The following is a 131,571-nucleotide window of genomic DNA, read 5'->3' on the forward strand; positions in this document are numbered from 1 at the left end:
TCCACTTCCAGGGGATGTAAGGAAGACTACATTCTAGTAGGGCAGAGAAATCTAGTTCAGGTTCTTCTTTTAGGAGCAGCACCATCCAAGGTGGGTACAGAAATCTGATTCAAGTTCTATTCCTTGTAGAGGGTGAATCCAGAGTTTATCCCAGGTGGGCACAGAAATCCAGTCAGACTTCTTCCTCCTTATTTCTCTATTGTGTTAACAGACCAAAGGAGCTAGTGTTATTTGTCACGCCCCAGATATTTGCTGAGCATCATACTAGGCTCTCAGAAGACAAGTCCCCTGCCTCCACGAGCTTACCACCTAAGGACCTGATTCAGCAAGATGCAGATGCCGAACTCATTCAACTTCCAATGGCCTCCATGGGAATGGAGGATGGTTGGTTAGTACTCCGAGGAGGCACACATCACAACTTGTGTGTGAGCCCTAACACAGACACTAATAATACCACTCACATACGGTACAAGATTCTGTGGGGGGCTGTGCTAACTGGAAGCAATGGTCATGTCTAGAGGAGGTTGTTGCTGAAAGGTGTGGGAGAAGCAAGGTCTTTTACAGTCTGAAAACTGGATTGAGGAAAGGCATTAAGGATAGGGGTGGTTGAAAATTTTCCATCAAAACTATTTTTAGATGGAAAATCCTTTTTTGACTGAACAATTTTTTTTCACAAAGTGTCTCCTAACAATCATCGTTTTGTTAAACTGAATATGTGAGTTTTGGCCAAAAAACTTCAATTTTTTAATTTTCAATTTTTTCAATTTCAATTTTTTAATAGAACGTCAAAGTTTTCTGAGCAACACCTTCCTTTCCCTGCTCCCCCATTTTCTGACTGGCTTTGTTAGTGAGCCCTCTCCCTGCTGGACACATACCAAAGTAGACACAATGGCAGCTCACAAGCTCCTCCATCAGTGACAGGGAAAACTCAGGCATGATTTCATCTTGCACAGCAGGAATGACTTCCTCTTTATCATTTGAGAAGCTAGGACCAACCTGGAAATAAAATCTAGTGCTAATTCTTAGCATCAGTCCTATTATTAATTATTATTATTACAATAGCTCCTACAGGCCTCTACCTGGGTGGGCTCCAATGTGCTTGGTGCTGTACACCCAAAATAAATGACAGTCCATGCCTCAAAGCCTCCTGCCACTGGAAGGTTAGAATGAAACTCATCATGCAAGCCTCTGCTATTAATCCACAAAGTGAGATTTAGCAGTTTATGCAGTGTCACAAGTCCAGCCAGCTGTCATAGGACTAAAATACAATCTTTATCTCATCCCTCTTCCCCAACTTTCAAAATTGGCTTTAAGTAAAATGCACGTTAGCAGGCACTTGTGCCCCATGCCCCTCCAAACTTACTAGATGTGGATTCTGCAATACATAGCCTGGCTGGTCTCCCACTCTGCTAGCAGAACCAGAGTAGGGTGGCAACTCTGATTCCCATCCCACCCTGCCAGCATGCCCCCTCACCCCAGATCATAACCTCTGTTCTTCCTACCTCCCTTCTTTATCCTGCAAGACCATAAAAGCACGAGCCAGTGTGCCAGGTCTACGCTGGTGAGTGAAAATCTTGCTAATTCTATTACACCAAAGCAGGGTTATGTTTGACTGTAGAAATAGCCCAGGGCCAAGGATTGTAAACAGAGCTGAAACCATGCACCATGCTGTTGTAGGGGGAGGCTGGGAGGGGGCGGGGGGAGAATCTTCCTTCTGGAAGAGAGAGAACACTACACACACAGACAGCATCACCACCAAGCCAACTTAGTCCACAGGGATAATTTCTAACTAATATTTATAAGATGTGGTTTGCAAGGGAGGGGGCCGATGAATCACTTAGTTGCCCTTTGTAACAAGCCTTGTGCAATTGCTTCTTTGGCTGCTCTTTTTCCTGCCAACTGCCTGCCTTGCAGTGTCTGTTTGCTGCTTACTTGTCACTCAAAAGGCACCTGTAGATTGGACAGAACAGTAAAGTTACTACGTTGGAGAAATAAATAAGTGGCAGCTGCAGTCCTATACTAAATGCACGGATCGATTCAAACACTGGGGTGCTAGGACCATGACTCTGCCAGAGAAACATGGAGATTTTCTTGAATGGCTGCTATGGGAGCTTGGCTCTAGACTTGGCATTTGCCCAAAGTGGAGGGCATGACTCTGACATTCTAGTCAGGAATGATCAACCTATAACTTTCTAGCTAGTGGGCGCAAGTACCGCTGCATCCTACTGGGTGGAATCAGCGTTGTCCAAAAGTGTGTGTTTAGCCTTAATACTGCTACAGCTCAAGGAAATTCTTCTTCAGCTCAGGTGGCAGGGGGCTTGTGCTTTTGTATTAAACTGTTCCATGCTCATGGTGTGCAGAATATTGGTAACCGCAAAGTCCTAGCTTTCATTTAAAAAAAAAAAACCTGGAAAAAGTGACAATGTAAACCACAGCAGCCTTGCCTTCCTGAGTCTGCAGACACTTGTAATAATAACAGAGATGTGAACTGCCTCATTCATCTCAATGGGGTGTTAACTCTGAAACATAACAATGACTTATTAACATCAATGATTTCACTGACAATTATTTTAGCAGAAATATACAGCTAATACCCTTAGCCCACAAACTCAACCTGCCTCCCATAGCACTTTAAGTGTCAAAAGCCGCAGCTCCCAAAATCTCCAGATTTACCCCCTGACAATTTCTATGATATAATTATACCTGATAAAGATTAAAATCTGTGGCACACTGAAAACTGAATATGTGAGGAAAATGTAAAACCAGCTAAATTTAATATCAACATCAATAACAGAGGCCATTGGATTGATTGTATTATTCAGTTTTCATATTTAATTATTGATTTTTTAATGTAAATGAAGTTGCCACAGAATCCAAGAATTTTTCTGTAGAACTTAGGTCCAGCTTGTCTCAAAGTATACAGATTCTTGACCACAAGTGTGGTTGAGAGATAGTGTTACCATTCAAAATCCTGATTTTTTTTTCCAGTTACTTATAACTTTCTCCCAAAATTCCCTTTCTGGCAGAGATATTTTTCACATTTGAGCTGAGCCCAAAATCAAATTATCATGGAAAATTTAATTTAAAACAAATCTGTTAAACTACCTTGGAATTATTTGAATGTGAACAAAATATATGGGTGTTCAGCTGCTAAGGCATTTTTAATAATAATTTAATAACAGCCCATCCTTAAAACTTCAGACTTGGAATGTACACGGCCCTGAATGAGAAACATGAGCTTTGCCTCATATGGTTTCAAAATGACCAAGTTATGGATGGTTTAGAAAGTGCTGTCATCATGTAGAGTATGTTTGTCTTAAACATGCAGCAAGATGCAATGTGGATGAGTTGTGATGTATGAAGGGGTGAATGGTGGAAAAAACACACGTAAGTGTGATTCATAATAATGCCATATTTTATGCTTGTTATAGTCCCTTTCAAAGGTAGATAAATATTTCAAAAGTAAATAAATATTATTATCCCCATTTTACAGATGGAGGAAGAGGAGAGAAATTAAGTTGCCCAAGGTCATAGAATGAGTCATAGAGGCAGTCAGGAATATATCCCAAATTCAAATGTAATAGAGTTATTTGAAATGATATTGGAAAAGGGCAGAAGTGCTTTCTCAGCTCCATTCAGCACAATTATATACCCTTTAAATAGCAGATACTCCAAGATGAGCCCTGCCATTAACCCTACAACAATAACCCTCTTTTGTCACCAGTGCAGCCGTATATACAGTTTTAAAGCTAATGGCATAACCATATTAGAGATATATGCACTTCCTTGAATGAATGGCTGTTTTCACAGACTCTAGAAGACAGTAGCCAGATGCTTGAACAAGAAAGGCCATGCTGCTCTGTTCAACCTATGCTGTTACAAGCTATGCAACCTCTTTGGAGTGTCTAAATATTTAGGAATCTGGTACTCTGTAGGATTGTTATTTCTTTGTGCTTGATGTTGTCTTATCAATTGCTATTGTATTCTCTGGTCACTTTTTAGCCTTTTCTCTTGACAGGGAGGATGATAATGTCATCTAAAGATTTTGGCCTTAGTTGGGACTACTATTGAATGAAAAGGCCAGTTCCTCCTTAGCTTTGTGCTGTACGTAACCCTGAGATGATTAGACACAGATGTGTCTTGTCTTTAAAAAAAAAAAATTAAAGGGATTTTTCACATTAAAACATCAAACAAAACCCAAGGAAATTCTACGGAAAAGCCATGTAACTACAACCCTGACCCTGTGACTGGTATAGCTCCAAAATTAGGAAAACTCAGAATTATGTTCCTACAGCGGCTATAGTTCTGAGATCTTGCACATATTCATAACAATAGGATCTTTCATTACATGATCACTCAACACCAGGTAAGCAGATTGCCAAATTCATCATTTTTCGCTGAACAATATAATATAATGCAAAGACACAGCACTTTTCTCACCAGTGCTTCACTTTCATGACCATCAGTGAATAGGAGTTGCATAAATTAGGGTGGCAGGACAGACTCATGCAGTGTATTTGGTTGACAATATATGGTTTATTAAAATAAATGTTCACCCCTTCCACATTGAGACTGAACACACCGGAGAAAATATAAAAATTTCAAGACTAAGTGTACTTATCCTCTCTGCTGTATAAGGTAAATAAATTCTCTCCTCCTTCTCTCTCTCTCAAGCTATGGAAGATCATTCCACCACCCAAATCCCTTCTGCTGAGCACCAGCTTCCTCCTGCCATCACCTGAGTAGGTAGAAAAGTTCATGTCCTCTCTGCTATTGGGCCTCACTTACCTGCTGCATCTCACTGCCTTCTTCACACTGTCTTTCTCCCTCCCTGACCTCAGCTCATACTATGATTTACCTCAACTCCTAGACTGAGTGCACCAGCACCTGTGGGCTGAAGGTCATGCCAGGAGGCTGGGGAAGGCTGGACCTGTTGGGAACATAGGTTGGGGGTGATAGAAGGGTTCTTAGTAGGAATATAGCAGGACAGGTTTCTCACAAGTGTCCCGCTACCATGCACACGTGACAGATGCTAGTTCTGTCACTTAATGCAGTTCTGGAAGGTACCCAAATACTATAGTGATGTGGGCTGTATAAGAACCTGAATAGAATAGAACCTGCTACAAGTCCAGTCACCCAGAAACCATCCCTGCTTCCCAGTGCCTTAACAAACACTTTGGAAACTAGCCAGGCTCCCAGGTATTAAATGTTGCACTATCCAAATGGGTAATACTGATCAGTAAGAAACAATACAGATACACTGTAGATCTGGATCTAAACAGACCCTTTTTCTGTAACTTTAGATGCACAAACTGGATATTTCTGTATATACACTCTCCCAGACCCTTAAAATTCCATCTGCCCTGCAGGGTTTTTCTAGACCACTATAGTGATTTTCATTGAATAGCAGCAGGTTCCTGAAAGAACACTCTAGGATCAGTGTATTATCTCCAGAACCATGTGCTATCATACCCCTGTAAATACAAGGGCACAGTTATTGTGGTGAGGGGAAAGCGGAGGTTTATGGTTCACAGGAAACCTTCACAATGAATTTCCAGACTGAATACAATAAAATGTATTGGTCAAATCCAGACCCATTCATATTTCAAGGGGTTGCAGTTTGACTCTTCCGATCCCCTACAGTTCCGTTTCTGGGATGGATCCAAAGCCACAATGAGACCATTTTCTGCTTCCTGTTGGTAGTCAGCCGAAAAAACTGAAATAAATTGCACGAGATTTTAGCTATATCAAGCCCAAGCCCTAGCCATGGGCTAGCTTCAGATCTGAGCCTGACTTTTGGGCTGAGCAACCCCTCTTGTGCTGGGTAGCTCATGCCACCCTTTCTTTGATCCTCCACAACTTTGCCCAAATCTGGAGGACAATGGGTATTCTAAAGGCTATGACAGGAAGTTTGAGGATTCTACTAGGGGGGAGTTTCCCCCTTTCCCAAGGAGAAATCCCAACTATCAATGAAGTCAATGGAAAGCACATACCATGTTTGCCTGGATGATTGATGAACATGGGGCTTCCACTCTCTTTGACCTAAAATAGGTTAGAAGCTGGACAGTTTTTTTCCACAGCAAGAAAGAGTTTATAAAAAGCCCCAATTCCTAATTCTTTCAGAGCTACAGATTTGGCTTGTGCAAACATTCAAGATTTCTTTGGTTGTTGCTTCTTGCTTCTTGTTGCTACCACACTCCATCAATGCGACCTGCTTTCTCCCCCAGCCTCAGCCATTCCTCTTGATTCACTGGATGGTCATGAAACTTACTAAGTTACATTTAACACTTAAATGTTAAAAACATTGAGTACTCATTGTATGAACTGTCTGGTCAGCAAATCTCAATACCATTCCTTGAGAAGAGAAGGGAAGGGGAGGGAGGCCTACAGAAAGGCTGCACACTTTAAAGAGGGCAGGACTGTATTAAAGCTTTGCTGGAACCCAAACTCTGATCCACTGCTTCAGTGGAGCTCCACACAGACTCAGAAGCCAGCTTGCAAGATTGAAGGATTAAGACCATAGATTGCAAGACCCTTGGAGCAGGAGCCTATATCAAACATGCATTGTAAAGTGCCATCCACCCAATTGCACTAACTAGATACATTAATAGTAATAGCTAATGTGACATCTGCAGTCTGATTTCTGTTGTGACATTTAACTTCATGATAGACAAGCAGACAAGATTTTAATTTTATTGAAGGATTATGGTTTCTAAGCACTACACTAAGCTGGAATTTAATTATAGTAAACATTTGCATTGTTGAGAATGCTGAGGCTGAATAATAATAAATAATGACTTGTGAGTTATGTAGGCCATCCCCCATGAGTGTGCTAAAATCTTTCTCCCACCCCCACTATCATGTATTCAGTGCCACACATGTTAGAGGAATGTTTTTTGAAAATTTTTAAAAATATTATTGGGACCTTTTCTTGTATCTTATCCCTGGCACCCGGTGCCTTAGTTGCCAAGAGTCAAACTGTACAGGGCTCAGAAGAAGAAAAAAATGATAGCGAATAAATGTAAAACACCTGCAAAAATTACCTAGAATTGCGTAATGGCAACAGGCGTATATTGAGTTGCTGAGTATAAGCAGCCAGCCAGTCATAAATAGCATGGGGTGGGTTACAGCACTCTCCCAATGGGCAGTTAAACTCTTTGCTAACATGAGAAAGTTCCCTGGTTTATTTAAAGGTGTGATTTAAAGCCATTTAGGATTTGTTTACACAGCAGCTGGGAGGAGTAACTCCCAGTGCATGTACCTCCCAGCTACTGTGTAGACAAACCTCGCTTTAAACTGGTGCAAAAACCCACATAGACACTCTTTTTTGTTTGTTTGTTTAAACCAGGATTATTTTAGTTTATTTTAAACCAATCAGGAATAAATTAAAGCTAAACTGCAATAAGGCACTCTTCCATTGAAATAAGGAGGTTCATGCAGGGATTTGCACTGATTTAACTAAATTGGTTTCTATACTGATTTAAGGTTGTGACACTCCACAGAGGTACGGAGGGCGCCTCACCACTACCTGGCCTTAGCATGAGGCAGACTTGTTTGTGCCTGCCGTGGGTCAGCTTCCTGAATCCATCAGCCTCCAGCAACACAAGCACTGCCTTCTAGGTCTGAAGGCCTCATGCTCTCTGTGTAGGTGGCAATAGGTACACACAAACCCCCAAGTCCTTGGAACATTCCCTGCAGTGTCAAGCCTGTGATCCACTGAATACGCACAGAGTTACCAGTCAGCTGTTCCCAAAGGAACAGTACACAGTGCTTATAAGTTTCAGCTTAGGACCAGCCCTTTGCTAACATCACAGCACTTAGATATAATTATAGTGAAAACAAGAATAAGTTTACTATCAAAGATTCCAGTAATAGTAAGAATATTGGAAACAGATGGCTACAAAAAAGACAAAATCATAAGATGCTTTCTAGAGACTAAACTTAACTAATAGGTTAACCTCCTGTCTAAAGAAGTTTCATCTCACCCAAAGTTCTCTTCAGCATTTTGATCCTAAGCTGTCTGAGACCTCGCTTTCATGAATGCAAATACACTATCTGTTTACTTCCTAGGTGCAAGGGTATTTTCTTCGCCTTCTAGAAATACCTCCAAAGGTCATTGTCTTTACTCATAGACAGGATAACCCCCTATGGCTTATTTTTTCCTGTGTGCCCCTTTCCTGTTGATTTCACATCACTTTGTTAACATTTGACTTGGTATGTGAACAGGCATCCATTGTGTTAACGTACAGTGCTTAATTTACATCCCAGAGAGAGAGAGAGAGACTCCTCCTACCTCCAGTCTAAGACATGTCACCTTTTGGTAACCAGCTTTTAACTTCATATGTTTAAGAGCATAACTTTCTGCTACAGATACACAGCTCCTTACATAATACCTGTACATATATTTCATAATATATGAATATACATATATGACCAGAATATACATCCCAGAATCAGGAAATTCCTGTAACCCCTCTGCACCCCTTTGTCAGTTAGCATTAAGAGGTTCTTGGGTCAGAAGTTTGAATCATTGCAACTATCTTGTGTAGAAATATCTATGTGATCTTTGGCAAGTCACTTGAACCCTTTCTTCTTCAGTTACCCCAGGTACAAAATGAACCTAGGTACACTGGGCCAGATTTGCAAAGGTAAAGAGGCAAATGGATGCCTTGTAACATTTTCAAATGCACCTGTGCAGGTTAGGCATCTACATACCTTTGCAAATCTGGTTCAATGACTTCATCATGGAATATGACTACAACCTTAAAAAAGAAAGGCTACCATGTATGTCCATAATATATAAATCATGAGATCACCCAGTCCTTCTCTAAGCCAATGTAGCACTAATCACTTCAATATTTTTTCTATTCTAACTTTAAACATCCCAAATGGTGGGGCTTCCAAACCACTTCCCCTGGGGACACTATTCCTCAGCCTAATACACCTCACTATCAGGACATTTTCCCTCCTATTTAGCCTCAATTTCCCTTTTCTTGGTTTCCTCTCATTTCTCCTAGTTACAGCCTAGTGTACCATGTAACAACCACCCGTAGGTGTCATCGCTGGTGGGATTGAACCAGGACCCCCAAGGGAATGTCTACACTATGAAATTAGGTCGAATTTATAGAAGTCAATTTTTTAGAAAGCGATTTTATACAGTTGATTGTGTGTGTCCTCACTAGGCCCATTAAGTCGGCAGAGTGCATCCACGTCCACAGTACCAAGGCTAGCATCGACTTCAGAGCATTGCACTGTGGGTAGCTTTCCCACAGTTCCCGCAGTCTCCATCACCTATTGGAATTCTGGGTTAAGCTCTCAATGCCTGATGGGGCAAAAACACTGTCGCAGGTGGTTTTGAGTACGTCGTCAGTCGCCCCTCCCTCCGTGAAAGCAACGGCAGACAATCGTTTTGTGCCTTTTTTCCATGTGGCGCCATACTGCTTTCAGCAGATGGTGCAGTAGGACTGCTAACCGTCATCATCAAACGACTGCTTCCGCTGCCACTCTGCTCTCCTGATGGTATGAATCCATCTCGCAGGTCCTCTATATGACCGTTGTCATCCACTGCTTCTGCTGGCACTCTGCTCTCCTGCTCTCCTGGTGGTCTCGCAGGGCTGCTTCCGCTGCAAATCTGCTCGTCTGCTCTTGTCTTGCCATACCACGGCAAGCATGTAGCCCACTCAGCTGTTGTGTCCTGGCAGCAGACGGTGCAGTAGGTCTGCAAAACTGGTCATCCAGCCACCGCTTCCTCTGCAACTCTGCTGTCTTGCAGATGCCATACCACGGCAAGCATGGAGCCCGCTCAGATCACCACGGCAGTTATGAGCATTGTAAACACCTTGCACATTATCATGCACTAAATGCAGAACCAGAACCTGCAAAAGCAGGCGAGGAGGCAATGGCAGCACGGTGATGAGAGTGATGAGGACATGGACACAGACTTCTCTCAAAGCATGGGCCCCGGCAATTTGGCCATCCTGGTGGCAATGGGGCAGGCCCATGCCATGGAATGCCGATTCTGGGCCCAGGAAACAAGCACAGACTGGTGGGACCACATAGTGTTGCAGGTCTGGGATGATTCCCAGTGGCTGTGAAACTTTCGCATGCATAAGGGCACTTTCATGGAACTTTATGACTTACTTTCCCTTGCCCTGAAGCGCAAGAATACCAAGATGAGAGCAGCTGCAGCAAGGGACTTACTTTCCAGGCCAGAAAATAACCATTGGGGATGTTGAAATGCCTATAGTTACCCTTCGGGACCCAGTCTACCCCTTAATGCAATGGCTTACGAAGCCATACACAGGCACCCTGGACAGTAGTCAGGCACTGTTTAACTATAGGGTGAGTAAGTGCAGAATGGTGGTAGAATGTGCATTTGGATGTTTAAAAGCGCGCTGGAGCAGTTTACTGACTTGCTTAGACCTCAGCGAAACCAATATTCCCATTGTTATTACTGCTTGCTGTGTGCTCCACAGTATCTGTGAGAGTAAGGGAGAGACGTTTATGGCGGGGTGGGAAGTTGAGGCAAATCACCTGGCCACTGATTATGCACAGCCAGACACCAGGGCGGTTAGAAGAGCACAGCAGGGTGTGCTGCGCATCAGAGAAGCTTTCAAAATCAGTTTCATGGCTGACTAGGCTACTGTTTGACAGTTCTGTTTGTTTCTCCTTGATGAAAACCCGCCCCCTTGGTTCACTCTACTTCCCTGTAAGCCAATCGCCTTCCCCTCCCCACTTTGATCACCACTTGCAGAGGCAATAAAGTAATTGTTGTTTCAAATTCATGCATTCTTTATTAATTCATCACACAAATAGGGGGATAACTGCCAAGGTAGCCCGGGAGGGTGGGGGATGAGGAAAGGACCGGGTGGAGTGGGGGAGGAGGGGAGGAGGAAAGGACAAGGCCACACTGCACTTCAAAACTTATTGAATGCCAGCCTTCTGTTGCTTGGGCAGTGGAGGTGGAGTGGTTGGGTGCCTGGAGGGCCCCCCCCCCCCCGGCGTTCTTGGTCGTCTGGGTGAGGAGGCTATGGAACTTGGGGAGGAGGGCGGTTGATTACACAGGGGCTGCAGTGGCCCTTTCCTGCACTTCAACCATACGCTGGAGCGTATCAGTTTGATCCTCCAGTAGCCTCAGCATTGCATCCTGCCTCCTGTCATCATGCTGCCGCCACCTTTCCTCTTGATCCCGCCACCACTCCTGTTGCTCCCACCACTTGTCCTCTCGCACATCCCTCCTGTCCTCGCGCTCATTTTGTGCTTTCTTGGACTCTGCCATTGTCTGCCTCCACACATTCTGCTGGGCTCTTTCAGTTTGGGTGGACTGCGTGAGCTCAGAGAACATTTCGTCGTGAGTGCATTTTTTTTGCCTTCTTTCTGCACTAGCCTCTGAGACGGAGATGCTAGTCACAGCATTGAAACATTTGCAGCTGCAGGAGGAAAAAGATGGAGATTAAAATTGAAAAAGACACATTGCCCATTTAAAACGAGGGGCTGATGTTTTTGGGTTAACGTGCAGCACAAACCCAACTAACCCCCCCACACACCCAATTCTCTGGGATGATCACTTCACCCCTCCCCCCACCGCGTGGCTAAAAGCGGGCATGATTTCTTTTCAGCCACAGGCAAACAGCCCAGCAGGAACGGCCACCTGAATAAAAGTCCCCTATTTCAACCAGGTAACCATGAATGATCTCACTCTCCTGAGGATAACACAAGGAGATAAAGAACGGATGTTGTTTGAATGCCAGCAAACACCGGGACCACACGCTGCCATGCTTTCTTATGCAATGATTCCAGACTACATGCTACTGGCCTGCCGTGGTAAAGTGTCCTATCATGGAGGACGCAGTAAGGCTGCCCTCCCCACAAACTTTTGCAAAAGGCTTTGGGAGTACCTCCAGGACAGCTTCATTGAGATGTTCCTGGAGGATTTCTGCTCCATCCCCAGACACGTTAACAGACTTTTCCAGTAGCTGTACTGGCCGCGAATGCATCCCAAATCTGCAGGGCAAATTAATCATTAAACACGCTTGCTTTTAAACCGTGTATTATATTTACAAAGGTACACTCACTGGAGGTGCCTTCTCCGGCCTTCAAAATCCGGGAGCCCAGGTTGGGAGTGTGCAGTCTCCAGGGTGATAAACAGTTCCTGGCTGTCGGGCAGAACGGTTTCTCCACTTGCCTGATGTGCGCTATTTTCAACCTCCCTCTCCTCATCATCTTCCTCGTCCCCCAAATCCTTATCCCTGTTGCTTGAGACTCCCTTGCAGGAGTCCACGTACAGGTGTGGGGTTGGTGTAGGGGCACCCCCTAGAATTGCATGCAGCTCATCATAGAAGCGGTATGTCTGGGGCTTTGACCCTGAGCGGGCATTTGCCTCTTGGGTTTTTTGGTAGGCTTGCCTGAGCTCCTTAAGTTTCACACAGCACTGCTGCGGGTCTCTGTGATAGCCTCTGTCCTTCATGCCCTTGGAGATTTTTTCAAATATTTTGGCATTTCATCTTTTGGAACGGAGTTCTGATAGCACGGATTCGTCTCCCCATATAGCGATCAGATCCAGTACCTCCTGTTCGGTTCATGCTGGAGCTCCTTTGCGATTCTGGGACTCCATGGTCACCTCTGCTGATGAGATCTGCATGGTCACCTATGCTGATCAGCTTGCCATGCTGGCCAAACAGGAAATGAAATTCAAAAGTTCACAGGGCTTTTCCTGTCTACCTGGCCAGTGCATCTGAGTTGATAGTGCTGTCCAGAGTGGTCACAATGGAGCACTGTGGGATAGCTCCCGGAGGCCAATACGGTCGAATTGCGTCCACACTAATCCAAATTTGACCAGGCAATGTCGATTTCAGCGCTAATCCCCTCATTGGGGAGGAGTACAGAAATCGATTTTAAGAGCCCATTAAGTAGACAAAAATGGCTTTGTTGTGTGGACGGGTGCAGGGTTAAATCAATCTAACGCTGCTAAATTTGACCTAAACTCGTAGTGTAGACCAGGGCTAAGGCTAAAAGTATGAGACTCTTCCACTTCATTTAATGGACAAGTTTTAGAGTAGCAGCCGTGTTAGTCTGTATCCGCAAAAAGAAAAGGAGTACTTGTGGCACCTTAGAGACTAACAAATTTATTTGAGCATAAGCTTTCATGAGCTACAGCTCATTTCATCAGATGCATACAGTAGAAAATACAGTGGGGAGATGTTATATAGACAGAGAACATGAAACAATGGGTGTTACCATACACACTGTAAGGAGAGTGATCAGGTAAGGTGAGCTAATACCAGCAGGAGAGAAAAAAAACCTTTTGTAGTGATAATCAAGGTGGGCCATTTCCAGCAGTTGACAAGAATGTGTGAGGAACAGTGTGTGTGTGGGGGGGAATAAACATGGGGAAATAGTTTTACTTTGTGTAATGACCCATCCACTCCCAATCTCTATTCAAGCCTAAGTTAATTGTGTCCAGTTTGCAAATTAATTTGAATTCAGCAGTCTCTCACTGGAGTCTGTTTTTGAAGTTTTTTTTGTTGAAGAATTGCCAATTTTAGGTCTGTAATCGAGTGACCAAAGAGATTGAAGTGTTCTCCGACTGGTTTTTGAATGTTATAATTCTTGACGTCTGATTTGTGTCCATTTATTCTTTTACGTAGAGACTGTCCAGTTTGGCCAATGTACATGGCAGAGGGGTATTGCTGGCACATGATGGCATATATCACATTGGTAGATGTGCACGTGAACGAGCCCCTGATGGCGTGGCTAATGTGATTAGGTCCTATGATGGTGTCACTTGAATAAATATGTGGACAGATTTGGCATCGGGCTTTGTTGCAAGGATAGGTTCCTGGGTTAGTGGTTCTGTTGTGTGGTGTGTGGTTGCTGGTGATTATTTGCTTCAGGTTGGGGGGCTGTCTGTAAGCAAGGACTGGCCTGTCTCCCAAGATCTGTGAGAGTGATGGGTCGTCCTTCAGGATAGGTTGTAGATCCTTTATGATGTGTTGGAGAGTTTTAGTCGGGGGTTGAAGCTGATGGCTAGTGGCTAGCCATCACCTTCAGCATATCCCTAATTTGGGACTTGGGAATATTCAGCTGTGCCTAGGGGGCTTAGGAGCCTAAGTCATGTTGATTGTAACGAGACTTCAGATTTTTAAAGTTATTTAAACCCCAATAGGGATTAGGTGTCTAAATACCTTTTAAAATCTGGCTCTATGTCACTCTTGAAAGTGGAACTTTGACTCCTAAATCACTTAGGCACTTCTGAAAATGTTACCTTACTCCTTCTCTTCTCCCGGATGTGATGTCTTTGGCATGTGCAGCCATAGTGCAGACCTATATCTAATTTGATACCCTCTATCAGCCCTTGGCCGGTTTCTGCAGCACCACTTCTCAGGTTTCTTACTTCTCTTAATTGTACATATTTTGGATTCTTTCCCCCGGATGAATTTTTCCAAGCTGAATCTCATTTTGTTATTTAACCCTTCGGTCTCTATGTACTGTTCGTCTGTGTCGGCTGGTGTTTGCAGCTCTTCCCAGTTCAGCATCGTCTGTGAATTTCATTATCATGCTATATTCCCCCCTTCCAGATCACAAACCCAGACCTAACTCTGTACCTGCTGTACCACACAAGAAAGTTCCCCTAAACTACATAAATAGACATAGATAGATAGATTATGTTTGAAAGCCTTTCTATTTACTTTCCTTTTTCCAAAAAAGTCCTACTGGGAGCTACAGTGATGTCATAGCAACTGAGTATGACTATGAGGGAATCTGCTCTGAGGATATTCCAGTAACCACATATTATATATATTTAAAAAGTAAAAGCCTTACTTGGCTTGGGGCTACATTCCGCTATTAGGCTGGTTTACCATAAATCAGAATTAGATCAATGTAATAGCTCAGAAGTAGACTTCAGTGATGTTACTCCCTGATTTATACTGGTGTAACAGAGATCAGAATCTGGCTCTTAGTAAATAAAGGAGGCTTAATCCTAATTTTGTTAGATAGATTATATCTACCTTTTCCTTTCTAGGGTGTTCATCACTGTCATATTTTGGCTGAAATCCATGCATTGCCTAGATTCTCTTTTCCATATTGTCAGACATAGTCACTCTGCTATAAATTCTGAGAAAGCACAACGTTATAGCATCTGATACGTGTGTATTTGGGCGCATGTGTGTGTATGTTAGTGTTTGTGGGTGTGTGAGTGTGCCTGTGTCCCTTATGGCAAGTTTTATAGAAATTAATAAAGAAAAAAATCAATGGGATTCTACAGAAATTATTTAAAAAATAAATAGAGAAAGACAATAGAGAACAACATCCGTTCTATAGGTTGCTTCTAAAACCACCCTATAATAACTCTACGGCAGGAATATAATTGTCTATTAAATTCCATAGAAACCTATAGAAAAGTTATGTTCCATTACATTCTATAGGGCATTTCCATCTGGGGCATGTGTGTAGGTATATGTGCATATCTGCCCACGTGTGTATGTGCATATCTGTTTGTGACTATGCATGTGAGGGGGAAAAGAAAAGATCCACAAACATTCGTACATGTATTGTTATTCCCCACCTACCACAGCTCACACCTACAGCATGTCACCTGTGCATGAAATGCCATGGATATAACCCGAGTAGCTGTCTTAACACACAAATCCTCTCTTGGCTGGGGCCCTGTGCTCTCTGCTTTAACTACTCCAGTGTGAATGCAGAAAAAGAGTGGCAGAAAAATGTAAGCCCTCACCCACTTCCCGTTCCCAAGCCCCCACAGACACACCTCACCCCACCCCCTCAACAATCTATAATGTTCCCTTTCCTGCTAGTCTCAGTACAGTGGGAAAGTCGTTGGGTAATTGGGTCCAGATTGGAGATGTTTAAATATTCATGAGGCTGGCAGGGGACTGGGAGGGGGTGGCTGCCTGGATTGTAGTGGGGGGTGGGGTGGGGAGGTGACTAGTCATTGAGAGCTAGTGAACAATTCTGGGAAAGATACAGAGAGAGAGAGAGAGAGAGAGAGAGAGAGAGAGGGAGGAAGGGAGGGAGGGGGAGAGGGAGAGACAGCCAGCGTGTGCATGTGTGATGAGCAATAGCTGTGGACCTTACAGTTGCAGCTAACTGCCCTGGTGTGTGTGTGTGTGTGTGTGAGAGAGAGAGAAAGAGAGAGAGAGGGAGGGAGGGAGTGGAGAGGGTGGGGGGGAGAGATAAGAGAGAGAGGAGGAAAAAGGAGAGAGGAGAAGGAAAGAAGAAGAAGGAAGGAAGGGGACAATACAATCATGCTGTGCTGTATGAGAAGAACAAAACAGGTAGAGCTGAAAATTTTATACTTCTTTCTGTGGAGAAATTCGCAGGCTGTTGGATGTGTGTGTATGTGTATGGGGGGGGGAGGAATTTTTAACTGCTTCTAAGCAGATGTCTTCTGTGCAATTCTTTAGCATCTTGCAATTGAAGGCTCTTTTCACACCCTTCCTGGTGACTGTCTTTCTAGTGCTGATGATATGGGGAGAGGGTGGCCTATCTTCATGTTTGGGGAGAAACAAGGATCCCCCTCCCTTTTTTTTTTTAACTGTGGGCAGATGCATTGCATAGGGTTTTCTGTCTCTGATCCTGAGGGTGTGGATGTGGAAGGGGGAGGAGGGAAATGTGATGAGAGGTGGCTCTACCTCAAAGATGGGGGAAGCAATTCTTCATCTTTTGCCACAAAAATAAATAAATAAAAAGATACCCAGTGAACCGTGATCCAGGATCAGGATGCCAGCTCTCTGTTGCTCTTTGCTCTGAGAGATGAAAGCTGCTTTAATGTGTCTGTGCATGTGTTTTTGAGATGGCAAGGGGGATAGGTGCATTTAGTTAAAATAGTGTGAACAAAAATAAACTGGTAATTTCTTTCTTTCCTTTTTTTTTGGTTTTAATAATATCAAGTACAATTAATTAATAGCAAAAGTAATTGGCCATGAAGTCGGGGGGGAAACCCAGCCCTCTTTGCAATCCCTTTAATAGTACGACCAGTTAGACAACTGTGCACCAGCTGGTAAAGAGACAGAGGACCACGCCTCTATTAGCTCTGAGCTCCGATGGGATGAGAGAGACGAACGGTATGAACCTGTTGGAAACCAGTTCATTCTCTCTACTGGTACCACATGACTTTCCTTGATGGAAGTGGCAAGAGGGGCGAGGAGACAGCGAATTTTCAACAATAAAACATGACAAGCCAAAAATAATAATGAAATAAAAAAGCTGGCTAGCTCATTCTCCCCCCCACACCCCTTCCATCTCAAACTGTTCACTTGAAAGCCAAAATCTGCTCTCAGTTACCTCAGTTTAACTCCTTTGACTTCAGTTGGAATCACTCCAGATTTGCACCAAAGTAGTCAGGGCAGGATTTGGCCCTTGGTTCATTTCAAAGGTATTATGACAACTTTCTCTATAGGGATAATAACAAAGAGGTGGGATTCCTGCTTGTCTTGTAAATCTTGTCTCAGTCTTATAACTACAGAGCTGCTCCTGGCACCTCCATTATATATACCTTACAGTGTCTATTACTGCAATACTCTACAGTAATTACCCAACCCACTACTGGAAGCTGTAGAGATTTGGACAATTACTGTAGAATACTGTATTTAGTTACAATCAAGATTAAGGTGAATTTCTGTGCCTCAATGTGTGTGCTCCCAAGCCAAGGAGTCATATTGTAGAATAATTGGAAGGGGCAGGCGAATGGGATAGAAAAAGACCCAGCGTTATATATTTTTCCCTATGCAGATTTCAGATGCTCTGCAATTAATGATACAGTCACTAAAACCTGGAGAAGGGTGGGAGGAGGGACACGTTGCAACCAGCCAGCAGAGCACGTTTAGTCGGCCAATGTGGGATGAAAAGAGAGGAGGAGGAAGGCAGACGGAGAGGCAGAATGACAGAGCAGTGGGTGGAGAGGCACAGCAAATTTTAAAATAAAATAGCAGTCTCTGGGGGTTTTTTTGGAGGCAATAAGCTGGGAAGAGCCACAGGGGGTATTTTCACCATATTTTAATAGGCTGGGTTTTAGCACACATGGTTAATACCCAGTTTTACTCATTCTTTAAATCTTTTTATTATTATTATTATTATTATTATTACAACATAACTATAAGCGTATGATACACAGATTACTAGGTCATGCATATACACCCCCCCAAATTCAGTCACCTACCCAGACACACCCCTTCATCCCCCCATACATTCACACACACACATCCAACCCTTCCAGCCTCAATACAACCACACACCTCCACACACAGCCAGACACACCCATTCATACTCCTACACCCATACATGCATTCATACATATTCACACACAAAAAATTGCTATAGTGACTACTGTGTAAAACTTTGGAAAGCAGAGCTGATGATAATCATCCAAAAGAAGCTTTAATTTGGATGGGGAAAAAAGACCTGGGTTTTCAGCCTGCTTTCTTCTCTCCCTGCCCCAACCTATCGCAAATGGAAAGAAATCAGATCAGGTTCTTCATAAGGAAACAGGAGCTTCCTTCCAAAATAAAGACAGCTTTCCTCTTTCAGGGCATTTTTCTGGGGAAGCTCCCGTCAGCCTGCCTTTCTGATTGAAAAAGAGCCAAGTGCTGAAATTACAAATACAGATTCAGAGAAATCTCTTTAAATTCACATATATATATAATTACAGGGGTGGGTGTGTATATGCACACACCTCTAGAGAAAGTGTGCGCACATATACATATATATTTGTGGGTGGAGATGACAATGGAAAAGAACTAAGTAGCTGACTGACTGCACCTGCAAATGAGAGACCTACATGTCTAAATTCTATCATCTGTACCAACTGATTGCACCTGCAAATTTATACCCATAAAATCTGGAGCTAAACAGATGCAAAATGAGAGACTGGGTTGAAGAACCTTTGAAATTTGCTCTAAAGTTTATTTAATACTAACTATTTGGAAATATACTGTGCTATCTACTGTATCTCTTCATAGCCTAGCATGGATGGATAGATAGATAAATAGGAGAGCATTCCATATACCTACACCAGAATGGGTGGACATTATCGGGGCAAGTGCTCAGTACTAGATTGCATGAATGATTAAATGATAACTCACAAGCCGGTTTCCCACTTGTGGGTGAAATGATTTTCATTCATCGCCAGCCATGTTTTATGGCTTTCCCTCCAGTACTATCCTCTGTTCATCACACTTGTGCCTGTGAGAGACTGCAAAGGTTTGAACCCTGCCACACCCATGAAATGAAAGGCAGGAGGAGGAGGAGGAGGCAGACACAGTCTGCATTTCTTTCCTCTTCCACATGAGCAGCATGAATAAACAGGGCTGTATCTATAAAGATGCAGTTTAATGCAATTGGAGAGGAAGCAAGCGTTAGGGGACTGTTCCAGCAATTACAGCCAACCAGGTTGGTGTCTGCTCACACTGGGAGCCACAGAGGTGAAGAGGGAGAGGGAAAAAGAGAGAGAGAGAGAGAGGGAGGAATGAACATCAACCTGAGATTTTATTGCTTCAGGATATTAAAATGTCTCAGACCTCATTTAGAATAACTTAATTATGCCGCATGATGCAGATGCTGCAAAACTTGCAAGGCGTGTTCGTACCTTTAAATGCTAGCACAGAAAGAGAGAAGTATTTTTCCTTCTTAAAAAAGCTTCTGAGCCAGGCTGTCAGTTGATGTCAATTGTTGTAGAGCCACTGACTTCAAAGGAGAGATGTTGATTTATACCAGCTGAGGATCTGGCTCTTGTTTCTTTTGGTAACTGATTTTTGCATGTGAGGTTCATTGCTTAAAGTTCTTATGGCTCCTATTTTCCTTCCTTGGATAGTGTCTGTGGGGATTTCTTCTAAAAATTAGTCTCCACAGAAATACCCGTCCCACTCTTCCCCACCTCATCCTCTGCTGCCTTACTGTGAGAGAAATTGATTTCTCCTAAATCACGTCACGTAACCACTCTGGATGGCACATGTGAGCTACCTTGGGGGATTAATTGCAGGCAGTGCTTCCAGAGGGGAAAATACAACCATAATGCTTTGTGAGAGGGACACCAGTCTACCTGCCAATCTAAGTTTCCTGACACCACTCACAGGTGCATAGAGGCCATAACAGAGCAAAGAGCATTCAGTCATCCCCCATATTCACAGAGGTCTATAGGAGCCATGTCACCTCCTTGTCTGAGGTTGGGAGGGTGTGTTCAGCCTGAAGACTCCTGGTCCCTCAAACTGAGAGGGTGTATACAACAGAGGGCTCTTTCAGCCTCATGCTGAAAGGGTTGGAATCATTTGTGAGCTCCTTCAGCCTCAGAACCCGATGGTGGTGCCTGTCCCACACTGTGGCAGGCTGTATAACCAGAGGCCTCCCACATCTCCTATGATGAGAAGATGTGAATAACCTGAGGGCAACATCTGCATCACCCTGACAGGGTGTAGTGTGTGTAGGTTACACCCGCATGGCTGCCTCTGTCTTACACTGAGTGCACGTGTGCAACCGGAGTCCTTTCTAAGTGAGGGTCTGTGGAACAGGCAGTGTAAAATATGGCGGTTTTGGCTGAGCTGTGCTCAGAAGAGGACCCCAGGTTAAATGTGGTTTTATACCATCTTATTAGAGTAACCTCAGGACTCCTCTAATTGCACAGCTGTCCATGGATCCATGGGGCCATTCGAGGACCTGGAAATAGTCAAACTATGGAGGCATATCAACCATTCTATCTTTCCCCCAGCCCTGCCGCAACATCACCCCGAGATACCCCATGCAGAGGGGTTTCCCAGCCGGCCACAGCTGCAACCTGTAGGCTCCGACTGTCCCATATTGCAAGGGTGTGTATAACCTGTAGGCGCTGCCTGCCCTATATTGTGAGATTGTTTGTAACCTGAGGGCTCTGCCAGCTCCATGCTGCCTGATTCTTTCATTACCTAAGGGCTGAGTGTGTTTCAAGGTAAGAGGCCATGCAGACACAGTTACCAACTTTTACGCGGTAAATAAGCACCCCGACTTTCACAATAAGCCAAAAATCAAGCTAATCCCATTTCAAAACAAGGCCAAAACAAGCCAATCCCTAAGAACCCCAACACTGTATATGACTAGATTCCCCCAGCGTGCTGTCTGGGATTGGGGTGGGCCTGCTGTGCACCCCTGACTCTCTCTCCCCTTCCCCCTGCTTGCCCCTCTTTGCCCCTGCTTGCCGGGACCCGATCAAAAAAAAAAAGAAGCAACAAGCTATAAGCCAAACAAGCAACAAGCTGCAAGCCAAAAACTAGCCAACAAGAAACTCACAGGCCAATTAAGCCAAAAACAAGCCCAATTTCTGCGTTTTTTTCGCGGGTTTGGCATGTCTGCATTCAGTGCCTGAGGACTCTGCCTTCCCCATGCTGAAATGGTGTATAAACTGATGATTACTCTGGTCCCAAACATAGAGAGTGTATGTAACCTGAGGCCTCAGCCTGCTCCGTGCTGGCTGGGTCTGCATAACTTGACTAGCAGTCACTTAGTTCATGGCTTTCCTCCACACTGTATCCCTCTTTAACTCTACCACTGTCCCCTCCTCTCAGTGACTCCCTGCACTTTACATACCTCTGGCTTCCCTTGCATCCCTCTGGGCTTTATCTCTACCTTACCTGGATTTCAGAATGGGTGATGGATCTGGTCATAGGTCCAGGTTGCTGCGGCTGCCACCTCTGCATTAGAGCTTGTTTACTCCATGCTCAGGGATACCTGGGAGTGCGTTGCCTGGTTCTTCCCTTTTCTGTGAGGTTAAGTATCCTCCCCAGGGGATATTTGTCAGACCGTGCACACTTGGGCACCTCTGAGCAGTGAAGTCCCAGTGTGCATATTCTAATGCAGCAGCTGTAGCCCACGACTCAGCATAGAGGATTCCTGACCTGCTGAGTCTGGCAACTAAATCCATTGTTCTGAAGCCACAGTAGGGAAGGCCTGTGTAGGGTGCTGTGTCAGAATGGAGTGGGGTTTTATTGGAGTACAGTGAAGAAGGATTTGGAAACTGAGGCATATTGTGGGATTAAATTTAATTGAACCCAACATCCAACCCCCTTCACCAGCTATCGTCTGAACTCTGATCCTGAAACCCATCCATATTCATTTCATGTTTTACCCCAGGAGTCCTCCTGAACATCGTGGGAGATTATGTGCACTCTCAGGACTCCTGTGGGCTCATGCTGATAACCACAGAGCTCAGTGGTTAATGTACAGAAATAGGCATCAAGAGAACTGGGTTCAGTTCTCAGCTCTGCTGTTTGACTTGAGCCAGGGGCAGGCTGTTTGCCTGTCAGTATCTCTCTGAGAGACAGGGATAATGCTTTCCTACCTCAGAGAAGGCTTCGGAGACTAAATTAGTTAACATTTGTGAAGTGTTTTGAGACCCTGAAATGGAAGGAGCTGTTAACAGGTGAAGGGTTCTGTTCTCCATTCTAGATCGTTTGTGGAGCCCTAAAATATTTATCACCTGCGTGGGTTGCCTGACACAACCCATCTATTGCCCTCTTAATTCAAGGTTTATCAGACTTGTTCTTAGTGTGGGCCACACCTTAAGAGAGCATTGGCATCATGCAGATTTTCCTTCCATTTGCTGTCACACCAACCACCTCCCTTCCCATCTGTGATCATGCAACCGCCATGTAGCAACCTACAGCAATTGCTTGCATGGAAAAACAACATTAAGAAAGTAGTGATGTATTTTTAGCTTCTCGTAGTGCACCAAGGAATTTGTCCTTTTTAAATGAAGTTAAATCACAGTCTCCTTCTGTTCTTCATTTCATCTCCTCTTTCCATCTGCGCTGCTCCCTGCTCTCCCCCTGCTCTCTTGCACATACTTCCCAGATGCTTAGTCCTCCTCCCCAGCTTGTGCACATACTTCCCTGTCATGTGGTCCTCTCTCTTGCCCATGCCTAGTATTCCTCTATTCTGCTTTCCTTCTCCAGTATTCCCTGGGACATTCCTCTCCTAAGGACAGCTGTGGTCACTGATGGCAACTTCTATTTCCTCTCGTCCTCCACTTTACAGCAGCAGCCTGGAGAAAGGCAGCTCAGATAGCTCCTCTGCCTTGTTTCCAGTTGCTTTTACAGGCCTCAAGGTGCATCTTTGCGAGGGTGCCTATAGAAGCAATTGGAAACAGTTACCTCTCAAGGGGGACAGAGTGCTACGCTATGTGAGTTACACCTCCACGTCTGTATATTTCTGCTGCCAGGCAGGGTGATAGCCTCTCCAACCCCTCAATGGTCTCAGCAGTTTCCCATGATGATAGAGGGGTAGTAACTGCAGTTTCTCCCCAGTATATCCCTGATGCTGGTATGGACAATATCTGCAGGCTCCCACTAGCATTATCCCTGTGCTGGGGGCGGAGAGGGGAGGGGAGGACAAATATTCTGAAGTAGTCCCCTATGGCAGGCCAGGGGGTGTGATGCAGAGCAATAACAAGCGCCCTCCCCTCATTTTCCTGCCAAATCTGCTGGGGCCACCTCCACTACTCATCTCACCGTGGTGGTTGCAGAGAGCTCTCTTACTCTCTTGTTGGCCTGAGAGGGGTTCTCTTGAGACTATCCTCCCCGTCTAGGGTTCATTGGGCTAGATTCCTAGAAAGGGAAGCGAGGAGATACTTATCTCCTTTCAAATTATAACCAATAAATGTCAGCCCCATTCATTACTCATCTACTTCTGAATTTCCTTGAATTAATTCCAGTGATAATCGCTGTACATCTCTATTTATAGAAAGCCGACAAGTCTCACAATATTGAACCGTCCTCCCTATAGGAGCTGCCTTTCTCTAGAGGCACAACTCTGGTAATTAATAGTATTAATAGGTACTGAGTCAACCCTGCCCCTGCTCTGAATACCCCTTGAATTTGGGGGGTTATTGGATCTAGACCCAAACTCTGCAGCTGGTTTTATTCTTACCCCTCCATAATAGGTTTAAACCAAAACTCTAGGATCAAGATCCCCTGTACTTTGTGGTTTGGGCCTATCGTTAGTAATCAGTTGTCTCCAGAATTATTTAGAATTTCTTTTATTCAACTACTTAACAAGGTCCTTATCAATAAGCATCTATACCTCACTCTGTCTGATTAAATCTAATCCATTTATTGCATGCTCCAGGCATGTTACAAATTCTCAATGCTATAAATACGGGGGCGAGGGAGGGGAGGGGCTCATTGTCCATTGCCCTGCACCACCTGCAGTCATTTACATCAGTGCAATTGGGCATGAAACATTACCATTCTGATCTGACAGCAGAGAATTAGGCCCAAGATCTCTGTTCTTCTCACTTGCTCTTCCATTCCCCCAACTCCCTCTTAAGGAGTAAATTCTTTTTGAATGATGCATTTTTGTCATTTTCCTTTTATTATTTTATTGCTGGAAAGTGGGGCCTAAAGAAATGAGCTTTGCATTTTGCTCCGGTGGCCATCTGATTAGTGGTTATTTTGATCTCTCGCGGAAGTGAGTTCCACAGTTGTGGTCAGCTGCCGAGAAAGCTCTGTTTTTCTGCTCTCGTTAGTTTCACTGGTGAGACTGACTATTCCTTTGTCCCTGATAAACATGGCTCTTATGGGAGATCACATTCACAGACTGAGAGGTGCTGACATAGGTAGCTCAGACCAGTCCAGGGCAGGGCTTTGAATATGGAAGGAGCTGTTAACAGGTGAAGGGTTCTGTTCTCCATTCTAGATTGTCAGTACCGTAACACTGAACATGCCTTTGTATTCAATAAGGAGACAATGCAGAGTGGAGCACTGGAATGAAGTGCTCTTGGCAACTTGTTTTGTTCAGTAGATGGCCCTCTGCATTCTGAACCAACTGGAGCTTTTTCGGGGTCAGCATTTTCCTTCCTATTTCATTGCACTGCAGTGCTCAAGCCATAGGTTACAAATGCATGGATCACAGTAGCCAAGTTGGAATCTGATGGGATGGGGCAATCTCTAGGTCAGCCAAAGGTGGAAGAGGCTGTTTTGTACAGTCATAGCTATCTGTGTAGGCACTGGCAGTGGGGAGTCCAGAAGAACCCCAAGGCTGCATACCAGCTTGAGACTCTAAGAACAGATGTCCACAGCAGAGGATGATGTTTGGTGGAAGCAAGTCCTTTCAAGGCACCATAACAAACCTATAACAAGTTCTAAATGAAGAAGCAACCGGCCCAACCAGAACCATAGGGTCTGATAAAAAAGCATCCCTTTATAGCCATGGGGCAGCCAGATTAACAACTGGAAGAAAATGATCCCCAATTAACTGAAAGAACATAAAAGAAAGAGTGGCTAGGAAAAACTGCCCTCCGGAACAAAAGAAGAGGTGAAAAGTTAAAGATAATCCTGAGGGAATAAGCAGAACATGCATTGTGCCCAAAAGGCTGCCATCAAAGGTTGAATCTGGATAAATAAGACAGGAAATTCCATTTTATGTGTTAGAACTAGATACATGGCAAAAAGGATCTCCCTATTTCTGTGCCATTGGACCACAGTATGCAGATGAGAAAAGGAAGATAATTATATGTTAGCAACAGTTGAGCCCAAAAAGATTCAAGGAGTTTTGGATCAGAGAACCCCCCTCAAAAAGTGTAGACATAGTCTCTAGATCTTCCTGAACCACATGGCTCTCTAAAACTGGGCTGGGTATCACAAAGAGAATGCACTTTCTTATACTATTTCTTGTGCTTTAGACCGGAGGCCTAGCTGGAAACCTTGTGAAAGGAGCCTGTAACATGGTAACTCAGGGCTTCCTGTCTGGTCAGAACCCAGAAGTGCAGAGGTGGTGCAAAAACAAGTCAAACTAACTTTTTGGAAGTTCTGCCTAAAAAAATTCAGGCTTCAATTTATTAGTAGTAGTATTTATTATTATTTTATTTACTTTATTAATTACTCCATACATGTGCCTGTTGCTTTACAGGGATTGAGCTCTTTGAAGGGACTTAAGGGAGTCTAAATTGAATGTGAATTGGGCTCCTAACTCCCTTAGGCTCCTTTGAAAATCCTAGCAGAGTACCTGCCAATAAGATCTTATGATCCAGTGAGGAAGCCCTTGAAATCTATAAGAGTTGGGCCATTAACTTCAATGGGGGCAGAATCAGGCCTCAGGGCTTTTCTACACATGAAGCTATTCCTGAATATCTCCATGTGTGGACACTTTTATTCCAGAACAAGAATGCCTTGTTCCTGTTTATCTTAACCCACAATAGTTCTGTCACGGAGTGCCTCATGTGGATCATCCTCCATTGGCTGAATTTCATCCTTGATGATTTGTTGTCTCAATTCATTACATTTTTGGTTCCAGAAGCTTTGAAGCTTCAGTTCTCTGTAGTTAACCTCTCTCTAGTGACCAAAAGCCTGTCTTCCAGATAGGGGTGTTTGTTGGGGCAGATACGTGGAACTGCATACTGAGATTTCCTTTTGATCATCCTGGTGGTGGATTATTATAAGGGATTTACCAGCCTGGGAGCTTCCTCGACCTGGCTGATACTTGCTCAGGTTGTTATTTGTAACAGTCATTCAGAAATTCCCATTGGAGTTTTGTGCCCCTCTTGGAAGTGACCTGAGATTCTTAATCCCTTTGGCTCATTAATTGCTTTTGCCCATTATAACACCTCACATTGTGCCTCAGCAGTTTCTGGGAACCTTAAACTAAACATACTAAGACACAGTATAAAAGTAAAGAGGCAGCTGCTTCACTGGATACACGCTCATGTGGCTGGGAGTGTCCTCTCTCATGCTCTGGTTCCTGTGTAAAACCTAGACAGATGTTTCTTCCTCAGTAATTCCAAAATCCTGGCCTAGATGGCGATCTTTACTGAACATCCTAGGTGGGGCTAGCAGTGCTGTCTATAGTTAAGGTTGATTAACACTTTCGATTATAAGATCTTGTTTACAAATGCTTATAATTTTGCCAAAGTTTATGTGTTGGGGCAGAAAATTTCCATGCTGGGTGTCTGCCTCAGGCTGAAATTTTTTTTTTTTTTGTTGAAAATTTCAGTAAAAAATGTTCAGCTGTTTCTGAGAACAAGATTAGAGGACAATGTCTTCTTTTGCCCATGTTAAAAAGTTATTAGACCATTTCTTTGAGAAGTTCTAGCTCCTTTGTGCTTTGTAATGGGGATTTGACATTTTTTCCTGGTGGGTCACACTGAATCTGAAGAATTTTCTTCTACTCTCCCTATGACAGTATGCCCTCATTTGATCAAGTCACAAGGCTCTGAAACGTGCAGTTTGCACATGCTTAGTAGAGGGTTGTTAGAGGCTGGCCGCTAAAATCTACAAATATATCCTCTACAATGCACATTTTTCCAAGTCCAGGCCTGCAGGGCTTTCCCAGCAATTGCTCCCCCTGCTGGCTGCCAGGGGCTGCTTTGGCACTGTAATTGAGATCAAGGGCAAGATCACTGTCTCTCCTGTGCTTTCAGTGCTCCCTCTGCTGGTGGCCTAGCAGCATGGAAGAGAAGGAGGATACAGCCTGACTGGAATGCAGAGGAGGAAGCCAGGGCAAGCAAGGGAAGCTTTGAGGGGAAAGAGACATGGGCAAGCTAGGGATGCAGCCTGGTGAGAAAGGAATAGAGAAGACTAAGAGCAGGTGGATCAGGGACAGCAGGTGACAGGCTGGGGTGGGGGAAGGGTAGAGATAAAATCATGCAGAAAAGAGGACAGGCAGGAGGGCCAGAAGCAAAACTGTGTGTCTGCACACTCCCTTCCTCAATCTGCATTTGAACCCAGAATTCTTGAGTCCCAGTTTTCTTCTTCTGCCTTCAAATAGTTGTGAAACCCACTGAGAAATTGTGTGTCTCATTCCTCCATGATGGTAGTTCCACACAGAGGATAAGAGCCTATTACTGCTACCAGATCAGGTCACCCTGCTGATGACCCATTGAGATTCAATAGGGTTCCACGTAATGGAATTTCTGTTTAGTCTGGGTTTTTAATATTTAATTAATTACTTAATTGTTTATTTATTTACTGTGGGGAAATTACACACAAAATACTGTGTTAAGGATGGACTGCCCTCAGGAATGAGTCAGAGTTGTGTAGCAGAGGAGGCTGTTGTCTGTAGGACCCCTGCCTCATTTGTTGAAGAAATTAGAAGGTTTTGTAATGAATAAGGAAGGAGACTGCAGGAAGGAAAAGAATGGTCTCATGATTAATGCAGTTGAACACTGCCCTGGAGAACTGGATTCTATGCCTGCCTCTACCATATAGTCAATATGTGACTCTAGGGCAAGTATTTAACCAAATTTTCACAGGTGGCCACTAACTGTGTGTTCCTTATTTTCTGGGTGCCCAACTTGAGGCAGGGATAGCATCCAATTCTCCAGGGTGGCATGTGCACAAGGGGTCCAAATTAAGGTTACACGGAATACCTTAATTCTGGTATTTCCTAACTTTTGAGTGCTTGACTTTGCAACTTTAATGTTCTTTTTAGCATAGCTTTTTGTGCATAATTTCCTAAGTTTTCAATGAAGCAAACAGAAAAATTCCATCATGTGTCATCATATTGACACACACACGCCTCATCAACATGGCTGGAACCTTTAGGTTCGCCACACAAACGACTGCCACTTGAGATAATGGAGAAACTGAGAGCAGTAGTAGGACCAGCACTAGAGGGGGATGAGACAATTTCAAAGTGGGTTTCACAGATATTTGCTGACAGTAGAGGAATAGTGAGACTCGGGGATTTGGGGTTCAATTTCAGACTCTGGAGGGAAACTCATTTTAGTACGCACAGGCGCTTCTTCCTATTCTCCCCAAGTTTGACCCCTTCTGCCCTGTCCCTTTCCCAGTTCTATATCTACTCCACCACTAGTTCCTTCTCACAGTTCCATTCTCCTCTCCTACCATGGGCAGCGGGTGAACCTCCCCCCTTTGGGGAGGCTAGCTCCCCAGCCCCCTTCTGCCTGAGGCCCCACCCCTACCCTGCCCCTTTCCCCCTCGCCCTCTGCAGCCCTGAGCCCTTCCGCCCCCACGGCCGGAGGAGGCCTGACCGAACTGTCCCGGTCTGCTGGCCAGCCAGATAACCGACCTGAGCCATGGGCTGGCCTGAACCATCCGTAGCCACTGGCCAGCTTGAGCTCAAAGCTGGCCAGGCTGCTGGCCCTAGCTGAGCCCCTGCTGACTTCAGGGAAGAGGGGGAGTGACGGCGGGGCCTCAGGGCAGAGCATAGGCAGGACTACGGCCTGGATTAGGGGAGGCTTAGCTTCCCCTGGACTATTATACCCGCTGCCCATGTTAGTCATTGCTAGTCTCCACTACTCAGGCTTCTGATCATTGTTTCTGTCTGACTCCCTGTCTCAGCCTGTCCCATTCCCAGTCTCCCCCACACTCCTACTCCCAGTCTCCTGGACAGCATATCCAGTTCTCCCCCTGCTCCTGGCTACTCATCCCAAGTACCCTTGCCCAAGTCCTAGTTCCCTCCTCCACTCCTTCTGTCTCTTTCTCTCTCTCCCACCCTCTGGTCTCCAGTCACCATCCACACCCATGTTTCCCATCCCATCTCTCTACCTGGGTTTCTCATTCTGTCTCACTGTCCTTGCCTTCCCCCAACTACTTATCCCAGTTTCTTTGCCCAGCCAGTCACAGTTCTCCCCTGATTCTCCAACTTCATGTCAGATCTGTCTCCCCTTCCCACACCTTCTTCTCCCTGCCCCACTGGCTCCCAGTCCCAGTCTCCTCCTTGCCCTGTCATTCCCTGTCTCCCCACTCAGATCCTCCTTCCTCCTGACCCACTGGCTAACTGTCTCCCTGTGCCATTTCCATCCCCAGCTCCCCGACCTAGTCTCCTTGCCCACCCAGTCCCAGTCTCGCCTCTTGACAACCTCCAGCCCTAATCTTTGCCTCCCAGATTCCTTGTAGCAATCTACTGGCCCTGCAATGCCCTAGGTCTGGCTCTTTTCCCCTATGCATTTGAATCAGATGGCTTTCTGCTCCATGCTGCCTGGGTGTCAGCAACGGGGGGTGTCATTGAGACAAGAGAATAGACAGGCCTCCTGCTCTCAATTCTAGTGTCCAGTCCTACTCTGGCCTGGAGCACCTGGGAGCAATCATTACAGGGGAAGTCGTCCTGAGCCCCCCCATTCTGGTAGCTCTGGCTTGGAGCATGCCCTGTCACTTGGTGGGGATGGTGCATGAGCAATTTGGTCACATGTAGGAGCTGTTTGGGGGTGGAGCTGTATGCTCACCTGCTCTGTGGGGATGGCACATGTGCAGACTGGGCAGTACTAGGAGCTGGGAGATTCTCAAGCATGCTCGGTGATGGCAGAATCTTCAAAGATTTTAGCTAGGGTTAAGGAAGTCTCAGCTGAGTATGTGTGAATTGCTATTTTTCAAAGGCTCGTAAGTTGGCCCAATTTGGGCAGTTTGTCACAGGGAAGGCAAAAGGCACGTTCTTGACACCAAGGCCACCTGCCTGCCAAATTGCAAGTATCTCCTCCAAAGCATGGAGGCATTAGTGTTTTCCAAAGAAAGGGTCACCAGAATTGGTCACCAGAATTTTGTTCACGCTATAAAATAATGTTTTCCCCCTAGCCTTGTTCTTGAAAATGTCTGAACTGTTTTGGCTGAAATTGTCCAGAATCATTCAGACTGAGGCAGATCCCTGACATGGAAATTGCTGGCAAAGCTTCCACTGACTTTAACTGAAATTGGCCAAGTCTCATAAAGCTCCTGTGGGGTAGGTCACTAGTATTATGCTCCTTTCAGATGAGGAAACAGAGGCACAGAAAGTTGTGGAATTACTTGCCTAAGGACACTCTCCCTGTCTTTATATCTGGCCCCCATCACATTCATGTCTGAGTGGCTCGCAAGAATTAAAATAGAAATGACAATAACAGCCTTTTTCTGTCCTCCAAGCCCATAGAAGAAATAGTATGATTAGTGTAAAGGCTGTTTTTGTTTGTTTTAATTTGTTTGCCTGTTTTCTATTTGTGTGTGCTGATGCGTGGGTGGCATTTGTGTGTGAGAGAGCATTCTTCTGAAGAGCTTACAGAGGGAGGGCTATGGTGGAGAAACGAGAGAGTGGAGAGGTCCCTGGCCATTCTTGCTGTAAGGGGAGTGCATTCCACAGTCTGGGTCCTGTATAAGCTTTGTGTCCTCCGCTCAGGAGCCTGCCATTTTTGGCTGACAGTTTTATGATTGCCTGGGAACACAGCTAAGGGAGAGGCAATCTCTCAGTGACATGGGTCCATTCCATGGGAGGCTCTGAGGTCAGAGACCTCCAATAGGACTCAAGGGAAAGCCATGGCCAAGAGGAGAGCACCAGGGTGGTGTTTTCACAGTGACTCATGTTGCTGAGGAGACTGAATGTTGTGTTTTGTACCAACTAGAGTTTTTTCCAGAATGTGTTGCTTCCTTCTTAGCTAAAATAAGTTGCAGTAATCAATTGTGGAGGTCATGTATGCCAATATTGTGGCTCATAAGATGGGGCACAGTTTTCTGGCCAGTCACAGGTTTCTTTACCACCACAACTATTTGGCCATCCAGTAACACTGAGGAGCACAAAAGGCTTCAAACCAACTTAACTGCTGAAGCCAGATACCCTCAGTAGTGGGGGATGAGAAGACATGTTCTTTGAAGCACTTCCCACTGCCTACCAGAAGAGCAGGCTGCTTACCATGTATATGCTGATTTCAGGCAGGTATTCAGAAAGCCGTGAGATGGTTTGACATAAAGGTGGCGTAGAGCTGGGTGTCATCCACAGAAGAAAGTGTACTACCCCATAATGGACCATGATGGAATCTCATAGGGGAAGTTTCTTCCTTGGTTTACACACTTAGTGGTTGTCTTGTGCCATGAATGAGGGTTTATATCCCTTACAAGTATATCCTAGCTCCTATTTTGCAGAGCTCCCATTACAGTGGGTTGAAATTGTGCGTCAAGTTTGCACTCCCCTGGCTAGTAATAGGTTCCAGGCTCCGCACCCCATCCCCCCATGTCTTGGCTTGGCTTGGAGACTCCTCCTACTGCCTTTGAGGAGGCAGGAATCACACCAAAATGATGCTCAGTGCAAACACTCCTTTTATCAATAACAGTCACCTTGACTGGCAACAGACTGGGTCAGAATCCAAACCGCCCCAGCTGCAGTCTCTGTACGGTGCGAATACGGTGTGCCAAGTCCAGTCTCTGCTGTGTTTGGCATCTGCTGCCGTGGTTCTGGTGGTGGCCTGGACTTCTCTTCAAAAATGTCAGTGTTGGTCAATGATGAGATTAGTCACATGGCTGAAGTCACACAATTGAAGTCACATGCTAGTGCTTCTGACTCACTGATTGAGCTTACCGCTGTGTTTCCCAAAACGTTCATCAGAAGCCATTTGGACTCGTTTTCTTAGAGTGGCTGTAGTAGGGAAAATTTTAGATACTGTTATAACTAGGGGGTCAGACACACTTCATAGCGTGTGTAGGCTGATACTTATTGCAGCCCTCCACATTCTCCCTATAGTCTGTGGTTGGTATCGGCTGTGCCCCCCATTCCCTCCTCCTCCCATACCCAGGCCCCTCCTTCTCTCCCCCATACCAGTGGCTCTGTGTGCAACCCATTCCCACTTCCCGCCATGCCCGCCATTCCTTTCCTTTTCAGGGGCTCTGTGTTCCACCATTCCAGGGTCCCCCACTGTCCCCTCTCCAGGGGTTCTATGTGCCTTGTCTCCCATTTCCCCAGTTCCCAAATTCCTGCTCCTTGACAGGGGCTCTGTGTGGCTTCTCTTCTCCCATTCCCTTCCTCCCACTCTTCGACCCATGATAGGGGCTCTGTATATACCCCTATTTCCTCCTTAACCCACCCCACACAAGGTTTCCCAATCTTCCCGCATTGCAGGGGCTGTATATGAACCTACCTTAGCCTTACCCCCACTTCTCCTTCCCCTCCCATGCCAGGGGCTCTGTCTGACACCCATTCACCCTCTTTTCCCCCATGCTAGAAGATCTGTATGCCCATTTCCCCCTCATCCAATACCAGGGTCCCCCAACTTTCCCCACCCACACCAGGGATTCTGTGTGTCCCATTCTCCTGTCCCCTATTCTCCCCCATGTTCCAGGGGCTGTGTGAAGACCCCCTTTTCACCATCGCCTCACTATTATTCTTCTTTCTCTCTGGATGATAAATCATTCAGGGTGTCCACATGTTAAACTATTAGGAGGATGAGCAGAGTTGAGATGGGGTGTTTGTGACATTGCATTCTATATGACTTTATGAAAATATGCTAATGAGTGTGAATATAATGTAACTGGAATATGCTTCATGCAAAAGGTGTCTTGTAAGGTATCATTACAAAGCTTATAATCTAGTGAGTGTGGTCATCCTATTTCTATAAGTGTATCATTCTTGTATCTGAAACTAGAAATATGAAATATAACTCTGAGGTCCTATTGTAATTATGTGAAGTGTGGGCCATTAATGGTGGCTTGGAATCTTGATCGCTCCCAATAACCAGGACAATGGCTGTAGATGGCTCTGTTTACTTGCAAGCCTTCCTGTGAGTCAGGCTGGGAAGAATGAAGGCTTGGGGTCTCCCAGGACATGTGACCACGTCACCTGATACTAGAATCCATCTTAAACCGTGGTGCTTTTCCATTTAGAAGGAGGGGTGGGGACCCAAAGAGACAAAAGGTTACTGCCTTGTGCCAAAGGGGGTGGAACAAGAACAAAGGGGGCTGGAGTCATGAGAAATCCCCTACCTACCACCTGAGTTGGAACAAGGACTGTACCCGGGGAAAGGATTGGGCCCAGACTAGGAAGGAGTCTAGTTTGTAAAAGGAGGTTATTGGAACATCTCTGAGGGTGAGATTTATCTGTAATCAGTTTCTTAAAGTATTAGGCTTGGGCTTGCATGTTTTTGTTTTATTTTGCTTGGCAACTTATTTTGTTCTGTCTGTTATTACTTGGAACCACTTAAACCCTACTTTTTATATTTAATAAAATCACTTTTTGCTTATTAATTGACCCAGAGTAAGTAATTAAGTCCTGGGGAGCAACAGCTGTGCATATCTCTCTATCAGTGTTATAGAGGGCAAACAATTTATGAGTTTACCCTGTATAAGCTTTATACAGAGTAAAATGGATTTATTTGGGGCTTGGACACCATTGGGAACTGGATATCTGGGTGCTGGACACAGGAGCATTTCTTAAGTTGTTTTCAGTTAAGCCTGCAGCTTTTGGGGGATGTGATTCAGACCTGGATCTGTGTTTGCTGCAGGCTAGCATGTCTGGCTCAAAAAGACAGGGTATTGAAGTCCCAAGCTCCCAGGGAAACGGGTTCAGAGGAGTCTCAGCACATCAGGTGGCAGTTCACAATGGGGTTTCTGTGACCCAACGCATCACAGTGTTGCTATGCTGGAAGGCATTAGTGGGTCCAGTCAAACACTTGTTTGATCTATAGACCACTGCAGAGGTGTTTGAAGATGTGGCTGTGCTAATCAGATGGCCGGAACTCCATCTGCTCCCTATTCCCTCCCCCCACCCCCCGGTTTTCCAATTTTTCCCAAATCGGTAATCTGTTCCTTGATGCGTAGAACATTCCCTGGAAGTTTGAAATGTATTGGATGCAGCATTCAAAAATTATTATGTTAGATACCGCAATACTTACAAACAGTAAAATGCTGTAAAGTTGGGTATAAAGTCTCACAAGCTCTTTCAATCAATAAGTGTGATCCACCCTGGAAAACCTATATTTGAGATTATAACAGAGTATCCCATTACTATTGTTTTATAGTGGAAGTGGACTGCTCAGGGAATCTTAAGCATGCTGTTCTAGTATCAGATCACAAAATGAAGAGGTCTTGTACCAGCAGCAGTCTGAGAAGCAGAGAGAAAAGTATTTTTCCAGAAGATTAAATATTATCAAGGGCTGAAGTTGGACAGGCTGGGTCAGGCCCAGGGACCGCAGCATGGATTCTGAGCAGATGGCCACCTCCCAACTCCAACTCAACAGTTTTGCCCACAGACCTCTGTGCTGCCCCAAACTTAATAAACTTAACTGGTAGGGTAACATGTTTATTAGAGCCAAAGGCTGGGGTGTAGGTGGCCCAAAGAGAGGATCTACTGCCAATTTTGGAGGGAAAGGTTCTTCTGCTGTGCTGTTTAAATATAGAAACCGGGAGCCTGCCATTTTAGGATGTGGGGGCCCAGTTACAAAGTGAGTCTGAAGTAGGTTGTTTGGGGCAAACCCTGCTCCTGTGTACACCACAGGAGGATTTACTGTGCCTCAGTGTAGAGGGCGATTTGTGGGGAGCCCAGAGATAGGCTGGAAGAAGAGTGGCATTAGGCAATCCACAATTACATGGATCCACTAGCTGTTTTCCCCCATTAATGGGGAGGACACTGACCATAGAGGCTACAGTAGCCCTGAGGCACTAGTAGCATGGCAGTGCAGCTATGTGTCCACTCCAAACCCTGGAGGGCCTTCTCGGTACACTCTCAGTCTTTCCTTGATGCCAACTACTATGTGCTGTGTCTCCTACTAGGGTTTACCTTGCTGCTCTTTCTGTGCTATGGTTCGAAGCTGTCTCTACTGACAGGGAGACTCACTCTTTGATGCTTTCCCTCCCAGGTCTAGTCCCCTAGTCTCCAAAGTCTTGCACATAAGTCCCTGCACCTCGGCCTGCATTCAGAGTACAAGCATGGCCACTGAACCACCAGACTGTAGACCGTCTTCTAGGTACTTGGCTCCAAGCGCTTCCTGATTTCAGGCACAGCCAAGAGCATTTTCCATCCTGGAATGCACTGAGTACCAAACAGAGGTGACATACAAACACACTGCTCTTTGAGAATTAGTTTCTGGGACCTTTGAGCAGGACAGAAATGGCTAGGAGAAACTGATCACAACTGAATGATTAAGAGAGGCAAGATTTTTAAGGCATTTTGTTTTAAAACAGGAGATAAATTTGGAAATAATAGAAGTAAAATTAGTATTAGATTTAGTTATATGAAGTACAGGCAGGTGCTATTCAGCGTTCCACCTGCCCTCCCTCAAACCTCTGTCAATGCCCCTCGCTCCTGACCTGCAGCATGGGCGTATTATTCCAATTTTACAAATGGGAAATTGAAGCACAGAGAGATTAAGGTCAAAAGTATCCACGAATTTTGAGTGTCCAATTTGAGATGCCTAGGACCTGAATACTTATTATTTTGTAGCACTTCAGAGAACAACTCCCGTAGACTTCAGTTGCAGCTGTGGGCGCTCAGCACTTCTGCAAATCAGACTCCACGGTCTTAAGTCAGGCACCCAGAAAATGAGGAACACACAATTAGTGACCACCTAAGAAAAGTTTGGTTTAGATGACTTGCCCAGCATGACTTAGGAACTCTGCCACAGAGGCAGGGATAGAATTCATTTCTCCAGGGCAACATTCGACTGCCTTAATCATAAAAGCACCATTTCTCTTCCTGCAATCCCTTGCCTCATTCAATACCTTCCAATATAGTCCAGCATGGAGTGTGCTGGTGCACACCTTTCCCACCATTTCCAAGGGCTCTAATACAGCTGGCAGCTGTTTTATTTCCACCTAAGAGGCCTCCCCTGCAACATCTCTGAGCTTCTGGTCTTTTACGAGGACCTCATCAGGACCTGGAAGCTTGTGTCAGTGACCAGGTCTGTAGTGACCACCTAGGGGGAGGATCTCCTATCAGAACCCCAGCCACACAACCCCCTTCACCATGGACTTGTGGTGGAGTCCCCCTTGGTGCGCTGGCGGTTGGTCCTGGCTGGTACCACCAGAATCGGAGACTTCCTGGACTACAATCAGAGGAACTAGGTGAACCTGGCAGTGCTTGGCCAGTGAATGGGATCGTCCAACTCGCCCATCTGCAATTGTGTGCTCCATGACATGAGGGCAGCCTTGCTTCCTGCTTTGTTTTCTTTCTTTGACCAGCTCCTGCGGGAGAGTGCTCCCTGCCCACCTCTCACCCCTATCCCTCTGGAACTCGCCATCGGCCCCTTCCCTACAAGCCTTGCTAGCTGCCCCTAACACACCACCTCCAAACCACTCCCAGAGAACATCTATATGCGCTTGTGCTTCACACCATCCACTTTCTTGTCCTCGTGTCCTGCCCTGACATCAAGTGGTGGGATCTCACCTAAGGAGGGAGAGGAATTGCAGTGGGCCAGTTTATACTCCACACTGGTCCCACAACCGTGGTTATTAGTTGGCAGCTCCTCCATGGAGCCATGAGCATTGGCGTGTGCTGGCCAAACTCCCCCAACACCTGTCCCTTCTGCAGCAAGAGGGAGACTCCGGTGCACATCTATGTAGGGTATGTCAGGTTGCAGCCCCTCTTCTGGCTTCTCCAGAACTTCCTACTGAAGTTTTGGCTGCACTTCTCCCTGCACCTCCTCATATTTGCACACACCATCCATGGCCCCACAAAATCTCAAGACCTCCTCATCAGCCTCCTTCTGGCACTGGCTATCATACTAAGATGGGGAAGGTAGGTGGGAGGTTCTCTGTGACTGTGCAGCCTATCTCTGGTCCCTTATCTGATTACGCCTCTGGGAAGAGTTCCTCTGGGTAGTGTCCACTGGCTCCTGCAATGCCTTTGAGGAACAGTGGGTACTGTCAGAGGCTCTCTGCTTAGTGTCACCCTCTGGATCCCTCATTATTAACCTTTGTCCTCACTTCTGCTCCCAGTTGTTGTTCCCAGTAATCAGTTGTAGCCTGGCTTAATGGCTCCTCCCCCTTCATTGAAGGGGTGGGCCTTTAGTTCTGGACGCAGGCCTAGACCTGCCTCTTCTAGTACTACAAATAGTATACACCTTCCAGCATCATGGAGTGTGCTGGCACATGCCTTCCGGTGCCACCTCTGAGAGCTCTGATGTGACCGGCAGCTCTTCTATTTGCACCCCTCAACCCTGGCCCTTCAGAACTCATCATTGTACCCCAGCCCCACGAGCCTCCCCACCCACCCTCAACACGCCACCTGAGCCAGCTGCATGACATTCAGCCATCTGCTCCAAACCACACCCCAACAACGTCTGCACAAGTTCATGCTTCACATCATCCACTTCCTTGTCCTTGTGTCCCAATCTGATACCAAGCGGTGGGTCCTGTTGCCACCTCTGGAGGGTGGGGAGCTCCAATGGGCCAGTCTGTACTCCACTCTGGTTCCACGACCCACCAGGGCTATTAGCTGGTGGCTCCGCATGGAGCCATGAGCGTGGCCATATATCTGGCATGGTTCGCAGAGTCCGTTGCCACCTGTCCTTTCTGCCGTGAGACGAATGCGTAGAGTGCACCAGGCTGCAGCCCCTCGTCCAGCTCCTCTAGAACCACTTACTGAGGTTCTGGCTGCACTTCTCCCCACACCAGACCAGACACCAGCCTCCTACAAACCTGATTCATTCCCAGAGCACATCTGTTCTGAGCATTTAATGAGGCAGGGGTCTTGTAGACAAAATAGCATGTCGTCATGTAATTAAAGACTGTATCATAATTAGAGCTGGTTGAAAAAACTTCGACGAAAGAGTTTTCTGTCAGAAAATGCAGTTCCATCCTATTCTGACATTTTCTGAATTCCAACATTTTAATTTTTCATTTCAAAACAACTTTTCATTTTGATTTTTTGTAAGTATTATGTACTATAATACAGACAAAAACAAAATGGAATGTTTTGAGGTTGTGAAAACAAAACATTTTGGTTGATCCAAACTATATATATATACCCACACACACACACACACATATATATATATATATATATATATATATATATATATAAAATATTGGAATTTTCTTTCATGGAGAATTTTGAAATGTTCAGGGTTAGTTCCTAATCGAGTCAAAACCAAACTTCAAAATCCTGCACGAGATGGAATTTCCATTCTCTGCACAGCTCTGAGCATAATCCATATGCACGAGGGGCCCAAATTAAAGTTACACAGGCAACCTTAACTCTGGCATTTCCTAACTTCTGAGTGCTTCACTTTGCAGCTGTAATAAAGTTCATTTAACCTAGTTTTTGTGTGTGTGTAATTTTCTAGGTATTAAAAAAATACCAGAAAAAAATCCCAAATTCCATCATGTGGCATCATATTTTCCCACGTGGGTCATTAACAGGGTTGGAACCTTTAAGGCTGTCTACGTGAACACGTAGTTTGTGGCAAATTGGGATGAAAATCTACCCCCTCACTAGCCTGCCAAGCACTAACTCTCCATGTGGATGCCCTAACAGTTCTGCCGTGTGCTTTGATCCACCTCCCTTTGAAGTGAGAGTAGATTAAAGCACGCTAAGAAACTGTTAGTCCATGTGACCAGAGTCCATGTGGACAGTTATTGAGTGGCAGGCTAGATTCACACTCTAGCTTGCCACGAATTAATTCATATAGACAAGCTCTAAAAGCCAACTCCAATCTGCCACTTGAGCTAATAGCATAACTGATAGCAGTAGTATGTTGTCATCCTCTATGGAGACCAGCAACAATACACCTACTTTGCCAGTGAGTTTCATGGACATTTGCCGACAGCAGAGCAACAGAGAGACTCAGGAATCTGGATTCTATTCCAGGCTCTGGTGGGGAGTGTGTTCTGTTGGGCAGATTCTTCTTCCTGTATCCACAAGCTTGACCCCTTCTTTTCCATCCCCTCCAATCTGCCCCAGTCCTGTCTCTTCCCCACCCCTGGCTCTTTATTCCAGTCCAGTTCTTCTCACTTAGCCAGTCTCCACTCCTTAGGCATCTCTTTCCATTCCCAGTCTTTCCCAGCATGTCCTGGTCTCCCCCACACTCACAGTCCCAGTTTACTTGCCAAGCCAATTCCAGTTCCCCTCCCTGATGGCTCCTCACACAATCTCTTTCTCACCCGCTGGCCTCCAGTCAACCCCCTCCGCCCCCCTGCCACACATAGACACCCCGCTCCCTAAACCCACTGGTTCCAAATCCCAGTCTCCCTCTCTGAGCTTCTTATCCAATTTCAACACGTCCCCCATGCCAGGAACTTTGTTCCAGTTTCTTTGTCCAGCCAGTCCAAGTTCTCTCCCTGCATCCTGTGTTCTCATCAGATCTGTTTCCCCTCTTCCATCACCACCTTCTCTTTGCCTCACTGTTCCCAGTCTCCTTGCCCAGACAGTTCCAGTTTCCCCCTACCCCAGTTCCTGTTTCCCCCTCCCTCCTGCCTCTACCTGTCTCCAGTCCCAGGCTCACTGACACGCTCCTTGTCCGAATCTGCTCCCTCTCTTCCACCTCCAGGCTCTAGTCCCCTCTGCAATTGAATCAAGAAGCTTTCTCCTCCATGCTGGAGAGGCACCACAGGAGAAGCGGGTGCCCTGTTCTCCGTTCCAATGCCCGACACCAGCCCAGCGCACAACCAGTGGTGGATTAGTCACTGGACCAATGGGGTCTGTGCCCAGGGACCTGGCCAATTGGGGGGCTGGGTGGGGGGAGCAGGGCAGGCCCCCACACCTTGACCCTGTTCCCCAGCAGGAGTGCTGGGCAGGTGGAGTGGGGCAAGCACCTGTGCCCCAACCTCTTTTCCTGGCAGGGGTGTGGGGAGTGGGGTGGCGACTGCAGGCAGAAGGGGCGGGAGCCCCCCCACCCCCACTTGTCCTGGCCTAGGGCCCCACAAAACCATAATCCGCCTTTGCCTGCAACAGCCCAGATCTGCAGTTGTAGGGGAAGTTCTTGTATCCCTGGGCTGGGTCCAGCATGCCCAGTGCAGAAGGAATCTGGGGAATTTAGCTACAAAGTTCTAACAGTTCTCTAATGAGCATGTGCACGAACGTGTGTGAACTGTGGTTTTTCAGCAGTTTATAATCTGACCACATTTGGACAGATTTTCACAGGAGCTGCAAAAGGCACATCCTTGCCACCAAGGCCACTTCCTCCCACCAAATCTCAAATCCCTTCTCCAAAGCGTGGCGGCACGAGAGCTTCTCAAAAGGTCACCAGATTTTTTTTTAAGGTGGGCAACATCTTTTCCCTTAACCTCATTCTCAGAAACAGCCCAACACTTTTGGCTGAAAATTTTCCAGATGCATTCAGCCTTGAGCCGGACACCTGGGATGGAAAACTTCAGCCTGAACACTTGAAGTTGGGTAAAGTTATAAGCAACTGATTTATGTCTGTAAAGTACTTTGAGAATCTCAGTTGGAAGAGGGCAAAGCAGTGCAGAGGGTTGTTACATTTTCCTTGTGCCTTCAAATCGACAATGGCTTCTGTAACCAACACAAAAAATAAATGAATGCTCATATTAATTCTACAGGGATCAAACTGTTACTTAACTTAAAATATCAACAGGTTTTTTCTCCAAGTTTGCTTTAACTCTTCATAGATACCAGTTATGGTTAGTCAATGTCCAAAACCATTGAGGAAGGTACTTGTTTGAAAGAATGCTAAAAGAGTTTGTGAACACATTCCTTGCTCGCACTGGAACTGATCAAGTGGTACTTGGTGAATTTAGCCCTTTTTCCTGTTTGCTTTCATTATTCATAAGTATTCAGCAAATTGTTTATGCAGACAGATGTCAGGCTATGGATTGCTTGCAAATTGTTCACTGTTAGTAATATTCACTGTTACTGGTGCTTGGTTCGTGACACTCACATGACATTATTTCTGATTATTGAGTGGATAAGAGAATGGTGGATAAAGAATCGCTAACAGGAAGTAACAAATGGTGCACTTTCCTGTGTGAATTTCCAGACAAATAATCATTTGTGTTAAAATGTATGATACTTATGGGATTGATAAGCATATTCATGAACAAACTGGTGGTTATCGAAACATTGGCATACAACTAATAATATGTCCAGGCAATCATTTGACTAGCTCTACTAATTACTTATTCAATTCAGGTTATTTGTCTGGGAACATATTAGGTATTGTTATTCTCTTGGGTTAACAAAATTGGGTTGGTAAGAACCAGCCTTGTCCTGATGCTACCTCTGAGAGCAGAAGTTAGAGCAGGAATTTTTCATTTCTGTTTGGAAACCATCTAGCACATTGTGAGTGCTACCATAATAATGATAACGATAATAGTAATAATACATAAATAAGCCAGGCTGACCTCTGGAGTATGTGAGTGCCTTTTCTTCTGCAAGCTTGTATCCTGCTCATGCAGTTTGTTTTTGTATCTCACACCATCCCATTGGCTTTTCCAGTTGCCATTGCTTGTTTCAATGCTTCATCTCCAGATGTCACCAGGGTAATGTTACCAGGATGTAGTAGTAATAACACCAGTAATAACTCCAACACAGTAAATCATCACAAGCTTGGCCTATCTCACAGTAATCTCCTTCCATCTGGACCTGAAAGCTCAGAGCCATGTGAAAATTAAAGGTAAGAGGACCCTGGTGCAAACAGTTAGTCAGACATATTGGTACCTCAGAAAAATGGTTGACTTCCTTCCACCAGATCTTATTTCATCTAGCCTTGTTGAGCCATCCCCGCGTTTAATGTCCTCAGAAAGCTCCTTAATGTTCTGAATAGCTTTCAGGAGGCTGGACAGCAGACGAGACACAGGGCAGTCAAACTCAGGACTGTCCTGTGACAGTGAGGAGGGATGGTCATCCACCTTATGAATTCTCTGAAATCTTTTCTCTTCAGGTGCTAAGCTAACTTCTTCACCATCTATGGTCACGGTTGCAGCTTCCCTTGCTGCCCTTGAGAGTCAGTTCCACACATTGTTTTTATTTTTAGATACATGGCTAATTATTATTATTATTGTAAATATGGTGTGTTTTGCTATTCATAGAAACTGGGAAGACATTTAGTCATTTCTCAGTAGAACAAATGTGACTTCAGGAACCGAAAAAAGAGCTCTGAGGAGAGGTTACGGTAGCAGGGCATGATCAGTTTGAAGGAGAGAAGACTGATGTGAGAGATGAGGGCTATAGATATATGAAGGGATGTTACCAAGAGGGCAGAGACCAATTGTTCTCACTAGGTACCTAGGACAGAACAAGACAGAACAAGAAGGAATAGACAGGCTTAAGCTGCAGCTGGGTATATTTAGTTCAGCAATGAAATAAGCTGCCACCGGGAGCTGTGGAATCATCATTTCTGGAGAGCCCCAAGACTGAGATGGGATACCCCTCTATCAGGGAGGGTTTAAGAGCAATGAAATCAGTCCTGGATGACCCCAAAAAAGAGTCCATTCCAACCCAAACGTATCTACGATAGTTGTTCACTGACTGTACAGTCTGTGGTGTGAGTCAGTTCTTCACTAGTAGTTGCTCCCAGGTTAATTACTGCAGCTTCTAAATAGTGATGTTCTTGTTCACCCCTCTTGGCACTTTCTCTTCGTGGCTGTGTACTGGATCTCAGGTAGAGAAAGACCCTATTTCCAAACCCCACACCTGTGGCTTAGTCAAGATAAAAACTTGCCCCCACTTCCAAAGTATACTAGAAAGAAATGGAAAAAGTTTCATGCATCGTACCTCCCACACCATTCACTTGTTCCATCTGGAGAACCCCCCTGCCTTGTTTCTTCTGCTAACTCAGCATGAGATGCTGGACAAAGCACCCTAAAGGGACTGTTTTGATGGTGCCTATATACTTCAGTGGTGGGTGGGTTATAAATGCATCAGATGGATCTCTGTCTATCTAATCTATTCGGGAAGAACACATGACAGTAGAACTCACTTTTTGAAGCTACTATAATGCTTGCTGATTGGAGGCTGGACAAAAGCCGGTAGAATTGAGTTGAGGCCTGAGCTGTTCAGAGCCAACTCAAGCCCTGTTTTAATAACAGTTTGGAGGTGGAAGCCCCGTGAGCAAAGAACTGAAAACAGTAGAGAGCAAAGAGGGACTGGGTAGGGAGCTTAGGAGGAACTTCTGGAAGAGTGTAGCAGTGGTAAGAGGTGGGCTGATGTGCACAAGGCCACTGTGAGCCTGAAATGAATATACTTCAGGTCCTTTCACTAGCTGCTTTACTTAATGCCTCCCTTTAGATCTGACTTTGCAGAGCCACCAAAGTGTCCTGTCCCAGCATACACTGCAGATCCAGTTAGCATTTTTGGCAGAGCTGTGTGCTCTGTGCAGGAACAGAATGGGAGCAAGGATGGTTTAAAGCCACATTTGCATTTCCCATATTCCAGGGCCAGCCCTAAGGCTGTTCAAACTCACATTCAACTGACTAGGGCCACAAAGGGTTGTTCCAGCAGCCAAGAATTGACAGAGCTCTGCTGTACTCGGGCCAACCCCTGCTTTCCTCTGGCCATCCCCTCTACATAAAGGGCTATGAGAGGGGCATGACATAACACTGTCACACTGATTCTCTGCCCTCAGGGATTACCCCTGTAGCGGGTAGCCAGGTTCACCAGTTTCCTGGTCCCTTTAAAGCACTGGAGCAGCATAAACTAAGGAGCAACAGAAAATCAAGCCCTGGTTCTCTTGGGTAACCTATGATGGATTCTTTAGTGGGGGGATGTTGCTCTATTTTGGCCCTTACAAAGTCCTTATTGGAGACATAGATCTTACAAACATGCCTCCTCTCAGTGATTTCATACCCTGATGCACTGATAGTCAGGAAAGGGGCTGGAGAGGGCCATCTTGAGTATTGTACTCTACCTTGCCCTGCTACAGCACCTTCCATTTAAGGATCTCAGAGCCCTCCACAAGCATTAAGGAGTCTAGCTTTAGAGTCCCACTATGAGGTAGGATGGGACAGCAGAGGCAGAGAAGAGCAAAGTGACTCTGTCAAGGTCATTCAGGATGTCCATGGCAGAGCCATGAATTAGAGCCTAGGTCTTGTGACTCCAAGTTCTTTACCATAACCATGAAACCATTCTCCGTCCTGATTGGTGAATGCTGGGAGGGAGAAACTGGCTGTGTGATCTTAGGGTTTTCAGGTTAAACTGCTGCAGAACGCAGGAGGAGTTAGCAGAATCAGTTTTGTTCTCATCATCCTGGCTCGGTCTCATCTTGGTTCTTTCAGGAAAGTTCTTGAGAACACGTAACCCTGAATTTACGACTGTGTTCCTCTAGTGTTAATGCAGACACCTGGGGCTAGATCTCGTCATTCCTTTGCCATTAAGTGGAATCTTTAATAACCAGTGTTTGTTTTGTTTCTTTTCTTAATTTTAACCAAAAGCCAGCCTCTGTCATGCGGTGTATGTCTATTCAATTCTATTCTGATAGCTTCTCATACTGCACCAACATCCACAGTATTTGAGTGCCTTTTTCTCTACAGGTTTGTATCCTGCTCAGATGGCTGTTCATATTTTCATCCCATTGGCTTCCCTAGTTGCTGTCATTTGCCTCATTGCCAGACATCACAAAAAGGAATGCCACAAGGATGCGGTTGGTGGGGATGGGAAGGTGCTGAAAGCAAGCCCCTGTGCTATGTGTCCGCTACTAGCAGAGCCAAGGCCGTGTAGGTGAGGTGCTCATTTAGCTTGTGCTTTGTGTCTCCCTGTTAGTAAAGGAATGAGAATTGCTGTGCCCTCTCCAAATTGTTTGGGAGCAACTGGCCACTAGGGACCTACAGGCTCTCCAGTGGAAAAAGAGGGCATTGAAATAAATGGAGCTGCACCCACTTACACCAGCCAATGCTGAATTTAGCCCTGACTCTCCAGCAGCACATGTATGCAGCTGCTTCTCAAACGAAAGTCTCCATTTTATTTGCACCGCTTTTGGGGCAAAAGGTATGTGGGCTCCACTCAAAAACCTTTTCAACTACAGTTCTCCTGTCGGGTGAGCCTTACCCAACAGATTGCAGTCGTGTGTGTCTGTGCATCTTGGGAGCGGGGAGCTTCTCTCTTTGCCACATGATCATGAAATCAGCTAGCAAAGAGAGTAGTCTCCCATTCTTAGCTCTCTTAAAGGGCTACGCTTTCCAATGAGAGAGTTATTGCAGTAGCTCTGCCACTGCTAGCGACCAGGAGCCATGATCACTTACAAATCTAATATCCTGGATACCTCGAGTAGATTTTACTCCCATCGTTCCCCCACACTCTGGTGACCAAGCAGAGAGGATATTTGGGGTCTACAGGCCTCCTTCACTTCCTGGACAGAGTTGAGGAATGGGAAGGTAGCGGGGGCGGGGGGAATATTTTCCCTCCACGTGCAATTAAAAACATCAGAAGTGTAGGCCGAGAGTGATTTCGTAAAAATGGTGGCATATGGGACTCCAGCATCCCAGATGTGCTGCTGCTGGGGAGAAGTCAGATACACCAGAGAGGGTGGTGTCCTGCCCTCCCTGCTCACAGGGACGTCATTCAAGTGCTGTGTTGAGTGAACGCCCTTTCTGCCACCGTGTCTGGAGACCTGCAGGGGAAGCCTTCCACAAGTAGAGCAGGTGCTGGGATCTTCTGGGCCAAGCGATATGCATAAGAGTGTGTGTGAGTGTAGAGCCCGTCTCTGTGTCAGTCCAGGGCCAGCTGGGCACCAGGAGTGAGAGCATGAACCAGGGATGCCAGCTGCCCTATCAGTCCTCAGGAATCTGAACCTAAGCTCTTGAGGCCACTTTGGCACCAGCATCCCGAGCCTGTACCAACAAGGCCAGTCCCTAGTCCACAGGAGCCGGAACCGGTGCCAACTGGGCCAACCAGGCCCCCAGGAGCTAGAAGCTGTGCCAGCTAGGCCAGCCCTGACCAACAGGGAGGCAGGGAGGCAGAGTCTGTACTCAAAGGGTAAGTCTACACTGCAACTGGGAGCGAGCCTCCCAACTCTGGTAGACAGTCTCGTATTAGCTTCACTCAAGCTAGCAAGCTAAAAATAGCTGTGTAGACGTTGCGACTCTGGAGGAGACTTGGGCTAGACACCCAAGCTCAGACCCAAGGTGTCAAGCCTGAGCCACAACATCCACACAGCTACTTTTAGCATGCTAGCTCGAGCCCCGGTAGTGCAAGTCTGTTTACCCAGGCTGGGAGGCTTGCTCCCACCTGCAATACCCAGAGGCTCCCAAAAGAGCCAGGCATGCCCCGTAGGGAACTGGAGTCCATATCAAGGGTGCCAGCCAGGTGCCTCAGGGAGCAGGAATCCGTAAGTGCAAGGCCAACAGGATCTGCTGTAGGATTTGAAAAGCACATGCACATCAACTTTTCAGAGAGAAAATGAGGGTGATCTCTTAGTGAATGAAAGGGGTTCAGATCTGGGGGGGGGGCTATCATAAGCTAAGCAGGCTTGGACCTTGCCTGTATTTGGATGGGAGATGTGCAGGTTGTACCTAGGGGCTGCAGTGTGTGGGGATGGTGCTCTTCTCTATGAGTCAGTACAGACACCCGTGTCCCAGAGAGGTGCTGGGGCATTGTGCTCTTTCAAAAGAGAAGGGAAATTACGGCACCAGCCACGGGGTATAACTAAAGATTCCACATAAGAAAAGAGATGGTAACCTGGGTGTCCTGGCCAAATCTCAGTTTGAGGAACTACAGGGTGCCTCCTTCAGTTCCCCGAGTAATTTTAATTAGATGCAGTGGTATTCTTCACTTCCTGTCTGAAACTGTGGTGTAAGGTTGTTATCCATTGTTAAGTAGCTACTGTGGTTAACCACAGAAGTGGCTGCATTTCAGGCATGGGTGAGGCAGTTTTTGTATCTGTAATGTTTGTAAAGCACTTTGGGATGAAAGGTATTGCAGAAATGTCACCAATTCATTATTATAATTCCCTGTTCCTGAGAGCAGAGAGGAGGGCAGTTATGGATACCACAGTGTTTCTTCCTGCACAATTGCTGTGTCTGAACGAGGTGGTCTTGTTCAGCAGCGCAGTAATGCACAGGAGACACTTGTGTAACCATGAAATTGCTCTCAGCCAGGCTTCAGCTGACACACGAGAAGCATGGTCTGTGTGATGCCCTAGTTGTGTAATAATAATATACTCATGATAATATTCTGCATTTGCAAAGCACTTTTCACCTATAGAGCTCAAGATACTTTACAAAGATAAGTATCACTATATCCGTTTTACAAATGGAGAAACTGAGACACACAGAGAGGAAGAGTCTTGACCGAGGCCCCACCGGGCGTCAGTGGCAGAGCTGGGGATAGTACTCAGGACTCTCACTGCTGCTCTGTCTGCGGGACCACCTTCCTAGTGGTGACTGTCACTGCGGGGGTGCCATGTGTCAGTATGGCCCATCTTGCTTCAGCCCAGACCCACAGCGGTGCTGACAGTCTTCAGCGAGAGGAGGAAGAAAGGATAAGGATTGAATGGGGAATTTCAATAGATACCTCCCAAGCAAACAAACCTCAACCATTGCCCTTTGCTCCTTTCTGGTATGTTCTCCAAAGATCCCCTGGCTCGCTTTTAGCACTGAAAGGGGATAATAAACCTGCTGCTCTGGCCAGTAGTCCTTCCTCTCCCTTTACGGAGCAAGGTCTAACATCTGAGGCCATGGCTACACTAGCGATGTAGCTGTACTGATGTAACTGCACCACTGTACGATCTCTCATATAACTGCTCTGTGCCAGGGGGAGAGAGCTCTCCTATTGACAGAATAAAACCACTGCCGCAAGCAGCAATAGCTATGTCGCTCAGAGAAGCTCTCCCACCGACACAGCATTGTCCACACCTGCGCTTCTGTTGGTGTAAAGTATGTTGCGCTGAGGTGTGTTTTTTCCACACCCCTGAGAGACAGAAGTTATACCAACAAAAGTGGTAATGTAGACATGGCCTGAGACCGTGTGAGAGCTCCTACTGAGCATGCAATGGCTGCAACATATTCCTACACTCTCCCAGCACTCCTTTTATCTAGCTCATTGCAGTCCCTTCGGGATAACCTGGAATAGAAAAGGTTTTATAGATGCTCTAAGTTCGCGTCACTGGGCGGCAGGCTGCCTTCTTTTCCTCTCCCCTGTCTTCCAGGAAGAGAGCCCCATGACTGGCTAGTGCAGTTTGCGACCCATATCTATTGTCTGAAGTGGGGAAGGGAAGGGAGCAGCAATGCCCAAAGCTGCCACACATTAACACATCAGTAGCCAAATCAATATCCTTCCTGACAAGGCTAATCCCCCGGAGGGGCACTGCCGCCAGCCACGCTTGCAGGAATAACCCTGCCGTTGCTGGGGAAATGCTCACATGGGGGTCCCTGCAACCAGTGCATTGCAGATGGCGTTCAGGGCTCAGTGCAGCGAGACTGGGCCTGCCATGGAAAGAGCAGCAAGTGGTGCCTGAGTTGTGGCAGCAATAGTCTTCTGTTCACACAGGTCTGCTTCTGCTGGACCCGTCCAGCTATTCCCTCTCCTCTTTTTCATGGCATCGCTCTCTCTCTCATACATGTCAGAAAAGCATCAGTTACTCTTTTGTCTGTCTGTCTCTCACTCGAGGTCTCTCCATGTGCGTTTCTCAACCTGCCTCTTCCTCTTCTTTCTTTGTCTGTTTCCCATTCTGGCTCTTGATTTTGGCCAGTTTCTCTCTCTCCATCCCTCTCTCTCCTTTTCTCCTCTAATTGTTGTCTCTCATTCCTTTGTTCCTGCCCTTCTCTCTTTCCTTCTTCTTTCATCTCACTTCTTATCTTCTTCCCCTGCAGCTCCCCCTTTTCATTTCTCTGTCCCCCTCTTCCCTGTCCAGCTGCCCGGGGTCCCTTTTCTGTCCCTTGCTGTTTTCAGCCTCGGTGACTCTAATCCTCTTTCAGTCTCAGCTTTGCTCCTGGCGGCTTCTCCAGACAGAAGGCAGAAAGGGTGTGGCACCTGTCTGTGTCTGTGCTGGGAGGGGAGACTCTCCCCCAGGCAGCGGTGGTGGCTGGCGCTGCGGCAGGAGCAGAGAACCAGCTGCATTGGCGGAGCCTGCTCTCTAGCTGTTTCCCAAACCACTGGGAATTAATCTGCGCCTCGCTTTCCCTAATTGCTTGGGATGTTTGTTTGATTTTAACGAACCTGTAAACGCTTTGTGGGAAGATAATTGCCCCTATTTCCAATTATATAAATTAAAAAATAATAATAATAGAGCAAATACAGCCCCATGCTCATACAGCCAAGTGCGGGAGATGCTGGGAGCTGCTCAGCTCCCTCTCTTATCACTAGGCTGAACTGTTTCACCGCAGTGGCATCTCACTGTCTGCAGTGGGCATCCGAGTAAGTTCAGGGTTAACAGGCAGTTTAAAAAGAGGATTGAGGAACCAGATGGTTGGCTGCAGGCCTTTCCTCTCCAGAGCCGTGAATGCAGTGGTACATTCAGAGAGAGGGGAATGGGCAAAAGCAAGTGGGACAGAAATTGCTTCCTTCTTTAAAAAGAGTTCCGGAGAGGTCACAACACCTTGGCCTCCATGGAAGCTCAGTGACTGGCTGCACCATATCTGAAGGAAGCATTAGTCATAGATTAGCGCCTGGCCTCTGGCCCCTGGCCTTGGCTGGAGCTGGAAGCAGGGAAGCCCAGATCTCATGGGGACAGTAGTTCTGAACTGCTGGAAATGAGAATCACCCAATTGCAATGTTTGTGTGGAGCCTCCTTAGTGAGACCCAAAACTAGATAAAGTCATCGAATTTTGAGTTTCCTTACAAAAGTGAAATGCAGGCTAGAATCGCCAGAGTCTGCAGGGATTTATGGTTCGGGGGTTATTAATAATAATCATTTATATTGTGACAGCAACAAAGGGCCTGAATGCACGAAGAACTATACAAACACATAGGAGAACACAGTCTCTGCTCTGAAGCACTGGGAACTCTATAGGCCCAAGTCACAGCGTTTGGATCTGGCTCTGAATTTCCCCAAAGTTTAGTGGTCTCAAGATCCAGGATTTGGTCAGAGCCTTATCTTCAGGTGAAGTCATCTGAAATTCCATTGATCACTCAGCTTGTGAGGGGAAGGGCACAAAGTACATTTAGGATTCCCGGCATCCAGTGAGCTGGCCTTCCTCAGTGCAGGACCGTCTGACGCAATTTAAGACAGGCAGCCACGCTAAGCAAGATGCTGGCTGAGGGCACTGCCTCTCTGGTATTTAATCCCTTCCTTGTTCGGCCACCAAATTATTTTCAGTTGCATATTGCAAATGCACAAAGGGACAAGATAGGCGAGGTAATATCTTTTATTGGACCAACTTCTGTTGGTGAGAGAGAGAGATGCTTTCAAACGTACACAGGGCTCTTCTTCAGGTCTGCCCAAAGGGTCATGCACACTTTCTCCTTGGGCATTTTATGACATTGCGCCAGGAGACCGTTCTCTGATACAACCCATTCTCTTCTGTCCGATGTGAGGGTGCAAGTGTCCCATAGTGAGCACATGCGATTTCTTGGGCATTCTAACAGCCACTGTCCTGTGTTTTATCCAATAGGGAGCATGCACAGTCTCTGGTATTGGCAGTACTTTTAATAAGGTCAGGAAAGCCGGTTGGAAAATGGAAACAACAACAACACAGGAAACTTTGATGAAAATGAAAACAAACAAAAAAATGTTTCATTGAAATTTTCAGTGGAACATTTCAATCTTTTCATCGAAAATCAAATTTTTTTTTGGCCAAATAAAAAAAAAAATCCAGCCCAAAACTGCTGTAAATTGAAATATTTCCAGCCAAAAACTGAAAAGAGTTCAGGTTTTTGGTTTTCCAGCAAAAAAATGAAAATTTTCAAAGAAAGGAGTCACTTTCAATGAACATTTTTGTTTAACTGGCAACCCAATTTTCTGTCAAAAACAGTGTCAAAGGAAAATTTTCATCTAGCCTTGACAATCAGTTAGCCCTGACAATCAGGCATATTTAGGTGCCTTTCTTCACTTACCCAGCGAGACTCTAGGGTTCTTGACATGGGAGGATATAACATTTGACCACCATATTAACAGAAAGACTCACAAACTGAAAGGAGTTCACAGGAGAGAAACAAAATAGATGAGGGGGTTGGAGGGACTGATTTGGGAGTGATTAAGAAGCTAAATATGTCTAGCTGGAGTCAGTAATGGACAGAGGAGAGAACATGATAATCTACAGATGTTAAAGGAGTGTGAACACTTCTATCTGTCTATCAGGGTTGCCCACCTTCCCGGATTGGCCGGGAGTCTCCTGGAATCGGCCTCAATCTCCTGGTGACTATTAAAGGCAATCCGGGAGATTTTAATAGGTCAAAGTCCGGTTAGCAGCGCAGCGGGGCTAAGTCAGGCTCCCTACCTGCCCTGGCTCCGTGCGGCTCCTGGAAGCAGCTGTCATGTTCGGAACCACGGCCAATGGGAGCTGTGGGGGAGGTGCCTTCAGGCAGGGCAGCACACAGAGCCACCCAGCTGCCCCAGTGCCGGTAGCTTCTGGGAGTCACCCAACGGTAAGCGCCACCTGGCCAGAACCTGCACCCCGCACTCCCTCCCACACCCAACCCCTCTGACCCAGCCCTGAGCCCCTTCCTGCACCCAAACTCCCTCTCAGAGCCCATACCCTGCACCCTTTCCCGCACCCCAACCCCCTGCCTCAGCCCTGAGCCCTCTCGCACCCAACTCCCTCCCAGAGCCCGCAACCCATACCCTTTCCTGCACCCCACCCTCTACCTCAGGCTCAGCCCGGAGCGCCCTCCCACACTCCGAACCCCTCGGCCCCACCTAGCTTGACCAGACAGCAAGTGTGAAAAATCGGAACGGGGGTGGGGGGTAATAGGTGCCTATATAAGAAAAAGCCCCAAATATCAGGACTGTCCCTCTAAAATTGGTACATCTGGTCACCCTAGCCCCACCCCCCAGCCCAGAGCCCAAACCCCCTCCCGCACCCCAACCACCTGCCCCAGCCCGGTGAAAGTGGATGAGGGTGGGGGAGAGCGAGCGATGAAGGGAGGGGGGATGGAGTGGGGGCGGGGCCTTGAAGAAGGGGCGGGATATGGGGCGTGGCCTCGGGGGAGGGGCGGGAAAGGGGGTGGGGCAAGATTGTTTGGGTTTGTGTGATTAGACAGCTGGCAAGCCTACTATCTATCTATCTATCTATCTATCTATCTATCTATCTATCTATCTATCTATCTATCTATCACTAACACACTCCATTCTGGGCACCAGAAAAGAGAGGAAGAACGTTCTGACCATGAGATCCATTCGGCTGTAGAATAGTCTCCCAGGGGAAGGGATGGAAGCCTCATTGGTTGGGGCATTTGAGGCTAGATGGGACACCATCATGTTAAAAATACAATAGAGAACTATCTGTCACTGGCCCGGGGGGAGGTGAGCTAGATGAACTAACAGACCTTTTCCCTCTCTAAATTATGTTTTGACCATAATAGCAATACTCACTCTGGAAAAAGGAATCATTCTCGTTTCCACACACTGCAGACGGGTTGAGCAGGGAGGGGCAATCCTCTATCTTGGTGTCTTCACACCATTTAACTGGGTTAAGCAAAGCTGTTCTTGGTGCTAAATTGCTTCCTCACTTCAGAAGGCGTGAAAGTCTTTTCTATCTCTCATGCATTCACGCTTCGCTCCTTCTGCAGAGACAGCTGGTGCAGTCTTTTCTCATGTGCTTCTCTCCTCAGCTGCTGGGTCTCAGACAAATTATCTTGCTTTTCCCATAACACAGCTCCTTCCTTTCTGCCCTTACACTCAGGCGCCAGCTCATCTACCTTTTGGGGCACCACTAATGCCTCCCCCCTATTGGCCTGCAACTCACTGAGTCCCTTTGTCCTTCAAGTCAGAGGTCAGGAGGAATGTGTTTGGCTCCCAAGAGGAAAGGAAGATGGAGAGTTGGGAAGGAAACCAGAGTGAATAGGTATGTGAGAGTTATGGACTTTCCCAGTGGCTGAACAAGAATGGGAAGGAAATGAAGAAGCAATGGCTGACTTGACTGCAAACAACAAAGACAAAGGAAAATCACTCACTTTGAGGGAGAGTCCCTAATGGCACCAAGGCCTACCTTACTGTGTGCTGTAGTCAGGAGTAGGACACATGGAAAACTCCTGGGGAGCTGCCATCAGGAGCCCTCCAAATACCACAAGCAAACAGCTGTCCCTGGACTAGCTTTATGAGTGGCATCCATCCAGATCAATGAGGGAAGTCCCCAGAATATCCCAGTGCAGAGGAGAGACAAGGATAGAATGAGGAAGATTCCCCATTCACATTAGGGCTCTTTACATTTGGCAAGGGAAAGAGGGTATGGAGGAGGGGAGGCTAAAGTGAGAGACACCCTCTCCCAACTTGCAAAAGGGATGCTGACACCATCGGCCTCTGCCACCCTTGCTATGGGTACAGCCTCTGGTCCATTTAATGTTTGTTGTTTTCTCTTCTGGTAATACTTGAAAACTTAATAAACCCAGAACTTCTGGGTAATACACCCTGAATCCAGGGACCAGGGAGCTAGGAACCCTAGCTGTAATGCATACAGTCCAAAGACAAAAAGGAAAGGAAAGGGAGAGTAATGTTTCCAGGTGTGTGATGGAGTTGTCTCTGGGAGTGACAGGTAGGAAAACAGTCCCTTGCAAGCCAGTGTGGGGTAGAGGGGACTCTGGTAGGAGAGGTAGAGAGGTGGCCCCTCCCGGTGTGCCTCAGGTGTGCCCGGTGTGGGGCAGAGGCAGTTCTGGAGTGTCACAAAATGGAGCAGAGGCAAATCAGCCAATGCTCTTAAAAAATGGAGCGATGTGCTCCCTGTCACATACCTCCTTCAGTGGCAGGCTGTGGGGCATTTAAATGGGGCTGGAAGGTCTCGTGGCACCTTCTCCATCCCTAGCAATAATCTTCCCCCTCTACAAGCTTTTGGCCAAGTCAGCTCTGTGAGCAAGAGGGGAAACCTTACTGGGGTCAAGGGCCAATGTATTTTGCATGCCTGGAATTCTTCAGGCTGCTGGCTATTTCCAGCTGATCGACACTCCTCCTATGTTGGGATAATTTATCTTCTTGCCTCCTGCTCCCTAGCTACCTCTGAGAGGGAAACTCTGACAGGAGCTGCCTGCCTGAAAAGGGAAGCCTACCATTTGAGCTTGGGGTGTGTCAGACAGAGGCAGACAGAGATGTGGAACAAGATCATATCTCTGTTCAGAAGACAGACTCTGTGCTGTGTAGATAGAGACAAAGCAGCTTAGCTGTGTGCTTCACGAAGAGCTTTCAAAATCCTGCACACTGTATTCATGCCAAAGTCCCATTGTCTTCAATGGCTATCAATGGACCAGTCAGTATTTCTGACTTTTCCATCACGGTAATGTCTAGGGTTCGGGTTAGGGTTAGAGAACACCTGCTGATGATGTCAATGCATAACTTACACATTTGGTTAGTTTCCACATTGTTTAAATATGTCTACTACTATACAGAATTCACTTTATACGTAAGCATGTGTACAGTACCTAGCACTGTGGGACCTTGATTCCTGATTGGAGCATCTAGGCACTGTCACGGTACAAATAATAATTATTATAATTACTATTAATAATAACAGTAAATAAGAAGCCATGAAAATAGCACTCGAATATCATGAATGTGGACAGACAGAAAGAGAGAGAGATCTCCCTTTTCCCCTGGATTCCTCAGAACCATGTACATGTCCTGGAAGGACTGACTCACCTCTTCATTCTTCCAAGGAAGATAAATTGTGTTCCAGGCCATTCACTGTATATGGGTTATTTCTGACCCAACCTTCATAAGTAAGGTATTGGTTGCAGTGTGTGTAAAACTCAATGATGAAGTTCCAATGCTTCTTTTCCTGACAGCAGAGGTTTTCCTTGGCCAAAATGCCTCCCTGCCCCAGTGGTATATGGAGTGTGACACATGCACCAGTTAGCAGCTGTGTTCCACCCCAGAAGTGGCTGCATTCCAACAGTGCTGCACATACATGGTTTGTGAAGTACTTTGGCATGCTCCAGGAGGAAAGTGATATGGAAATGTAACTTGTTATTCCTCAGTGGCTTCCGGGGTAGATGCTATAGAAATGCAACACTTATTAGTGAGTGGCTCTAGCGATACTACAAATCACAAGAGCCGTGTTTGAACCACTGTGCTCCTGAGCTGGAAGTGGTCTAATTATTATTATTATTATTGGATTCCCCTCCCCACACACTGACCTGAAATCCCTCCCATGCTTTACCTCCTCCCACTCTCTGCCAAAGACCTCCTTTCATTTCACATATGAAATGATACCAAAAGCACATCTGTGTAACACAATTTGCAGCAGTGGACTTTTCATATCTGTGAGCAAATCAAGGCAATGAGGAAATGATGTCATCACAGGAGGGCTAAGAGTGTGATGTCATCTTGAGAGGAGTTCGCTTTAAGTGCTGTCAAGGCAGGCCAGGCTCTGAACTAGAGTTCTCTTTCTAGCCACAGGCCAGATACAGCATGGTCAGCGGCGAAGCAAGCCCTGCAAAATAAACCTCAATCACTGACCTGGAGGGACTCTCCTCTGAGGGGGCGAGAGGAGAGGTCAGTCTCCATGACCTTGGCTAGGACTGCTGATAAGGGAGACAATTAATGTAATTGCATTAGTGGGGGTCACATATTGTAAATAACTGGTTAATGGAGCTGGGCAAATATTGCATAAACAGATGGCATACGCTACCTTCTGTGCGTGTGATGATGATGATCTGGGGGTGCCTAGGGTGGGAAAGGCCAAGTGGAATGGTGGGAAAGGGATTCAGTACTCCATGCAGGGCCCATGTAATATGGTGGTCAGAGGACAGAAGTGGGGAGAACATTAATTAACCCTTTCCTCTTTGTGTGTCCCTTTTGTCTGAGGACTGATGATTCCATCACCTTTTCTGATGAGTGTGGGAGCAGCTGGATGCTGGTGGCTAGATCCTTAACTGTGTTGTGGTTATGTTTGATGCAGCTGGCCTTAAGCCACCCCAGTATCCATTCCCCTGATACTGGGCTGTCAGGGAGTTGACATGGTTCCTAGTCTTGACCCAGCCTGGAGCAGTCACACACAGAGACCTCTCCATCGGCTGGAACACTGTGTGGTGCCTTTGTGCTTTCCTGTCCCTAGTGTGCCTGTGTGGGGATGAGATGGCTCTACGCCAGCTGAGGTTTTTCCCAGACTGTTTGAGGAAGCTTTAAAACCCCTTTGCGCCCAATGGGAGGCTTACATGGGGCTGAAAGGTATGACACTAGGTATCTAATAACACACGGACACAGGCAGCTTTGCAAATGCAGGCACTAGTTTGATGCTCACAGCAGCTGACATAACATGTTAACAGGCTCATAGACTCCATGGTCCTGTTCACACCACGTCACCTGGCAGGCTGGCCTTACCGCTCGCTGAAAGCTTGCAGCGCTGTAGCACCTTGCACCTGAGGCACTTAATGCGCTCTGGAAACATTAGTAAATGTGGATTCACCCTCTCCCAATACAATGGGCATAACTGTACCCATTCAATAGATTTTTGGGGCATAGTCAAACCCCATGGTCACTCTCATATTGATTGGACATGGTCGGCCCTTATGGTCACTCTGAGTGATATAGGTATGGTCACACCCTGTGCAAACTCTCACATGTTCACGGGAGCATCTTCTGTCCCCTGGCTCACTCTCACGTATGGATGTGGGCGTGGTCACTCCCCATGCTCACTTACTTCGATCTGAGTATGGTCACCCCCATGCTCATTCTCTAACCCTGGTATGGTGTGGTCACGCCCTAGGCAAACTCTCACATGTTCACGGGCGCGTCTTCCATCCCTTGGCTCACTCTCACATATGGATGTGGGCGTGGTCAATCCCCATGCTCACTTGCACTCACTGATGTGGGTGTGGTCACCCTCATACATTGATGTAAGCACAGTCCATCCCCTCATTGACTCTCACATAGATGTGGGCGTGGCAAGTCACCCAGCTCACTCACATGCGGTGGGCGTGGGTTACTCCCCAGACTCACTTGTTGCTGTGGGTGTGGTCAGACCGTGTGTGAGTGGTTACGCCAAATGCTCACTCTCACACATTGGTATGAACATGCTTACTCCTGCTCAAAAACTGATGTAGGTGTGGTGAGTCCCCACACTATTCTTACACATGGGTGGGGGTTGGGGTCAGTCCCCTCACTCACTCTGACGTATATGTGGGTGTGGTCAGTCTGTGTGCTCTCTCATTGACTTAGCTGTGGATGTGGTCGCTCCCCATGCTCACTCACACACACTGATGTGGGTACGGTTGCTCCCAACCTTCACCGTCATATTGATGTGGCATGGCCACTTCCCAGGCACACTCTCACTGAGGTGGGTGCGATCAGTCCGCATTCGCACTCACCTTGGTGTCAGCATGGTTACTCCCCATGTTCACTCTCACACACTGGCATGGGTCTAGTCACCCAGTGCTTACCATCACACGTTGATGTGGGTGTGGTCATTTCCCACATTCATGTTCACTACTCAGTGTGGGCATGGTCAGTCCTAGCCTCATTCTCACATTAATGTGGACATGGTTAGAGCCCTGTGGGGATACAAAATTTGTATCTGCATCCGATCTGTGATCTGCAAAAATGGTCTGTGAATGTCCACAACTGCATCTGTTCATATTGGTGTGGGTGTGGTCCGTCCCCATGCTCACTAGCACACAGTGTGGGTGTGGACCTTCCCCATGCTCACGTGCACATGTTGGTGCAGGTGCAGTTACTTCCCACACTCACTCTGGCCTGGTTTACACCTAAAACTTAGAGAGACAAGGTGGGTGAGGTATCTTTTTATTGGACCAACTGCTGTTGGTGAGAGAGAAAAGCTGTGTGTGACTTGAAAGCTTGTTTCTCTCACCAATAGAAGTTGGTCCAATGAAAAATAATATCTAAGTCATGTCAGTTCCAGGTGATCTAAAACTTAAGTCAACCTAGCTGCATCGCTCAGGGCTGTGAAAAATTTATGTCCGGTGCAATGTAGTTAGGTTGACCTAACCCACTCCTGTAGATGCAGGTAGGTTGATGGACGAATGTGCAGCGGTAGGGATTTGTGGTGTGGACATATGCTCTGACACAGTGATGTTGTATGGGCAGTCCCCGCATTTATTCGCTCACAATTGATGTGGGTGTGGTCACTTCTCATGCTCACTCTCACATTGATGTGGATAACATTGATGTATGTGCTCAAGCAGTGCTCACTGTCACATATTCATGTGGGCGTGGCCGCACCCCATACTCACTCTCACACATTCATGTAGGTGCAATTTGTCTGCATGCTCATTCTCATGCACTGATGTACCTTTGTGTTGACCTAGCTCCATCTACACTGGGGTTTAAGTCGGCACAGGTGGCCCTCATGGATATGGAATTTTCACACCTCTGAGCTCTGTAGCTATGTCGACCTAAGCTTTAAGTGTAGCCCAGGTCCTGGTGTTTGAAGACGTGTGTTGACAGTGTAGAGGCCATTGCATTACCAGTTTCCCTCTGCTCTTTAATAGCTCTTTTGATAACTACTGGATTGGAATATTGATGGAAAAGTATCCCCTTGTCAATATGCAGTTGAGCTGTTACATACTCAAGTGCTGGTAAATTATCAATAGAAGTACAGTACATATCATAGAGTGAAAGGAGCCATTAAAGGGTAAAATCTACCCTGTTCATGAGACCAGCATGAGGCCTGTATGGCATTGTACTGCTTCTTAAGGCTTCAACATGGGAATTACGACGTAAGTGGTATATGTGGCCCTCTGCTCAGGGGGAATTAATAGAGATACCAATTATCTTGTAACACTGGATGAATTATCACTATCTACTTATTTTCCTTTCAATGAACCTGGCTTTGAAAGCACAAGAAGATGAGAATGGGGGCAAGAGAGGGTGGTTGTAGATGGGGTATTTGCGAGGCATATATTGTGTGAGCGGGCGTATTTGTCAGTCTGTGTGTCATCTGTGGTGGAGCATCCCGCAGTATAACCCTTCAGTGGGATTCCCCCAGGGCAAAAGACACCAGTGACACTGAACTCAACAGTGCTAGCACCAAGGCCTTACACAACGCTACCCTGAAAGCAGTGTGGGTTGTTTTTTTAGGGTGGAGGGGTGGTGGATTTGAAGAGTCAGTAAAAATAAATAGAGCATGAACATTTCTAAACCGATAGCAAATATCTGGTGAATATCACAAATTAACAGGGGGGAAAACATCACATGAAATTAAAGAGAGGCAAACAAGTTAGCTCAGGTCCTCCGCGGCAGCCAAAGAGCACTCGGCACCGCTGATTGGCTGAAAAAGTGGCTTTGAATCACCTTTGCATAACTCCAGGGGACACTCTTGTGGCCAGGTATTGTCAGGGTGTTGGGATATCCCCACCCCGCTTTTTCCCTGGCCATGCCCCTGTGCTTAGGTCGGGGCGGGGGGGTGGTTCTGGAGCCACGGCAGGTGTTGTATATAGCGCTAGTCACCGCATTTTTATCAACAAGGTTTTTCAATGGAAAAAAATGACTTTTTGAACAATACACAGCGATTTACATGTTCTGATTTTCCAGTGAAATGATTCAAAATAAGAAAAAAATCAGTTTGAATCTAACTGAGTCTAAACAAAAAAAGGTTTTTCTTCTCCATCTAAAAAAACCCCAAATAAATTAGGAAACCCTCACTAAAAGGTGCTTCACATCAAATCAAAATCCTTTTTATTGGTTTCAAATCAGTTCCAAACGAACGTTTGTTTCAAATCATTCCATCAAACAATGGGGACATCTTGGGGGAAAATGTCAAGGGAAATGCAAGTTTATTTCACTGGCTATTTTCCACAGAAAATAATTCAACATTTTTGCACAGCCTTAGCTGGATACCACTGAAAAAGCCTCCTGTGTAGGGGAGAACCTCGTGAGCCTGAATCCACCACGTTAAAACAACTTTGTTCTGGGGTCTGGTGTGAAGGTGCTAAATTGAAGGACAGGATCTGGCCCGCTGTACAAAGGGAATATGCAGAATAACACACACACACACACGCAAATAAACAACAGTATGGTAGTTTTGCCACACTGCGGCCACATGAGGATAAGAGCATGTGCTCTACTCTTGACAGGCCTTGCCCAGCCTAGTGAAGGGTGGGTGAGATGCCATCAATGAAACGAGCTTTCACTACCTGTGGGAAATTCTTTATCTGACTCCTTTCCCCCCTCCCCACCCTTTCTCCTTAAAGGTTGAAAAAAATGATGATGTTGACCAAAAGATTGAGCAAGATGGCATCAAACCAGAAGATAAAGCTCATAAGGCAGCCACCAAAATCCAGGCCAGCTTCCGCGGACACATAACAAGGAAAAAGCTCAAGGGGGAGAAGAAGGGAGATATCCAAGCAGCCGATGCTGAGGCTGCTGAGAAGAAGGAAGAGGCTGCGTCTGATGGTGTGGCAGAGAACAAAGAGAGCGACGCTCCTGCTGCCACAGAAGCTGCTCCGTCTGACAGCGCCCCGCCTGCAGAGGGCTGCAAAGATGGCAGCGCTCCCTCGGAGGAGAAGCAGGGGGAAGGCACTGCTGACGCTGGCTCAGAGCAGCCAGCCCCGCAGGCAGCCACTCCTGCCTCCTCCTCAGAGGAGAAGCCCACTCCCACTGCCACTGAAACGGAAAGTGCCACTAAAGCTTCCACTGATAACTCGCCGTCCTTGAAGGCTGACGAAGCCCAAGACAAAGAGGAGCCTAAACAAGCCGATGTGCCTGCTGCTGTCACCACCACTGCTGCAGAGGATGCTACTGCCAAGGCAACAGCGCAAACGGAGACGGCGGAGAGCAGCCAAACCGAAGAGAAGACAGGTAAGTGGATGTCAGGGAGCAGGGCTCTCTCTAAATGGCCGGGGAGGAGACGGACTCCAGTGTAGGGAATCTTTTTAGTGTAACAAGAGTCTGAATCCAGATCTATGGTGAAAGCAGCCTGTGAAGGGATTTTTTTTTAACCTCATTTACCTTGGGCCTGCCCAGAGACAACCCCCTGAATTCATGTCCTCAACTTTGAGTCTTTTAGGGCCTGGTTCTCCACTGTTTTGCCCTTTGTGTCAACATTTACACCTGTGCAAAGTGGGTGTAAAATGCCATCACTGGTGTGAGCAACCAGACAATATTGATTTGGTAAAATTTTACACCCACTCTGCACTCACTTGGCACAGGTGTAACATCCCTTTCATTTGGATGTTATCATCCCCTTTAATAGTGAGGACATACATGCACCAACTCCACTGTAATGACCAGAAGTAAGTAATTTATTACAGCAGATATTGATTTGATTATTTTCACCTATTTTGTTCGCCAGTTGTCAGTGAACTGTTTACAATATTCTTGCATCTAATCCAGAGGTGGGCAAACTACGGCCTGCGGGCCAGACCATACTGCCCAGCCCTTGAGCTCCCGGCTGGGGAAGCTAGTACCTGCCCCCTCTCCTGCTGTCCCCCCTCCTCGCACATGCTGGGCGGTGGGGCTGCGAGCTCCTGCCAGGCAGAGTGCCTGCAAAAGCCGCCAGCTTGCCCCAGTGCTCTAGTGCGCGGCTGTGTGGCTGGCTCTGGCCGGTCGGCACGGCTGCCAGTCCTAGTGCTCTGAGCAGCATGGTAAGGGGGTGGAGAGCAGGGCGGTTGGATAAGGGGCAGGGGGTTCCGGGGGGCAGTCAGAGGACAGGGAGCAGTGGGCAGTTGGATAGGAGTGGGAGTCCTGGGGGGCCTGTCAGGGGGTGGGGGTGTGGATAGGGGTCGGGGCAGTCAGGGGACAGGGAGCAGTGGGGGGTTGGATAGGGGGTGGGGTCCCGGGGGGGCGGTTAGGGGTGGGGGTCCCAGGAGGGGGTGGTCAGGGGACAAGGAGCAGGCTGGGGGGGTTGGATGGGTCAGAGGTTCTGAGGGGGGCAGTCAGGCAGCGGGAAGTGGTAGCAGGCAGGGCCCAGGCTGTTTGGGGAGGCACAGCCTTCCCTACCCAGCCCTCCATACAGTTTCAGAACCCCGATGTGGCCCTCGGGCCAAAAAGTTTGCCCACCCCTGATCTAATCGGTATTCTAAATTATTTGCAAATTTCTTCAGTAAATGTTTCTTGGCCTGCAGATCAATGGAACTGTGATCATTACAACTGAATATACAATTTACAGTTCACGGTCTAACATAAGTAAATAGCTTAGCTTGCCAACACAGTGAGTTGTAAATTTCACCATTGAATATACACTTTTTAAAATTAGTTTTCAGTGAATATTTGAATATTCATGCACAACATTTGCTTCTTATTCATATTCATTCGATATTCTTGCTAGCGAAACTCAAGCTCTCGAGTATTTTCAGAAACCAAAGGCAGAAGGTTTGTGACCATGGACAAATCAAAATTCCCATTGGAATGCTAATGAATATTGGTAACAAAATCTCCTTTCCCACTATTTGATCAGCTTTGCCAGTCACAAACTCACACAACTGGTGTGTCCGAGGATCACAGAAGTTAGAGAGTGGGAAAAAAGATACAATATGTCTTTTTATCCATTTCCCTGATGTGGGATTGTTCCCTGCAATATGTGTTTAGGCGTGGCAGAATTTGATTTTTATTTTTTTATAATTTTGACGGCCAATATCCATGTTTATTTGTAAGCCTTTTTCAATTTTTATTAATTTAAATGTTCACAGTTGTGGGAAATTATGTGTGGGTGGGTGGGTCAGATAATTATTTAATGATGGTAGATACGGAGATTCAAAACGTTAAGGCTTTATAACCATTAAAACACTAATTGTCAACATCACATGCCAAAATATACAAAGCAAAGAGCCTTAAATCAAACTTTGAGTTCTCAAGTGGCATTTTGCTTATTCTGCCTATCTGTCATATTTTATGATTATTGATGGAAATATTTTTTCATCTGTTTGTTTGCATAAGGTGAAATCGACGTTTTCTAATCCTTCCAAGTCTAAATACGTTCCACAGTACTTTGCCTAGTCTAGTTGCGAAGGGCTTTCACTACAATAGGGCTACCTCAAGGGAGCTTCCAGCGTTTCCTAGCTCTCATGGCTAGGAAATGTTCCCTGATACATAGCCTACATTTTTCTTTTCCTAATTCCATCCTATCACTCCCCGGTGTCCCTCTAAACAATGCTTCCCCTTCCTTGGCGTTTACTCCCTTCCTAGACTCAGAGACAGTGACCATGTCCCTGCAGTCATCGTTTAGTTATGCATTATCCTGCCAACTCCCAGCAGTGCTGTGGAGGCTTGGTCATCCATGAAAGAACGAGGACTACTAAAACATCTGTCACTCCAGCACTCTGCCAGTCCAGGAACCGATCTCTCCAGCTTTTCACAAAATCTCCTCTTTCAGCTCTATCAGGCTGTTTCTCCCTGAAGTCATTCTCTTGGCTTTCAAAGTTCATCTTTTATCATGTCTGTGGTCGAAGACTAGCACAGACCTATGCAGTGTGAGGCTGCCAAAAATAAATAAATCAAACTGGCTACTGGCCAGCATCATTGGTTGGCTCATTGCCGTGGCACGCTTGGCTGCTACTCCTATGAAGCGTAAGTGCAGGTCATTCTACATCTGTGTGGTGTTATTCATTTGGGTAGAATTTTGCTACACTTGTCACGTCATCTATGGGTATGTTCCTGGCGTACCACTAGCAGTGGATGAGGACATTTGACCTACATCCTTGGGAGATCGTTTGCCTCTGCATCTGAGTGAAAGAAAGAAAAGGAGGGACAGAATGAATGAATGAATGAGTTAATCAATTAACCAAATTGCATTACCTGTAGTGCTTAAAATTAAACATTTCTGCAGTGGACTGGAAGTGGGGCAGCTCCTCCAGAACAGTATTTACTCCACTAACACACTCATCATCCCCCAACTGTTCAACCCTAGATACTCTATTAATCTTGTCTTTTAGGTAACTGCTTTGGAAACTGACTTTAACCAAGCAATCCTGTGTCCGGTATTAATTTACTTGGTGCCTCAGGGCTGAATTTTTATTATAAAGCACCTTCTAAATAATTCTGATTAGGGCTGCTGGACCATGAAGCAAAGATGTGGGGCTCTACCCAGGATAAAGCATGAATGAGACACAGGTCCAAATTCAGAGGCTGACCTAAGTTAGAATCCTAGTTGCTCTTCTAGACCCCCTCACACCCACTTCCCTGTGAGTAGATTTACGTTGATGTCACTTACAAGCTGAGGAGCTGGGAGAAGATGTAAGTTAAGATAGGCCTACTTAAATTTACACTTCCTCACACTCTCCTGTTTGTTGCTTTTCTTGCCACATTCCTGGCTTCTGGCCCATTAAAAACTCTGTCCTACTCAGTGGGACAAAGTCAGGAGGGAAGTGTAAGGAGTATGTACGTTACATATTGGTAAGGAGGTGCATGTCTAAGGCCTAGTCTATACTACAAAGTTAGGTCAACATAAGCCGCCTTGCATTCACCTATATGTGCATGTGTCTGCACTCAGATTTGTCTCCTGGTGATGTAAGTGCCTGTTACAATGACGCAGTAAAACCGCTTCCTCAAACCGCATGGAACCATTGTCAATCTAGTGAGGTCAATGCAGTGCAAGTGTAGACACCTGTGTCGACCCTAACAGTCCTCCATAATCCCAATTCCTTGAGACAGTGATCGCTTTGGTCACAATTTTAAACTCCGCTGTCCAAGGGTCATAGAGACCAGAAGCCACCCACTACCCTCACCCATTAAAGCCCCCTGCATATTTTTGAAGTGCCTTTTCCTGATTGCCCACCTCGTAAGTACAGCAACCGGCTCACCTTTGTTGAGTGCAACAGGTGCCCAACGAACCATGCCGGCTCCATGAACACTGAGAGGTACTGGATGCGCTATTGCCTGGACTACACCGGGAGTACTGGGTCTCCTGGGCCTGTTGGGAGAAGAGGCTGTAAAGCACAACTATGGACCACCCATAGAAATGTGGACATCTATGAGCAGAATGCAGGGGGATACAGGGAAAGGGATACAACAGGGATCAGCAGAAGGAATTTTGCCAGGGATACCACAAGGCCAGGGAATGCAATAGATCTGGTGCTGCACTGCAGACCTGTTGCTTCTACAATGAACTGCATGCCGTACTTGGCAGAGCCTCCATGGGCACCCAGCAGAACACTGTGGAACCTCGGAGAAGCCCAAGACAGTGACCGTTGCTGTGAAGAGTGAGGAGGAGGAGGAGGGAGATGTGGCTGGGAACTCCAGCCATGCTGGGAACCCGGAGCCGTTTGAAATTCTCCCACACTGTAGCCAGTCCCGCCAAGCAAGTGCGGGTGAGCCTGATGAAGCGGACGGGAACTCAGGTAAGTGTGTGCATGCATTTTTCCTTAAAATGTTGACATTTAAAGAGGGCGCCCGGCCCATCCCCAAGTTACTAAGACACAGGTATCTACTTTTCATTGTTTTACTCATATGAAAAGAGGTAGCGGTACAATAAACAGAGGTAGAGTTGACATCTGCTTTTCGTACCCCTATTGGACTAGGTGGCAGGGTGAGTGTGTTCATGCGGAGCTCTTTGTTTAGGTATATAGGCATGTCTCTTAGATCCTCCTGAGAGGTCTCCATGAAACTTGCATGGAGGTACTTTGTATTCCTCTCCTGAAGGTTTCTAGGGATGGCGGCCTTATTTCTTCCTCCGTGGTAGGACACGTTCCCACGCCACTCCGCAGTGAGTTCAGCTGCAGTACACAGGCTAGCAGCATACAGACCCAGGTGGCTTAGGGATGCCAGCAGCAACTGTGCTCTCTGTGCCTTTGTGACCATCAGGAGTAAGATACTAGCTGTGGAAAATGGTGCCAATATCCAGTGCCATTGTCTTATACTCATGCCCGTGAATAGGGACTGAAATGTCATAGCTTCATGCAACAGAAAATCCTTCCCCACGTCCATCGCCCCTGGTGGGCCACACTCACTCTGGCTGGGGCTGGAGAGCCGTGCTGTGCAGAGGAGCTCCAAAGCTGAAGTGTCAATAAGTATTTCTCATTAAAAGTGTTTGTGGGAATCAGGGAAGGGTGTTTTGAAATTTATCTTTCCCTTTCCCATGAGGTTGTAATTCCAATGGTACATCTGTCTGTTTTTATCAGCAGCTTCTGGCATGGCGGCCCCGAGGGAGGCCCCCACCACACCCGCCGAATGCCTGGCCCCGATGAGCAGGAAAAAGAAGAGGACTAAGGAGAACATGTTCAGCAAGTTCCTGCAAGCTGTGCTGCATCAGCCCATGAGCCTGGAAGGTCAATATGATTGACAGTCTGGAGGAAGACAGAGAGGAAAGGAAAAAGGTCCAGGAGTCTCAAGAGGTGTAAGAGCAGGAAATACACCAGGACATAATGAGTCTTTTCAGGCAGCAAACCCAAATGCTGCAGACCTGACTGACCTACAGCTCCCAAAATCCTGGACTCTCCACTTTTGCAGTCCTTGGAGAACTCCACTGTCGCTGCTCTCTAACTGCCCAACATACCATGGGGCATCATGGGCCACATCATTATCCCTCCACTCCAGAATACAGCAAGGAAACCCACAGCTTCACACACACTGACCTGTGAGCACCACAACTGGTGTATGCGTAGCTGCAATGGACTAGGTTTATTTACTCACTGGACATAAACATTTATTTCCTTTATATTTCTAATGTTTCACCCCATTAAGTTATGTTGAAAATTTGTATAACATTGCCTTCGGTTTCTTTGCCCACGGATTTTCTGCACTGTTTTTTTTCCACTCAATAAAGTTCAATTTTGGGACAACCAAATTATCTTTATTAACTCACAACACACATTGCAGAATTCATGGTGGCACTCAAAGCAAACAGCACTTGTAAATGCACCCCAAGCACCACAGAATTCATGGCTTAAGGAAAACACCCTGTCACATTTATTAATATACAGTAAGCACTACACAATTCTTAGCAGCACACAAAGCTCCAGGCCCAGAGAACACTCTGGCAGAGAATACTACTGTGGCTAATAGTTAAAGTGCTCTTTCAAAGCCTCCCACAACCACATAGCTCCAAGTTGGGCTCTTGTAATAGCCCTTGGGTCTGGCTGTTCAAAGTCAGCAGGCAGTCAGTCACTCCACCTCCACACTGGTGGCAGTTTTTCCCCCTATGACTCACAGACCTTTTTTTGGTGCTGTGGAGGTGGCCAGTGTACAGCTTCTTGAGCTGTGGAGCAAGGGGGTAGGCTGGCTCCCCAAGAATCACTACTGGCATTTCAGTATCACCAAAGGTAATCTGCCAGTTGGAAAAGAATGTCCCTAATTGCAGCTTTCGGAACAGTCCTGTGTTCTTAAAGATGCAAGCATCATGCACCTTCCCTGCCTGGGCAACACTGACGTTGGTCAAGTGTCCCCAGTGATCCACCAGTGCTCACATAACCACAGAAGTAGCACTTTCTGTCGATGTACTTTGTGGCAAGGTGCTCTGGTGCCAAAATAGAGAGATACATCGATTGCCCCATCGCAGTTGGAGAACTCTATTGCTGCAAATCCATCCACTATTTTCTGCACACTGCAGAGAGTCACAGTCCTTCATAGCAGGAGACGATTAATGGGCCCCATGCGTTTGCATGACAGTGGCACCCACTGTGGATTTTTCAATGCCAAAATTATTTCCCACTGACCAGTAACAATCTGGCGTTGCAAGCTTCCAGAGTGCGATTGACACTTGCTTCACCGCTGTCAATGCAGCTCTCATTCTGGTGTCCCTGAGCTGTAGGGTAGGCCATCCTCAGCACACAGATCCAGGAATGTGGATTTTTGCATCTGAAAGTTTGGCAGCCAATGCTCGTCATCCCAAACCTGCATTATGATGCTATCCCACCAGTGAATGCTCATTTCTCAAGCCCAGAAGCAGTTCTCCACCAGCTGCAGCTGCTCTGTGAACGCCACCACCAACCTTGAATGGGTTTTCGCTATGTCCCGCTGCAAATGGTCCTGGAAGAAATCCTCATGTTCCTGGTTGTTGCATTACTTCCTGAGGATCTGCAAATACAGCAGACTCATGCCTTGTGTATTTGCAACATTCAGGAGAATACTGCAGAGCTCTGTGGGCACCATGATTCTCTCAGAGATGGCAGAGATCGAAAAGTGCTACATGGGATTGTGGGATTGTTTTAAAAAAGCTTAAAAACTAAGGGATGGAGAAAATTGTATGCTGAGAATTTGACCTCTATCTCCCAGAGATCTCTGGGCAAGTTATTACTATCCCACAAAACATTGCAAAAATGTCCCAAAATGTATTGTGCTGGATGGCAGCGCATGGCATGCTGGGATACCTACCCATCATCTACCACACTTTGCATCAACACACGCCCTTCTGGTGAGTACACACTTCACTGACCCAAGCAGTCAAGTATGCTTATGTCCGGGTGACATAAAACCTGTGGCGTCTGCATACCAACGTAATGTGTGTCAACCAAAGTTTGTAGTGTGGACATGGACTAAGTAAGTGAGCCATATGCTACTCTCAGTTGCATTGGTTTAAATCTGTAGTGTCTCCACTGAAGTCAGTGGATTTACTCCAGATTTAGACAGGTGGAAAGAGAGATCAGACTCCAGTCTGGTTGGTCCGAGGGAGTCTACGATAGCTGGTGTAACATTCACATGGTAGGGTGCAGGAGAAGTTGTGAGTCACACCAGTTTAGACTCCCTTTTGTCTTTCCTAGATTGTCTTGAACTCACCTCTGAATTTGGCTCACCCTCACACCAAAAGCACTCTTAGAACATCAGGTAAAAATACAGTGAAGCACAGAAATCTCAACTAGTAAATGTACCTAAGGAAGCAAATTGATCTTCCTTTGTACAGAAATGAAGAATGCTCTCCTGCTTGGTGAAATAGCCTTAAAATGGAGCAGTCCTCCTGCTGCAATGGAATAATCAGTCAGACTACAATCACTTTACAAGACTGGCAGGTCTGCAGTTCCCAGAGGGCTCTACACCCCTGCACCTCTGCACACTGGCAGTCACCACTTCCACTCACTTCCTTAGAGAATGTAAGTCTCCAGAGGCACTTTTCAAGATGTAAAAGCTTTGTTTTGAGTTGTATCAGAATACTGACCCAGGGACAACCCGGGGAGCATTGCCTATATAAAGATTTGTCTATGGGAAGCACTGTCTATTGTAATGTACTTGCTAGTGTGTATGGTCTGATCTACACTGGAGGATTAGAGTGTGCAACTGAAGTGTTAGCATTGGTCTATGCATTACTGGCACGATACAGAGCACCTTTACCAGCATACTTATTTCAATTGCACTTACCGCTGCATCTACCCAAAGCAGCATAGGAAAGTGATGCAAGCACATTTCCCCCCGGGAAACGGTGATGTAATTGTAACCTGCAAGCTAGTTTGCCAGAACTTCATGTCTACTGCCGTGCTCTATCGGTACGAGCGAAGCACAAACATTAGCGTTGCTCATAGCATGCTTCAGCACTATAAAGCCTGAGCCTGATTTCCTGTTGCACGGTAGTCTCCTTCTTAGCGTATGTGCAATGTGCCTCAGGTGGCATGTGACCAGGATTCATCACCAGATTTGGTTTGCTGGTTGGATCATTAGCTTCCCCGGCTTGGCCCGGGCACTGTAGTCCTTTGCATCAGTGCACAATGGGTGTAAAATGCTTATGAACGCATTTTGCACTGGTGCAAATGACAACACAAGGTTCAGAACAAGGGAGCATCAGACACCACATCTTCAGAAGGTTTGTAGAAGATTGGTGGATAGACGCTTGGTGTACTAGGAGCTAATATGCAGCATACCACAATTTTTCAGAGTACATGAGCCCTATGTGGCCCACACTTCTCCTTTATAGGATGGAGCATCCTACCTGCTCCAGTGTGTGCCCTAAAACTATCACTGAATGAGGTTCTCCTTAAGCAATGTGTGTCGCAGTTGTATGTTTGGAGCAGAAAGACCTGAGTTCAAGCCCTGCTTATATTCATAGTAATAACTGTGTTTAGTAATAACTATATGGGATCTGGCTATGGAACAATCTGCCCAATGAGATCAGGTGAATCAAGAGCCTAGCTATAGTTGAGAAAGCCTTTCCACTGTGATGCTCACAATTCAAGCAACCCCCTTTTATTCCTACCAAACAAAAACAAAACAAAAACCCCTAGCCCAGGCAGAGTATTGACCCCCAAAAGGGAAAAATGCCAGAGACTCCACAAAGTCCACTATGTACTTCACTATTGCTATTGATTTTAAATGGAAGGCACTCATATACTAAGGTGATGGTTGGCAATATAAATCAATGCTAGACAGATAGAGTGATCACCGTGAAGTGTAGCTAGCTGCTGCGAGCTGTACAGTCATGGCCATGCAGGGCACTGCAGTCATGGATTCTCTGTATACCATGAGCTGCTAGACTGAACGTTACAGCTGAACACGAAGCATATCAAGTATCAGTTGGGATTTATTAGTCAAAGGAGCAAATCCAAGAGAGCTGTCAGGGTTAGGCAGCTCTGCACTTTGTGCTGCAATTTCTTTAAGGGGAAAGCCCTAATTCCTCCATAAAATGATAGGCTTAGGCAAATTCCACCCAGTCAGTGCGATCAGATTATCTGAACAGTCCTTGAGTGCTTTGTAATTGCTGCAATTAGAGCCAAGAAAAATTAGTGGCACTACAGTGATCCCTTCCAATCCATGCAGCAGCCCCATGGACTCGGCTAAGGTGGACCTATGCACTCTGAAATTATGCAGCCATGCAAATGGCTGCATAGGAACATAGGAATTGCCAGCCTGCATTACAGCCAAAATCCATCATGTCCAGTATCCAGCCTTTAACAGTGGCTAGTACCAGATGCTTCAAAGGAAGGCGTAAGAACCCCACAGCAGGCAGATGTGGGTCACTCTGACCCTATATTAGGGCTCGTCCTGATCTCTGATAGCTAGACATTGGTTTAAACCGTGAAGCAGGAGGTTAATATCCCTTTGAACACTTCTGCTATTATGATAACTCAGGATATTCTTGATAGCCATATAACTATAAGTCCCTTTCTGAATCTTGCTTAATTCTTGGCCTCAACACCTTCCTGTGGCAGTGAGTTCCACAGTTTAATCACACGTTGTGTGAAATTTGCCACACTTTAATTACATTGCCTCCTTGTTCTTGTATTATAAGACAGGGATAACAGAAGCTCCAATCTACCATCTCATTTTTATCATGTTCCCTCTTCATCTCCTTTCTAAGAGAAACAGTCCCAGTCTTTTCATATAAGAGCTTTCTCGGGTTCTTGATCATTCTGGTAATTCTTCACTAAGCACTCTCCAGTCCAGCCTTTTTGAGATGGGGTGACCAGCACTGCACATAGTGTTCCAGAGGAGGCTGCATCACAGATTTGTGTAATGGCATTTTCATATTTTCTATATTGCTCTCCATCCTATTCCATGTGCATCCTAACATCTTGTTTGCTTTGTTGGCTGCAGCTGCTCATTGTGCTGAGGTCTTTATTGAGCTCTCTATAGTGATGTCCAGGTTCCATTCCTGACTTGATCCTTCTCCCTTTTGTAAAAATGCTGCATAAATCTTGTATTGAGCCATATGATTGGCTGTAGATTGGGCCAGTGGCTAAAGAGGCCAAAAAATGTAGACCGGAGCAGGATGCTTTCAGAGCAGTCGGTTGCAATGCTGAGTCCTGCTGGGGCACAGTGCCTGCTCTTGTGGAGAATCAAAGCTCTGCAGGACAAGCACTTATTTGGCTCTGGCACTCCCAAGATGCTCAGCAAAGTAGTTCCTTCCTGCATTCCTTAGGAGCTTTGCCAAAGGCTGGCCCCAATTCTGTACTCCATAGGATCTCTACAGCTAGGGACATTCCTGCCCTCTGGAATTCCAAAACTCCACAAGAACAGGGTCTTGCTCTCCTTCTCTGGATTTTAGAACTGCTTCAGGGCAGGCACCTCTTCCAACAAGCTCCACCCACTCAGTTCAGTTTTATCAACTCTTCAGCCACAGCCTCCTTCTGCGGACGAGCCCTTGCGCCAGGGTCAACTCTGAGAAGAAACCTTCCTTGGGCTGCTGCTGCGCATCTCTCACGGAAGAACAGGAGCTTCAAGTTAACTTGTGAGAATAAGTTGGATGGTGGAGGCTTGTAGGCTGTGCTAGGCTGTTCTCTGGAGGCTTGGCTGGTTTGTGGCAACAGGCTGCTGGTGAAGGTGGTCTCTCCACCGTGCTGGGACTTTCTACCTAATTCCATGGGCCTTGCTGTATAATTCTGAGGGGCCTTGCCACATAATATAGATCTAATGCACTTCACAGTACAAGGGGTCTTGGCTTTAGCCTTTTCTTCCTGTGTCCTTAGACACTTCATTCAATCCATGGAACACTTGGATGGGTTTGAGGATCTCAGCTGAGTTCCTAGCATTCAGTAGCCCATATTGTACAGCTGTCACCTGTAGGGCTGCATGTAAAGGCAGAGAGCTATGGAAGCCTGGACTGGGGTAAAGAGCTAAAGGAAAAGGCTGTTTTTTTTAACCCTGGCAACAATATGACTCAAAGAGTTCATGTAAAATAGTTATCAGTGATCACACTTAACTACTGGTCATGGTACCACACAGCTTCCATCCAACCTTTTAGCCAACAGTAAATGTCTCCTTTTCATCATGAAGGAGAGCAACAGGCATGAAGAGCAAGAGATGGAGGTGAGGGGATGTTAGTGAGGATGACTGGATGTGACCCTGACCCGGGTGGAGCTATAATACTTGCTGAAGAGATAAGAAGTCCCTTTTGCATTTGAAAGATATGTGCTATCTCATGCAACGCTGTATAGCTACAGAAGGCCTTATAGACACAGTGCTGAAAAAGGTGTGAGCAGCCAGGACCTGTCGATACTGGAGTTCTCAACATCGCTGACCCCAGTGTTGTTGTAGCCCTGTTGACCCCAAGATACTTGAGAAACAAGGTAGTTGAGGTAATATCTTTTATTACACCAACTTCTGCTGAAGCCCCGAAGAAGGGCTCTGTGTAACTTGTAAGTTGTTCTCTTCTATCAGCAGAAGCTGGTCCAATAAAAGATATTACCTCAACCACCTTGTTTCCGTAGGATGACTTGACAGAAGAGCCATATATCTTGGTACAAGGTCTTAGGATCTGATTCTGGACTCCTGCCCTTATTTAGTCATTTACAGCTGTACAAAGTGACATTCTTCCTTTGCACTAGTGTAAATAATGACAGTAGAAGCAAGCCAAATGGAGAATCAGGCCCATGTTACACTTTGCCATCCTACCATAGTACATTCCCCTCTGGTAAGTTCATGGGAGTCTAAGGGAGTCTATGGGCTTGATTGTCCTACACCCTCTAGTGAAAGATTTGTATGTTTCTTCCCCCATCTAAATGTTGACATCATGAATTCTAATGTGTGGCATGATATAAGTTAGCCCACTTTGGAAGACACTGGCTTTCTGCCTTCCCTTTCTGTTGGAGGAGACAAGAGGCCAATTTTAGCTCTTTCAAAGCCCTTCAGACACCGGGCTGTTTTCTGATGCATGTTCTATTTGGCTTGGTGTTGGCCATGTGGGCTATCAGATGAAGAATGAAGGTCGAAGGGGGAGTAAACCACAGCTGACCCTATGATAACAACACTGTATGTATGTGTTGGGATCTGTTTTGTTGTGGGGGAGGCATGTTTTCAGAGATGTGTTTTGGGGAGGAGGTTGCATGCACTGCAGTTTTTCTGTTTTGGAACATCTGTGTGGGTTTTTTGGGTACATGTGATTAAATCCCAACATGAATTGGAGCAGCAGCTGCACAGAGAAACAATTTAGATGTCACCATGGAAACTGCTAGATTGAATCGTTTCAAGGATACCCCCCATTCCCATCCTTTTCCATTGGATCCTCTCCCATTTGGCTACACTTTGGTCCCTCTGTTTCAGTTGGAATCTACCACTGCTCCACAGAGATGCCAGGGACTGCACTGCAACATGGGGAGATGATCAACGTGGATTCCATGAGCTGTTGACCCACTGTAATAGAAATGACTTTCCTTCATTTGAAATCAGGTCTCATTTTCTCAACTTTTATAAACCCCACTACAACATTTTATGGCCCACAACACTGTAGTAACACTTATTGCTAAAGCCTTTTGAACCATTATGGTAACATTTCTTTTATAAGCATTGCAGTCATGGGTCATGTTTGGCCACTCACTGTGGCCCTGATCCCAATAGTCACGATTATTCATGATGACAACACATTACTTACTATTAATTATTAATAATATATCACACTTCTTTCACACAACGCTCTCAAAGCTATTTACAAACACTCCCCTGTTGAAAAAAAGCCATGTCTGGGGCGGTACATAGCAGTTGTTCAGTAGTAACTTGCCTCGCTATACAACCTTTTGGGAAAAGAAGTAAAGAATATAAGATCCAGTTTAAACCGCAGAGGAATTTAAGGAAGCAACCAAATTGGAATTTTGCCAGTGTTGACCCCCTTGCTGAGAAAAGTGCCATAGAACCTTTAGAGACTACTGCTTGTACAGCTCATTGAAAGATGGCTCCTGCAGCAGACACGGTGTGCCTTAACATGATGGGGGCGCATTGGTTAAGTACCACCTCACAGAGAACAGTGTCCCTAACTGAATCAGCTGCAGCACTTAGTTGTTCTTTGGAGAGCTCCATCCAAGTTCTGATATTTAGTGAAATACCATAATATATGTTCTTTCTGGTCAACGAGAAGCTCTTTAACCTGCCAAGACCTGAATTTAGACTTACATTGCAACATAGGATGCTCTTATTAACACCTATGGTGGGCCATGGAGTTCCTTGAGTTCCTGGCACTGTTTTAGGAGCCAGACTGTAGCAGAGTTTAAAAACTGAACTCTGAATTCAGTTCAAGCAGGTAAGTAAGGAGGCAACTGATGTTCAACTATTTTAAAAGGTATTTATTTGTAAATTCTTTGGGCCAGGTTCTCAGCTGGCTTCAGCAGAGCCACTCTGATGTAAACCAATTGAGGGGGCTGGCCCTTTGTCTGCATGTATATTACGTTGATGCTTTGGGATATTAGGGCCCATCCTACATCATTTGCGCACTGCAAGCTCAAACGGCAATATCAAAATAAAAATCGTTAACAGGTACGTAGCACTTTGCAGCTGTAGCTCTCAAAGCACTTATGGGGAAGGGTAAGGATCATTATCCCCACTTCAGAACTGGAGACACTGAGGCACAGAGAGGTGAAATGGTTTGTTCGCTGCCAAACTGTATTTCAGTGACAGAGCCATGACTACAATCCAGCTCTCCTGATGCTCAGTCCAGTGCCCTGCCCACTGAGACCTGTGGCCTCCCTAGGTGGAATGCCCATCAATTGTAATAGAAATTCTGCATGCATGACATTTGCAGGACCTGGAGTACAATACGAATTTTGCGTGAACAATGGACCCTTAAATTGCTTAAGCAGTTTTGAATACACGCATTTAAATTAATCTGAATTGATGATCCTTTGTGGTAGCTGCAGCTATCAGCTCCACCTTCTCTTCACATTCTGGCCAATAGACCATTGGATGGCGAGGGCTAGAGAGTGATCAGAGTTCAACTAGGGATGGCAGATGAGAAGGGGTGTCTCCAAATTTCTCAAACTTAAAATATCAGTGGTTTTGTGAAATGAGTGTGTGTGGGGGGGTCTCTGTCTAGTTCTCAGTGGAGTGGGGTCCACGTCACAAAACCCACCACCACTGTCACCCTTTGTGGGCAGTCTCAGCGGGGCAGCCAGAGTGCATGGGCCATGCAGATTGAACCCCACTCTTGCCCATAGAGGGCGCTCTTCTAGGGCAGGGGTGAGGCCCAATGCCAGGGCAGCATGAAGAAAGACATATCACTGCTGTAGGGTTGCCAGGTGTCCAGTTTTTGACCGGAACGCCTCGTCGAAAAGGGATCCTGGTGGCTCCGGTCAGCATGGCGAAAGCACCATTAAAAGTCTGGTCTGCAGTGCAGCGGGGCTAAGGCAGGTTCCCTACCTGCTGTGGCTCCGCGCAGCTCCTGGAAGCAGCGGCATCTTCCCGCCTCCAGCTCCTACACGTAAGGGCAGCCAGGGGGCTCCGCATGCTGCCCTCGCCCCAAGTGCTGGCTCTGCAGCTTCCATTGGCTGGAAATCTCGGCTATTGGGAGCTGCGGGGACGGCGCCTGCAAATTAGGCAGTGAGCAGAGACGCCTGGCTGCACCTCCACATAGGAGCTGGAGGGGGAACATGCTGCTACTTCCAGGAGCTGCTTGAGGTAAGCCCCGCCCATAGTCTGTACCCCTGACCCCCTCCCATGTCCCAACCCCCTGCCCCAGCTCTGATCCCTCTCCTGTCCTCTGAACTCCTTGATCTAAGCCTGGAGCTTCCTTCTACACCCCAAACCCCTCATCCCCAGCCCTTACCTGCCACATCCCCAGCTGGAGCCCTCACCTCCTGCACTGCAACCCCCTGCCCCAGCCCAGAGCTCCCTGTGCACTCCAAACCCCTCAGCCCCAGCCCCACACCAGAGCCCACACCCCCAACCAGAGCCGTCAACCCATCCTGCACTCCAACTACCTGAGCCAGCCCAGTGAAAATGAGTGAGTGACGGTGGGGAGAGCGAGCAACACAGGCGGGGGAGGGGATGGAGTGAGTGAGGGGGCAGGGCCTTGGAGGAGGGGTGTGGCGGGGGGTGGGGCAAGGGTCTTTGGTGTTGTGCGAGTAGAAAATTGGCAACCCTACACTGCTGCCAGTACAGCAACTGTTCTTTGGATAAACAGCAGACTTCAGTCTCAAGGGGCTTCAGCTCTCCACTTGTCATGGCACTCAAGAGATACACAATGTGAAAGAAAACGTTTCTTTGTGTCTCGAGCTAGAAACCTTCTTCAGGTCTGCAGCCAAACAACTGTGAGAAAGATGGATGGAATCACTTATTTTTACCATAGGGACTAAAGGGAAAGTAATAGCCAATCCTGAGTGATGGAGAAGACAACCCTACCACGCTTTTCTCTACCAAATCTCCTTTCCACACTTGTGCTTGTAAAAAATGGGCAAAGGGGCCAGCCTAGCTGGGGAGTGACAGAGGGATGGGCTACCACATGGAAATTCTGTGTGACATTCACCCAGCCTGGCTGCAATGCGGTGGAGACACGTAGCCTGTATAAAATGCACCTGTCTGTATATTCAGGGACTTACACTACATGGACCTTCTGTATAGTCTTGCCTGCAGTGTCCCTTACGGAAGACACAGGTCAAAGTTGTAATGAATTGAAAGGAGACTTGTTACCAAAGCTGCTGGACACAGATAGACCCTGTGGTTCTGTCTGGCTCTGTAGCTCCTTGAATGACTAACACAACCTGTGCTGACCAGTGTCACCTCACAGGGTCTACTAAATCCCAGCGGGGACAAAGCAGTCATGGGAGGAACTGCTAGTGCACTATATCACTCATTGCTAATGAAAAAAAAATACTTGTTTCCTTCACTAGCCAAAAGGACTGGTGCTGTAATCAGGTCTTGGTGTCAGGAAGCAGCACTGATAAGACAGATGGCTATTCCATGGGATCTCTACATTTCTAGTGCCTATGTGCCCAAAAATCCAGGGAAGCCTACAGGAACCTTGAAAGAGTGAGACATATGGGAAAATCAGTAGGCAACTGCTTAGGGGATTTCTGCTGTGGTCAGTCACCAATCCTGAACTGCTTGCTCATTCAGGTTTCTGTTTCCATGCAACTGTGGGTCCCCAATGCCTATCAGAAGCCTTTGGGTCATTTCCTGTAAATCACTGCTGTAGCCAGAGCCAAGAAGTCTGGAACCTCAAGTCACCCACCACACTCTGACCAGTGGAGACAAAGACAGTACTTGTGAGGAGGAAATGACGCCATAAGTGGCTGAGCGGCCTGGGCTGAAGGGAAGAAATGAGCAGGGACCAATTAGGTGAAGACAGTCAATCACACATTTTCCTAGCTTGCTAATGCAATCTAGGGCCTGCCCTGATAGAGTCACTGCTGCAAAGGATGACTGGGTTTCTGTAATTGCCTTTTCCTTGACTAGGGAAAGAGGCAGTTTCAAGGTCAACCAGCTGAGGGCTATTGTCATACTGCGTGCACATCTGGGCTATTTTTCCATAAGAGAAACAGGGAGACCTTAATCTTCACTACTAACAATCTTCTGGGCCTTGTTGGTCACCCTCCAAACATAGATCAGCCACTTACCTCTTTAAGGATTCTAGGCAGCATAATCCAGAAATTATTTCCTGTGCTAAGAAATACAGGTAGTTTCACAGGTAGTTTCCATCCAGCCCTTAGAGGAGGAGGAGTTTATTATAACGCTACAGGGCTTCCTGTTCCAGGCTTGGCTGTGGGAACACACACTGCTTGTCTTGATTTCCCTCTCACACAAGTGTCACAACACTGCAGCTTTACTGACTTCAGTGCAGTTACTCCTGATTTACCCCAGTGTGAGAGGAGAATTGACCCAGCATGCATTCCGGTGCCCAGTTCCGCTCGCTGATAACATTAATTTTAGAGTCTGTCCATCAACTTTAGCAGCAAGGAGCACCTCCATTGGGCTATGTCTGCTTGTTGGACTCTTCATTTGGGTTGCTTGGGGCATTGCATCCTAGGCCCTACCTAGATCAAGCCTCCCAGCGTTAGCAGAGCTCAGTTGCGTTGTTATGCAGACTCACGCCACGGCTAATAAGAGAATTACACCAGTGCCCTCTGCTGTCCAGAGATCTGCACTGCACTAGGCAACAATGGAGAAGCCTTGAGTTTTTCAATGTGTGGGCTGATTGGGTAATTAAAGAGCTGGACTGCCACTGCACTCTGGTCATCTAGAGCTGTTTTTACAGCCGCCTAGTCAGGGATGGTCTCTCATTGAGCCTGAATTCATTAACCGAATAACTGAAGTCTTATTGTAAAAAGCCTGTCAGCCAATTAAAACAAGGCAGCTATTGAAAGGCAGCTGCCCCTTATTTGCTGGGTGCAGCATTCAGAAAGTTCAGAGGGTGGAAAGTTCTTCCTGCAGGGTACAAACTGTCAGAGGTGGTTTTAAAAATGCCCAGATTCTAATTCAAATTGGAATTCTTTATGCCACTGGCAGCCATCTTGATGGAAAAGAATGCCAGTGCAAACATTGGTTAGGCCTCACATGGAAGACTTTTCAGACAGACCTCCCTCCTGCTTTGTCATTCCTACTCTGTCCTATACCCTGGGGTCCCAGTTGCCAGGCCCCAGCTGCAGTCATTTACACTAGTGTAAAGTGATTGCTGAGCAAGTGTAACATGCACTCATAGATTCATAGCATGTGAGACCCAGAAGAGACCATTAGATCAGCTAATCTGACTTCCTGCATAACACAGGGCACAGGCTGTCCTTCAGTTACCCTTTCCCTGGGCCCGATAATTTGTGTTGGAGGTGTAAAAGATAGGCAGCTGAGAATCAGTCCCAGAGGGTACAAACTGGGGATGGTGTCAACTCACTTTTCTGAGACACAAACTGTAGTAAAGTGGTCGTGATAGAGTTAACTGGGTTACCTAGAGTATTGTGGGATGGAGCCACGCTCCACTCATGTTTAGAGCAGATCTAATTCCTAGAGAATATCTAGGTTGGAGGCTGCCCCTGGTTTCCATGGCAATCTGGCTTAGTGGAAGGCTTGCAGGTTTCGTGAATCCCCAATTTATCAGCCTTGTAGAGTGTATATTAATGGACACTGGGCAGTGAGGTGGATCATGAATGGTATGCATCCGTTGGACTGGGGGAGGGGAGGTGGGCATGGGATTGTATAGTAAGGCTGAAGCAATTTGTTCTTTTGTCAATCGGAGATGAGGGAGGAGTGGTGTATGTGTGTGGGGCAAAGGGAAAGGAGCTGTCATCAGTTCAGAAGGCACTGGAAGAATTTCCAGAGCTTTTTGCTGCCAACAGGGAGCACCCTTTTCCCCATGTCCAGCTGGGGAGAGGAGCACATGCAAGGCCTGCGTCCCATGTTGTGGTGACAAGGCTTATCTATTATGACAAGGAGGAAGTTGTACACAGAGCTGGATCGACCCAGTGAGAGCACATGGACCCTACGATTTTGTGCACTCCCCTCCTGTTCCTAATGCTTTTTACCCTGGCTCTGCTATCAGCGGGTTAGAGCGCTCCCACTGGTGCTACCATCTCTTTTTAAAGCCAGCCTTGGCTCTCCTCAGCCAGCCTTTCTCTCACCCACAGCCTGCCTCGTCACCTTCACACAACTAGCATGCAGCTACAAACCCTCCTGTAGGAGCTGCAGCAGGTAAACAGGCACCTGAGGATCCTATATGTCTACGTAGCTTTCATCACAGCTCCCCCACACTGGCTTGGCCTCTCCAAAACAGTACTCCTAAAACTGCTGTACCCTCAGCCTCATGAGCTTGTTGGCTAAGATAGACCTGCTTGTACAGCCAACCTCCTTATGCACTTGACTAATTTCCATGGTAAGCACGTTATGGTCTCTTCTGGGCCTTTCAGTTCCTTATAATATCAAGCCTTCTCTAATTTCTTTACTGCATCTTCTTCCTGGATGACAGGCTGAAGAAAATTGGGCACTTCAACCACTGCTCTGCCTTGACACAAGTTCCCACACACATCTCCCAGAGCATCTTCTAGAGATGGAAGGATCCCCAGAAATAGGGCAGAGATACGTTGCACAGAGGGGCACTGCTACATGGGATGAGGACATCTTTTCTAATGTGTGTATCAACAGCAGCTTCCTACCACTGTCAAATGTCACATTCCACAGTTGGAAGAAAACCTGCGTATTCAAGCTGTTCACACATCAAAGTATTTCTCAGAAGGAGTAGGACAAGCAGATTTTACGGTTTGTAGGGTACCTACAAGATCTTAGGGAAGAGTAAGAGATCAGAAAATAGGTTGTGAATCACCTTTAGAATCATAGAATTACAGAATATCAGGGTTGGAAGGGACCTCAGGAGGTCATCTAGTCCAACCCCCTGCTCAAAGCAGGACCAATCCCCAATTAAATCATCCCAGCCAGGGCTTTGTCAAGCCTGACCTTAAAAACTTCTAAGGAAGGAGATTCTACCACCTCCCTAGGTAATGCATTCCAGTGTTTCACCACCCTCCTAGTGAAGAAGTTTTTCCTAATATCCAACCTAAACCTCCCCCACTGCAACTTGAGACCATTACTCCTTGTCCTGTCCTCTTCTACCACTGAGAATAGTCTAGAACCATCCTCTCTGGAACCACCTCTCAGGTAGTTGAAAGCAGCTATCAAATCCCCCCTCATTCTTCTCTTCTGCAGACTAAACAATCCCAGTTCCCTCAGCCTCTCCTCATAAGTCATGTGTTCCAGACCCCTAATCATTTTTGTTGCCCTTCGCTGGACTCTCTCCAATTTATCCACATCCTTCTTGTAGTGTGGGGCCCAAAACTGGACACAGTACTCCAGATGAGGCCTCACCAATGTCGCAGAGAGGGGAACGATCACGTCCCTTGATCTGCTCGCTATGCCCCTACTTATACATCCCAAAATGCCATTGGCCTTCTTGGCAACAAGGGCACACTGCTGACTCATATCCAGCTTCTCGTCCACTGTCACCCCTAGGTCCTTTTCCGCAGAACTGCTGCCTAGCCATTCGGTCCCTAGTCTGTAGCTGTGCATTGGGTTCTTCCGTCCTAAGTGCAGGACCCTGCACTTATCCTTATTGAACCTCATCAGATTTCTTTTGGCCCAATCCTCCAATTTGTCTAGGTCCCTCTGTATCCTATCCCTGCCCTCCAGCGTATCAACCACTCCTCCCAGTTTAGTATCATCCGCAAATTTGCTGAGAGTGCAATCCACACCATCCTCCAGATCATTTATGGAGGATGGTGTGGACCTTTTCTTCAGGTCCCCCTGCTTGGGAGCCAATCATGTCATGACTTGCAATACCCCCCTGTCCTGGTGAAAAAGTGGGCCATTAGCAAGCTTGCCCAACCTCAGGGTTTGGCCTATGACAGGGTCTTTGTGGAATTTCTCAGGCTCTAAATCCCTCTCTGGACTTTTGGTTCTGCAGTGGCTGTTGCTGCAAAGGCCATGGGTACTACAACAGTGAAAATAAGACTGAGGTCAGGATGGATGGTCTAATGGGTAAGGTAGTGGGCTGAGGAGGCATGGGTTCAATTTCTGGTTCTGTCATAAACTTCCTATGTAACCTTGGCCAAGTTACTCAATGTTGTGCCTCCGTTCCCCATCTGTAAAATGGGGCTAATGGCACTTGCTCACCCCCCAGGGTTATTGTTTGGAATAGACCAGAGAAATGGGTACTATCTGGGGAGGTCATAATGCAGGTACCACAAAGGTCAGAGTTCATTTTAAGTGTGTGTGTGTGTTATATATGTGTATGTTATATAAAACATACCAAAAAACTATATTAAAATTAAGGTTCCAAATCAAGCAGCTGAAAATTAGGAAATGCCAATATTACAGTTGCCTGTGGTACTGTGGAAAAACATCCTCAGGGGACTGGCTGGGTCAGGAACATGATTAATGGCAGTCTTTACCACTTTAAATCCAGCTCAGAGAGTGGCCAAAAGTTGTTGGCTGCTTTTTCCCCCGTAGACAGTGGATATAGCAGGGGATTGGGAGTTGGATCAGATCTTGTGGGTACTATTCCAGTTTTGCCACTAACACGATGGATGATCTTGTCAAGTAATTTCTTCTTTCCATTCCTCAATTTCTCCATCTGTAAAATGGGGATAATGATACTTTTAAACCTCACAGAGGTGGCTGTGAGAATTAATGTCTGTAAAATGCTTTGAGATTTTCAAAATGATTGAGGAGGGAAAAATTCCCTCTATCGCTCATGCCACAATCCACTACTTCAAGATTAGCCTCCATCTGAAACACCCATTTAAGGACCATTGTGCAAATGTTCTCAGTACAGCAAAACATGCCTGGCCCTCAGGATCTGGAGAAGAGGAACACCAGCACCTTCAAAGGATCTCAAACCCCATTACCCCACACCCTCCAAACCTCACTATCACTGGGTTGAGGAAACATCTGTCACAGTTTAGGGCATGATTCCCCCTCCATGGTCCAGCAAGGGTACCCAAGCTAGGCTCCTGCCTTCACAGCCATCAGATCTCTTTGGTGGAGACCTGCATCTCTCTCCCTTCTGATTAGGGTTTTTCCAGGCTGCACAGTTCCCTGTCCATGCTGTGACGTTCCCAGCAAGCCAGACAGCATAAACTGGCCTTTGTCTCTGCTGTGCTTTCTCCTCTGAGGCTATGAACAATTGTCCACCATTATAAATTATCACACAACTCTTTCTAAGCAAGCACATTTATTCTTAAGGTGAAAGCATTACAGAGAAAACATATTAAAACAATAAAAGAATTTACACACATGCTAGCAAGCTTACCAGAGATCACCACAACTCCAACAAGAGCTCTGGTAAGTGATCAGTCCTTCACACCCACAGAGGGGTTCTTCTGTGATTACAATTTCATAACAGCTTTTGCTCAGAGCAAGAACACACATGAATAAGTCAGTATGTCCTTTATACAACTTGGGTCTTTGATATTCAGATTCCAGGAACTGGTAATCAGCAGACAATGGTTCTCTCCTCGGGGCGTAGCTGCAAATGGTTGGGTCCAGAGGTGGAAACTTACATTCACCTTCCCCCAGGTATTTCCTAGAAAACACACTTAACTTTTGTTTATCCAAAAAGTTCCTTGTTGTTTAAAACAGTCATTTGAAGCTGAATTCATTCCCAAGGTTTGCATTGACCATGTTTTCCCCTCAAAGAAGTTACATCCAATCCCACAATAATAAATAAACTTTGCATTCAGTACAATGGACTCCAAAGATACTTAAACTTGGTTCAATAAGGTTTTTCAAGGATATTGCAGGAAATTGCTCAAACTGTCACAACATCCCCTGAGAACACCATGCACTTGGAAAAAACTCAAAAACCATGCACTGGAAGGAAGCCCACTGCTTGACTGGTAACACAATTAATGGAGAAGAAGAAAATAAGAACCTGAAACTCCTGATGCTGAATGCAAAGTCACCCATCAACAGAACCAGCACCATCCAAGATCTCCTTTTGGATGAAGGACCTGGCCTTGCTGGCATCACTGGGACATGGTTCAATGCCACCTGCAACCTTACACTAGGATAGCTAGTCCCTACAGGACACTCCATATGTCAAAAACTAAGACAGACCCCAGAATGCACCAGGAACAGCAAAGAAGAAGTACAACAACAGTCCTGTTGCCCTCCAGCCTAGGGTGCAGAAGACGTTCCAGTCTGGAAACAGAAACACTTGAGTGCATCTATATGGTCTGTAAGGCAAAGGACAAGAGGAACCTAGGACTCCTAGTAGGGTACAGGCCTCCAGTTGGAAACCCTGTCAACTTACTGGAGGAACTTGCAGAGCTCTTGATCAGCAGAGTACTGGAATCCCCCAGATTCCTTGTCCTCAGTGATCTCATCCTCCACATAGACAGGGCTACTGATACAACTGTATTTTATCTCACGGCTTATGTGGGATTCTGCTAGGCAGTCTCTGGATCCACACATGCAACCGCACATACGCTGGACATTATCTTCAGCCTAGGACTGGATATTAGAGAGGTCACCAACATACCACTCTCTTGTCTCATCACTGCCTCCTCCAAGCAGAGATCAGAGCCTTCCCTCCTTCCTGCCAGGACAGTGAGCAACCAAAGCTGGTCCACCCGCTCCTGCCCCCAAAGACTCATGAAGTACCTTGGTTTTCATCTCACCCTAGAAGAACAAGACACCCAACTACAAGGCTAAGGTGCCAATGAGTTAGTACAGCAATACAATCGCCTGCTGTCCACTACCACTGGCCACAAGCCATCCACTCCCTCCAACAATGACTGAATGGCCACGGACACAGGTAAAATCTCCATGCTCATACTGATGGATCTCTCTGCAGCTTCGATACAGCGTACAACAAGGAATAGACAGGTTATTTTACCTCGATATTTGGCACTCGTATGATCTCTGCTGGAATACTGTGTGCAGTTCTGGTGCCCAGAATTCAAGAAGGATATTGATAAATTGGAGAGGGTTCAGAGAAGAGCCACAAAAATGATTAAAGGATTTTTTTTAAAGGAAGCCTTATGGAGATAAGCTAAATAGATGGAGCTCTTTGAGTCTAACAAAGAGAGGGTTAATGGGTGACTTGATTACATTTAATAAATATCTAAATGGGGAACAAATATTTAATAATGGGCTCTTTAATCTAGCAAACAAAGTGACTGGAAGTTGAAGCTAGACAAATTCAGACTGGAAATAAGGCTTATTATTTTAACAGTGAGAGTAATTAGAACAATTAACCAAGGGTTGTGGTGGATCCTCCATCATTGACAATTTGTAAATCATTTAAAGACTGGATGTTTTTCTAAAAGATCTGCTCTAGGAATTATTGTGGGGAAGTTCTATGGCCTGTGTTTAGACAGGAGATCAGACTAGGTGATCCTTCTGGACTTCGAATCTATTACTCTAGGTACTGCTACAAACACCTATGTGACATAACAGGGGTAGATGGCCCAGCACTAGAATAGCTCCAACAGAACTCAGAGTAAAGATGAATAGCTGCTTCTCCTTTACAATATCTACATGAGTCCACTGGGAGAGATGTGAGATGCCATGGGCTTGGCTGCGAACAGCATGCCAATGCCATTAAGCTGCATATCTCATTCTCTACTGATGCTACTAGAATGTCTACAGGAAATGAGCTATTGGCTAAAGACCAACTGGCTCATCTGAACCCATGCAAGACTGAAGAGATGCTGACTGGAAGGGAAAACACTTTGACAAGCTTGTCAATACCTTGTCTCCACCTTTCGCCGAAGGCACACAGCCCCCATTCATCAAAGTGGCATGAAGCCTCTGGGTCTTGTTTGACTCCTCACTAAGTTTGGCTGATCAGGTAGCACCAGTATCTAAAAATGCCTTGTCCCTCTTACAGCTAGCTGGGAAACATCATCCCTTTTTGTACAAGGACCTGGACACACTGATCCCTGTGTTTGTCATCTCCAGCCTGTATTTCTGACACTCATTGTACCGGAAGCTGAATCTGAAGACGGTGTGCTAGCACCAGCCGGTTCAGAATGCAGCTGCCCGCCCTCTCCATGGCTCAGGCCTCAGCGAGCACACCAGGGCTGTGCCAAAGCCCCACCCCTGGCACCCAGTCATTTCCCAAAGCCACTGTATGGCCTTGGTCCTAATTTTCAAAGCAATTAATTGATCAAGCCCCAGGTGCATCAAAGATTGAATTCCAGTCTATGAACTACCCCCAACAGCTCTGCTCCTTTTGAGAACTGCATTATTCCAGAGCCCAGAATGAAGCATATGAGAACTGGGGACACAGCATCTGGCTATGGAACAGCATGGGGGAAGCTCGCTGGCTGCTCTCCTTGCTGCACTTTTTCTATGGATAGGGTCCTTTAGCCTGAACCAGGGCTGCCAGGCTGCCCTCTTGCACAAGCGCTACAGTCACTTCAAAAAAAAAAAAAAGAGAGAGAGAGAGCAAAGTACTTTAGATACACCCACCCACAGATATATGCTGCAGCAGGTTCATTCAGCACGGCTATGTGGCTGTGTGTGCCATGGGCAGGGGAGCCTGTTCTGTGACAACACAGTAAATTGAGCTAATACCCATCCCTTGGCATCTGCAGCCCTTGCCAGTTGATGTATATTTTTATAGTACTTTCAGATCTACTGAATGAAGCTCCATGAACCTCCAGTCTGATTCCCTCAGTGAGGTGGTTCAGTATCATTATGCCTGTTCTATGTGGGGTGCAAACTGTACTTGAACCTTCAGACCATGCTACCTTGGTCATGCTCTGTGGGACAAATGCTTCCTCGGCATAAGTGCACTGAAAGCAGCAGTGTTACAGCCAGATGACAGTGGCCCACTCTGCAGCTGCACAAGGTTTCTGTTCCTCAGTGCATCTTCTTACTTGAAAGATGCTCCCCTACCGCTTTCCGAGACAGTAAGCCACCAGGCTTCCCCTTCCAAGTACCATATACAGCATCCCTGAAACAAGCGTCATTGCTGATTTTGCTGCTGCACCAACAGAGGAAGGTGCTACCTTCCCAGAGGCTGCAGTTGCCTATGGGAAATGGTGTGAGGGGAGACTCTCCATTGACAAGGGGGGGCCCTGCTGCCTGTAAAGCAATTCCCTGATGGGTGTGAATGGCTCAGTTCTGGCACCTGTTTCAGGGCAGAATGTGTTGGTTTGCCGAGGGCGAGCGAACATACTGACAACACAGAGCAGTAAATAGGAGTGAAAAAGCAACCTGCCAGCAATAGCTTAGCCAGTGCCCCTCAGCTGTAGGGTGTAGTGCCATATATGTGCATGTGGGAGGGATGGCAGTGGAGGGAATGAGGGGAGTCAGTTCTTCCCTTGCCCAAGGAAGCAGAGTGTTTGTAAATGTGGTTGTATCAGGGTTAACGCCACACATTCACAAAGAGCATCTCTCCGTTTTCCCCACCCCTTCCCCTCTCCTGATCTCTCTGGAGAGATTCCCCTCAGCCAAAGTTGGAGGGTTTCCATGGCAACCAGGCAGCTGGTGTCTAGACACTGTGAGAGATGCCTTGCAATTGAGCTGCAATTCTAGGTATACCCCGCCCCCCTTTTCCTTTCCATTTACTGCACACGTGAATGTCCAACGGTGGAATGGAGTTTCCTTTCCACAGGCTGTGGGGTATATGGGGAGAATCCCAAAGCCACCTTCTCCTCAACAAGAAGGCAGCTGCAGCAACAGAGACAGATCTGATTGTCCTCTGAGGATTTAGCTGGGTCAGAAAATGTGAAGCAGCGGACAATCTGGTCTGCTAGGACCAACAGCATTGTCCCTTTCTTCTCCCTGCCCAGCTCAGAGTCTCGGCTGATATGGGGCTGAACACAACACGGAGAGGAGAATCAGGATTGGGAGACCCAAAGTGGAATGACTGTTAGTGATATGTGATTGATTGCTACCTTCCCTGAAGACCTGACCTTCCCCTTCCTTCCCCATCTCTGCCCTGGGACTCCCTCCCCCAGCATGCTCCATGACCTCCTTACCTGTGAAAGCTTCTAAGAACCAATTCAGGGAGCTGCAATTTTCTACTCCCCCATCCACTCCTTTCTGATGTTCTCCGGGCTATCTGGGCACCACTGCCATCTGCTGCTGCATGTGCCAGGGGATGGAGACCCCCTGGTGTGATCACTAAGGATGCTCTGAGCTCACTGGCTCTGTGATGTCACCAGGCTCCCTGCGTGGAGGGGAACTCACGATACTCCAGAGGGGAGCCTGAGCCAAGATGGAACTGCAGAGGACGCGGTGGAGAGCTACCAGCCCCACACACCTTTCCCCCTCATTTATAAGTGTGAAGTTACAAGAAAGGAATAGTATGAGTAAACAGGTAGTTTTTATACATCATCAAGAATTATACTTACGTACATCTGTTTATAGGAAAGGAGCCCTCTATACAATGGACAGACACTTCCCCCCAAAAAGCTGCTTTATTGTTCCCTTTCAACTGAGAAGGTGCTGTGGGCCAGCATATCAGAGAATTGTGAAGAATAGCAGGAAACACTCCCCATGGAGAGAGACCCATGATAGATTCTGTTTCCACTCTCTCCAGTATTCAACGGGCCTGCAAAGGTCACTTAGTGAAGCAGACTGGGCCTTCAAAGGGATAGTGGTTTCCATGGAGCTCTTAACCTGCTACGTGATGTATGAGGCGTTTCAGTGGAGGGGGGCTGGGCCAAGGATGCATTTTAGACAGAGATGGGGAACGGAGAATGGTATCTGCAGTGGCTCTGAGCCTGAAATGGGTTCCATTTCAACAGTCTCAGACTTACCATACTCTGCCTGGAATCAGCTTCTGAGTGGCTGGATCGATGATGGATGGATTTGGATAGATGGATCCAAGCTGAGAAGTTCAGCTCTGGATCCAAACATCATCACAGCTTGGAGTGGCTGAGATCCTGGGTTTTGACTGGGGCCCATCTCTAATCCAGAGCTTCCAAAATTCTGAAAAAATATAATTTAAATTGAGCTGCCTCTGGGGTGGAACATGGCTGCCGATAGCAGTGCAGTACGACCCTGAACAACACTTGAGAGCAGTGAAGGACTCCGGGAGGGGGGAAGGTAGACCACCATTGTGGTTCCCTGAGGCTGGGGCCATAGCAGAGGTAAAGGTGAATCCAGGCTGTTTGCATGTGGAATACTGTAATATAAGGAATGAGACAATAGTTTCTGAGCGAGGAGCATGAGCAGTAATTCTGAAAACCGTGGAAAAGCGACTAAGGCAAAATCCCTGAGTCGGCTGTATTGAACTCAAAAGTGTTTGTGTAACTTCTTTTCTCTTGGTGTTGTCTGTGACAATTTAAAGATCTGTAAGATAACAGAAAGGAAAAACAAAACAAAACCAAAGCCACCAGCCACAAAAAAATGAGCATTGGAGAGGTTACTACTACTATGGTCACGTGTAGAGCTCTGCTCCAATTTAATTAATCTTGGCAAGTCAAATGGAGCTGGGCAGGTCCCAAGAGGCAACGTTTACCCAGAAATCCACTCAACCTAATTTCACTAATGTAGGGCAGTGGAGGGACTTGGAGCGGGGCCTGCAAGCTCAGCCATTAGAATGTGGCGTAGGCGAAAGCAGCTGGAAGTGCCACCATCCAATGAAACTGCTGCCTGCCTGCCTAGCTCAGCTTTCTAGCAACTGTAGCTGCCTATGTTCAAGGCGCTCACTTGCCAGTGGGGTTCTCAGACACAGTTCTCACCCCTTCCAGGAGATAAATGGAGCACTGAAAGGCAGGAGATTTTTCTGAGTTCATTTCAGCAGGGCTCCGTAATTCAGTTCCATGCCTTATGCTACCTAGCACAAAACCTGGAGGGTCTAATCCAGAGAGGCGATGAGCACTTACCACTGCCAGCTGAATTTAATAGGGATGTAGGTTCTCAGCCCCTCTCAGAATCAGGCCCAAAGTCCACACCAGGAGGGCTCAGAAATATACTTTAGCTTCAATCTACCAAACAACTCCATAGTTTAATACCGGTGCAAATGCACCGTGTCAATTTAATGCCTCATGCGAGGGCTCTGAGGTGGCCCGGTGGGTTTCTGAACCAGGTTTTCTCCTCCAAAATCCAGGATTAAAATGAGAGTGGTTGCATCTCAGCTGAATCTTGAGTCTGACATTTGTCCCTATCCCAGAATCACCACACATATGGGAATAATTCAAAAAGGCCACTCCTTCTTTGTCCTCCCTTGCTTTATTTTTTTGCATATTCCAAGCCCCTTCAGCTTCATGTCACTGCCATTCCTGTTTCTTCTCAATCTCCTGGTGACTCCTATTCCATGTTCTGACATACCCCAGCGCCTCTCCTCTCATTTTCTGGGTTCTGGGGCTCCATTTGCTGTCTGTACATAGCCAGCCTCTCCTGCTCCAGATGATGGCCTCTCCTGCCACATCTCTAGCTATCTGAGCTTCTCCTGCTCTAGCTCCATGTATCTCAGACTCACCAGCCTGTTTCCAAATAAACCAATGCCTCTTCCTTGTTCCAACTCCACCCACAAAAATGGAGAGGTGGGGTTATGGGAGAAGGTCTCACAATGTCAATGCACTGAATCTTAGCAAACCTGGCAGGAGCAGGTGTGGCAGCTTCTGCGAGGGTGGAAAGTTGGCCATCCAAAAGGAGCTGCATCTGGTGCATTTCAATTTTGAAAAAGAGAAGGAAAATGTTGGCTGAATGGGCCTGATTCTCCCTTACCTTGCATCTTGTATCACTATTTATGCCTATACAATGAGAGTACAACATGGGTGTCAAATACCACCGCCTGTGTTGCTGACAGGCAAATTACACATCCATGCTGCACCAATGTAAAGGACAACCCAAGGTGCAAGGGAGTGGAAAATTAGGCCCAATCTCAAGAAAAGCCTTCTGACAAGTGACAGCTAATAGAGAACTGTCTAGTAGTCTCCTAAGGAAAGGGGTGGAAGCTCCTTTGTGTGGGACATTTAAAGGTAGACTGGAGAATCCCTGGAGAATACATGCCCAGGAACAAGCTTGCACTAGCGAGAGAGGCTATTTTACATACTTTTAGGAGTCAGATCCTAAGCTGGTATAAATTAGTACTGAAATCAATGGAGCTACATCAAATTACAGCAGCTGAGGATCTGTCCCTAGGTCTTTTCCAGCTTTGATGTCTATCTAGGATTCTGTGATGTTGCATTTCTGTGCTTTGAACCTGTTTTGCACACAATTGTATATCCTTGTGCTGTCACCTGTGATTGAACCTCATTGCTGACCAGTAGGTTCTGATTTTTCACTGTCCTCAAATTCAGTGAGACACTGCCACAGCTGTTAAGCAAAAAACACATCCCAGCAGCCGGGGCACATGTGCTCAGAACACTTCCCCTCCCAGATGCTCCCTGCTCACATCCAAGCAAGAGAGAGACAGATAACTGAATTTTGCTTGCTAATACTCTTCATGGAGCAGGTTTCTCATTTATTTATGTGAATTCAGTGTTGGTAAAAGGTACCTGGTACTGCGCTGGTGACTGAAGCCTTGATCCCCTTGTCCAACTGAGCTGTACTTGGTGCAGGGCCCGAGTGGGTGACAAAGGTGGCTTTATGTCACTTTTGTGGCTTCCTGATTCCAGACTGGGCCAGGTCAGTCCCAGCCTAAGTTAGAGCAGTCATGAGGCCAGGCTGTCAATAAAGTCCCTATGGCTCTGCCTATGACCCTGATACTGGGTGAAGTGAAGTGGGGATAGTGTTGAGCCACCACCCGAGTTCCATGCCACCTGAGGATTCCCCTATGCCAGGAGTATGCCAGGAGTGAGATCTGCCAGCTTTTCAGCCCCTTTGTCCCACTAGAGCAGGGGTGGGAAAACTATGGCCCACGGGCTGGATCTGGCCTGCCAGCTGTTTTAAGCCAGCCCTCGAGCTCCCACTGGGGAGCAGGGTCTGGGGCTTGCCCAGCTCTGGTACTCCAGCCAGGGCGCAGGGTTGGGGGGCCGCTCCACGCGACTCCTGGAAGCTGAGGCATGGCCCTCCTCTGGCTCCTATGTGCTCCAATGGCCCCTTACGGCGCTCCAATGGGAGCTGCAAGGGCGGTGTCTGTGGATGGGGCAGCGCGCAGAGTTGCCAGGCCGCGTCTCCGCATAGGAGCCGGAAAAGGGACATGCTGCTGCTTCCGGGTGGTGCTTGAGGCAAGCGCCACCTGGAGCCTGCACCCCTGAGCCTCTCTCTGTTCCCCTACCCCCTGCCCCAGCCCTGATCCCCGTCCTGCCCTCTGAACTCCTTGGTCCCAGCCCAAAGCACTCTCCTATACCCCAAACTCCTCATCCCCAGCCCCACCCCAGAGCCTGCACCCCCAGCCAGAGCCCTCACCCCCTCCTGCACCCGAACCCCAATTTTGTGAGTATTCTTGCCCCGCCATACAATTTATATTCCCAGATGTGGCCCTCGTGTCAAAAAGTTTGCCCACCCCTGCACTAGAGCAATGCAAAGGGGCCATAGTGTGGCAGAACATTGTGCCCTGAAGCTTTCTGTTTATCCACTGAGCAAGATCAGCACAAGGCAGCATTAGTGTGAGCTTCCATGCACTGCTCTGAGCCTGCCAGTACCCCACATTTAGAGCCTGGTATTGCATTTCTTGACCACGCAAAACTGGTCAATGAAGCCCATAGGTGTTTTAAGTGACCCCTAAGGCTTCAGGACCAGGGCCTTAATTGCTAAGGTAAGTAGAGAAGTGTTATGGCCTAGCGGACTGAGCATGGGGATTGACACGAATTCTAAACCAGGCTCTGATACTGTGCAGCCTGGACTAGTCATGTGAACCATTCCATGCCTCAGTTTCCCCATCTCTGTAAAACTGAGTTAATTTTTACTTACCTCTCTGGGGAATTGATTAAGTTAATGTTGGCACAGCACTATATAAGTTTTCACTGTACATAAGTCCAATGCAGAACAAAATTCTAGGGGTAGTTATGTTGTTTGAACTGGTTCACCCACCCCTAGCTTTGAGTGTGTGTGTACGCACGCATGCTTCATTCACCCATCCTGTGTATGCTTGTAAGAAAATCTGTAGACGGCTTTGTTTCAGGAGGCTCAGATAAGCCCTTGCAGAGTCTACACAGCTAGCAGATAAAGATATTCTTGTGGCTAAAACTCACCCCTAGGTGTTAGCAATCCTGGGTTCTATTTCCCTTTCCCATTGTGTGACCATGGGAAGATCACATCTTTACTTTGTGCTGCTGTTTCTCCATCATAAAACCCTCAGGTAGCCAGCACTAGAGATGAGTGTGTGTGCAGGGGGACGGACAGACCCCACCAACATAATATTGTTGTAGCTGCAAGAAAGTTTAGTAAAACCATTAAGATCACTTGACCTGTTTGGGCTCCCCAACACTGTGTGCATCCCATTTAAATCAGCAGCCTATTTCACTCCCTGTTAATGGTTGCAGTTGTACTAATTAATGCAAGAGAGGCCTTGCGAAGCTGTTGGATTTTGTTGCTTAGGAGCAGGAGAAAGCAAACATGTATGTGCTTCTGCTGGCTGGAAGTCTGCAGCCCCAGGGACTTAGGCAGGGTTACTGGGCCAAGGTGCTGCCCAGCAGATATTTTTGGGGGGAACTATTACAGTAGGAACTCATTGTGACACCTGGGTTGGGGGTCCAAGCAACGTAAGTGCAATAAAAGCACTTAATTGGCACACGAGGCAGGGGGTTTGCACACATTTTAAAAGGCATCCTTAGGGACATAGGGTTAGGGAAGGTATTTAAAAGAGCTAGGTTAAGGGGTCTTGGCTGTTTGCCAAGGTTGGTAGTAAAAGCATGTCTGCCATCTGACGGCACTGAATAGCTTAGCAAAACTGTCCAATTCCTATGACTATCCACATGCCAAGAGGCATCCTCATTGATGCTCGGCAAGGAGTCCTAGTCCAGTGCAAGAACTGAATGGGCTACATGTGACCAAACTCCCCTTCACAGGATAGTCACTGCATTTCAGTGCTGAGGCACATCAGTGGGGCCAGAGGCGGGAGAGGAGAGGGTTTGCCCTGCCACTGCCCTTTCTGTGCTTCTTGCACTGCTAAACCAAGCACTTTAGCTTGCAGCGGTGTCAGTTCACTACCTTTCACCAGCATTACACTGATATGAATGTTTTTAAAGAAACATAACCAACCCTATACACACTGAAGGACAGTCCTGAAGTCAACCATTAGGACAAGTGGTCCTGATTCTCCACTCCATTGTGTCTTGTGTGGTCAGTTACCGCTGTGCAAAGCAGACCAGATTCTCCAGTGCGTTACGGCAGCTTTGTGTCACAAACCACAAAAATGCAGAGTTGGCTTTATAGCCCCAGTGAGCCCCTAGGCTCAGACAAGATGCCTGGGTTTCAGGGATGCTTTAGCAACAGTTCAGTCAGGTCCCATACTGCAGGTGAATGGGCTGGATGACCCAAAAGCGGGTCCATTCCAACTCAAATCATACCACTTCCATCTACTTTGTCTTGTCCATTCCCCCCACCCCCCGGCCCATTTCCTGATCTCTTGTCTAATACGTGTCTAGAATGTCACTGGTTAAAGTATTTTACTTTAACATTTCATGTGAACTGAGGGCTGGTAAAAGTTGTCTGATGGTCTTGGAGTATGACGGCCTCCAGCCACAGAACTGGCACAGCTCCAGGCAGATGTATCCTTATGGAAAAGACCTGGAGGAGGGATTAGAGAATGAGAACCCTTCTATAACTTCTTATAGCATTTAATAGAAAACTAGCTCCCTGCTGTAGAATTCTGTACTTTTTTTAAAAAAAACATAGATATAGGTTCCTGTTTGCTATTCAATTCTATAGGGTTCTCGAATAATTTCTGCAGAACTCTATCATATGTATAGAGAACCTTGGCCTCATCCCTGTAAAAATCGATAGGACTTTTCCATGTGGATAATGTACACTTCCAAACACTTAGGAGTGAGTGAAGAGTGAACCTATTTAAGAGTAGACTGGGGAAAAAGCATTAGCTAATGTATAGAAGGAAACAACCTGCAACTGGCTCTAGGGGTAGGGCAGGGATTTAGGATAAACTAGGTGATCTAACAGGTGTGTTGCCTCTCTACAATTGTATTTGTATGGTTGAATCACTCTTTTAGCCTTTCTGATCTGGCTCCCTAATTCAGAAGGTTAATTAATCATGGTGTTGGTTTGTGGGAAGCATATACCTGTCCACTAAGACCTGGATAACATAAATTCATTTCACACAGTCACCCACACGTGTGCCAGATAAGAACTGTCAGATTTTGGCCCATTTGGGAACAAGGACTTGGAGTCATTCAGGCCGCCTGCAACAAGCATGTAAAAAGTACACTATAGCTCAGGCAACTAACCCTCACCTCTCTCTTTCCCCACTAGATGCTGTAGAAGAAACCAAACCTACTGAAAGTGCCCAGCAGGAAGAGGTGAAAGAAGACGAGAACAAGGCGGACCAAGAAAATGCCTGAACATTAAGAAATGACTCCCCACTGCTCCTCCCTCCCTCCCCCTTTCCTGTATCCTTCTTCCCATGCCCACCCTAATCTTGATTCCCACCTCCTGCTCGCCCCTGTGGGCCTGTCCGTCCCTCCCCCATCCCACTTAAACCCTTTTTCTCTCTGTGTGGCAAACATTTAAAGAAAAAAAAGCAAAAAAAAAAAAAAAGCAGGAAAAATCCCAGTCGAACAGTGTGGCTTAAACATTTCTTTGTTTCTTGGTGTTGTTATGGCGAGTTGTTTGGTAATGATGATGATCCAATCATTTTGGGAAAATTCTTGCACTGTATCAGAGTTCTTTGATCTGGCGCGTGCGTGTGTTTGTCTGCCCGCCGCGAGCGCTCTCTCTCTCTCCCCCCCGCCCTCCCTCTCTGTTCCAAGTGTGTGTGCAATGTTCCGTTCATCTGAGGAGTCCAGACTTACCGATTTAAAAACGAAAAAAAAAAAAATCTTTTTCTTCCTTTTTCAATGTGATGGAATGAACTAAAGAGAACAAAAGAAAAACAAACAAACAAACGAAGGAAAATTAACCCCCCCCGTTTGTTTTCAAAAATAAAGCAAAATGTGCCAATTAGCTTCACGCGTGGCTCCAGGCTCCTTTTTCAAACTGAACGACAATGATAATAATAAATGAGAATAATGATCATGATACCACTGTCTGGCGTTTGTATCGCGCCTTCGGTCCTGATGGAGCTTGTAAGGAGACTCTTGCTGTGGCCAACATGTCTTCTGCTCTTCTCAACACAGCACAGCAGGAGAGTGGAAATGCCATCAGAAACTACTGAGGGCATTTCAGGAAGGCAGGCTGGTATTAGGTTGGATTTTGACCTGGGCATCAGGGTTAATGTGCTGGCTCCTGCATAAAACACACCAAAAATACCTCAAAACACACCAAAAATTTCCGACCTACTATGGGACCCTTAGGGTTTGATCATGACAGTCACTCAACACCTCACGCTGAAGACTTTAGGATAGCTCAGGAGCGGCCTGGAGGCTCTCAGCTGCAATCCTCAGTGGTGACTGCATTAAGAAAGAAATCTGTGTTTGACTAGGAATTGACAATGTGCTCCCTCAGCAGGCCCAGTGCCATTAAAAGGAGGTGTCACCCCACAGCTCATCCCCAAAGGAGCAGCTCTGGGGTGAGCCAGCAGCGCTCACCGGCTGCTCTCCCTTCTTGGTGCAGCAACTCCCCTGCTGCATTGTAGAGGAGGGAGGGGAGAGTAGCTCTAGCTGGTCCATGGCCTGATTCGCTGCTGGGCCCCTGGGACTGCCTGAGCCTAGGGCAGTAGTTCCAATATTTATCAGGGCCTCTTGACTTTTTAGAAATAATATGTCTGGGGGACTAGGCTGGACACCACTCACAGAGACAGGCTGCTCGGTGACCGTGTGGCCAGGGCTAGAATTGGTGAGATAGTAGCCATCCAATATTACTGAGAAAGGGAAAGGCAGCGTATTTTTCAAATAAAGGGCTGCACTTTTTCAGGTCCAGCTCTAATCAGGGCCTAGGTTTATGGTCTCATCTCCAGCAGCACAGTGCATCCTAGCAGCCGGCTAAGGGACTGATTTGGCACAGACCCAGAAGCGAGAGGCACCACGTCCTGAGTTACCAGTGCCACTTCCTGCCCTGGGTTTCCCTTGGCGATCACCAGCTGCGTACTCCTTCGGGCCAGCCTTTCTTAATGGATGAGATCTGACAGGCTCATCGCCCCAAGCAGCGTGGCTGTCAGTATCTGCTGTTCTCTTTATGAGTTGTAAGAGAGAACAATTTAAATGTGTCACTGAAACATCTTTTTACAGCCCCTTCTGTAAAAGCTCTTTTAAGACTGTAGTAACACCTCAGAGTGGTGCACTTTCACTGTCCTGGTTATTGTCACCGGCTCCCCCATCAGCTCTTACTGTGGCTTCTTGGCAACACTAGATAACCATGGTGCCCCATGCTCTTATTGTGTAATATTGCCCTTGACAGGAGGTGGAATAACTGGCCTCACAGCTGTAACACCAAAAGAAAGGCTCCATCTGGCTGTGGATACTCTGCTACCCACAATACACGTGCCACTGGCTGCCTCATGCAGTGACAGAAGCAACGGCTTCAGAAGAATGGCTCACCGCTCCTCTTCTGTTTGTTACCAAGAAGGAACGCATGTCCCTTCACCATCTTTTCCTATAACCCTGAGGTAAACCCAGTGGTGAGCTGGAGCCGGTTCACACCAGTTCGCTAGAACCGGTTGTTAAATTTAAAGGAGTACTTGTGGCACCTTAGAGACTAACCAATTTATTTGAGCATAAGCTGTAGCTCATGAAAGCTTATGCTCAAATAAATTGGTTAGTCTCTAAGGTGCCACAAGTCCTCCTTTTCTTTTTGCAAATACAGACTAACACGGCTGTTACTCTGAAACTTGTTAAATTTAGAAGCCCTTTTAGAACTGGTTGTTGCACAAGGGACAACCGGTTCTAAAAGGGCTTCTAAATTTAACTGGCCAAAAGTGGTGCCTTAGGTGCTGACTCCACGGGTGTTCCAGCCCTGGAGCACCCAAGGGGAAAATTTGGTGGGTGCAGAGCACCCACCGGCAACTCCCCACCCCACCCCCGGCCCCAGCTCACCTCCGTTCCACCTCCGCCTCCTCCCCTGAATGCGCCGCCCCGCTCCGCTTCCCGCGAATCAGCTGTTCACACTAGAAGCCGGGGAAGGCTGAGAAGCAAGCGGTGGCTTCCTGCTCAGGCCCACGGAGGCGGAGGTGAGCTGGGGCAGGGGGGCGCGAGGAGGGCCGTCCACACAACAGCAGGTAACCCGGGGGGGGGGTCACGCAGGGGTACCGCTCCCCGCCCCAGCTCACCTCCGCCACCCTCGGCCTGAGCGGCAAGCCACCGCCTGCTTTTCAGCCCTCCCCGACTTCCCGCCGAACAGCTGATTCGCGGGAAGCTGGGGATGAGGCGCGGAGAAGCAGAGCGGGGCGGTGGGTTCAGGGGAGGAGGCGGAGCAGAGGTGATCTGGGGCTGGGCGCGGGGTGGGGAGCTGCTGGTGGGTGCTCTGCACCCACCAATTTTCCCCATGGGTGCTCCAGCCCCGAAGCACCCAGGGAGTTGGCGCCTAAGGTGCCACTTTTGATGTGATCAGTGGGGGAGTGGCTGCTCCCCCGCTCCCTCCCTAGCTATGCTCCTCCGCCCCTAGGAGCCAGAGAGACCTGCCGGATGCTTCCTGGGAGCTGCCCCAGGTAAGCACCGCTGGGACTCCCCACCTCGCCTCCCGGCAGGTCCCTCCGGCTCTTAGGGGTGGGGTGGGCACCCACTACGGTGGCCCACGAGACCCTCCTGCCCGGTTCTGGGGGCAGTCAGGGGACAGGGGAGGAGGGTGGACAGGGCAGGGGTCCTGGGGGGGCGTCAAGGAATGTGGGGGGGTTGAATGGGGCAGGAGTCCCGGGGGGTGGGGGTGGGCAATGACCCCCTCATGGGGTAAGGAGGGATGCCGTTGTTAGGATTTTGGCAGCTCATCACTGGGTAAACCCAAACTCTCATACACCTATTTTAAAACAATGAACCCAGGAATAATGATAATGTAAACAACCCATCAGACAAAGAACTTCTTATAAATAAAAGACATGAGCTTAAAAAAGGTTAGTTGGGAAGAGGGCTAGGCACTTTAAAAAAAAGGAAAGGAAAATTTCATTCTCAACTCCTCCCCTATGTACAGAAGACCTGCCTTTATGTTTTGCCACACTAAAGATTTATCTACACGTAGAGCCGGAAGGTACACCTCCAGGTATCTTTTTCCTAAAGCGAGAGCAGAGCTAGAGTGTGTATGTCTCCTCAAGCTAGCACTTACGCCTTTGGCTTGAAGTGTAGATATACCCTAAGAGATTTCATGACTTCAGGAATGATTTCTCTTCTTACATGCACTGCTGTAAATCAGGAATAACTGGTTTGAAATCAGTGGTGTTGCACTGGTGTGAGAGAAGAATTACGACTCCTGAGGTATGCCTGCACTGTGATTAAAAAAACCCCAGCAGCACTGAGGTTCAGAGCTCAGGTCAGCTGACTCAAACTCGCAGGACTCAGGCAGCAGGGCTGAACATTGCAGTGTAGACATTTGGGCTCGGGCTGGAGCCCACGCTTTGAAACCCTCCGAGTGCGGAGTGCTAAACCAACAAGATGCCAGTTTAGATTTGGTATTGGTAAGCAGTGAGGCCTTCATGGAAGAATTGGTTGTAGGGGATAACCTTTATTGGAGTGATCATGAGCAAATTCAGTTTAAACTAACTGGAAGGGTAAACAAAAATAGATCTGCAATTAGGGTCATGATTTCAAAAGGGCAAAGTTTAAAAAAGTACGGGAATTACTTAAGGAAGTAGACTGGACTGAAGAACTCAAGGATCTGAATGTGGCGGAGGCTTGGAATTACTTTAAGTCAAAGTTGCAGAAACTATTGGAAGCCTGTATCCCAACCAAGGGAAAAAAATTCATAGGGAAATATTTCAGAGCAAGCTGGATGAGCAAGCATCTCAAACAGGTGACTAAAAGAAAGCAGAAAGTCTGTAAGCGATGGGATTAATCAGCAGGGAAAGCTACTTTTTGGAGGTCAGAAAGTACAGGGGTAACATGAGATTTGCAAAGGGAATTAAGACCAATAGTAAAAGGTTCTATAGCCATATAAACAAAAAGAAAAGAAGGAAAGAAGAAGAGGGACCACTTAGCACTGAGTATGGGGAGGTGATTAAAGATAATGTAGGCTCAGTCCAACACCTAAATGAAAACTTTCCCTCATTTTTTAATGAGGCTATTGAAGAGCTTAGAGGTAGTGGCAGGGTGCCTGATGGCAATGAGGATATGGAGGTAGAAATTACCACATCCGAGGTGTATGTCAAACTCAAACAGATTAATGAGACTTAATTGGGCGCGGGGAAGATGATAATCTCCATCCAAGGATTTTAAAGGAACTGGCACATGAAACTGCAAGCCCAAGAGTAATGATTTTTTACTGAATCTGTAAACTTGTGGGGAAGAGGGGAGGTCGTACCCTATGACAGGAGAATTGCTAATATAGTTCCTGTTTTTAAGATGGGGAAAAAATGTGATTAGTTTGACCTCAATTGTATGCAAGGTCTTGGAACTAATTTTAAAGAGAAAATAGTTAAGGACATAGAGGTAAATGATAATTGGGATAAAAAAAAGCTGGGGACTTATCAGTTGAAAGTGACAGAGGAGGAGAAAAACTCCAGTGCATTGGTCGATCACAGGATGACTGTGAGCTGCTAATGTGACGTGGCTGTGAAAAAGACTAATGCGGTCTTGAGATGCATCAGGCGAGATATTTCCAGTAGAGACAAGGAAGTGTTAGCACCATTATGCAAGGCACTGGTGAAACCTCATCTGGAATAATGTGTGCAATTCTGGTCTCCCATCTTTAAGAAAGATTAATTCAAACTAGAACAGGTGCAGTGAATGGCTACTAGGATAATCCAAGGAATGGAAAACCTACCTTATGAGAGGAGGCCCAAAGAGCTTGGCTTGTTTAGCTTAACCAAAAGAAGGCTGAGGGGAGATATGATTGCTCTCTATAAATACATCAGAGGGATAAATACCAGGGAGGGAAACAAGTTATTTAAGTTAAGCGCCAATGTGGACACAAGAACAAATGGATATAAATTGGCCATCACCAAGTTTAGTCTTGAAATTGGATGAAGATTTCTAACCACCAGAGGAGTGAAGTTCTGGAACAGCCTTCCAAGGAAAGCAGTGGGGGTAAAAAAACCTAACTGTCTTCAAGACGGAGCCTGATATGTTTATGGAGGGGATGGTATGATGAGACTTCCTACACTGGCATGTAAAAACAACAAGGAGTCCGGTGGCACCTTAAAGACTGGCATGTAGCTGATCTGTAACTGATAGCAGCTAGTATCTCCAACAGCCAGGGAGGGGACACTAGATGGGGAGGACTCTGAGTTACTACAGGGAATTCTTTCCTAGATGTCTGGTTGATGGGTCTTGTCCACATGTTCAGGGTCTAAGTGACCGCTGTATTTGGTGTCAGGAAGGAATTTACTCCCTGGTCAAACTGGCAGAGACCCTGGGGGTTTTCATCTTCCTCTGCAGCATGGAGCATGGATCACTTGCTGGGGTAAATGGTGGATTCTCTGTAACTTGAAATCTTTAAATCATGATTTAAGGACTTCAGTAACTCAGCCAGAGGTTAGGGGTCTATTACAGAAGTGAGTGGGTGAGGTTCTGTGGACTGCAATGTGCAGGAGTTCAGACTAGATGATCATGATGGTCCCTTCTGATCCTAAAGTGTATTAGATGCTATTGACAAATTTCACCCACGCTTACTCCCCATCCATTTTTCAGGTATTACTCTGGTCATATGTGAAACCCTCCATTATTAGATATTTTATTAAAACTTCTCTGTAGAGTGATATGTGGAGAAAGGGCTAAGGTCAAGATTTGCAGGAAAGATTAGTGATCTGGGGAACCTGGATTTTGGACCATCCGAAAGAGGCCCAATTTGCAGAAGTATTTTCTGCAAACCAGGCCCATTTGAGGTCTCTCATGTTGGGCATGCAAAACTCACTAGCCTCTTTTGAAAATCCCAGCCTGAGTCTTATTTTTCTTGATGCGGAAGGCTGTAGTAGGGTAAGTGCCTTGTCACTATCTTAGTATTTATACTCATTTCTATTCCTAAAGAACAAAACTCACCCCCGCACAAAGGACCCACACAAGGGTTATGCATCACCAAAGCCTTCTTTTGAACAGTGACACTGACAGTAATGAAGTGGTGCATGAGGGCCTGAAGGAGATGCGTACAGCCTGTATAGGGTATAGAACTGTGATGTATCTCCTTGCTACTACAAAAGAACCTGACTATTAGAATGGCCTATTTCCAAAGCTCTGATGTGAGGCCCTGGGCAGAGTCCCTCACCAATTGTGCTTGGTGTTAGGAATTTGTCCTTCCTCAGAGATCCATTGTTCACACATGTCCTGGATAGTGTCCTAAGGCTAAAAGCTTCAGAACTTAGCAGAGAATGTTCCAGAGAAGTAAGAATCATACTGATGTCTGTGTTGGAAAAATTGGTCCAAATAAAATCTCTTTTTAGTAGATATGCAATTATTTGCTCCCAGAGCCCAAGGTTATCCGCTGAGGCGATCTCCCCTTCCTTTATAATAGCTCTCCATTTTATGTAGCCCCAGAAAGGTATGTTCCTCTCAGCCTGGAGAGCGTCAACGTCTTCTGTTGTGGATATAAATCAGACTGCTCTTTTCTGGTTATTCTAACTCTAGACAAGGTCCTATAGTGACACAGACAATACAGACATCTCTAATAAGGAATGCAAACTCAGGCTTCCTGGTATGTATTTATGAGGTGTTAGAAGGCAATTCTGAATGATGTTATTTATTTTTTATTTGTATTACAATAGTGCCTTGAGGACCCAACCAAGATCAGGACCTCACTGTGCTAGGCACTCGACACACGGGTAGTGAGAGACAGCACTGGCCCCAAAGGGCTAATGGCCTGGGAAGTTACACATAAACGCACACATCTTCTGAAGCTTAGCTGAGTCCTGGAAACCGGTGCCTGCAGAATCTCCAGGAAAAATGTCATGGCTGGGATGTTCTCAAAAAAGACAACCTCAACAGCAATTTGCTTGGGTCCATTTAACAACTTCCATCCCTCACACTGACCAGCATTAAAAAAAACAAAACCCACACACACATTTTAAGGAAAACGTAACGTGAACAACTAATTTATACTGCATTAAAGACAGCAAGACAAAACAAGCATCTGGAAAGTTCATTTTTCCCCTTGCGTTCCCAGGCTGAATTCCTTATGTGTCCTGAATACAAATGAAAAGCTCAGAGTTCCTCTGGGAAATCCCTGATGCTTCTGAGCTTGGAGGATTTTTCAGTGCCTGAGAGGTCCCAGAAAGTTCTTTCTTTCAGCCTAACCCTGACCAGGGCAATAAAATGTAAAGACAGAAGAGGCTTCTAAACAACTTGTGCTAGGTAGCTACATCTAACGTTGCATCGTGTCTGTCACTGACTTGAGAGCCTATCTGCAATAATATTTTCAATTCATCTCACATTTTCATCCCAAGGCACTTTACAACCACTTTTCAGGATTCACTACACCCATCTCTGAAATGAAGCAGCTGTTAACAGGGCCCAGCAATGTTGCACAAAGGTTAGGGACAGGAACTGAAGAACACTCTATCCAGCATGGAACTGTCTGGGGAATGTAGAGAGGGAGAATGTAACATGAAGCCTCATGTGGAATCTGGAGGAATTGCCAGACTTAAAACTACAACCAGATTAGAAAAGGAGTACTTGTGGCACCTTAGAGACTAACCAATTTATTTGAGCATGAGCTTTCGTGAGCTACAGCTCACTTCATCAGATGTATACCGTGGAAACTGCAGCAGACTTTATATACACACAGAGAATATGAAACAATACCTCCTCCCACCCCACTGTCCTGCTGGTAATAGCTTATCTAAAGTGATCAACAGGTGGGCCATTTCCAGCACAAATCCAGGTTTTCTCACCCTCCACCCCCCCACACAAATTCACTCTCCTGCTGGTGCTAGCCCATCCAAAGTGACAACTCTTTACATAATCAAGTCGGGCTATTTCCTGCATAGATCCAGGTTTTCTCACATCCCCCCCACCCCCATACACACACAAACTCACTCTCCTGCTGGTAATAGCTCATCTAAACTGACCACTCTCCAAGTTTAAATCCAAGTTAAACCAGAACATCTGGGGGGGGGGGGTAGGAAAAAACAAGAGGAAACAGGCTACCTTGCATAATGACTTAGCCACTCCCAGTCTCTATTTAAGCCTAAATTAATAGTATCCAATTTGCAAATGAATTCCAATTCAGCAGTTTCTCGCTGGAGTCTGGATTTGAAGTTTTTTTGTTTTAAGATAGCGACCTTCATGTCTGTGACTGCGTGACCAGAGAGATTGAAGTGTTCTCCGACTGGTTTATGAATGTTAGAATTCTTGACATCTGATTTGTGTCCATTTATTCTTTTACGTAGAGACTGTCCAGTTTGACCAATGTACATGGCAGAGGGGCATTGCTGGCACATGATGGCATATATCACATTGGTGGATGTGCAGGTGAACGAGCCTCTGATAGTGTGGCTGATGTTATTAGGCCCTGTGATGGTGTCCCCTGAATAGATATGTGGGCACAATTGGCAACGGGCTTTGTTGCAAGGAAAAGTTCCTGGGTTAGTGGTTCTGTTGTGTGGTATGTGGTTGTTGGTGAGTATTTGCTTCAGGTTGCGGGGCTGTCTGTAGGCAAGGACTGGCCTGTCTCCCAAGACTTGTGAGAGTGTTGGGTCATCCTTTAGGATAGGTTGTAGATCCTTAATAATGCGTTGGAGGGGTTTTAGTTGGGGGCTGAAGGTGACGGCTAGTGGCGTTCTGTTATTTTCTTTGTTAGGCCTGTCCTGTAGTAGGTAACTTCTGGGAACTCTTCTGGCTCTATCAATCTGTTTCTTTACTTCTGCAGGTGGGTATTGTAGTTGTAAGAAAGCTTGACAGAGATCTTGTAGGTGTTTGTCTCTGTCTGAGGGGTTGGAGCAAATGTGGTTGTATCGCAGAGCTTGGCTGTAGACGATGGATCGTGTGGTGTGGTCAGGGTGAAAGCTGGAGGCATGCAGGTAGGAATAGTGGTCAGTAGGTTTCCGGTATAGGGTGGTGTTTATGTGGCCATTGTTTATTAGCACTGTAGTGTCCAGGAAGTGGATCTCTTGTGTGGACTGGACCAGGCTGAGGTTGGTGGTGGGATGGAAATTGTTGAAATCATGGTGGAATTCCTCAAGGGCTTCTTTTCCATGGGTCCAGATGATGAAGATGTCATCAATATAGCGCAAGTAGAGTAGGGGCTTTAGAGGACGAGAGCTGAGGAAGCACCAGCAGGAGAGTGAATTTGTGTGGGGGGGTGGAGGGTGAGAAAACCTGGATTTGTGCTGGAAATGGCCCCCTGTTGATCACTTTAGATAAGCTATTACCAGCAGGACAGTGGGGTGGGAGGAGGTATTGTTTCATATTCTCTGTGTGTATATAAAGTCTGCTGCAGTTTCCACGGTATACATCTGATGAAGTGAGCTGTAGCTCACGAAAGCTCATGCTCAAATAAATTGGTTAGTCTCTAAGGTGCCACAAGTACTCCTTTTCTTTTTGCGAATACAGACTAACACGGCTGTTACTCTGAAACAACCAGATTAATAGATCACCATATTCTTGAATGCAATCGTTCTTCCCAAAGAACCCCTGCAAATAATTCATGGTCTGTAGCTTGTTTGCAAACAGTTTGTTGCAAGTATTTGGTACTGAAAATTCAAAGTGGTTTAGCTAAGACTAGATCGGATACAACAGTGGTTTTCAAACCGCAGGTCGCAACCCAGTACTGTTCAGCCAGTAAAAGTCCCGTCGGCAGTGCTGCCCAGCTAAGGCAGGCTAGTGCCTATCTGTTCTGATACTGTGCTGCGCCCCGGAAGCAGCCAATGGGAGATGGGGGGGGCAGTGCCTGCAGGTGAGAACCGGGCGGAGCTGTTTGCGCGCCTCCGCCTAGGAGCCGGACTTGCTGCTGGCTGCTTCTGGGGCGCAGTGCAGTCCGGGGTGCCAGGACAAGCAGGAAGCCTGCCCCTGCACCCCCACTGCACTGCTGACCAGGAGCCTTCCAAGTTAAGCCCATGCCCCTACCCCGCACCCCAACCCCCTGCCCCAGCCATGAGCCTCCCCCAAATCCAGAGCCCCCTCCTAGACCCCAAATCCCTCATCCCCGGCCCCACCCCAGAGCCTGCACCCCCAGCCCAGAGCCCTGACCCCCTCTCACACCCTGAAGCTCTCATTCCCAGCCCCACCCCTCAGCCTCACCCCCGCATCCCAACCCTCTGCCCCAGCCCTGAGCCCCTTCCACTCTCCAAACCCCTCTGCCCCAGCTCCGTTGGGTTGCGGGCAGCAACAATTTTCTTCAACTGGGCCCCCCGAAAAAAGTTTAAAAACCACTGGGATACAGTGCTGCCCCAGAAGTATACACATGCCACACAGAAGCCTTAAAGGGACAGCCAAGGACTCTCCCTGAGAGAGGGGAAACCTTGGATGGCATAGAGCTCTCTGCCACTTATTCACCCCCTCCTAACCTACCCCAGGTTCATAAAATCATCGCCTAAAGGCTTATATGGCTGTGGGCCTATCACACCCTCTTTACCTCTTCAGTTCTCCTCCTGCAGCAGAGTTTGGCTGGTAGCTTCTTATGTTCTGGCAAGGCAAGTGGTTTGGCAATGAATGTGCCACACCTATTGCCCTACTGACGTCACCTGCAAGAGCTCATCATGCCCAATGATGTCACTCAGAGCTTCAGTGCTAAACTTGCTGCCACTGACTTGGCATTTATTATGAAGTGTCTTGTAGGCAACAGTTCTCCACGGGCTCCTGATCTGCTACACTTTGCTCTGTTGTATTATTTTATGCCTGCAAATGACTTACATCATCACGACATCAAGACTGGCAGAGGCTACTGTCTTATAAAGATGAACAGAAATGCCTTTAACAACCATAAAAAAGGAAGACTGCAAAGATCAAAATCACATACGCAAAGGAAACTACTCCCTTGCGTTATTGATTACACTTTAGTTAATTAGACATGAAGATCCATTTTCAAATGATTTTGCCTCCCTTTTTTAATTTCATTTTGCACAAACAAGTGAGCATAAATGAGCCACAAAGAGAAGAGCAAAGTATGAGATCCTCACACGCTGCTGGATGATCTTGCATGCTAAGCAGGGGACTTTGAGCTAGATTCAACTCTTGGCTCTCTCATGGATCTTCTGTATGACATCAGGAAAGAATCTTGTCTGTAAAATGGGGAAAATGACACTTCCTTTCTTCCAGCCTGCAAGCATTTGGGGCGGGGCCTGTCTCTTACTTTTGTTTGAACGGCACTTAGCAAAATGGGGCCCCAGTTCTAGCTGGGACTTCTAGCGGCTACCATCATGCAAGTATTAATAAAAGCCTTTTAACTTTTGAAACGGGTGGAGCAAGGTGCCATTTTTAGACAAAGACTTTCCAGGGCAGAACCAGACCTGAACGTGATGTGTTTAATCAGAAAACGGATGGAATTGGAAACTCTATGGCAGATCCCACAGGCCACTGATACTGCTCTGCCTCCTTTCTTTCTGTTCAAATATTAAACCACTTTCTCACATTTCATAGGGGTGCACTTGATTAATACATCCAAGTTTCTCCCCCAATGACTTGGGTTCACATCTAGCTGAGGTCAGAAAAGGTCAGTTTGCTAGTCTCTGTCATCTGCCAGCACCAAAATGCTATGTGTTACCAGTGGAGGCTAGGCCATGATGGGCGAGGGGAGGCGAAGGCAGGGGGCATGAGGCCAATCCCAGAGGTAGGGGGATAGAGCAGGCAGGGAGGGCAGGCGGCAGGGCCTGCCTGAGAGGCACCAGGGGCAGAGTGGGCATGGTGGGCAGGGTCTGCTTTCTGTTTCAATGGTCTCTGTGCAAACCTAAAAGTGTTGGGGGAAAGATATGCAATGGCAAAGTGGTCCTATGGTGCTGGGTTTGCTATCTACTGTCAGAAGTTAATAGCCATGTCTACTGAGTCTCTGCAAGCGAAACACTGTGAATTGAAGAGTAGGGGTGCTTTGAGAAGTGCAGGACTGGAACAACAGAGGGGGCTGTAGGGCAGGCTTGAGGAGCACGGGCAGAGCTGTGTGGGGAACTGAGGACTGGAATAGCAGGGGGGCTGCAGCTCAGGACTGAGGGGCATTGGCAGAGCTGTGTGGGGAACTGAGGACTGGAATCGCAGGGAGTGGGGGCTGTAGATCACAAGCGAGGTGTAGTAGCAGAGCAGTGTAGGGGAAGCAGGATCACTCACAATTTACAACCGCCTTTGAAAATTCCACAAAATTTCTTGTCATCATAAAAAGACTTTCCCCTGGCAACGGATCTATTACTCCCCTTAGAGCAATATTGTGAATCCTTGAATCATACAGGAAAGCTCATATCCCAAAGCCTAGTGCTAGATGGCTAAGAGCAGGCCTGCATGAACTCAGACACTTACCAGTTCCCTATAAAACTCCTAAGGGCTTTTTGCTGCGTTTCATGTCTGGGGATGGAGATGGAGATGGAGAGAGAGAGAGAGAGAGATTGGTGGCTAGATACAGAGATGGGAAGGAGGCTGATGTGTCGTATATCAGCAGTGTCCATAACACCATGGGGGTGGGGGATGTTTGCAGATGGGGGGGTAGTTTTTCCAAACAGTCATTAGACAGCAGCAGTGCTGAACTGTTTTACACAGTCTGCCTCTGCAGCCCTTGCTGATAGAGAGACCATTAATAAGGCTTTCCAGCTTGTCACTTCCACGCTGAAGCCTTTGAAAGCTGTGCTCCTCTGGATCCATTAGAGGGAAGTGCTGTATCTGCTGAAACATACGAGTCTGTCAGGCACTGTCTGCTTGCCACTCGGAAAGCCACGACTTCTGTGGTGGTTTGATGCTGAAAGACGTGTCTGAGTGGTTGTGGTGGGGTCAGAGGGATTGCTGGAAAGGGCAGCTGAGGTAGGATGGTTGAAGAGGGCTCACTACGTGGTGAGGAAGGGGTGACAAGGTGGGATGGCAGGACTGCAGAGGGGCTGTTGGTGTACAGTGTTGGGGGAGCAGTTGGGGTTGTGGGGAGAAGGTTGAGCAGAGGTTATGGGAAGGGATGTTGGGTGGTTGGGGGTTTGGGGAAGGAAGTATTGGGAGGGGTTGGGTGGGGCGTTACTGGGAAGAGTATTGGATTTGTTGGGGAGCACAGTTGTTAGGGAGGGATGCTGAGGATAGGATGGCCGGAGGAGTTGGTGGGCTGGGAATGGTGTTAGGGGAAGGCGGAGTTGAGGTGTGGCTGGTAGGGCATGACGGCTTCTGCGTGGTAACACCACCTGGAGACTCATTTGGGTCCTGTTGTTTGTATTCCTGAAATCTTCCCAATGCTGCTGGAGTTTCTCATTATCCACCCTCCAGCTCCACTGACAGAGACTGAACAGGATTTAATGGAGTCCCCTGACTGTTGCCTTTGAAATATTCATGAGCCTCTCATGGTGCATTTCATGCTCACCACCTCCTCCTCCATTAGAGAAGCAAGATGCACAGAGAGGAAAGTGGGCTGGAGAGGAGCTGGGGAGACTGATAAAGGGACCTGCTGCTGCTCTGAGCAGCTGAATCAGAAACTGTTGGGGAATGGTCCATTCCGGGTGCCACTCCACATCCGCTTCTCCTCTCAGTCTAACAGGGGCTTACATCAGGTCAGGAGAGTGATCTGAACTTACCCCAGGGAGGTGATTAATATAAGGAGAAAGGAAGGAAACTAACTGAGCAGAAATGTCTATCTGAAGTTACTACCTGTCCACCCCTTCCTACATCTGTCTGTTTGCCATCACCATTTGCAAGGTGCTGCCATGCTAGTATCTAGGACAGGAATGGGCAAACTTTTTGGCCTGAGGGCCGCAACAGGTTTCTGAAATTGTATGGAGGGCCAGTTAGGGGAGGCTATGCCTCCGCAAACAGCCAGGCATGGCCCGACCCCCACCCCCTATCTGAACCCCCCCTTGCTTCTCGCCCCCTGATGGCCCCCCGGGACTCCTGCCCCATCCAACCCCCCCTGTTCCCTGACAGGCCTCCGGGGACCCCTGCCCCATCCACCCTTCCTGCTCTCGGTCCCCTGACTGCCCCCGGACTCCCCACCCCTAATTGCCCCCCCACCCCATCCATCCCCCCCTCCTTCCTGACTGTACCCCTGGGACCCCTGCCCCATCCAACCACTCCTTCTCCCTGGCCGCCCCTGGATCCCTCACCCCTGACTGCCCCCCACCATCCCAACCAACCCCTCCTCTCCTTCCTGAGTGCCCCCCCGGGACCCCTGCCCCCATTCAACCCCCCTGTTCCCCGCCTTCTGACTGCCCCGACCCCTATCCACACCCCTGACCACCCCCGAACACCCCTGCCCTCTATCCAACCCCCGTCTCTCCCTGCCTCCTTACTGCACTGCCTGGAGCACCAGTGACTGCCAGTGCGGCTGCACCGAGGGGCAGCCATGCAGCGCAGCACAGAGCACTGGGTCAGGCTGGGCTCTGCAGCCCCGCTGCCCAGAGCATTGCACCGGCGGCGAGGTGAGGCTGCGAGGGAGGGAGGCAGCAGGGAAGGAGCCGGGGGCGAGCCTCCCGGGCCAGAAGCTCAGGGGCTGGGCAGGACGGTCCCACTGGCCGGATGTGGCCCGCGGGCCATAGTTTGCCCACCTCTGATGTAGGAACTGCACAATGGTTCTATAAGCCAGTAGGAACTGCCCTGAAGCAAATAATTTACTCCACTGCTCATTCGCCTCAGTCTCCCCCTTGCTGCCACGCTAAAGTTTTGGGAGACGCACCGTGAGTGAGGGCAGCGCCTTTTGAGCACAGCAGCCCAAACTCCAGACTGGAATGCTAAGAGGGGGAGCTTGCACAGGTTATGAATGACAGCTCTTTGTACTTCCTCTCTGTCTTTGGCATTATTAATAACACCTAGCTATAATGTAGTGATTTTCATCAGCAGGTCTGATAGCACTTTACAAAGGAGGTCAGTATCATTATTCCCATTTTACAATGGGGGAAACTGAGTCACAGAGCGGCGACATGAGTTGCCCAAGGTCACCCGGCTGACCCATGACAGAGCTGGGAACTGGACCCACGTCTGCTGAGTCCCAGTCCAGTGCTAGGATGGAATCCAGACGCCATGCTTGGGCTATGGGAGATGGAGCATTGGAGGGGGAAGACTGTTCAGCAGCTGCTAATGTCATGCTCAGGTCTCAAAATATAGACTATGCCAAGGTCATGAATGACACCATCCATAGCAATGCAGAATCCCATACTGAGCATGTAGGTAGGTGAAGTGTCTACAGTACCTTTCACTGCAAATTGCCCCTGAGGGTCATGCTGGGGTGTCTGGAGACAAATACATGTCCACATTAAACAAATAGCACCTCCCAGCAGCACACTGCCTCCTAAGACTATGGTAGGTATGGTTGGGATTTGAGCATATCGGTATCATGATATCAAATGGGCCACTCTGCAATGTGTGATCATCCACCAAACCCGTCCACTGAACTGTTCAGCTGTTGTGACCTGCACTGGATGTGCCATGTTTGTCTTTCTTCCACAGGACAGAAGCGACTTTGTCTGTACAAAGTGCAAGCTGGTCTCCATATTGGAAGAGAAGATTGAAGGTCTGGAGCAACAGATAACAACCCTGCGTTGCATACGGGAAACTGAGGATTTTCTGGACAAAACTCAGGATAGGCTTCTCGGGGCACAAAGCTCTACAGATATAGAGCAGGTTGCACAGAGGAGCCAAGAGGCCAGTGAAGAAGCTTGGCAACATGTGACCTCCAGAAGAGGTAAGCGGAATGTCCGGGTTCCAGTAACACAGACACAGGTAACTAACCGCTTTCATGTTCTCTCCACAGGTATCGTTGCGGAGAGTGGACCAGATGATATGTCTGGGGCGAGAAAGCAGAAGGAGACTCCGCTGGTTGGAAGGCATGAGATGCGCTGTCCTGAGGTTGGGAGTTCCACGACCACCACTCCCAAGAGGAGAAGGCGGGTGGTGGTGGTCGGGGACTCTCTCCTCTGGGGGACTGAGTCATCTATCTGCCGCCCTGACCAGGAAAACCGAGAAGTCTGCTGCTTGCCGGGGGCTAAGATTCGCGATGTGACGGAGAGACTGCCGAGACTCATCAAGCCCTCGGATCGCTACCCCTTCCTGCTTCTCCACGTGGGCACCAATGATACTGCCAAGAATGACCTTGAGCGGATCACTGCGGACTATGTGGCTCTAGGAAGAAGGATAAAGGAGTTGGAGGCGCAAGTGGTGTTCTCGTCCATCCTCCCCGTGGAAGGAAAAGGCCTAGGTAGGGAGCGTCGAATCGTGGAAGTCAACGAATGGCTACGCAGGTGGTGTCGGAGAGAAGGCTTTGGATTCTTCGACCATGGGATGGTGTTCCAAGAAGGAGGAGTGCTAGGCAGAGACGGGCTCCACTTAACGAAGAGAGGGAAGAGCATCTTCGCGAGCAGGCTGGCTAACCTAGTGAGGAGGGCTTTAAACTAGGTTCACCGGGGGAAGGAGACCAAAGCCCTGAGGTAAGTGGGAAAGCGGGATACCGGGAGGAAGCAGAGGCAGGAATGTCTGTGAGGGGAGGGCTCCTGCCTCATACTGGGAATGAGGGGTGATCAACAGGTTATCTCAAGTGCTTATATACAAATGCACAAAGCCTTGGAAACAAGCAGGGAGAACTGGAGGTCCTGGTGATGTCAAAGAACTATGACGTGATCGGAATAACAGAGACTTGGTGGGATAACTCACATGACTGGAGTACTGTCATGGATGGTTATAAACTGTTCAGGAAGGACAGGCAGGGCAGAAAAGGTGGGGGAGTAGCACTGTATGTAAGGGAGCAGTATGACTGCTCAGAGCTCCGGTACGAAACTGCAGAAAAACCTGAGTGTCTCTGGATTAAGTTTAGAAGTGTGTGCAACAAGAGTGATGTAGTGGTGGGAGTCTGCTATAGACCACCGGACCAGGGGGATGAGGTAGATGAGGCTTTCTTCCAGCAGCTCACGGAAGCTACTGGATCGCATGCCCTGATTCTCATGGGTGACTTTAATTTTCCTGATATCTGCTGGGAGAGCAATACAGCGGTGCATAGACAATCCAGGAAGTTTTTGGAAAGCGTAGGGGACAATTTCCTGGCGCAAGTGCTAGAGGAGCCAACTAGGGGGGGCGCTTTTCTTGACCTGCTGCTCACAAACCGGGTAGAATTAGTGGGGGAAGCAAAAGTGGATGGGAATCTGGGAGGCAGTGACCATGAGTTGGTTGAGTTCAGGATCCTGACACAGGGAAGAAAGGTAAGCAGCACGATACGGACCCTGGACTTCAGGAAAGCAGACTTCGACTCCCTCAGGGAACGGATGGCCAGGATCCCCTGGGGGACTAACTTGAAGGGGAAAGGAGTCCAGGAGAGCTGGCTGTATTTCAAGGAATCCCTGTTGAGGTTACAGGGACAAACCATCCCAATGAGTCGAAAGAATAGTAAATATGGCAGGCGACCAGCTTGGCTTAATGGTGAAATCTTAGCGGATCTTAAACATAAAAAAGAAGCTTACAAGAAGTGGAAGGTTGGACATATGACCAGGGAAGAGTATAAAAATATTGCTCGGGCATGTAGGAATGTTATCAGGAGGGCCAAATCGCACCTGGAGCTGCAGCTAGCCAGAGATGTCAAGAGTAACAAGAAGGGTTTCTTCAGGTATGTTGGCAACAAGAAGAAAGCCAAGGAATGTGTAGGCCCCTTACTGAATGAGGGAGGCAAACTAGTGACAGAGGATGTGGAAAAAGCTAATGTACTCAATGCTTTTTTTGCCTCTGTTTTCACTAACAAGGTCAGCTCCCAGACTGCTACGCTGGGCATCACAAAATGGGGAAGAGATGGACAGCCCTCTGTGGAGATAGAGGTGGTTAGGGACTATTTAGAAAAGCTGGACGTGCACAAGTCCATGGGGCCGGACGAGTTGCATCCGAGAGTGCTGAAGGAACTGGCGGCTGTGATTGCAGAGCCATTGGCCATTATCTTTGAAAACTCGTGGCGAACCGGGGAAGTCCCGGATGACTGGAAAAAGGCTAATGTAGTGCCAATCTTTAAAAAAGGGAAGAAGGAGGATCCTGGGAACTACAGGCCAGTCAGCCTCACTTCAGTCCCTGGAAAAATCATGGAGCAGGTCCTCAAAGAATCAATCCTGAAGCACTTGCATGAGAGGAAAGTGATCAGGAACAGCCAGCATGGATTCACCAAGGGAAGGTCATGCCTGACTAATCTAATCGCCTTCTATGATGAGATTACTGGTTCTGTGGATGAAGGGAAAGCAGTGGATGTATTGTTTCTTGACTTTAGCAAAGCTTTTGACACGGTCTCCCACAGTATTCTTGTCAGCAAGTTAAGGAAGTATGGGCTGGATGAATGCACTACAAGGTGGGTAGAAAGCTGGCTAGATTGTCGGGCTCAACGGGTAGTTATCAATGGCTCCATGTCTAGTTGGCAGCCGGTATCAAGTGGAGTGCCCCAAGGGTCGGTCCTGGGGCCGGTTTTGTTCAATATCTTCATAAATGATCTGGAGGATGGTGTGGATTGCACTCTCAGCAAATTTGCGGATGATACTAAACTGGGAGGAGTGGTAGATACGCTGGAGGGCAGGGATAGGATACAGAAGGACCTAGACAAATTGGAGGATTGGGCCAAAAGAAATCTGATGAGGTTCAATAAGGATAAGTGCAGGGTCCTGCACTTAGGACGGAAGAACCCAATGCACAGCTACAGACTAGGGACCGAATGGCTAGGCAGCAGTTCTGCGGAAAAGGACCTAGGGGTGACAGTGGACGAGAAGCTGGATATGAGTCAGCAGTGTGCCCTTGTTGCCAAGAAGGCCAATGGCATTTTAGGATGTATAAGTAGGGGCATAGCGAGCAGATCGAGGGACGTGATCGTTCCCCTCTATTTGACATTGGTGAGGCCTCATCTGGAGTACTGTGTCCAGTTTTGGGCCCCACACTTCAAGAAGGATGTGGATAAATTGGAGAGAGTCCAGCGCAGGGCAACAAAAATGATTAGGGGTCTGGAACACATGAGTTATGAGGAGAGGCTGAGGGAGCTGGGATTGTTTAGCCTGCAGAAGAGAAGAATGAGGGGGGATTTGATAGCTGCTTTCAACTACCTGAAAGGGGGTTCCAAAGAGGATGGCTCTAGACTGTTCTCAATGGTATCAGATGACAGAACGAGGAGTAATGGTCTCAAGCTGCAGTGGGGGAGGTTTAGATTGGATATTAGGAAAAACTTTTTCACTAAGAGGGTGGTGAAACACTGGAATGCGTTACCTAGGGAGGTGGTAGAATCTCCTTCCTTAGAGGTTTTTAAGGTCAGGCTTGACAAAGCCCTGGCTGGGATGATTTAACTGGGAATTGGTCCTGCTTCGAGCAGGGGGTTGGACTAGATGACCTTCTGGGGTCCCTTCCAACCCTTATATTCTATGATTCTATGATTCTATGAACTGGGAATCTATCTGACTAAATAACAGCTAAGCCTGGATCAAAGCTCCAGATGCAAACTCCCAGAACTTTGGGAGGGACTTTCAGAGCTTCAGCCAAACTTTCCCCACCCAACTTGCTCATTAATATTGTGTCATAAAGGCTTGCTCATGACTCCATTGACTTCTAGAGTCGGATCCAATCCACACTGAAGAACATAGGCTTCTTCCTATGATTGACAGTGGGGAGATTGTAGAGACCAGAGATTACTGACATTTATTTTTCCTTTGGGCCCAGCCCCTTTCATTCCACACGACATTCCTTTGTTCCATGTATTCCTGAAGCCCAATTCCTTGCCCTGAGCATGATGTAGGATAAAAAACAAAAACAAAAAACCAACAGCCCCATTTATGCTTAATCTGAAAATATTCATCAGGCTTCCCACACACACACGCATGTGCCCCAGGAATCAAATGTTTATGAACATGTTTGCCGAATGTGCAGCATCGATGTGGAATTGTTATCGAGGAGCCCACAATCAGCCTAATTACCAGGTATTCATCACCCACCCACAGGCTCTTCCGAGGCAGCTCTGTGCGGCATGTCAATGAATGAATTTGCCTGATTCTATCCTGCTGCCAGCCAGCTTCAAAGATCAAGAGCTCAGTCTCTCGCTTTCTATTTTTCAGGGCGAGAGGGGGAAAAAGGTTTACAGAGTGGAAGCCGCACAGCAGCAGAGATACCAACTGAGAGCAGCGGGAGTATGATCTCTAATGTCCTGTGAATGCCTCCTCTAAGCAGACACTGATCTCTGTTTGCTTTCTCTGATCTCTGTTCACTTCCCTACCGTGCTCCCGGAGCAGAAAAGACAACGCTGCTTCTGAACAAGCCAGAAGTTTGGAAGGTTTGAAATCCATATTTGAATTTTGCAACTGGCTCCTATCATCATAATGGGCTGAACCAAATCCCTGGATCCAAAATTGTGAGGTGTGTGGCTATCAAACTGTGATGTCTTTTGTCTTCTGTGCGCTACACCTTCACATGCACAGCCACTCTGCTGGTGTGAGACATGTTGTTCTCAGAGGGGCTGCAGCCTGTTACAGTGCATTCACACATACTGCACCCTCTCTTGGAGACCTGACTTTTGTTCTTTCTTGCTTTGTCATTTCCTTTCTCTCAAATAAAAGTAGTGTTGGACGGAAAACCAGTGGGTTGGTTTTTGCTGATGGAAGTGTTGCAAAGCACACCAGGGCTAGATCCTGGGTTGGCATAAATTAGTATAGCTCAGCTGCAATTAGTGTAGCTTTGTGAGTTGCATCTGCTGAGGATCTGGCCCCTCTCTGGGAAAATCCGGTTCCAGATCTGTTTCCAGAATATGCGCTCAGGGTATGACACGGATAATCACCTGTGTGCCCTGTAGTGTAGCGTGCTGTTCCTTCTGTTAGAGCTTAGTACAGGACTTGGCACCATATTGAGACAGGGGGCTACCAGTTCGCATCCTGTAACCTTTCTCCTTTGCATTTGGTGCAAGCGCTGAATCTTGCATACAGTCCCTCATCAAGTCTTCTTGTCTGAAACATCTGGCAGGGGAATTAAGCTGCTTGTGAAAGGAAGCAGCCAATAAGCCTGGCTAATGTTGATCCCACAGTAGTGCACGGTAGGTGCTGCACAAGCTTCCCTTACACAGTTCTGTTAACAGTCATACAGCACCTCAAACTCGAACTCCTTCACGTCTTACTCTTCTTAGTCCTGCCCCCTTTTCTCTCTCATACAGCTCTGCCAATGTCCCACACTCCTGCCCTGCATCCCTTTGCTACTCCAATCCTGGGCTCCTAACACAGCTCTGCCAATGCCCCTCACTCCTGCCCTGCAGCTCCCCTGTGATTCCAGCCCTGGGCTCCCCATGCAGCTCTGCTAATGCCCCTCAATCCTGCTCTGCAGCATCTCCTGCTATTCCAGGGATGGGCTGCCCCCACAACTCTGCCAGTGTGCGGTCCTCAACCCAGACAATTAGGTCTACAGTACCATTCATTACTGCAGGCTTGACCACTTGTGAGCAGGTGGCTAATCTTGTAAGTGTGTGTGATGGACTTGTGATGCATGGCCGTCTGTCCCTGGGGAATTGCATGAGATTACCTTGTTTCACTTGTGACCTAGCATCCTTGAACCAACATCTCCAGAGAAGAAATATACTGTGTACTAATCCACGCTGACTTTGAGTTCCCTATACATTTCCCACTCTGACCTGTACTCAAAATTTGTATGCCATGACCAGACACACAACACACTCTTCCAGGATGCTGAACGTTATCTAAAGTAGTGCTATGTATCCCACAGTTTCTGAGGCTCTCCACTGCTCACCAGAACTTCCTGAAACCTCTTTGGTCTAGGATTCACACTGGGAATGGCAAGAGAACATGGTCTTTCATTCGATTCCCATTAATCTGGATGGTGGCCCCTACTCAATAGCCCCTGACACTTTCGCAGTGTATTGTGGGGAGAAGGGGGTGTGCACGCTACTCACCAATAGCCCCACTCATGTTTCCCTACTCAGTATATTTGATAAGACGGTTCATACCACTGCTTCCCCTAGTCCTTTCTCCCTGGTAGATCTAATGTATATGTGTGTGCCTTCAGCTTGATAAGGGGTGGGGGGTTTCATACCAATAGCTCCCCTCATCTCCTTTGGCTTATCTAATAGCAGAGTTCAAAGCAATGGTCTTTCAACATGCTGTACAGATCAAAAGCCTTTAAAATGTCCAGGGTTACATTTATGTCGTCATTGGTTGCCTGGCTGAGCTGTGAAAGCAAGAAGCCCAGGACCAGAAAACCCATTTCTCACTCTACTGTGCTCTGCATTAATGCCATAAAATCCCATTAGTGCACTCTGGGGCTTTATTTTAGTACAGACAATAGTGTCAGAATCAGCCTGCAATGGCCAATCAGCTTGCAATAGAGAAATGATATGACCAACAGGTCCATGCAAAACCAGGAAAAAGCTCATGAATACACACACACAGTGTGTGATTATTATACAGACAGACACTAACCTCATCAGGCCCCCATAAAACACAGCTACCTCCCTTACACCCAACTGGCTCAAGTGCTCACCCAAGACATGGGAAACACAAGTTCAAATCCCCCGCTCTGCATCATTTAGAACAGGGACGTGAATCCAAGTCTTCCATCTATGAGAGGAGTACCCAAACCACAAGACTATAGGGTATTCTGGGGTTGGGGCTCTCTCAAGTTTTGCACTTCAAGCGGTTCTATTTTGTACGAAAAACAAACATTCACCGGTGCAGGGACTGGAACCCAGGTCAGTGCACTAACCACTAGGCTAGGAAGCCATTCTCACTCCGGCCCTCATCTTGGGGGAGTGGGCTAACTACCAGACTATTATGTATAAGGGGGAGGGGACACAATCACCCCAAACTCTTCAGCTGTGTCTTATGCAAGACTTGATGCCTCTGAGAACCCTGACTGGATCAAGTCCTCCAGGCAAGATAAGCAGAAAAACACCTTGTCTGAGAATCCCACTGGGGCTTAGGGGCCGAGCAGCTCGGACCCATCAGGACTTAGTGGCTTTGCTGGTACCCAGCAGTAGAAATGTAGGTGCCGCGCAGACTTTGCTGGTGGAAACACAGATGTCGAGGGACTTTAGACACCTACGGGTTAGCTGGCTGCTGAGCAGGAGTTTGGATATGAGCAGGAGTTTGGTCTGAATATCTGGGCACCTAACTCCCTTTGTGGATATAGCCCTTAGAGATTTGCCCAATGTCAGCCAGGAAGACTGTGGCACAGCAGGGAATTGCACCCAGGGCTTTTGAGTCCCAGGAGGTCAGAGGTCAGTGACTATTCTGTGCTGAGGTGCTTATTTTGTGGGAGAAAATATAATGAACTGTTAAAAACCCATTAAAAATATATACCCTAAATAAGAATTTCTTCTCAAAAATGTCTCTTGCACGATGTCTTTTCCCCCTACCAGCTCTGTCTCTCTCACACCCTTTCCCTTGCCCCCAAATAAACAAATTTTTTATAACTGCAAACAGAGCCCAAACCGCCGACAGGTGAGCTAAGCCGTCTTCTTAGTCTACCCTTCTTAGCCCAGGAAGATCTCCTATAAAACAGAGCAGATGTTCTCTCAGTTCCTTTGGCTCACAGAGTAGTTGCTCTAACAGCTGTTCTTCATATAAAGCCTTTGAACTCACAGCTCGCTACCTCCCCCTCAGTATGCCATCCCCTGGGTCAAAGGGAGGATCTCTGAGAGAACACTAATCCTATAGCGCTGCAGAATTTGGGATGTGTGGCAGCCAGAGCGAACATGGGGGTGGTCTGTGTCCCGCCACCTCAATAAAAGATTCCCCTTATGTTTGTTACAGTCCAGCTCTGTCTCTTCGCTAGAAGGGAAAAAAAAATAATTCCCCTTTAGCTCATTGGGGGCACCGAGGCAGAGATCCTCAGCTCCATGTCTTGTAAGAAAAGGGGCAAATTACTTCACCTAAGTAATTGCTGAGGCACTAGCCGCACATTCCTCTCCCCTAACAAAATCCAAGGGAACCCAAACAGCCCAGTGAGTTCCCGCCCCATTCCAGCACAACACAGTGGGAAGGTGACTGGGAGCCCATGGGATGTTCCGCACACTGTACATATATGACTCACTGCTCTGTGTGTGCTCTGTCTCTCACTCTGTGCCTGGTCCATAGAGGATGCAAGACTGAGACGTTACCAGAAGATGGCTCTTTAGCTCAAGCTCTGCAGATTTAAGCTTCTATCTCTGGAAGTCCCTGGTTCAGTCCCTGGATTGGCCAACATGGTGGATGACACAAACATATATGGTTGGCTGTGGATTCTTTTTACATCTTACCTCCTCCCCCTTGTCCTCTTTCCTACCCCATCACACAAGATGATGTAATATAGCTTTGCTACATAACATTAGCACCCAGGGCAACCTGCAACCATCAAAACCGGTGGGGTCCCCTTTCTATTTTGCCCTACAATAACCTTCCTGTATTCTGCATTGGGACACCTCAAGGTCTGCTCGCTTTCACATATTCTAGCCAGCAAGCACTTACTCATTAACGGTGTTTTTTTTAGTTTTTCATAGAAATGCTCTACATTTATAAACCAAAGTGTGGCTGTGAAGCTGATCAGATAAGGGGGAGAACGAGAGCTGGCCACCAACATGAATAGAACTATATTATGCTCTTTAAATAGCATGATTCCATTTTGGTAGTGATATTAATGTGAAGTTTGAGCTAAGTTTGCCTCTACACCCCTCTCTTTCTCTCCCTCTCTAACACCTTCTCGATTTATAAAACCTTTCTAGTCTACTGCTTTAGTTCTGATTTATTTTTCATGTTTAAAAATATACTTTGTCTTAATTTTTTTAAATAAAACAAACACAGGCAACTAGTTGCAGAAAACTATGTTAAGGTTGAGATTTGAACTGAGAGAGAAGTATAGAGGTAAGCATAACTTGTATGTCATTCATTACATGATCCCACCATATCAGAAAAGATGCCATAATATTCAGCAAATGATAGAACGTCGTGGAAAGGCAAAGTCTCTGCTTTAATCTTGAGTGCCACATCCACAGTATTTTGTATTAATGCCACTGTATGCTGTACGGTATGTGATCTTGTAATGCAAGGCACAAGGCTTTGTAATGCATGAGTGCAAGGGGGAAGACAGACTTAAGTTTCTGGTGAGTACCTTCATTGGGAATTTCCTGTCCTGTCCCTCATCTGTGTAACATCTCCACTCCTCACATGGCATTCCTGCAATTTTTCCACTAGATAATGCCTATGTCTTTCTGTGTGAGAGAGAGGGTGTTCTCTTTGTGTGTGGGTGCTGTATGTCTGCGTATAGGCCCTTTGGCTGTGTGGGTGCCTCTACTTGAGACCGTGTGGATTTGCATGGATGGCCTTTGTGTGTAGGTGCACCTGTGCGCCCACAAGAGGGGAGGCAGGAGCTTCCCTACCCATATGTGCCTCTTTGTGATTGTATGCGTGGTTGTATCCCTCTTGCCATCTTCTTGGTGATCCGAAGGGAATGTGACTAGAGAGGTGCTGAAGAAAGGGTGAGAGGAGAGACTAAAGGAGGGATGGCTGGAAAGGAGCGGAGCTCACTCTCTTTTTCCATCCCAAATGGGTCTGAAGCTCACAAGTGAGAGCCTTGTCTGGGTTGGCAGAAATCACAGTCGCTGGTCTCACTGGAAGGCTGCCTTGCCTCTGCCATTAAGCCTCACTGGGACCTGAAATCATTTGCTCTCCCCTGTTCTTTTAGCTCTGTCTTCCCTGCCTTGAAACCTGTTCAGCCAGCAGCCCATCAGACACAGGGAAAGGTCTGGTCCATCAGACATGGAGAGGAGCAGACTCCATTCCCCAAAATGTATCCTTTCTCTTTCCCCTTCTTTAAATTCCTAAGAAACAACAGGCCTCATTCTCTGTTACCCTCCACTTGGCACCTCTGTGTGGTGGGTGTACAACAGTACTGAATCAGAAGGGCAGCATTGTAAATGGGTGTAAAAAGATGACAGAAGGTGCCAGGAAACAGAATCAGGTCTGACGTTTCCCTCTCCCTCTTCTTTCGCCTATTGCGAATCCAACCCATTGAGCTGTCTCCCCCTTCTGGCATGTCCTGCAGCTGCTTTCAAAGGACATTGTTCTATGGTTCAGCTGCAGCAAGATGGGAGGTTCCTGGCTTCATACATAATGAATGAGAGCCAAACTGCTCACATGTGCTCATCAAAGACAGCCTGTGTGAAAGAGAGGGAGGTGGGGACAGTACAGTATGCTGGAGCAAGAGAGAGAGAACAACAGAAGCCTTATGAGCATGTTAGGGAGGATGTAGTGTTAATGTCTGTAAAGCAAATAGGAGCTTTAAAGCAGCGAGGAGAGCGAGGGGTGTACACATATGTACGTGTGCATGTAAGAGAGAGAGAAAGATGGTCTCATTGCAAACCATTTATTGAATGACCTTAGCTCCTTTTTCAGTTCACAAATGACCTGCAACCAGACTTTGATTTTGACTAATTTGCTCGTTATTTGAAATTACTAAACAAACTGGCTTCTGTGAACATATTTCAGCTGTTGCCTGGCGTAGTGGTTAAGGCACTCACCCAAGACCCAGGTTTCAGGCCCGGCTCCAATGACTAGTGAAATATTTATTACAAAATGGAATTGCTTCAATAGGAGAGACTGAAAGGGATCCACTCCAAAACAGCCTATATAGCCCAGCCAGTACACTCATCTGGAAGGTGGGAGACCTAGGTTCCAGTCCCTGCTCTAAATCAGGCATGGGGGGATTTGAACCTGGGACTCCCGCACCTTAGATGAGAGCTCTGGTTATTGAGTATGAGGGGGCACCACTATCACAGTTGCTTTTTGTGGGGATTAGGTGTGATCTGAGAACACCCACTAGTTCGGGCTCTATAGATGAGATGGCAGGGAAATGCCTAGTTTGTGAAACTCGCTGCAGCTTAGGCATGACTAAGCAATGAGCAACTCGGGGACATCAGGAGCTAGGTGGCTGTGTGCATGCCCACTGGCAGAAATGTAGGCACCTAGGGGACTTACCAGTGGAAACTTAGGCGCCTAGAGAAAGTGCCTAAGTTCACGTGAACACTTGTGTGATGACAGATTCTGTTCACAAGGGTACCTGGGACTTTCTTTTGCTGAGAGCATTCTTGAAAACAAGAGTTCTTTCATGCTGATGTGAATAAAAAAGGATCACATCAAAGCGAATTCACGCCTCACCTGTTTGATCTGAGTAAGTGCTTTCCCAGCTGTAGTGATTATGTGAGAGAGAGAGAGAGAGAGAGAGAGAGAGAGAAGGGGGAGTGAGAGATGGGAGGGTGCACAGAGAGGGACTGTAAGAGTGCATTGGGCTCCATGGGAGATAAAGTTTCATTACTGTGGAGTTAATTTCCAGAGCTCTTCATTGCAGTTTTGTCTCTTTCAGTGCCTCTTGAATCAAGTTTCCATTTGTCTGTCTTGTGCTGGCTTTATCTCATGGAGTGGATCATTAGAGGCACAAAGTGCCTCAGCTGTAATTTTTCCTCCCTCCGGACAGCCTCCTTAGTGCTTCTTGGTTTGTTAACTCTATGATCGCTCAGCTGCAATCAGCCCCCATTACTCTGATCTGGATGTCTCAGAATGACCCTCCCCCCCCTCTTTTCCCCTCCCTGTTGGCATGGATGGCAGGGGTTCTGGATCCTGACCCGTGTCTACGAACAGCAGCAAATGCTTACTCCCAGACGTCTATAGCCCATTCCCAGTTACATTTAATCTCTGTGTTTACTCTTACACCCATCTCAATGTCATATCCAGAGGGACACAAAAGCACAGCAGAAAGGACTTCCCACAGTCCTGTGCCTCAACAACAAAGCAAGGATTTTTCCCCCAACTCTAATGTCCCCAAACTTTGGGAGTGTCTGGGTTTTCGTATGAGCTGTGAAGTCTGAATCCAGATTCAGGTCCAGATCCAGATGTGAAGTGCCAAGTTTGGAGATGTTTGGAGCCAGGCGTTAGATTTGGGCCCCGCTCTGCTTTCCCGAGGTCTGAGGGGGGTTGGATGTGCCTGGAGTAGATATAAAAACAAAAGGTCTCATACAGCACTGCATTCCTCCGGTATGTCTCAGTTACAGTGGCATAAAACTGGAGAAACACAGCAGTGACTCAGGTCCAATGTGTTTTGCTGTTTAGAAACAAGAGGCCAGATTCTCAGCTAGTGTAAACTGGCATAGCTCCACTGACTTCAACACTGCTCTGCCAATGTACACAATGTCTCATCCCAGAATTTCTCTTGAGACACAAATAGTCTGATTAGCTTTAACTCCACCACGCGTTGAGGTCTACAGCAAATGTAGAACGAATATGAAAGCATTAGGTGCTGATTTATTCTTCTGCTAATCCTTGTCTTGGAAATCAGCTGTCAAATAGGACAGAAGTTTGGAACAGGTGAACTGAGTCAGCTGTGCTCCTGAAGACAAGTCTGGTAAAGCAGCTATAGTCTGGGCAAACAATGTGGTGCTTCAGGGGGGGAATGAGGTGCACTGGAAGGGATTTGTGGGGAAGCTTGCACAGACTACAGAAGCTTCTCTGCACAGCTGCTGCTACCCCTCACTCCTGATCTACAGCCCCCCTGCCATTCCACCCCTGGGCTCCCCACACAGCTCTGACAATGCCCCTCACTTCCACCCTGCAGCTCCCCCTGCTATTGCTGTCCTAGGCAGAGCTTTGTGTGTGGGCCCATGCCCCTCAATCCTTCCCTGTACCTTGTCCTTTCTGACAAGGCCTCTCTTGAGCAGAGCATACCGATCTTTGCTGAATTGTGAAATGTTTGTCAGGAAAATTTGTTTGCAGTGTTCCTGGCATCTTTGGTCATGATCCCCCTCAAACTCATTTATAGTTGCAGCTAAGCTACCTGTGTTCCTAGAGCTCCAGTGGGAAAATGTCACAGGCATAATCTCCTCAACCATCTTGGCGCCTTCCCTACTTTTCAGAAGGTTCTGAGTTAAAATGAATACTGCTAATTTAAATACTCATTTGATGATGTTACTACACTGATGATAATGGTTTCCTATGTACTTTTCCCAGTGAGAATAAGAGACATAGAATCATAGAATATCAGGGTTGGAAGGGACTTCAGGAGATCATCTAGTCCAACCCCCTGCTCAAAGCAGGACCAAGCCCCAATTAAATCATCCCAGCCAGGGCTTTGTCAAGCTGGGCCTTAAAACCTCTAAGGAAGGAGATTCCACCACCTCCCTAGGTAACTTATTCCAGGACTTCACCACCCTCTTAGTGAAATAGTTTTTCCTAATATCCAACCTCGACCTCCCCCACGGCAACTTGAGACCATTACTCCTTGTTCTGTCATCTGGTACCACTGAGAACAGTCTAGAGCCATCCCCTTGGGAACTCCCCTTCAGTAGTAAATCTTCTCACAGACACAGGATGCGATATGTGGTAGTAAATGCAGTAATTAATGCTAATGAGTCTGGTGTTAGCAAGTAGTATTATTGGTGTTATACTCACGCCTCACCAAATGCAGAGTCTCAGTTTGTTAAACAGATGCCAGTGTTAACGGCCAAATTCTCTTCCCATAGATAAGTTTGCATTAGTTAAATGTACCATTAAAAATAACCATTTAAAATGTCAATGAAAACAGAGTCTGCGCCTGCCAGGGTTTTTCTGGCCTCCCTTTTATTACTACTGAACTTTTCGGTGGTGGTGGGGAAGTGAGGCTGATTTTAAGTGCATTTTGATAATACACACAAAAATGGAGAATTGGCAGCACTAGCTAAATCCAGAGACGGTGCGCGAAAGCCTGCATGTTTTATTCACACAGCTCTGCCTATGCCCCTCACTCCTGCCCTGCTATTTCAGTGCTGAGGTGAAAGTACCAATTCTTACCTCATTTCCGGAGCCCGCCCTGACAGCTGTGGCATTGCACCTCAATCTTGACTTGCAATTTTATTGGTTTCATTTAGACCTTTTCCCTTCTTCTCCAGGGATTAACCACAAAATGATCATGATTCCTCCCCATTTGTTCATTAAGTCTGTTTTCCTGCTGTGTTAACTTAAGCTGTGTCCCACTCCTAGCTGCCATTCCAGGGCAGCACACACAGACCCAGACCCACCCACACTGAGCAGAAGTGCTCAGGGCTCCAGTGGATGAGGTTGTCGGAAAGACTCATTTCTGATCTGAGCAGGTGATGACAAAGGCTGCTGTCCCATAGATACCATCATGCCCCCGCTAACTGTATAGCACTCCAGCCAAGCAATTTGGAAACAGACTGTAACGATATGCTGCAAAGGAACAGTTGTCTTTTTGGGACACATACCTGGGCAGGAACATGAATATGCAGAATGCGCTGTGGTCTCTTGGCTATTCACCAGGGCAGGATGCAGAAGCTTTCACTGCCAGGTTCCTCTCTGGGTAACTCATTGTGGCAGGGGTCTACAAACGAAAGAGTTGCTGCTACCAACGTTGATGACCAAAGTAACATGGAACAAGGTATTCCTGAGAGTAAGGGGGGGGGGGGGGGAGGAGTTCCCCAAAAGAGAATATGCCTACCGCCAGGGATGATGGGGGAGAAGACGACACTGCTTCTAGTACAGAGGTGGGCAAACTACGGCCTGCAGGCCACATCCGGCCCGTGGGACCGTCCTGCCCGTGGGACGGTCCTGCCCGGCCCCTCCCCTGCTGTTCCCCCTCCCCCACAGCCTCGGCACGCTGCACCGCCAGTGCGCTCTGGCCCACCACTCCTGCCGGGCAGCATGGTGGGCTCCTGCATGGTAAGGGGGTGGGGAGCCCCAGGGGGCAGTCAGGGGACAGGAAGCAGTTGGATGGGGCAGAAGTTTGGGGGGTGGTGGCGGTCAGGGAACGGGGGGCTGGATAGGTGTGGGAGTCCCGGGGGGCCTGTTAGGGGGCGGGGGTGTGGATAGCAGGCTGGGCAGTTGGGGACAGGGAGAAGGGGCAGTTGGATAGGGGGTGGGGTCCCGGGGGGCAGTTAGGGGCAGGGGTCCCGGGAGGGGGCACTCAGGGGGCAAGGAGCAGGGGGGGGTTGGATGGGTCGGGGGCTCTGAGGGGGGGCAGTCAGGGGGTAGGAAGTGGGAGGGGGTGGATAGGGAGTGGGGTCCAGGCTGTTTGGGGAGACACAGCCTTCCCTACCCGGTCCTCCATATAGTTTTGCAACACGGATGTGGCCCTCGGGCCAAAAAGTTTGCCCACCCCTGTTCTAGCAGAATAAGAGGCCACTGGGGGCAATATGGGTGCTAGAGATTCATCCAGTGCTGTGTTTAGCGACCTCAATGGCACCAAAGGGTATAGCATCTGGTAAACAGCATAAGCTGAAATCACGTGTAGGGAAATATTTTCCGCTTAACCGCCGTGGTGAAATCCACGTGGCTTGTCTGTTATGTCAGCAGATGTTAGCTACAGATTTTGGCCTGGCTGGGTGGGAGCCATGTCTCTGCAGACCCACATCCAGCAGCACGCTCATAAGGGTGGGCATATTTACACAAACCAGGGTGAGCAGCAGCACGGTGGGGGCAAGGACCCAGCACATCCATTCTAGGGCACGCTTTGCTGAGTAAGCAGCATGCTCCCCACTTCCCACCGGAGGGCCGACGTCAGACCGACCCAGCGGTCCCTTTCTGAGAGCTCTGAGACGGGTTCACAGCATCTCCCTGTGCTCCCGTCCCCAGCAACCCATAACTGAAAGCTGTCTGTGCAGATACTAGTGCATCCGATCAGGGTGGAAGGTCAGGGCTTTTGGGAGCTCACAGCTGCTGCTGATCCATGGCGGCAACTGCCAAACTCTTCTTTGATGCCCCTTCCCCGGCCGCAGAATTTGCCAGGCAGTCAACAGTTCAGGAGAGCAGGCCCCTGTGTGGGAGGGGTAGGAGTGTGCACCTGACTGCATGTTCTGGAGCAGCAATCAAACCACTCATGATGTCGGCTCGGACCAGCTTTAACCACACCCACAGAGAGCAGCTTTGAGAAGATACGTGTTTCCCTCAGTATACAGGAGGAGTGATGTGCTAGCAGGGAAGGGAGTTATACTGCCTTGCAACTCAGGTTGCAGCAGTTTCTCTGCACTGATAGGAAAGTGGCCAGTGCTCTGCATCCAGAAAAAAAACATCCTTACACTGTACATTGCATTCTCCGAGAGCCTTAGTTACAGCAGGAACCTCCCTGCCACCTGGGGAAGCAGGAGGTGGGAAAGCTCTGATCTCCACAGGATGTATGAGCAGCTGGCTGCTCTACAGGGTTTCTGTCTGCATGGCTCAGGCCCAGACAGACAGCAGCCTAAGCCCTGCAACAGCAGAAAGGCCACTAATCAGGATTCCGTGTCTCCCTGATGCCCTCTGGTGATACCATCAGGATTGTGAGTGTTTCCCGGCCTCTCCTGCTCCATTTCTCTTAGCCTGGGGTAGGCCTGTTGAGAGAAATTTGGGACCCCAGCAGCTCCTGTTTTCTGGGGCCTCACCCCCCCCTTCCATTTCACCCCAGTTACAGAAGTTTTGGGCCCACCCCAAGCTCAGGGCCCCGGTACATTCCTCCCCCCACCTTCCCTCCATCCTCTCATCAGCCCTATCTTGGCCCTTCCTGCTCCACCTTCCAGGTCCCAGGCCCCAGGGCCTGTTCTAGGGGAGGGCAAGCAGGGCTGTTGCCTTGGGCACCAACTTCCAGGGGGCGTTGTTCTCGTGCACCACTTGGCTTTCTTAGACTCTTCTCCACTGCGATTGGCTGGCCTTTTGGGAGCGGGGGGTGGGGGTGGGGTATCGGTCCCTCGTGGGGGTTGTATACCAAAAACATTTTCCATCCTGGCTGGCAAAATAGCTAGACCTGCTCCTGCTGCCCCCTCCCCCCGCAAGGTCCATTTATTTCCTAGCATCATGGGCTCTCTTTTTCCAGCTCCCTCCTCCTTCTGGTCCATAACCTACATGTTCCTGCTCCCATTCCCCAGCACCAGACCCCTTCTCCTTCAAGTTCTAGACCCCTCTCCTCAGATTTCCCATGTGCTATTTTTTCCTTCCCGACTGACCAGTTTCCCTCCTGCCCTGTGTCCATTTCTCCGTTTCCTGGACCCTCCTACTCTATTTTCCTGAATCCAGCCCAATCCTTCTTACTCTGCTTCCCTCCACCCCCTGCTGTGTCCCCATCTCCTCCCTTCTGCTGTTTCCATGTAGGCCTTGGGTCTTCTGGCCATATTTTCAGGACACATCTCTGTGTGTCACCCAGTCCTAGCTCCTCGTACTCCACTGGCCTTTCTCCCACCCCCTCCTGTTTTCTCCTCAGGTCCTGACCTCTCATGCACCATTTACTTGTTTCCATGCTTCTCCCTCTCTTGCTCCATTGCCTGTTGTCCCATCCTTTCCTACTCTGTTCCTGTTCCCAGCTCCTACTTTTTCTAGGCATAACCTGACCCCTCCCCCCTTTCCTGGGTACCTTCCTGCTCTCTTTTGCCACGTACTGACCCCTATCTCCCCATCCCCCAGACTCTTCTGCTCCAGTTCCCTTTGCCCTGGTCCCCCAGCCTCCCTTCTTTTTACCAGCCCACCCAGCTGCTTTTTTGCTTCCACTTCCAGGCTCCTCCCACTCTGCTGCACCCATCCTTCCCCTACCCTCTTGAACCAGCTCCCTTTCCTCTCTAGGCCCCTGCTGCTGTTTCTCTCTGTGTTCAGAACTCTCTTGCCCCAAGCCCTTTGTCTGACCCCACCCAGCTCCATTTTCCTTTGTCCCAGGGAGGAGGAGGGGGATGAGATTAGCTCTAAAGTCATGAGGGTTTTTTTAAATAATGACAGGTTTCAGAGTAACACCCATGTTAGTCTGTATTCGCAAAAGGAAAAGGAGGACTTGTGGCACCTTAGAGACTAACCAATTTATTTGAGCATAAGCTTTCATGAGCTACAGCTCACTTCATCGGGCATCCGATGCTCAAATAAATTGGTTAGTCTCTAAGGTGCCACAAGTCCTCCTCTTTTAAATAATGTTTTTCTGAGCTGGCTGACGTTTGAATCCTCTGCTGCCATGTGTGCGTGTGTGAGAGAGAATTAGTGTTGCTGACTTACAGTGAGAAATGGGATTTTGGCCACGCTGCCCAGACATCAGTGAACCTGGGGCTCCAGGCCCCACATCCACAACTCTGCACCCCTAGCCCCAAATCAAACAATGGTGTGCCCCCAGTTCTCATGTGTGCCCGAGCCACACAATTCTGCATCTCCTCTTACTCTCCCCCAGTGCAACCTCTGCAGTTCCTGGGGGTCTTCACTCACCTTGCCCAGGCCTGGGGGGAGCAACTGCAAGGGTGAACTCCTCCCCCTCCCCCTCCCCTTCCCCTTCCCCTTCCCCTTCCCAGCCCTGGTGTTGCACAACTTGCAAGGATGGGAAGAGCACAGAGCAGGCTGACCCATTGCACACAGGAGGGCTGGGGAGAACCATACAGACTGACCCATTGTTCACAGAAGTGAGGAGGAGGAGCACAGAGCAGACTGGTCCATTGTTCAGGAGCGGGGGAAAGCACGCAGACTGATCCATTGTTCACAGGAGGGGTGGGGAAGAGCGTAGACCGACCCATGGTTACAGGGGCGGGGGGAAGAGCACAGACTGACCCATTGTTCACAAATAGGGTTGCCAATCCTCCAGGATTGTCCTGGAGACTCCAGAAATTAAAGATTAATCTTTAATTCAAGATTATGTCAAGTGATGGAACCTCCAAGAATACCTCCAACCAAAACTGGCAACCCTATTCACAAGAGGGGAGGGGGAGGAGCACAGCCTGACCCATTGTGGAGGGGAGGACACATACCCCTGCTAGCTCTGATTGAGTGAGGAGGTCAAAAATAGAAATGATGGTGCAATGGGCTGGCTGCCCCAAGTATAAATCTGTCTGAACCCCTAGGGGCAGACTTGAGGGGGGCAAGCCCATCTGGCTGC

The 131,571-nt window shown here is 47.3% G+C and overlaps 1 protein-coding gene and 1 long non-coding RNA gene across 3 annotated transcripts; both read left to right on the forward strand.

Annotated features, from left to right (window-relative positions):
• The first annotated feature begins 16,033 nt into the window (after positions 1 to 16,033).
• Positions 16,034 to 96,667, forward strand: GAP43 (growth associated protein 43). The gene is made up of 3 exons (XM_048818159.2): positions 16,034 to 16,295; positions 60,787 to 61,393; positions 95,903 to 96,667. The coding sequence occupies exons 1-3, from the start codon at positions 16,266 to 16,268 to the stop codon at positions 95,989 to 95,991; spliced, it is 726 nt and encodes a 241-aa protein (XP_048674116.1). The 5' UTR covers positions 16,034 to 16,265; the 3' UTR covers positions 95,992 to 96,667.
• LOC142068828 (uncharacterized) lies at positions 62,438 to 67,313 on the forward strand. Of its 2 annotated transcripts, none has more exons than XR_012664742.1 (2): positions 62,438 to 65,868; positions 66,649 to 67,313. It is a non-coding gene; the product is annotated as an uncharacterized LOC142068828 (long non-coding RNA). The 2 variants fall into 2 exon arrangements; XR_012664743.1 differs by having other exon boundaries at positions 66,652 to 67,313.
• Positions 96,668 to 131,571: the final 34,904 nt, after the last annotated feature.

The sequence above is a fragment of the Caretta caretta genome, chromosome 1, assembly GCF_965140235.1.
Source record: "Caretta caretta isolate rCarCar2 chromosome 1, rCarCar1.hap1, whole genome shotgun sequence".
Lineage (NCBI taxonomy): Eukaryota > Metazoa > Chordata > Testudines > Cheloniidae > Caretta > Caretta caretta.

Coding starts and splice junctions, on each gene's coding strand:
- GAP43 (XM_048818159.2), top strand. CDS start 16,266: ATGCTGTGCTGTATGAGAAGAACAAAACAG. Junction 16,296..60,786: donor GTATGAGAAGAACAAAACAG/GTAGAGCTGAAA, acceptor TTCTCCTTAAAG/GTTGAAAAAAATGATGATGT. Junction 61,394..95,902: donor CCAAACCGAAGAGAAGACAG/GTAAGTGGATGT, acceptor TTTCCCCACTAG/ATGCTGTAGAAGAAACCAAA.